We start from the raw sequence: 144,179 nt of genomic DNA on the forward strand, positions 1-144,179 counted from the left end.
TCAGGTTGTGGCTTCATCTACAGGATCTACTTTACAGTTGATAACCTACTCAACCACAACCTCAAGTAAATTTCCTAATATGCAAATATTGGGGTTGAGCAGGTTATCAACTGTAAAGTATATCCTGTAGATGAAGCCACAACGCGAGTTTAAGATTAAGACTTAGTTTCCCATAGGACGAATTATGAGGTAAAAATATTGTAATTGATAAAGCTTTACTCCACGATTATAATGCTTGCACTTTAATTACAAGATAATGCACCGTTTCAGAAAAACAAGCATTATAAATTTATAACCTAACCTCAAATTATGAAATTTTTTAGGTTTGGGACATTTTTATGTGGAGGAATGAAAGGGAAACACCTAGATTTCGTTTCTGGCTCTCGCCGGCCGCTGCCGCGGCCCGCTACGCTCGGCTCGTACGTTGTTTTAACTGTTCTTACATAACCTAACCTAACCTAACCAATTTTTAAAAATTATAGTTGTGTATCTACTAGCCTATCATGGACCAAAGTCCATGATTATGGCTACTAATCTTATTACAAGGTAATGTACAGTTTTCAAGAAAATAACAAAAAAGAAATTACAACATCTAAACGGGTAAAACGTGATAAAACACAGAACACAGAAACCATCGCGCAACTACGATAGAAACGGAATAAAGATGTAATAAACATCAAAGGAAATATAAGGAAAATAAGTTTTTTTTACTGGCTATATAACTCTGGGTTTTTAAGCCTAAAAATTATAATTGATGAAGCCGTCTAGCCGTCTAGTATCACAGATTATTTTTTGTTTTGTTTAAAATTGACAGTTATTAGCAGGTTTTTAGCCTCCTGGCGCCGGTAATTTACCCGTTTTAGGTTAGAATTGTTTTTCGTAATTTTCTTGAAAACGGTGCATTACCTTGTAATAAGAGTGGTATCATTATAATCGTAGACTAAGCTCTATCAACTACAATAATGAATACAATTTTTTACCTCCTAATTCGTGCTATGGGATACTAAGTCACACTAAGTTATAGCACACTGAGTAAAGTTTTATGTAAGTAAAGTCTGAGCAAAGCCTAAGCACGCTCTATAGACCTCAGCCTTAATTTTGAAAAATTATAAAGAATCTTTTCGCCAAAGCAGTATTTATGTTTTGTTGCCAATTATAATATGATTGTTTTTCATGTTTTGCAATGTTAGCGACACAGTCGCTGTGTTAAGCGGCCGAATTAAGACGGTCGCGCGGACAGACCGGTTTTGGATACGACACGGTCGCGCAGCCGAGAGCCGTCACTTTTGATACGAACGGACTGTCGTGTTAACATAATATTACCTTTGTAAATTTAACTTCACGAATTAAATCTATTAATTACAGTCTACTTTTTAATTGGACGCTAAGATCTCCCTATCATTCAAGACCAGGGCACTGGGCGCCCTCCATATGGTCCTTCTTCACGTTTAATGAACCAAATATTACACTGGCCTTCAAAAGTAAGTATCACACTATTAAAATTGGGATAACGTTTTAAGTTCACAAGATATACTTTCGAAATAAAAAGGACTCCAAAGAGAATTTAATTTTGTACATAAAAACTTTATAGTCGGTAACCTTCTTTTAAGAATTGGCTGAAAAAAATCTTCAAAAACAAAACCATTTCTTTTTCAAAGTGGACGTTTCCGAATTACAATTTTGCCATTCACATTTTTCTTTCTGTTTTAAATTTTTTTCAAGATCGATGGGTCTTGTTTTAAAAATTTATGCTAAAAAGCACATTACATTTATTTATCATGCCTCTTTCAGTTGAAGAATGTGCTAGGATCTTGGCTTTTCTGGAACTAGGCATCAGTATGCGTCGCACTGCAAGAATGGTGGGTGTGACGGTACGAACGGTCCAGAAGGTATAGCGAAGGTACAAACAAAGAGACTGGACACCATCTGAGACCTTGTAATGGCAGACCCAGGTGTACCAGTGCCCGAGAAGATCGTTATATTATTTCCACTGTGTTAAGAAATCGCCACCAAAATGCAGTTGAAGTCCAGCAACAGCTACTTCAGACCCGGAGGGACTACATTAGTCACAGTACAGTGAGAAGAAGACTTGCTGAAGCAAATTTGAAACCCCGAAGACCAGCGAGTGGCCCAAAACTCGAGAGACAGCATCGAGTAGCGAGACTGCGATACGCCCGTGAACATATGCAGTGGGATGAAAAAGAATGGTCAAGAATTTCGTTTGCAGATGAGTCTCGATTCTCCCTTTACACTTCTGATGGAAGGCGAAGTGTTTTCAGGCGACCTGGTGACCTTCAAGCCTGCATCTCAGAAAGACTCCAATACGGTGGAGGCAGTGTACATGTATGGGCTGGCATATCTTCAGAAGGTCGCACAGAGCTAGTAGCCATAGAAAATGGCACCCTCACTGGGCAAAGATATGCTCAAGAGATTCTCAATGAGTATGCAGGGCCGTATTTAGCAAATATGGGTGATGGATCGATGCTGATGCATGATAATGCCCGGCCACACACGGCTCATATCGTACAAGAGTATATTCAGGAGGTCGGTATCAGCGTGATGGCTTGGCCATCAAGAAGTCCTGATCTCAACCCGATTGAACACGCCTGGGATGAGCTTGGGAGGCTAGTCAGAAATCGCAGACCACCACCTACTACCCTCAGGGCACTAAAGCAGGCCCTGGTAGAAGAATGGGAGAATATTCCCCAACATCGGCTCCGAAACCTAGTGTTCAGTATGCCAAACCGGCTCGAAGCTGTAATCAGATCTCGAGGAGGCAATACCAGTTATTAAAAATTAAATAACATGTAATACATTTTAGTTGAATTTTTTTACACTAAACTAAAAATGTCCATTTTTATTGTTTTATCTTTTTTAAGTTAAAAATGTAACTAATGTTTAATTTTAGTTTCTAAGAATTAAAGCCTATAAAATTTGCAACAAAACGTTTTTAATCTTAAATCTCTACCTTCTTTCTCTAGTTAAGAAAAAAAATTAATTTGAAAAGTGTGATACTTACTTTTGCAGGCCAGTGTAGTTCGTGAAGAGATCAAGAACAAAGGACGCAAGACGTTACGCAAGGTCATCACCGCGTACATTTTTCCCACAACTCTTTCTGGACATTTTTTGTGGTTCTGCAGAGTAACTATTGCTGTGTATCCAATCGAGAACACCAGCAGAAATTCTTGGCCATTGAAATAATACCGAAGGATAGTGGATTCTTATGAATAATGGTGTACCGTTATCAAGACTACGACAACCCAGTTCAACTTTAAATACGCAATACGGATCAAGAATAGTAAAGGTTATTGTGTTGTGCTTAGACTTGGTTTCCCGGTGTGAACATTGCTGAATCATTAGTAATAACAGCTGACATAATCGGACATCAAAACAGCCAACAGTTAAGGAATTGTCAAGAGGATTCCCGGAAATCGTGAGATCGTTCTTTATTATCCTTCTTATTCATCCTTATTATCTTTCTTTCTATTGTAATCATTTACTTACATATTTTTTTAATAATAAGTAGCTAGAATTCAAATAATTTATTGTGTAATCATAAGTTTTCGTATCATTAGTGTATTTAACAGAGTGATTCATATTTTTATTAGTTCACTAGTAAATCACTTAAATTAATGCAATAGAACTAACAATAGGTCATAATTTTACATTATATTTAACTGTTGTATCATTAAATTCCATTTAAATTTTCATTACTAAGTGGGTAGTTCAAAATATTTTGCCGATACCACAGTCATCTAAGCAAATATTTAACGCCTTACATATTTAAATAGCAATTCTTAATTTCATCGTCAGAATCAAATTGTCGACAGGAAATTTTTATAAAAGTATAATTGCTATTAACATTTTAACGGCGTCATTTTGTTCATACTTTGCAAAATCTTGAAATTTGTTTATTTTTTGTCTCTTTTTTGGTCTAAATCAAAATGAGTGAAAAACAATTCAAGCAATTGATAAAGAAAAGAGCTACTATTAAAGGAAAGCTTACTATCTTCAGTAATTACTTAAAATCTATAAAGAATGGTGATGAAACTGCAGACCCTGCCCAAATTCAAATCGAGCTACAATTACGGCTAGATAAGATAGAAGCTTTATACGATGAATTTTACGGTTTTCAGAATGAGATAGAAGAGCTGTGCGATTCATCCGACGATGAACCCAAAGAGCGCCACACGTTCGAGATGCTCTACTATTCGCTCGTGTCTGCTGGTCGGGCTTTGATCGCTAGCCATCGTAAGCTGTCAATCCCATCCCAGGACCCCATAGTTGCAGCAGTCTCTGAAGATTCCTCAGACTCACACAAACGTAAGGTTGTCAAACTACCTAAGATAGACTTGCCACATTTTAATGGCGAATATCATCACTGGCTTGGGTTTAGGGACACTTTCAATTCGCTCATTCATTCTGACGAAAGCATTGACCCTATCAGTAAATTTCATTATTTGCGTGCCTCACTTAAGGGGAATGCTGCATCTACAATATCAGGATTAGATTTTTGTGCAGATAACTATCAATCGGCTTGGAAAATTTTATGCGATCGATATTTATTTATTTAAGATAACCTACAGAAACTACAACATACATTCCACTATAATTACAACATACTTAAAAAAATGATAATTGCGATTCTACTTACAAGCAATCGGACATGCATGAAACATAATTTTATGACGATTGTTTGTCGGCTATAAAATAATAACAAATTATATAAATCTAACAAATATTTTACATTTACTTCTACACATATAAGAAGAAAAATATATAAGAACATATTTAAATTAAATTAGTAAATAAAAAAACACATACTTTTTTGACGTTAATTGTCGGCTAGATACTAATAACGTATTATATAAATCTAAAACATATTCTACAACTATTTCTACACAAATAAAAAGAAAAGTACACTTAAAAAACAAATTTAAATTAAATTATTATTTAAAAAATTACAAAGCCTACGCCTAAATTCATTTTCAGAATTATGGTTAATGTCTAAACCCTCAATCCTTGAAGATAGATAATTGTATGACCGCGAAAGCCTTACTAAAGTTGAATTGGCTCCAAGCCTCGTTCTGCGGAGTGGGATTTTAAACAATGCAGTTGCCTTACGAGGAGGTCGATGGGGAATATTGATGTCAAACAAACTCAATAGAGCAGGACACTCAATTTTACTGTTTATTATTTTGCACAGTAAAATCATATCTAAGTATAAGCGGCGGGATTTTAATGAAAGGGTTTGAAAATGACGCAAACGATCGTTATACGAGATCAAGTCTCGTACGTCAGGCGTACGGTAGGTGAGGTAGCGGATTATTTTCTTTTGAAGCCTTTCAATCCTGTCACTGTGGATATTATAGTCAGGGCACCATACTAGGGAACAGTATTCCAACTTAGATCTCACAAAGCTATTAAAAAGGACTCTTATTGTGGATATTTTTCTAAAATCTTTGGCGTTTCTCATTACAAATCTTAGAGACTTAGAGGCTGATGCAAGGATGTTGTCAACATGCTCAATAAAATTAAGTTTAGAATCAAGTGTTACTCCCAAATCGCGTATGCTATGGACTTTAGTGATTCTTTCATTTAGGATACTGTATTGACTAATTATTGGATTGATCTTGCGCGTGAATGATATATGAAAGCATTTGGTTGCATTGAGCTGCATGTTGTTGATTATGCACCACTGAATTAAACGATCGATATCACTTTGTAGTAGCTGAGCATCTGCAGGGTTTCTAATCACTCGTAATAGTTTGAGATCATCGGCAAATAAATATACTTTTGAAAATTTAAATATGTTACTTATGCTGTTAATAAAGACATTGAAAAATAACGGTCCGAGCACTGATCCCTGAGGAACTCCAGATGTTGCGAGGTAAGGTTTTGAACTAAATCCATTAATAACAACAGTGTTGGGTCGCTTACAAACATAAGTTTCACACCAGTTTAACAGGGTATCTGTTATCCCAAAATAATTTAAATATAGGCACAACTTTTGCTTCTTTCCATTTGTCTGGAAAAGTACCGGTGCTCAAGGAGTAATTATAAATGATTGCTAGCGGAACCGAGAAAACTTCAGAACACCTATTAAAGAAGAGTGGAGGGATATTGTCCAGACTGCTACCTTTGGAACAATCAAGTCTTTTTAGTTTTTTAGAGACGTCACCAGCAGTAAGATATATATTTCCAACATATGTCTTAGGTTCACTGTTATTCTATTATTTAAAGTTGAGCTATTGTTGTAGACGGAAGAAAAATGAGATGCAAAAGATCAGTGATATTTTGAGTGTTAGAGGCTGTAATTGTACCTAAATTCATTGTGGAGGGATAGTTATTAGTGCTCCTACGCAAGTTCTTTATATGAGTCCAGAAGTATTTGGGATTATTAGATATTTTGTGTTCGATTGAGCAAATGTAATTATTGTACGAGGTAGTTATTAAGTGGTCACAATCTTTTCTTAAATATTGGAATTCAATTCTATCCATTGGGTTATTGTATTTTTTTAATCTTTTGTGACATTTATTTTTCAGCCTAAGCAGGCGTATGAGATTAGGTGTAAACCAAACAGGATATTTACAGCTGCGTGGTTTGATTTTAGGCACGTGCTTATTAATTACAGATTCTAGAATTATATAAAATTTCAATCATTATATTAACATTCTTGCATTTATTCAGTTCTTCAAGCTAATTCACTTGGTTGAGGTTATTTATAAAATTTGTAAAGTTAGATTTGAAGAAATTGTATCTGTATCGAGATTTCATGAAACTGTTGTATTTTGGTAAGCTAGTACGGATATTAATATGAAGCGGAGGGTGATATGGGTCTACATCCCGCAATAGAGATACGCATTCAGTTACTGTTACTGTATGTTCATTGCCCAATACGAGGTCGAGAGAATTGCCCTTAAAGTTTAGCACACCATTACATTGAGTGAAACCACTCACCTGAAACCTATTAATGGCAGAGTTTCCATTGTTGATAATATTTGTGCTACCGTCTTCAGAAAACCACGTGATTGATTTCAAATTTAAATCGCCTAGTATTAAGGTGGAGTCTTCATACGATTCGGGAAGGGAATCTAGAACCATATTGACAGTTTCAATAAATGCTTCAATTGTTGTCTTGCTAACAGGTGGTGGAAGATAAATGCCACGTAAATTAAGTTTTTTTATTCCTCCTATACTGACTGAGACCCATAAATCCTCATTATTACTTTCCCATTCAAGCTGCCGTTGAGACTGGAGCAGTTTAGATACAGCTATGAGAACTCCTCCACCCGACTTTTTATGTTTCACTAAGGCAGAAGTTTCGCGATCCCTTCTGTAAACCACATATCGATCATCAAGGATTTCGGAATCAAAAACGCTACTGTTCAGCCATGTTTCAGTTAAGACAATTAGATCAAAATTATTACAAATAACTCGCTGTCGAAAGTTTTGTAGAGTACAGTTTAGACCTCTAACGTTTTGATAGTAGCCAATAAGGGATTTGACTTTGTTTGAATATAACTGAGGGATAACCATTCAAGCTAAGCAGTAATATTGTTCAGGCAATCGGAATCTTTAATATACTTATAATTAGAATAAGGACACTTACGCAAAAATATTTTACCGTTTTTGACCCAAACAAATCTGTAATTAAGTTCTCTAGCTTTTATGCGGGCTTTGGCGTGCAATGTTTTAACTGCAAGTGGCAGATGCTCACCAATGTAAATGGGTTTTTTTTCACCGCTAATACCTAGATGGCTTGTGTTCAATTTGTCTTCTTTGCACTTCACTTTTCTATTGAAATTTAGAGCAGCGGCAAAAAATGAGTCACGAATCCTAGGGCTAGAAAACTTCACGAGGACGGTTCGTGGTCGAGAGGATTCCTTGTTAGTCTTAGCAATCCTTGAACATGCAACTAAGTCCGTATTGGATAGATTAAAATTTATTGCGGTAGCAAGTTGATTAATTGTCGTTGGTAGACTTTCAGTTTTGAATTCAGCGATGCAGTGAATTTCTATGTTTGCTGCACGGGATTGTGTTTCCATAGACACTAATCTGGTTTCCAAAGCCCTTACTACTGTTGTCAGGTTTACGTTATCAGTTTGAAGCTGGTTTATTAACTTGGTTTTTTCAGACAGATCTGTGACAGTAGCTTCGTACTTCTGCTCGAGAAAATTCAAGGAAGCTGTGATGCAGGACACTTGATCAATAACTTGCTTAGTTTCAGACTTTAGGCGTTCCAAAATATTTATTTTGAATGAATCCAGCACCGAGTTTAACTCTTCACGAATAATCCTACGTAAGGCTTCAGGACCTACGGCGGAGGTTACGGCGGAGGTTGCGTTGGTTAATATGCTTTCTGAGGTGGTTTCACGTGGAGGAGTTTCAAGCGGAGATCCCCTAACTGGTGTATTGGTATTATCTTTTTTGGGGCGGGCGCATGCTGGGCAGGACCATGTAGCCTTATACTGTTCACTCAGGTCAGTGAAGAGTATTTTTGTAGTGTTAATACAAGCGTGGTGGTATTTCTTCTTGCAGATGTGACAAATTACGAATTCTATAGAGTTTAGTTGTCTGTTACAACATTCAAATTTGGTTTTCATTAGCGGCATTATACAAAATTAGGTAAAAAAAAAATATATACAAATCCAAATTATGGTGACTCGAACTTAGGATCCATGAAGCGTATTCTATATAATAATATATGATAACAATCTTTTGTTATCTGCTCGAAAATCATCATTTAAATTCGCTTTTAAAGATTGATTCACTTCAAAAGGAGTCTAGCGTAGATTTATGTAATTTAGTAGATTCAATTAATAAGAATTTAAGAGCTTTAGCTAGCTTAGGCCATTCAGTCCAACACTGGGATATATTAATTATTCACATAATGTCCTGTAAATTGGACAATGTTACCAATAGAGAATGGGAGACTCATAGAAACAAATTAAAAGATTCTCCAACTTTAGATGGTTCTTTAAGATTTATCTCAAATAGAGCTAATGTTTTGGAAACTCTGGATACTACTAAGCAGGATAACACCAAACAAGAGTATGCGAAGCAGTTGCCGAATAAATCCAAGAGTCTAATTGTTTCTATGAGTAAACCAAAATCTATTTTATGTCCATTGTGCAATCAGGAACATTTTCTTTACAAGTGCGAATCTTTTAGACAACTAACAGTTGAAAGTCGAATTCAGAAGGCTCTGGAATTAAAAGTATGCATGAAATGCCTTCGCCTAGGTCATTCAAAAAATAAATGTAGACTGTCTAACTGTAAATATTGTTCTAAAAAACACAGCACATTGTTACACACTGAACCAATTACTACACCCGTTAGCACTGAAAGGGTAGCCTTATCAGCTAAAACACAAGATTCTTCATTTTTAACTTCTACTGTTCTACTTTCCACAGCCTTGGTTAAGGTACTAGATAGCAAAGCGCAGCCACATGCTGCCAGAATGTTGCTCGATATTGGGAGTACGACTAATTTTATAACGAAAAATTTCTGTAGTAAGCTGAATCTAAATACAGTTCCAGCCAAAAATAAAGTAACTGGTATAAATAGTCAAGCACTCAGTAGTACAGAGTCTTGTTCACTCATATTTGAGTCTTACATTGGTGGTTTCAGGATAGGTATTGATTGCCTTGTTTTGCCAAACATTACCACACCACAACCATCAGCATTAGTAAATCTTCAGGACTTACAAATGCCTTCTGGAATTTGTTTAGCAGACCCGTCATTTCATATTCCATCCACTATAGATATACTAGTAGGAGCAGATATATTTTGGAGCGTTATTGGCACCAATCGTATCAATCTGGGCAAAAATAAACCTACTCTTTTCGAAACACAGCTAGGATGGCTAGTTTCGGGTACAGTGCGAACAAATAACAAAAATAACAATGAAATATGCATGTTGAGTAGCGAATTAGAGTTTGATCTGTCCCGCTTCTGGGAGTTAGATTCAATTTCTGACAAATATAATTTGACCCCAGAAGAACGAGCTTGTGAGAAACACTTTTTAAAGACCACAAAACGCAAACCTGATGGACGATTTACTGTCTCATTACCGCTGAAGGAATCACCTGAAGTGTTAGGGGATTCATATCACATGGCTAAGTGCAGATTTTTGTCCTTGGAGCGAAAGTTGGGAAGAGATTCTAACATTAGGCAACTTTATGTGGACTTTATGAAAGAATATCTTATTCTTGGTCACATGACAGAGAAAAATTCTGTTAATTATAAAGCTTGTTATTTGCCTCATCATGGTGTTTTAAGGGAGTCAAGCAAAACCACAAAATTACGTGTGGTTTTTGATGCTTCTGCAGTTACGACATCTGGAAGGTCACTCAACAATATCATAAGAGTAAGACCAACAGTGCAAGACGATTTACTGTCTATATTGCTGCGTTTCAGACAACACAAATACGTCGTTACTGCGGACGTAGAGAAGATGTATCGTTAATCGGAAATCTTCGAACAGGAACGCACTCTTCAACAAATTTTGTGGAGATCCGATCCCTCTCACCCTCTTAAAAGCTATCAACTCAACACTGTTACTTATGGCACGGCTTCAGCGCCTTATTTAGCCACAAGGTGTCTTCTTCAGTTGAGTCATGAAGCTCAAGATCCCATTGTTCAACGTGCAATTTGCCACGATTTTTTTGTCGACGATTTTCTGTCTGGACATTCAACTATTGAGGAAACCATATCTCTATGTCGCGGAGTTATGAGTGCCTTATCATCCGCTCAATTAAACTTACGAAAATGGAATTCTGACCATCATGATATTTTGCAAGCAATTTCTGGTGAGGCGGAGATATCGAGATCTGTAGATCTCAGCAGTGACAGCCTCTCTAAAACATTGGGTTTATATTGCAAAAGTTCTGCAGACACTCTGTTATTTTCTATTGACATTCCTCAAAATGTCACTGTGAATAAGAGACACATTTTATCAACAATTGCTCACTTCACAGTCTTTGACCCACTTGGTCTTGTTTCACCTTGTATAGTGGAAGCAAAAATAATAATGCAGCAATTGTGGATAAATAAATGTGGTTGGGATGATCCACTTCCTACACATATAGGACAATCCTGATTAGATTTTGCTAGTTCATTACCACAATTGAATACCTTAAGCATTCCCAGATATGTTACGTCTAATTTACCCATAGACATAGAGCTGCACATCTTTGCAGATGCCTCAGAGAAGGCGTATGGTGCATGCGTTTATGTAAGATGTTTGGACAACGATGGTATAGTTACCACTCATCTGTTAGCATCTAAAAGTAGGGTAGCTCCCATTAAAACTATCTCAATTCCTCGACTGGAACTGTCAAGTGCTCTACTTGGAACGAGGTTAGGAATAAAGATATTAAGTTCCTTAACACTCCATATCAGTAGGTGCGTCTTGTGGTCCGATTCGATGATTGTCTTAGGATGGTTAAGTACTTCTCCAGTTCATTTGAAAACGTTTGTTCGGCATCGCGTATCCGACATACAGGAAAGTTTCTCAGCTCATGAGTGGCGCCACGTTCCTTCCCAAGAAAACCCGGCAGATTTCGCTTCACGAGGGTTAAAGGCAGAAGTTCTTGGTAAATCATCTTTGTGGTGGTCTGGGCAGTCTTTCTTGAAGTCCGAAACCAATTGGCCAGAAAAACCCAAGCAGGAGGTGCAAGTTTCTGATTTGCCAGAAACTCTCGTTAAGTGTTTTCATGTTGCCGAAGAACCTAACTTATTTTCCGAGTTAATCAACAATTGTTCTTCACTCTCAAAACTACAACACATTACGGCGCTCATTCTTAGATTTGTAACAAATTGTAGAGATACCTCTAAAAGGGTTATCGGTAATTTGACAGCAACTGAATTCAATAATTCCAACAATTTTCTATTAAAAATTGCACAAGACGAATCTTTTGCTGAAGAACGACAGTTCCGTGACAGAAGTTCACGGAAAAAATTGCCCCATAAAAATAAACTTCTTCCTTTGTCACCATTTATTGATGAAAACGGACTAATTCTTGTTGGAGGCAGACTAGGGAACACTAATTACGACTACAACACAAAACACCCAGTTTTACTGAGTAGCAAACAGCCTTAACATATGCAGACTGATCTTTAAACATTTTCACATAAAATATTTGCATGCAGGTCCTCAACTCCTTTTAGCGACAGTTCGACACAATTATTGGCCTCTATGAGGCACAAATCTAGCAAACTCACTGTGCGCTCCTGTGTTCGGTGTTGTAGACTGAAGGGCAAAACGTAAAGGTAAGCCGAAAACCATAATTTCGGACAACGGGACTACATTTGTTGGTACATTCCATGAGCTTTCTAAGGTCCTAAGCCAGCTTTCACCAGCAGACACTGTCGAAGATGGTATTGACTTCTCATTCATACCCGCGTATACCCCACATTTTGGTGGTCTTTGGGAATCGGCTGTGAAATCAGTAAAACATCACCTCAGGCGAGCTCTAGGCTTAACGTACTTAGACTATGAAGAAATGAACACTTTGTTAGTGCAAGTAGAAGGAATTTTAAACTCCCGTCCAATTACTCCATTGTCTGACGATCCCATGTTACCTTATTGCAACAAAAAACGAAGTGGCTGCAATCAAAGGACGATTTAAAAGAAGGGGCTCTTGTACTCATAAAGGATAAGAGTAGCCCCCCTCTTATGTGGCTTTTTTAATTGGACGCTAAGATCTCCCTATCATTCAAGACCAGGGCACTGGGCGCCCTCCATGCAAATAAATTTTAATTTGCAAATGTGTTATTTCGACATTACTTTCAATACCCCAATACTAAGAAGTTTAAGGGCAGTTCCACTTGTATTTTCTATTCCGTGAGTCGCACAGTAATAACTAGGTAAACGTTATAAACCTATGAATGACTTTGCAGTATTAATGCGAAACTTACTATTACAGTTGCATGAAATTACTTCACTTCCGGTGGGTTTTTAATCTTTCCTGAACATTACCAACGAATTTACATATAAATCTTGTGATTATGCGAAGTGGCATGATATAAGTGTTATATTAGCTATAAATGGCAATAGAATTGGCATACATAATTAAGAATTTATTAAAGTGGAACTTTTATTAGATCGCTTCAAAGTTTTTGAAGTGAAAACTTCTTTAGCGGTGTTGAGCACTTTTCTTGGGTATAAAATGTTAAACTTGCGTCACGAGACGTGACCTGATCCCAAATTCGCAAGACAGTTATAGAAATTATGGATGAAAGTTGATTTTTCTGAGGGATAAACTTTTAAATGTAAAATAATTATAATAGTTTTGAAGTGTAAAATTTTTAATGTAATATAAATTGTTAATTTTGTGTACAATAAATGAATATTGTATTTAACCACATGCTAGAACTTTTGTACTGATAATATAATATAAATAATAAAGCAATTCATGCAAAATTATTCCCTAACCATTCCAAAATATTCAAAAATGCACAACATTGATGTAAAATTTTTCACTTTTGCCGGCACTCCGGGAGTGCAACCCGTTTTTTATTCCTCCATGTATCGCATGTCACATTGCATCACCGCCGGCCGGCGAAGGGTTCACCCCTTGGGTTGAATCATTAATTTCAATTAGGTACTGAGGTACAAAGTCAGGTTGGTTCACAGTCGTAAATATAATAAAAAAAAATCTTGAAAATTAAATCAATATTCATATTCAAAGTGTTTTCTGGATTATCATTACCTAATATCGCTTGAGATAAAAAATCATGGGTGAGTACGTAAACTTGTTCGATAGGCTGTACATTCATATTCTTCTTTTTATCTCGTTGTTATGGAGTAGGAGGAAGTATGGTCTTGAGGTGATCTGATGGTAGCCTACTATCAGATCACCATTGGTACCATAAGATTCGGAAGGTAGGAACCCATTGGTAGGAAATTTCATCGACCCCCTGAAACCTTAAATTAGAAGAATAACGTTTTGAAGGTTCATTGTAGAAATGTCCCTGAAAAATTAATTTTAAAAATAATATATTCGTTATCATAATCATTAAATGTCTCAGAATTGCGAGTGTCGCTTAGCTGTCGCAATGTCCGAATCTTGTGGTACAGGGCATTCAGCTGTTGACAAGCGCAAGGCTGCCGGCTGCGGTATCGGTAATTGACAATGAGAAGAAACCTGGATTTTATTTTATTTTGATCAACTCTCGGCCAATGACGAGTTCAGGCAAAATAAAACTCAGCTGTAACTTTTTGGTTTATTGTGCTTTTAAACAACTTCGACGATTACAGTACACTAAGTAAATGTAATACATTACTCATTTATATTATAGAATATACTTACTAATACATTGTAAGGACAAAATAATAAGCCTAATATTGTACATGTGGCTCACGTGATGGTGGGCGGTTCATTAATAGAGGCCATTTGCACTTCCCGGTCTTTTCAGTTACGGAAGATGGTTTCTAGCTACGTCAAAATTTACGAATATACCGACAGCCCAGAAATTTTCTCTCTAAGCCGCGAAGAAACATCAAATATGAATACATATTCAGTACCTTACCTATTACTCGATAGTAGTTTAGATAAGGTACTCGGCCTAGGGGCTTACTTAAGTATATATACAAATCTCAACTGTGGCACGCCTTCATCTTAAGATCCATTCTTTTTGCAATTAAAGTACCAAAGAATACTCGTGTGAGTCGCGGGGCAGAGATTATTTCGGCCATTGACCTTAAAAACGTTATAATATTAGATATATTTATATTTATTTTTATTACTCTACGTAATGTATACTATACGTTTTGCTATAATTAAATACGAGCACGACAATATTTATATACATATTTGCAAGATTTTAGGACACTTCATGTTTAGTCTATTACAATATTATGTGATAACGCCCCCCTGCGTGAGCGAGACGCAAAATATCAAAATATTCATAAACGATAGAGACAGCAAATAAGGTGCCATTGACCGAAATTATCTCCTCATTGCGAACTTACTATTGTACCTAATTTACGTTTATCTACATTTTAAATTAAATTATTTACAAATAACGTACCTACGTACAATAACCTACATTAATTTAATCTACAAGATTTAATTGATGTGTTTGAAACCTAATTGCTTTTGCATTTTATTGCGAATTAAATTGAATTAATTGTACGCCATTAAACGGCAGAACTATCGTAATAATTAAAAGTATTGTTACATGTTAAGTTATAAATATGGTATGTATTACTATACAAAATATAATTTATTAATATAATAAAGTATCACAGAAACCTATATGAAGGACATAAGAAGGAAGGAATAAACAATATTTATTACAAAGTATTATGACGCATTATTGTATAATCTCTGCAAGTTGAGAGAGAGACGGGCCGCCATCTTGTGACGTCAGCTCCAGGCAGACATTTAATATATGACATCGATATGGTTCCGTCCGTATTCCAACTCGCCGAGGTAAGGAACACATCTTTCTTAGAAAAAACTGCCTTTCTAATCAACTCTTCTTATTATTATTACCATTTTCTACAATATATTTACAATTATGTTTATTAAAAATACAGCTATGTAACAATAAAATTTGCTAAACATAATAATTAAAAGTAATAAATTAACTAATTTAATTAAACTAACATACTACGGGAATGTTTTGTTTCGACTGATGATGGCAAGTTTTAAAATTATAATATGGCTTGGTAAATTTTGACTAGCTTATACTACAGATACACAGTCGCCAAGTGCATGCGAATCCTGCAGGATGATTTTTATAACATCGGGGAAAATAAGTGTGTAACAAGTAATCTAGAACTCTGTGCTACAGTTTTATCAGAAAAAAATGTTTTTTTTTTCTAAAGTTAAAACTACTTTTTTCACATTTTTTTAAAAGTGTTGCTATCTTTACGAGATAAACAAAAAAAAAACAACCAACATACAATTGATACTACAAAAGAGTGATTTAAAAGATTTTTGGGCATATTTCAAAGATTCAGAGTCTAATGACGCAAATTAATTATGGAGAGACATTGTTCAAGCCACGACGCCAGTTAATACATAGGACGAAATTAAAATCATACTGTAGATTATTGCAAGCTTTATTGACATATTTTTTTTTATATATTAAGTACTTATAGTATGATATACCTATTAAGTATATCTTTTCCATCATCTTGCATAGATTATGTAAGTAAAAATTAATAAATTGTCGAAGCTATAATAATGCTGATTTTATATTTTTTAACTTTGACATGCCTTTGGCACTCCTGAAACATCAAAGCGTTGAATTTAGATGAGATAATGCTTTTTTGTAGATTCCTATTTCTAATCGATCTGGCAACATACCATATTATAGTTTTACTTTGGAAGTTGCATAAAACATGGAACTCAGATTTGGGCAACAGAATTAGATATGTATAATTTATAGTTACTTATTGCAGCGAATTACCCTTTGTCCTGAACGAGATTATTTTCCAAATGATGACTATTATTGTGTGGCTAGTAAAATGAGAACCTTTAAAGGTTCTGTTTGGAAAACAGAACAACAATCTAAAATGCACAAATAAAAATACCGAAAGTTTAGGTCCTAAGCATGCCCCTGGTCTGTCATTAGAGTCCAGTTTCAGAAACTTAGATTAGCTTCATTAGCGGTGGAAAGGTTTCTTAGCACAGGATGGCAGCTAGATATGGCAGGTACTATAGCAGCACCCTTTTCTGGCAAATAACCTAAGTATGAAAACACTATTTGTGTTAGGTTTCAGGGGCGCCATAGCTAGTGAAATTACTGGGCCAATGAGACTTAACATCTTAAATGCATCAAAGTGATAGGCGCAATTGCGGTGCCGATTAGAATTTAAGAGCAAGGCATGTCATATACTACCAGGTATAGGTCATGTTCGTTTTGTCTTTTACCACAAAAAAGGTATCATAAAATATTATGCCAATAATATAATCTTGAATGTGAAATTATGCAACAAAATGCAAGTGTAGCTATGTCATGAGTATTAAATTACGTTTCTGGAAAATGCTTGGGAGCGTCCACTCGCATGAAACACTTGGCAAATGTGAGTGAGTAATGCTGTGTTTACTGCTTATTCTCTGAACTGGAATCCACAGAACAATCGTTGGAACCAACACTCTGTAAGGAACAATAGCTGGCAGGCGAACTCCTATTACTCAAATCCTTATCAGGACATTCGATGAAGCTTCCACTGGGCTGCCGCAAGAAGTTCTGCAAGCTCATTGGATTATTTTGGACAATCTTATCCGGTTTTTTAAGCAGCTCTTCGATCGAATATGGATTCTTTTTCTTTTCTTTCTCCGTTATCTTTGATTCTTCTGCATCATGCTGTTCGTTGCTGTCGTCACTGGCTACTGATATTTGCTCTGACGTTTCTGATTTAACTTCATCTGGCTGACGGTCATTATGAAGATTCAAGGCATAAGGGCTGAAGTTCTTGGTGTCAGGGTAAGGCACCATAACCCGTTGCCATGGTGATATGGGGTAGGGTTTTAGTAGGCCTTGAGCTTGTTGGTTGGCTAGGAGCCATGTTGTTGCCAAGCGCCTGTCGTAGAGATGGCTTGGTGGGGGTGGTGGTACCCTGACAGCGGAATGGGGGAAGTATGGCTGCTGCGGCAGACTGGGCGGAAGACTTTTCATGGACATGTAGTCGATCATGTTTGGCGTCAATTCCGGCTGAGGGTATGGATCTGCAAATTAAATAAATAAATTGAATACACTATCATTTACATTATACAGAACATTGTAACGAAGAGATAAATGTAGGCAATGGGAAATCGGCTCACGCGTATTGTCCATAGACCTACTTAATGGAACAAACTTTTTTCTCAAAATTGGTTTCTTTCGAGTACTTTTTGATGTCAATTGAAGCACAACAACCGCATCGGAAATTAATGGCGCTCTCAGAGAGACGGAACGGCGCAAGAAATAACAGTATCCTTCTTACTCTATTTAAAAATGACAATAATCATACATTCTTATTCTTTTTTTAACTTTAACTCTGGAGTTATAGGTTTTATCCCTTATTTCTAAAATCGAGTCTTCATCAGATCTCAACGTTTAAAGGTCCTAGTAAGCTTCCCTGACTATTCCCGTGATGGTGTCCGTACGTCTGTATATGTATGTGTGTGTGTCTCTTATAACTTTTGAACGGCTCGACCGATTTCATCGCGTTTGGCGCCATTCGAAAGGGCTTGACCACTTAGATTTTGAATATAATTCGGTCCGGTAGATTTTAAGAAATCTCAAAAAAACGTTTTTTTGGAAAAACTTTTAAACGGCTGTCGATTCCAAAAACCAATCAGCTCGTTTGGCCAATCTCCACCAAGCCGGTCAAAATCGGTTGATTCGTTCGTGAGTTATCGTTGTTCGAAAAAAATTTCGAAGAAATTCCGAATTCGATCAATTGAAACTCTTTGAGAGGCATTAGAAACTGCGTCGAATGCCGCCAACTGTGTCTAAAACGGTTCATTCAGTCAATAGTTATTGCCGTTTGAAAATTGAAAAAATAGTGTTTTATCAAACTTTTATCTGAATTTTGTGCTCCAAGAGCTTAAAAACATAAAACAGATAACTCTTTGAGCTGGAAGAGCTCAAAATAACAAAGCAAAATCGTCAAAAGTACAATTTGAAGCGTTTAGGTATATAATAAGTGGAAAGTTGCAGAGATGGCCTTAAGGATCAACCGATTTTTTTTATTTTTTTTTTATAAAATTTTGTGGGAATAAAATTTATTACTTAAATAGTCATAGCTCTATTCACAATCCGTGATATCATAAAGAAAGTCATATAAGTTATAGTAATCTTTAGCCAATCTTTAGCACATAAACGTCTTTTAACAATTCTTTTGAATGTCGTAACATATGTATTTTATACATTTTCTGGGATCATGTTATAAATAAAGCATATTCGTCGCCCAACAAACTGAACTTAACCGAGCAATACGCATTACGTGTAGTTTTTCAAATCCATCCCTATTATTACCTCCCCACTTGAGGTACGTCATAGAATCAGTTTTAGCAGTGAGCTCTACCAGTGGGAGGCTCCTTTATACAGGTTGCCGGCTAGATTATGGGGACCATAACGGCGCCTATTTCTGCATTGAAGCGGTAATGTCTAAGCATTACTGTTCCGGTCTGACGGGCGCCTTAGCTAGTGAAATTACTGGGCAAATGAGACGTAACATCTGATGTTATCGAATTGTTGGGTTTTTCAAGAATCCTGCGGCACTGCATTGTAATGGGCAGGGCGTATCAATTACCATCAGCTGAATTTCGTGCTCGTCTCGTCCCTGATTTTCATAAAAAAAAACTGTAGTTACCAGTGGCTATCACAATAGATCACATTGGTCGCAGTGAAACAGGGCTGTATTGAAAAGTACTAAAGCCGCTTTACAAACCATAACGATATTATTACCCTTGGCTAGTCAGTTCCCTGGAAGTGCAAAACTAATCAATCCAAAAAAAGGTATCAGGAGAGTCTTCCTTTCAGTAAGTATGCCAGTTTCTGTACGGTAAGAACTTAAAAATAATCATTACACAAGCTGAGAAGCCAACAGTTTCAATAGAACTTACCATGTGGATTTCTAGACTCTTCATCACTCCAAGCGAGGCCACTGTTCCTAAGGATCCTGTTGACAGAAGACACCGAGGGTATGGAGTGAGGCTCACACACCCTGGCGCTGAGCAGTCTCTCCCTGATCTCCCACGCAAACATGCCAGGGTTCTCTTGCTTCAGACGGAGTATCTTCTTCACAACAGTTGGTGTTGCCACTTGCTGAAAGAAAATATATCGTAATTTATATTATTAGAAAAGTTTAGCAAATTTTAGTAGTGGATAAACTTGTAGGTTCACGTTACCGAATCGGCCATGTTTCCGACACAGGATTGCGTCACAAAACATTAAAGATTTTTGTTTTATATTTAAAACAGATTCATTTGATGCCATTCTTGAAAATACCCAGTTTGGCCATAAGTTATAAATAAAAATACCTTATTTGTGTGTATGTATTTATTTATGAAAGTCTCAGCAATAAATAAGAAAGAATTTATTCGAATTTAATACCTTTGATTTAAATGCCGGCCTATAATTTGTCTAGCCACGAATCTTTAGATATTTACACACTGTTTCCATGGGAAATTTAGTCGCTGCTGCTTCTAGAGATTTCTTAAGCGTCTCGATGTTGGCCTGTCGATTAAAGCAGGAGGTGTCTTTTAAAACTGACCATAATTTGTAATCCAAGGGGTTCAGATCTGAGCTAGACGAGGGCTAGTCTTCAGCTGTTATAAAGTATGGAATGTTGACTTCAAGCCATGTTTGGGTAGACCAGGTCACAAAATTCAGTTGTCTATCCAGCAGTTTAAATAAACTTCATTAATTTTTTCTCTTAAAGAAAACCAAGAATTATTTTTAAATCCATCATTTAATTACGCTGTACGTCATATTCCTTACACGTGTTAATCAGGCTGGGTTCCCCAACTGAGATGTTTCTCGGTATAACAAACAGATTCAACGTGTTATTATATTGTCGTTAAGTAAACGCGAAATACACCTGCGTTGTCACAAGGATGTCGTAATTTAAGAGCTTCGTATAAAATCTTGCAAACTTTTAGATAAATAAAACTATCGTTTTTAGTAGCTATTGAAATAAGTTACATAATTCATTGATTTATAATTAATAAATTCAAAGAAGGTTACTAAGCCGTGTGTTTTTTACGTGTGTGTTACGTTACGTAACTTGGTTGTTGGATTTTTTTTCCTTTGAAAGGCTTTAACAAAATGGTTTACCCTCGTCAAACTTATAGTTCGCTGTGAAGTTGCTACGCACACATATCTGCGCAGATACCTACATTTTGCACATTCGCTTCCGAGAACCTACTATCTTGTACTGCGCAACTTCAGAGCAAACTAGAAGCTAAGCGAGGGGTGAACATGTTTGATATTGGTAATTTATACGAAAAAATATTCTAGTTTTTCATTTTGTTGTTACATATTTAGTGCGTCTCAAGAAAATTCAATTACTTAAGCCCAAAGCTCGCTAGGAAACATGGTTCAAGTATGGAGTTTTGATGCTTGTTTTGCAGTTCCGGCGCCCATTTCTGGTTTTCTTCACCAGTACTTTATGAAAAGGCTAGTTTCTATCAATCCTATCAACTGTTTTGTATCGGTTTTGATGTTTTTTTATTATAAGGGTGTAGGTAAATCTTAATTTTTCAAATTAAAACAGAAACACTCAATCAGTTCATAAGCGGCGGAGATCTGAGGGAGCAAACATAAAAAACATAGACATGAAATGAGAACTTCCTTTTATTTGTAAAGTATACTTAAAATTAAAAATTTTCGCGTAAAAATACAACGCATTTTTTTCTGGCGCAGATTCCACGACTATCTATGCTCAAAAGGTAAGCAGTTACAGTTCAAACTACTAATATAAAGATACATTCGTGTTTTAATACTCCTTATTACATAACAGTTGCATAAATAACTATTACGACGTACCTATAAAGTTATAGTAAAAGCATCAAAAACATATTATAGTATGGAGTATACCTAATTACTTAGTTGTATGTAAGTAATTGTCAAGTATTTGTCTTAATATTAAACTGCATACCTCATTCAACATTTATTTGTAAATGTTATTGTTAAAATTGAGAATTCAAAATGGTTTAAAACGTGGTTTTAATAATTGTTTTGTAAAACTAAAACAGGTGCGTGAATACAAAATTGGTAGCTATTCCCATATCATTGGCCGTTCTAAAACCCATTATACGTATTTTTATAAAAACGCAACTTGCTTCCACGCGAGCTTCGAAATATAATTATAATCTTTACGCAACTGTCAAATATAATGTGTAAATAGTAGCCTTCCGATCAAAGAACCCACTTGGATTACAAGGCGTTAATTTTGGCGGGAAGCTAGCAATTACGCCATTAGACGCTCAATCGATATCCTATTGAACCATAGCCTAGAGCCGATCTTTTTTTATTTTAATGGCTTTTTATATTCGAAATTTGAAAGTGTTCAATTTAATTGCAGTGTCATTATAAAGCTGCGTTCTAAACTGTAAATGTCAAAATATTTAATGTTGCCAGAATTATGTGATTCGTGTTATTATGAGCCTATGGTTATTAATGTTGTTGAATACACAGGTGTATTTAATTTTCTAATGAGTAATATATTAAACGTAAATCTAATATTTATATATGTTGTAGGTTCAGGTTTTGTTATCCTTATAATGTTTATTTCATATTATTATAAACAGAAACACATTTCTATTTTTAGCCGACTTCATAAAAGGAGGAGGTTCTCAATTTGTCGATATTTTTTCTTATGTTTGTTACCTGAAAAATTTCAACTGGGTGAACCGATTTTGATAATTCATTTTTTATTTGAAAGTTGGTGCTTCCCGAGTGGTTCCATTGTAATTTGGTCCAGATCAGACAGTGGCATCTATGAGAAAATCATAAAAGTCTTGAATTTGCTATACATACGTATAGCAAAGTGGATGATAAATTTACGAATTTACGACACAATTACGAATAACTTAATATCGCGCTAACCGATTTCGATAATTGAAGAATTTTGAGAATGGAACTTTGATAGTTTGGTGAGAGTTTGGTTAGGTTCTGATTACGGAATCCATGACAAAGTAACGGAACTCTTCAATTCTTAGGATCAAATTAACGATACTCGGCCGAATCTTTGTTATGCTATCCGGATATTTAAGTCTACCATTAATAGTTATTGTCAAGTAATTGTCGTAGTCGAATATGATGATCAATGGGACTCCTTAACGACTTACAGTGAGGGTGAGATCTGTGGCAGAATTTCCAACTGTCTGTAATCAAATTGGAAAGCGCTTACGTTCATTGCTGCATTGAAAAATTTATATATACATTTTTTTTTATAACACATATTTAGACAAATTGTGAGTAAGTGTACTTCAAATTCCCTAAAAATAAAAATAAAATAACAAAAAACAACCGACTTCAAAAACACTATTCCAAAACAATAGATATAATATGCACTAAAAAGTATAAAAATAATTGCGTATTTTTATACAATCTAATTAATTAATCTAGCTCTAGTTACAAATGTTGTAATTTTTGGAGTTGGTGTCATCAAGATAGGTTTGTTACTACATACATAGTTATAGGTGAGATGTGCTTGAGTCGTGACAAGGCGAGAGGCGAGAGCGGGTCGCGGCGGAAGGACACTGAGTCCAAAAACAATCGTAACTAGAATTAGATTAATTAATTAGATTGTATAAAAATATGCAATTATTTTTATACTTTTTAGTGCACATATATATTGTTTTGGAATAGTGTTTTTGAAGTCGGTTGTTTTTTTTTTGTTAATTTTTTTTGTGTAAAATATAAAAGAAACGATCGCGGTTTGGACAGGTATTATTATCTTAAATGCTTTTTAAGTTTCAGAAATTATGTACTTACTGTAAAATTAATAATCTGTAGGCACATATAAAATTTTAATAAAATAAATACGATATGTTAAACTGATATTGAATGATGATGTGTTAAACTCGCGCCAAGAATTCTATAAATGTGAAAGTATCTATTAATAACTCGAGATATAATAAATCAAAATTCGAACATCCGAGAGATAAATAATGTTTTATGATAGTATAGTGTCTATCTACACTATATTATCATAAAACAGGAAAATAGGAACTTTAAAACAAAAAGAAAAAAATAAAAAATATTCTTATACATTCCAAAGTTGATGCCAATTTGAAACAAATCTACGACATTTAATACACTATACCTAAAATGTAATTTTAATATATACAAATAAATGAACAGCCGTTTTTAATTAGTTTTCTATAATATATATATTTCTTTTGTGCGTCTGTTGTAACTGAACTCCTCCTAAACGGTTGGAACGATTTTAATGAAACTTTCTGTGTGTCTTCAGGTGGGTTCTCGAATGGATTAGATTGACAATTGAACTACCTCCTAAACGGCTGGACCGATTTTTATGATTTTGTGTGTTCCAGTAAATTTGAGATTGGTGTGTATCTACAGGTGAATTTGAGAATGATTTAGATTCACAATTGAACTACCTCCTAAGCGGCTGGACCGATTTTTCAAATTTAAGACGTGTGTCAGTACTAAAAAAGTCCTGTCGAGACAGGACAACGTCTGTCGGGAGAAGGTTTTAGTACTTTAAAAATATCATATTATGTTGATTATTACTTCTCCGAAACCTATATTTCTTACTTAGAAGTACCTATATATTCCCGGTACAAATAATTCAGTGAATGACATTTCATTACATAATAGTATGACAAATAATACAATGAGCGGGCGCTAATTTATATATCAAAACAACGATTGCCGGGTCAGCACTTGTTTATAATATATGAAGTTACGTTGTTTTAAAGTTGGTAGTCATGAATCATGCATGTTTAAAGTCGTAATTATTAAGGTGTTCCGATGCTTAACGCCTGAGTTGACTTTGAATACCGAAAATTCGCTCTAGTTAAAATCGTTTTTCTCTAAATTAAAACAACAAGCAGTTCTAAAAAAAATTATGATAACTATAATATTACGTCGGATGGTTGTTGTGCTTCTAATTTATATAAATCACATGTTGTAACTAAAACAACATAAATTGACTTCGGAGTATATTATATACTCATCGGCCTTAAAGTTACACCTGAGAATATACAAAGAATGCAAAATGTTTACAAATAGACATTTTGCATATTATATTCGGACGTTTAATGTTTCCCGCGTTTATTTGGAAAACTTCAGAATTATCATTGTATTGACAGTGTTCTTAGCGATAAACAAAATTTTTAACAAAAAAAAAACAACCGACTTCAAAAACACTATTCCAAAACAATATATATGTGCACTAAAAAGTATAAAAATAATTGCATATTTTTATACAATCTAATTAATTAATCTAATTCTAGTTACGATTATTTTTGGACTTAGTGTCCTTCCGCCGCGACCCGCTCTCGCCTCTCGCCTCCTTACGACTCAAGCACATCTCAGCTATGTATGTAGTAACAAACCTATCTTGGATGACACCGGCTCCAAAAATTACAATAATAAAAAAGAACATACCGACGAATTGAGAACCTCCTCCTTTTTTGAAGTCGGTTAAAAACTTAAAACTAACTAAGAAATCCCTATAAATAAAATATTTATTATAATCAATATAACTTTATTTTAATATAACTTTTTTTATTCCTTACAGACGAATCAAGCTGGCCTTTGAAGCAATTTTTAGTACGTATACTTAGATGACACATTTAAATTTTGAAAGATCCGATAATAACGGGTGTTTAATATGTAGCTTGCCAAATCATCATTAATGTATAGATGAGAGTTGATAGATTTAATATTCTATTCCTTACACCGTAGAGAGGCTTTTCCCTTAGATCATTTATACGTAGAAAGACTATGGACAGTTGCGAAAGCGTCGAAAAAAAAATTTGAGCACGCTAACACAAAGTGTCATAGAAATTGCGAGTGTACACGCACACTAAATTTATAACCTGGCCTGAACGAGACTCTATCTAGACGTATAAATTATCTAAGGCTTTACAAAAATTTTGTTATAATTCAATAGTGTAATTATACCTAAGTAAATGAAAAACAAAAGATAAAGTAACACGAATATTAATAGAGTCCATAGTGCAATATAAACATTCCAATACTTCATAATTAACAATAATCCACCGAGCACTTCGTAAACGTCCGATAATAAAATATCAAAATGTTGGAATTTTTTCATAACACGTATGTAGATACAAGACGAGATATTGTAATAAATGAAAGTCCGTGCGAACGTCCAGGTGCTTGTAATGACTTGTTTAGTTCCCGGCTTTGCTCATTAGTTCATGTTCGAGAGGTTTATTAACTTTAGACGACTATATCTTTTCATTTGACGGCTGAATTTTGAGTGTAATTAGGCGGTGTGGTGTCGTGATTGAGTACGAAATACAATGTTGACGTTACTTATCAGAGATAATAGAGTAGTTGTTTTAGTAGTTGTTTTTTTAATCTATTATCTGATGTTTTATGAGGTTAAGAAAAATAATAATCTGTATTCATGTAGTAGTTAGTTAAATTCACGAAATTTTTATTTCAATAAGTTAGACTGGTCAACTGTGTTTTTAATCACTATATTTTATTATTATATAAAAGGTCTTTTAATATTTTGTCCATCTTTAGCAATTAAAGCTTCTTTATTATTTTAAGTGCTATTCGAAAATCTCCATGAACAGAAAAATGCTTGAAATAAGTAGGTATCTAATACGAGTTACGAGTATATATTAGTCGTATCTGTAACTTGTTTAAAAAGCCTAAGTATGGGCTTAGAGAGTTAATTGAAAAAAAAACAATTAAACTGGTATTTACTTGATATGTTCATGAATAGCAAATCCAAGTGTAAATTCAACGATACTATGAAATCGCTTGCGAATCAGGTCACGGTAAACGCGTTAAAACAAGAGAATACAGTACGGAAACAAAAGTGTCTTAAATCCGAAACGATCCGTTACCAAGCTGCAAGACCATTATAGTAGAATAGCGGACCGCGTGACGAGTTGCCATCCCGCAATGCTTTTTGCCATCTCGAAGCATTCATCATACCTTGACACATCCAATTTATGTTTTTGCAGCCACGCAACAAAATGGCGGCGCGCTAACTGTCAAACGCGCGCGCGATTAACGTTTCTTATTACGGATTTCTATTAGACTTTCCACCTTCCTGATGGGGTGAAAGATAATTTACCGGGGCGTGAGACCGTTGCTTTAATGACGGATTGATTCGATATTAATTCGAGATCTACAGTTAATATTGGCTTAATGGCGCAGGTGCATAGCTTGTCTAGGTGACGGTTTTTTGTAAAAGTAATGCGACATTATTGTGACCAAAGGTGAAACTCACGTTGATTATTATAATCGTGAAATGAGCCTTGTATACTTAATAACGGGGATTTCGTGCACGAGCTACAGACATCTGTAATACTTAACAATCTACAGACTTTAAGAAACTCTTTTAGTAAAGATGTTTATTGTCATATTTTGAGAAAACTGGAAATTGTTTGCCCAGAGCATAATCGAAAGAATATTTAAGATTTTATGTACCTAATTTAATAGGATATATGAGCAAATGGAAACCAGATAGTAGGTGATGGTAAAGAACCCCAATAATACTGACGTGGACAAATCAATGTTAAGTCGTTCTTAGAAGAAAAACTAAATCGGTGGTATTTTTATGGCATTGCATTTCTAAGAAATCTTGCAATTTAAATAGTTTTAAGTTAATATTGATTTAAAAGAGTGACAATGAGTTTCTTTATCATCTTCACATTGCAGCTGAACCTTTTCCAAAGTGGTGGTAAATGGTAAAATGTGTAACTTTTGAGATTCATAAGGATAATTTTGGACATATAAAAATAAATAAATTTTTATTTGATTAGATTTGAGTTAAACTTTGGTGAGATATGTTGTGCAGCTCAATATGGAACAATTAGTTTTGTTTTCTTTGTAGTAATAATACTTATACTATAATATATTCATCAGTAATAATAACTATAATAACCCTTACTGCAGTTAGCGATCAACCCATTTATAGTCACTCTAACATCCCGTGCGGTATTCCAAAGCGTCTGATAGCGACGGTATCGTCCACAATTTCCAATATACTTTATGAAGCAGCTTTACGGTATTAAAAGGCGTAATAATATTGACAATATAATCCGAATGAGCCCACAATAAAGCGAATAATCCTCTATTGCTACGGGAATGTTTACTGCGATAGTCGCAAAATGCGCTGGCAACATAACCTCAAATTATATGCGTAAAAGTCAATAGATAGGTATTGTGAGTTATTTATGAAAACATTTATCTTCGGTTTATCTCTTAAACTTAAATGTTTAATATTAAATAAGGATAGTTATAGTATTACCATTTTTAAGCTTAAATTCAAATTCAAAAAAATTTAACTAAACGAAATTCACAAAACAGTTTGATGTTTCCATAGTTTTTTTTTTGGTTCTGTTCGTCCATCTGGACAGGCAAAGGAGTCAAGTTTCCATAGTTTTCGACGTAGAGCAGACCATTGTCTATGCTTATGGACCAGAGAAGAGAGAACATATACAAAGAAAATATAAGTAGTTATTGTACCGATTGCAAAAAAAACTTTATTGCACTAATGATCTAGTAGTTGGTCACTGTTTTCTGTGTATTTTTTTTGAGTTTACTACTTTAGAATAGTTTTACACATTAAAGTGCATGATATTAAAGTTGATTAGTAGATGGTTAGTCAAATCAAAGGTTAACAAAAAGTGAAGGGTCACATTTCCTCTGCGCAATGTAGGTACTCGCGCATATCTTAAAGCGCTCCCCGCTCCTCAGTCCAATTATTTTTGTTTTGTTTATTTTTTTTAATTTCATCTATTATTATTAAATAAATTATTAAATAAATAATGTAATGTTAGATATATAATTGTATGTTCCATAATGAATACTTATTTTATCAAATTAAAATGAATAAATATATGAATTCATTTACTTCCCTTGCCTACAATATATATACTAACTAGCTGACCCGACAGATGTTGTTCTGTTCATAATAAAAAAAACTCTTGCGGATGGATTTTCGTAAAATCCGACGAAAGGAATATTCCTACCAAACTTCAAGTCTCTGCGCCTTATGGTTAGAGATATCGTGATGAGTATTGACTCATATATATATATTGATATAAGTGGAAAGAAATATACATATAATATATATAAGAGATTTCCACCTAGTTATATATTTTAAGATAATCGTTTTTAAAGAGTAAGCTCCAGTCACGCGTCGGAGTTTGACACGCCCAATTTTTTTATTGGAAGAGTATGACAAACGAGCATACCTGAAGGTATATGATCACCGCAGCTCTTACTTACTTCTTACTCTCTTGTTATACCAGAGGAATAAGAAGAACGTTGCCGACTTTTATATATACATATTACATACTTTTACACAGATTTTCTTCGTCAAATTTGTTTTTTTCACTTAATTTAGTAATATGTATATATTTTTGCTGTAAGATATTTGCAAATTAATATAGAAAAAGTATGGCTGAATAAGAATGTTTTTAAAGTTCTATTTTGAATTTCGAATATGTCAAATTAAAAAGACCGTTGTTCATTTCCAACCGCAGTTATTAAGGCATTAGCCACAGATAAGCCCAGCGATTGGTTGACATCGGTTGACAGCTGCTAGCATCCCATGACCCGAGGCAGACCAATCGTTATTAATGTCACAAATCACCACGATCCAAACGATTGCGGGAACCAACCTAATTATTCGTTATTTCGATCGAATTACATTTGACAATAGATAAAAGTTTTGTCTATCGGATACTAATTAACTGGCTTTTCGATTAAGGTAGTTTAGAAAGTGTTCAATTTTATCACTGATCCGTGATAATATCTTGAGATTGTCATTTGTTTCTTTTAAATACTGTAGTATTTTATCTAATTATTGGGTGGATATTTACTTATTACTGTAAAAAACCCTAACGGTGGTTGGGAGCTGGTAGCATGGTGTTTTTTTTTATGGAAAAGGAGGACAATCGAGCGTACGTGTTACCTTACGCTAAGTGATTACCGCCACCCACATTCTGTCTCTTGCAACACCAGGGGAATCACACGAGTTGTCGGCTTTTTAGAAAGGTGCATGAGCTTTCTTTGAAGGTAAAACCCCATAAGGACGCTCAATCAGCATACACCAGACCATGATTTACACTTGGAGCACAGCTTGGCTGTACGTGGAAGAAAAATCCTTAAATACTGTGGAGGAGCGCCACACATCCAGAAGGGATGAAATTGTAATTCCGTCTACCGTAAGCCATTCCGCGACCTTCTCAAGAGAGGGCTCGATAGAAAACACAACTTTCTTTCGGCACTGGTCGACGATTACCCGAGAGAGACCTGCATGGCCAGTGTATACGGCATCTCCAGCACTGTCATCCGTATAGCAATGCATGTTAGAGACGTCCTTCCAATCATTGATTTGCAAAAGAAGCAGTGTGAGAGATAGTGTACAATCTTAAATAACTAGTGATTGTTGAATTCAACTGTGAGTGGGATGATATCTTGATTATTTAAAATTTGGTAACCAATTGTGATAATTTTACATACGAAAGAGGAAATAAATGCATAAACGCATTAATTTTCTCAAAATCGATTGCTTTAGAATTCTTTTTGATGTCACTTCAAACACCTTCCACTACCACCTTCGGACATAGCGCTCCGAGAGAGATTAACAACTAACTTTAATAAAATATACAATATTGTACTGTCATTGTTATTACTATAAAATATAAAATCATTAACTAGTCCTAGGGTATCCGATCAACTGTGGAGTAGTACGATTTACGACACAGCCATTTTTTATAAAACATTATTATTATTTATAGATAATACCTGAACAGTGACTGGGTCTTTATTATAAAAGTGTGCAACATTAAATTTAAGTTTAATAGTAGTTAAAATGCTTTGTTGAGCAAAAACGATTTCGAACGTTATGTCATCTATGTAGGGTTATCGTATCGTTGTGTAATGGGGAAAAAAATTCTGTTAGAGCGTTTTCGCACTACGTCCGATTATAGTCCGATCTGTATCCGTGAAAACACGGTCCGGAGTAGTCGTAGAACTATTTCTATGGTACTTTACGCACTAGATCCGGATTCCGTCATCCGATTTCTTTCCGTAATCTCCGTTCCGGAGAAGATTATTGATGGCCCGAAGGAGCCATAGTACTATTGTATGAACGCTCGCGCACTGCATCCGGTCCGAATTACAGGTATGTGTAGTGTTGATCTACCTTCATAAGTTAGATTATATATTTATAAGTAAACAATGATAAATATTGTATGATTAAGAACTGAGTTTTACTTACCTTAATGTTACTGCAAGCATTTCTTCTGGTGGTATATATGGTCTAAATTTTGGTGTCTTGTCGCAAAATATTATCTTTTATGTGATGTAAAACAAAATCGAAAGTAGACACACTCATTCGGTAGTAGGTAATTATACACTGGCCTTCAAAAGTAAGTATCACACTTTTAATATTTCATATTTTTCTTTCTGTTTTAATTTTTTTTCAAGATCGATGGGTCTTGTTTTAAAAATTTATGCTAAAAAGCACATAACATTTATTTATCATGCCTCTTTCAGTTGAAGAATGTGCTAGGATCATGGCTTTTCTGGAACTAGGCATCAGTATGCGTCGCACTGCAAGAATGGTGGGTGTGACGGTACGAACGGTCCAGAAGGTAAAGCGAAGGTACGAAGAGACTGGACACCATCTGAGGAGACCTTGTAATGGCAAACCCAGTCCAACTGTGTTAAGAAATCGCTACCAAAATGCAGTTGAAGTCCAGCAACAGCTACTTCAGACCCGGAGGGACTACATTAGTGACAGTACAGTGAGAAGAAGACAGTGCTGAAGCAAATTTGAAACCCCGAAGACAAGCGAGTGGCCCAAAACTCGAGAGACAGCATCGAGTAGCGAGACTGCGATACGCCCGTGAACACATGGAGTGGGAGAAAGAAGAATGGTCAAGAATTTTGTTTGCAGATGAGTCTCGATTCTCCCTTTACACTTCTGATGGAAGGCGAAGTGTTTACAGGCGACCTGGTGAGCGATACCTTCAAGCCTGCATCTCAGAAAGAGTCCAATATTGTGGAGGCAGTGTACATGTATGGGCTGGCATATCTTCAGAAGGTCGCACAGAGCTAGTAGCCATAGAAAATGGCACCCTCACTGGGCAAAGATATGCTCAAGAGATTCTGAATGAGTATGCAAGGCCGTATTTAGCAAATATGGGTGATGGATCGATGCTGATGCATGATAATGCCCGGCCACACACGGCTCATATCGTACAAGAGTATATTCAGGAGGTCGGTATCAGCGTGATGGCTTGGCCATCAAGAAGTCCTGATCTCAACCCGATTGAACACGCCTGGGATGAGCTTGGGAGGCTAGTCAGAAATCGCAGACCACCACCTACTACCCTCAGGGCACTAAAGCAGGCCCTGGTAGAAGAATGGGAGAATATTCCCCAACATCGGCTCCGAAACCTAGTGTTCAGTATGCCAAACCGGTTCGAAGCTGTAATCAGAGCTCGAGAGGTAATACCAGTTATTAAAAATTAAATAACATGTAATACATTTTAGTTGAATTTTTTTACACTAAACTAAAAATGTCCATTTTTATTGTTTTATCTTTTTTAAGTTAAAAATGTAACTAATGTTTACTTTTAGTTTCTAAGAATTAAAGCCTATAAAATTTGCAACAAAACGTTTTTAATCTTAAATCTCTACCTTCTTTCTATAGTTAAGAAAAAAATTTAATTTGAAAAGTGTGATACTTACTTTTGCAGGCCAGTGTATAATTTCTTGTCGTATCGTCGTAACATTTTGTGATGATAGTAAAAAGTTCCTTTTAAACGTCTCACCCCCAAGAGAGGGTGCACCCAGAATTCTTTACTACTTCTGCGCCTTTGTAGGTACAACAGCATTGCTAGATGTTGACACCGATTGAAAGGGGTCTCAACATCGGCGTGAATGCTCTGCTGTGGCTCTGCGTAAAATGCCGTATGAGAAAAGTGGCCCCTGAATTGCTTTTAATTGGATCAGAGATCGGACTAGTGCGTAAGCTCCGAGAGGATCACATTAAAATAGCCTAATTATTAATAAATAGTATATTACGCACCTAGGGAGAAAAGGAGTTCATTCTCACCTGCGGAATATTGACACAATCAACAACAATCGCGGGTGGCAATGTCCTACTTATCTCACGAGGTGCGTATACGATTTTTTTCCCACCTGGATGAAAAGCTTGCTTTTAGACAAAAATCGTCTTGCCGGGAGAGAATCGACCACTTTTGTCCCTCGTACCAGGGCCTAAAATACTAGGTATTCATTGAGGTGCGAAAAAAATGTATTATTTATATCTATATAGAGACTGCCAATAATATATCGCTAACGTATTACCCAGATTTATCAAATGATTTTACGAGACTCAAGACAATCAACATTCCAATAGAATACGTAGACCCAATTTAAGATTGGCTATGCTGTAAGTTTATTAGCAAAATGAATTGCATATTACCTTTGTTTTGCTGGAAACATTATTTATAGATTTTCCTTGTTTAAAAACAATAATAGATATTGATGTACCTATATAGTTATTGCTTAGTAATATAACTTTAATTATCAATACCTACATTATTATAATAAAATGGTATATAATGTACATGTACTGTACACTAGATATTTTTTCAAGAAAATAATCGTGGCAACAACAATTGTTTTTAATTCGCTAATCTCAGATTGGAATCCTGTTTTCTCTGATGTTTTGAGCTCTTCCTAACCCGTAGTGATTGTATCTTTCCTATAAGTTCATAATTTAAAAAAAATTATTGAAGTAGTGTTAATCCCTCAGTAGTAAATCCTATCCTTTTCTACGGATAAAGTCACGGGCAAACCCTGTCGTTTATAATTCGCAGACAGTTCTGTTTTATGCCAAGCAGTAGTATGCAAGCAATATTCATAAAAGGCATAAAGATCCCTGTTGTCCGTCTGTATGGCTGTCATTAGTCATTAAAAAATTGCACGGAACCCGCTGTGGGCGCGTCCGACTCGTATTTTCCCGTTTTTTTTAATTTACTAACCATACATGAGTGATTTCTTCAAAATCGTTTATGTGACGATTATTTAAATGCAAATTTAACGCGACGACCCTTGACAACCTTTCACCCCAATTTCCGGGCGAGGGGTTAATAAATATAGGGCTGCCACTTACTTACTGCCACTTACCTTGAAAAGCATTAAGTTAGGGTAAGTATTAGTAAACAAACATCTAATTTATATTGTATTTATCTTTTGATATTAAGCTTACTCGCTTCAAATGAACCCCATTCACGTTAATGCATTATTTTCATTTACAAAAGAAATTACAACTAAGCCCCGATTTCGTCAGCGACACTTGAAACTGAGTTTAAAAAAACTCAGTTTAACTTAATCTAGTTGAAATGCCGGTCTCGATCCCGGTTCAAGACAAAGCGATTTCAACAATGCAATCTATGCGTGTTCACGAAAACCGAGCTTACATGTCAAAAACAATAGCAATTATTAAAATAGCTTTCAAAATCGACAACTATGAACAAAATCAAAATTGTTAAAATAAAAAATATTAATAATTACAAATTAAAGCACAATCTAAATCTAAAAACCTTAAAAAATATAATATTATAGCTAAAATATATTATTAAAAGGAGTCCCTTTTGGCAAGGTTCCAAAGATATTGGCAGCGTTTCCCCTTTGAATAGCTAGACTTATTCTTTGTCCGAGGTAGCTGCCAGCTCTTCGGTCTCCTGTGATGTCGACTAACCTTTTTGCTATTTCCTAAAAAAACCTTTTAGCGCTAGGACCCCACGGACCAAGGGTCTCAACACTGAAAGGGACAAAATCATATTCGGAGCCTAGACCCCTGTATTTTGCATGCTTTAGCTTTTTCAGCCGCTTCACAAGCCGCATAAGCTCAAAATTGTTATATGTCAACGTTTCTATTACAATACCACCAGTGACAGCTCTGGAACGCGATCAGATATTATGTTAATCGTAAGAAATTCAGCAGTCACAGTTTAATCGCGTTTAAACAGTATAACTGCGTTTAGTTTGTTTTGGTGAAATGCGAATTTAATCTGTTTTGTTGTTTTCGTCTACAGGCGTAAAGGCGTCGTAACCTCAGTCTGAATTAGTGTTCTAGTAGCATTCTACCTCAATGGTGAAATGTGAGGCTGAGTCACTATGATTAGATTTGTTTAAAGGAAAAATAATGATTGTAAGTAATTAAATTTAAATTAATATGAATGGTAGTAGTTATAACGTATAACGGTAGATTGACACTCAGTAAGGGGTAATAAAATACTATTTTGAGTAATTGAGAGATTATCACAATAATAATCAAAGAGGATGTATACTATAATACTATGCAATAAGGGGCAGGACTGCCTAAGTAAAAACTGAAATTATGAAACGAGCAGTGATTTCACATAAATTTGAATTATTAGTAACTACAGTATGGCGATTGACGACGAAGTAAAATCCGGCTAAGTTTGAAAGTCGAACAGTTCTTAATACGTTGTGGATTTCGCCTATCTCCGTTTTTTACAAGATCTACGTACATCTACGTCATCTGTCAATCTATCAATGACTGCACGTTTTATTCTATCGAGTTAATCGCTTTTTTCTTAGAGAGATTCGCTGGGCTGATAATAATTTTCATAATTTCCATCTGGAGTCTTATTTCGGCTAATGTTTGAAGCAGCCCGTCTAATTTTGACGGGATTTATCAATGGCAGTTAGCTGATTTTATAGGATGTCATATGATGATGTAAGAAAAATCAAAAGTCATAAAAATCAATTGCCTGTTTGCCACGTACACAAAATTAAAGCAGACGATGTCCCAGTCGAACTTCAAAAGTAATGTAACAAAAAAGAAAACGTTCTGCAAGATTCATATTTACAGTGGTAATCTAAGACCATAGATTAAGGATTGGTCTCCGCTGCGCTCCAACTAAATACCGTACTACCTAAGAATAATAGCTTTTTATTACGGCAACTTTATGTTGGGACCGCTATCCCGCCATAGGTTGTCCTGTATACACGTCTTAAATTTGAAAAATCGGTCCAGCCGTTAGTAGGAGTTCACGAACATACACACGGGCAGGAGAATTTATATGGACTCATTCTCAAATTAACTGAAACACACAAAAAGTCATCAAAATCAGTTCAGCCATTTAGGAGGTCCTCGAATCCACTTGAACACAGACAAAAAAAATATCCAAACACGTACAGAAGATAAAGATAGGTTATTTGTAAAGATGCTTAACGACACTCAATTGCATCAAAAAATCATCATGCAAAAATTTTGTACTAAACTAATATACGCTTCGTGTTATCTTAAATTGAAATTAATAAAATACAAAATACTTACCTACTGATGATAATATTTGATCTCAGTGTCTTTCTTATTTCTTGTAGTATTATTTTAAAAAGTTTTACTACGCAACCCGACATGTGTCATCCTCACACATTGTTCGTGACTGGCTCGAGTACCCCACTTGGGCGTAGTACTCGTTGCTGCACTTTGCGACTACGCCTAAGGTATCTAGTTGGAGCGCAGCAGAGACCAATCCTTAATCTAAGTCTAAGACTAAGATATTTCACATAAGTTATCTCAAGACAGAGTTCTAAGAATTTAGAGTCATTCTTTTCGTACTCTATACATATATCAACCACTACAAGACGTTCGACTTACATAAAAAAATCCAATACTTTTTTTTCCAACGGCAGTACAAGACTTTTTTAGTTTCCGACAACAGTACAATATTTTAATTATATATTCTGTATATTCAACCAGGATCACCAGGATAATTAAAACAATATCGACACAGACGATATGAGAGGAAATCGAACCTTAATTATAATTAATATTTGATAACATAATAGTTAATAAAATATGCTTAAAAGATGCCAGTAACTCATCTCTTGACCCGGTTTTGCGGATGTCCATGGGCGTTTGCTTATCTTTTTATTAAAAAAGGTTTTTTTTATATAAAAGGATGAGCAAATGTTATTTCGATAATGACATAAAGTCCACTGGTTTATTATTATTAAAACAGTTTTGAGTGGACTTTGCTTAATATTAAAAAAATGTTTTCTACTTTTTTAAACAAATTTTTTATTTAAATTGCATTTATTTACGTTCATGCTACTTCTGAAAGCCGAGAGCTTATACTTTTTACTATCAAATGTATATACGGAGATGACAACACTATTCGTGTAAAATTGTATTTTATTATTGAAAATTGATAGTAATCTAAAACCCAATAACATGCTAAAGCCACATTAACATCTATGACAAACAGAATATCCTGAATAATTTGTACTGGCAACACTAAACCGCACGTGAGCTATGTTTTATTGCGCGATGAACATTACTAACTTGTAGATATACGATTTCGCTTAATACCTATGATATAATATTTATTTTAACCAACTTCAAAAAAAGTGGTGATAAAAATGTACTAAACATATAATATGTGTTGCGAAATTCAAAAGAATTGTTCCACCTATTGAATTGTAGTACCTATTGCATAAATTACTTTAAAATGATCCACACATTAGGAATGGAGAGACCGCCTCTGGGCTATTTAATAAATAAATTGTCTCTCACTATTGAAGCAAATTTAAAAACATATTCACGTCAAAATTCTTTTAATTAATTCATTTTATTTAAATTTACATCGAATAAGAAATCACATAAAACAATAGGAGAAATAAAATACTGAAACATTAATTAACCTAACTGCAACGATAGAAAAAAAAATCACTAGAAAAACAATTGTAGGTACTTCTATAATAAGCAAAGTTATTGTTGTTTAAAAATAAATATTCTGGCTTCTTCATCATCATCATCATCATTTCAGCCGGAAGACGTCCACTGCCGGACAAAGGCCTTCCCCAAATATCACCATGACGATCGGTCTTGCGCTGCCCTCATCCTACGTATTCCGGCGATCTTGATTAGATGTCCATGTCTGTTCGTCGGTCCGTCTTGTGGGAGGCCTAGCAACACTACGTTTTCCAGTACGTGGTTGCCATTGGAGGACTTTACTGCCCCAACGGCCATCTGTCCGTCGAACTATGTACCCTGCCCATTGCCACTTTATTTTCGCAACCATTTGGCTATTTGGCTTCTTAAGAAGTATTAATTACACTCACATTCACTCACACTACTCACATTCACTCACACTACTCACATTCACTTACACTACTCACACCACACAACCTACTCACCGTTTGTTACTCAATATGGATACGATTTCTTCTTTTCTTTCTATTTATTTTTTCTTGTAAGTTTTTCTAGTATTTTTCGTTTTGTCTTAAACTACTTTGTCACATACTTATTGTACTGTTAATAGTATTCCTTTTAATTGGCGTATCTATTCTGTATAATTTTTAATATACTCTTTTAATTTTGTTAGCTGTAAGGAATCATAAATAAATAAAATAAAATAAAACAAATAAATAAATATTAAGAGGAAACATAATTATCACCTTATTAAAATAGTCTTTGTTTATAAACAAAAAATTTAGTTCAGGTTTGCATGGGAAAATATCTAAGGTCCTTTTTGACGTACCGCCTTAGTAAAGTCCTCGAATTTTCGAAGATCTTTGAAAACTTCATGATCCAATTAAATTTAATTGTGAAACAAATTATAATTGCTAAACGACTTTATTTATGTTGGAAAATATCCATACACAATGTTTACTAAAGTTTAATTAAACAATTTACGGACAAAACCGCTTAGTGTGGGAATACACGCGAACCTTAGCGTTTCTGTAACATATATTCACCGTTAATTAAACACACTGTTACGAAAAACTCAATCAGCATAGATAAAAACAGATCTGCCTTGAAAAATTCGGCAAGTGCGAGTCGGAATTCACTAGCGATAGTTCCGGAATTAAATTTGCTTGAGAATTTTCTAGTGATTAGTAGTTTTCTAGAGAGAAGCTTCTAGTACTATTAATTATACAAAAAAAAAACAGATCTTATATGTATATTTACAATGCTATGATTACATTACAATAAAACTATCATTACGCGGAAGCATACCAATAATACTGGCAACTTTTCCAATTTGGATAGCTACGCTGATCCGTTGACCGAAATAGCTGCCAGCGCTAGAGTTGCCAGTAGCCCTATTAAGCCGAGAAGATAGTAATACTTTTTAGATAGTAATTCTATGCGCCTCTGGGACCTGCGGTCCATGTGTCTCGACACCAGACGTGACAGTGATGAGATCATCGTAAAATTTGCGACATTTTCTGTCTTCTGCAGTCGAAGCAGCAGCCCCAACTGACATAACTTGGACACGAGAAGGAGCCAGAGTGTCGACGCAAGTCACGTCTAATACCAGCGCCCTTCCCCGTGCCCAAGCCACCAGGACGTTTGCCAACGCGGCGCGTAATACCATTTGGCTCTAAAACAGCTGGTATATTAAGAGCGGCAAATGCCCTGCGAATGATATAAACAATTGGAATTTTACAAACACACATACAATCACCCTTATCTCCAACAGACAAGGCAGAGATTACTGGATTCTATTTACAACGTTCCGATAAGAATAAAATAATATACATAAGTTATATACATAAGTTGAATGGGAGCGTTTATACCTTACGTAGTTCTATAAAATTTTATAAATAACGGTAGACACACAATATATCATACCCAACTATCCAAAGTATTCCCAAATTACAACACTTTGTATGCACTCTCAAGATGCTAGGCAAGTTTATCTTTGTCTCTGACGTTTTCACGTACGTAACCCTAAATCATTCATAAATTTTATATTTCACGGCCAAAGAGTTGATTTTCGCGCGCAATCATCTAATGACCACAGATAATCTAATGTTTTCAAACGATGTATCGAATCAGACACGCTTTTTCTCGATTATCCGTGATCGACAGAAGCGTTCACCGACTCGGAGTAGCTTCCATTTGTTATAGATTATAATTGAACATATTCTTGACTCCGTAAATATCTCACAGAAATTTCGATGCATGAAAATTTTTAATTGGTATCGACTATAATCGTTAGTTATGTTTCTGGTTTCGATTGTAATTCGGTCAAATCGATTAATCGATTGATTTTACTGAGTTACCTGAGATTTCTATTGAAGTATTAAATTGATCTTATTAAGTATTATCTATTGAATAACAATATTCTATTCATAGAAATACAGAGGCCATTTGAGCAGTCTCGAACGCCTGTGGTTATATCAGACGATTTTTGATCATTGTGTCGATCTGGTAAGGTGCTGTCTTTATTATACCTAAGCATCATTGCAATTTAGGTATTAATAATATTGCAACACCTTTATACTAGGTTAATTACCACACAACAGAAGTGTAAACTTCAATAAAGTGTTGTTAATAATACGAAATTCAACATTTACCAGAACAGAAAAAATAGAAAAGCCATTGTGTGCCAAGTGAAACTATTTTCACAAAAAAAATATTAATATCAGCATAATAATCGAAAAAAAAAAAACAAAAAAGCCTGACTTGAAAGAAATAGTTCAAAGTGATTATAAAACCACCCCTACTCCGAGGCCACTGATTTGAGGTGAAGTATTCTGATATTTTTCTCTGACTAATCACACTTCCTTAGTCAACTCAAGTCAAATTTACTCGAACAAGCGTTCCATAGCCGAGCATGACAACCCAGTCTCAATCAATACTAACACAATATCGCGCTCAGCCCGTCTAAAAAAGCGTTATCTATAAAAATAAGCAATAGAGTGTGCTAAAATAGATTTCTTTCTGACACCGCGCGTCAGTAAAGCGAAAAATCTAACCTTATTTTACAAACACAACTTAAAATACAATTTCGAAGAGTATTAGTGAAGACGACTCGGAGATATACAATCAAATTTAGTGTGAAAGTGCGTAACACTGGCCGGACCATAAACCGGCATCACTGATGCCTAATTATGGCCATTTGGTTGTAAATCGTGGTCATGTGCCATAAAAACCATAACTCGTGGTTGTAAGGTCGTAAAACATCGTGTGAGGATTGAGATGTGCAAAGATCTATATAATATACAGCATCACTGGTCAGACACTAAAGATACTCCAGGACGTGATATTTGGCGATCATATATGAGGATAAGAAAATATGGGTTGCACTCCGGGAGAACCGAAAACTTGCATGCATTTTTGAATATTTTGGAATGGTTAGGGAATAATTTAACATAGCGTTTGTTTTAAATACAATATACCTTTATTGCGCTACCGTACACAAAAATGACAATTTATATTATATAAAATTTTTCACACAAACACTTCAGAACTATTACTTTATATTAAAAAGTTTATCTCTCAGAAAAATAAACTTTCATCCATAATTTCAATGACTGTCTTACAAATTTGCGATCAGGTCACGTGTTTAACATTTTATACCCATTCCAAGAAAAGTGCACCGCTAATGAAGTTTTCAATTCAAAAATACTAAATATTGACTGCTTAGTAACTTTACCGAAAGTTAAGTAAATAATTAATTCACGATAATCGCGGGGTGCGTAAGTAGGAAGATGGACACACGAACCTGTCGGTGTTTGCGCTTAACTAACAAAAAGTTGTGGTGATATATGCATAGTTACTTAATTAATATATTATGAAATTTGCTCGATAAATTAAACCTTACATTATTACATAATGAGAACGAGAATCTAGTACAGAGTCCTTAAGGCCTCTATCCCAAGAAATCGCGCATAATTGAAACCATTTCTTAACGGTTTATATAAAGCTTATATTTTTACAAAAAATAATTATATATCTAAGCAATATGAGATGAAAATTCTCTTTTTAATTTACAATTCTATTTTCACACATTGCGAAAAAAAATCACCAAAGTACCTCTATCTTTTACAGCTAATCATTCAATCTCGATAAATATTGTACAAAAATTTATTAATTGTACATCAATACTATTTAGCATGACATAGTTTTGTAAAGAAAATTGTATTACGTTTGTAATCAATTAAAAATGTTTCTAATTCTGAATTAAAATTAAGGCGATCATGTGCGAGAGAGGTAACCTAACTCAGCTCGATTCCTCAATTATTTTATTAACGAGTGCAAAAAAGAATGCTGGGAGAGCCCTTTGTTTCCGAAAAGGTGGTAGCGAAAATAGAAATGACATCTAAAAGAATTCTAAAGCAATCAATTTGAATAAAATTAATGCTTTTTATGCCTTTTAATACAAAAGTGTGAAAATGTTTAATGTTGCGTGCGGATTTTGAGATACAGACAGACAAAAACAACGGAGTATTAATAAAAAGGTTCCGTTCTTTCTTCGGTACGTGATCATAAATAATTTTAATTTTTATTATTTATTTTTATAAACTATAGCAGGGAGGTACAATTCTTTGATTATGAATTGTATTATTTAAAGATGCATTACTAGCAACGAACTAATCTACTACTAACTAGATTCAAAGATATTTATTTTAACCGTAGAACACAAAATGCCACTTCAGCATGTTAATAACAAAAGAAAAAGAAAGTTATATCTAATATTACATCATAGTAATACATTATAATAAACATAGTCATAATATATAATAGTATATAACATCAAATTCAAATTCAAAATTCAAATTCAAAAACACTTTATTCATGTAGGTCACAAAAATGACACTTATGAATGTCAAAAAAAATATATAAATATTGTTTCTTATTGAATTTACCGCTACTTCGTAAAGGGTTGAGCTAATGAGAAGAAGTAGCAAGAAACTCATTGCCACTCTTTTAAGTCAAGATTTACATTTTAGTTGTTTTACAAATCATTTCAATTACAATATATGCAAAGTGACGCAACAAAAATACTCAAAAGTCAAAAACTGAAAGGCTTACATGAGTAAGTCAAAAAAAGAAAAAAAAAGTAAATTAATACTTATAAACACAAGAGTTATTGAGTATAGTACATGCATCAATCCACACATACCGTAAATAAATAGAGGCATTATGTGAGCATTTCATCTCTGTTCTGTATGTTAGTACATACTATGGATGATACCTATCTGAAATAATCTTTATTTAATGTATTTTGACAAATTAAATCGTCTACCATCCAGTGAGCCCAACTGTCATCAATTGAAGGCTAAATATCTAAGAAGTTAGTAATGATAATTTTATTTTAATGTCATCATAGTATTGTAAATATTGTTATTGAACGAATCTTAATACCTTAAAAAATAGCTACCAACTTAAATAATGTGAAACTAACCATTATCTTATTGAACACAGTACATACAACATTGATTGACTAATTCAAAGTACCAGATCTACATAAGGTCTAATCTCGGCCTACCCTCACTCTGATTAGTCAATTAAAAATATCCATAACAACAGTAATAAAACTTTTCGGCGATTCGGTACATTCTTTTATAATCAATTTTGGCGTCGGCATTCGTTTGAGTATTATATAGAAGTTTTATTGGCGGACCGAATTTTGTGAGCTTACATCGCCGCTACCCACTGATTTTCACGGCTTTTTGGGGATCCGTGTGCAGGGATAAAAATCAGTCTTACATATATGTGACTCTTTATTCAAATTATCTCCTTTTAGATTATTAATACATCCACATAGACTATGACACCTGTAAAAACTTTGAAAATTATATAATTTAGACAAACCTCTATTTTGAGCCATTCATGCACACTAACACAAAGTGTCATACAAATCGCGAGTATAAGACCTAGCTTGTCACGCACACTAAACTAATATTCCTGGCCTGTTTTTATCTTTCGTTTAACAGTAAAAGATTCTATCTAGATGTATAAATTATCCAAACATCTCTTAATTAATTTCCGAAATTAATAAAATTCGTAATATGCCTCAATCGACTGTGTCTGTAGAATGTAAAATTTTACATAGTTTATACGGCAGAAACGTGGTATATGAAATATTGTAAATAGGCAATCAGTTTTATTTATAAATATTTTCAAAAATCCTGCCCGCGCTTACGAGAAAATACTCGCTTGTAATGTAAAATACAACGTGCCGTTTTCACATTCAAAATTTATTAAAATATAAATAAATAATCAAAAAATAAAAGCGAATATTATAATTAATATTTAATATTACTCGTATAGTGTATATATATATGTATATTTGTATAATTCCATTCATAATTCGGATTTAAGCAAAAAGTATTAATTATTGCTTTTAAATCATTGTTTCCTCATACAATTTTATTATGATTGAAAAGTTTATAGAAATACAACAAACGAAACCATGGTAATGTAATAAATATTTTAAAAAATCTCTACGGAACCCGCGTAAATATGAAAACAGGTTGGCACAGCAGCTTAAGAAGCCATGCATTCGGTTTTATAGTTTATAATTACCCGTGATTGCTGCCATGACCCCAGGATTCATTTTATTGTGATAACCCTAAACGGTTGCAATGTATCGCTTTGTTTTGTTTAACTTTTGTTTTCTGATGCCTGAGAATTCTTGATTTGAGACATTATTTAATTACTTAACAGTTGCAACGCGCTTGGCCCAATTAACTCTTAAATCGAAAGGATCAATATCATCTTACAAGTTATATCATATCATAAAATATTAAATAGTTTTAAAAAGCAATATTTTTATTTTTTTGGTGGCCATTTTGGTATCTTTGTTTTTTATTATCTATTTTTTTGACAAAATTTTACCCATATTGATTAAAACTTCACACAAATTTTAATTTTATGAAGTAAGTATTTTTCTTTATCAAAACTATATAGTGTACAAAGCACTGGGTTAATCGTAATCGTTAATCTTCGTTAATCCAAATTAAATAATATATGTTGCCAAACATATTAAAAACCTATTTTAAAAACCATTTCGAATAGATTTATTTATTAATTAAGTGCTAATACTTCAATAAATAGTTACATATAAGTTGTATTAAGATTACATTACGTCATAAAAAAAATGCATTTTTATGTAAGTATTTCAGAATTTATGGCCACACTAGGTACCTACAAACAAAATTCAAATAGCTATTAAGTATCACATACCTAATATTAATTAGAACTTTTTATTTTTTAAATATTAGATTAACCAAATTAATAAACTTATTAACGCATCTTACATTAAGAATTAATTACTTACCTTTGTCTTACTTCCGCCTATGCTTCCAGGTCTTATTGATCCAGTTTCATAGAACCTGGTTAAGATCTTAGAGACGCAGCCATGGGAGACGAGGAGCTGTCTGCTGATGTCACAGGGCCTGACTCCAAGGATGGCCAGCTCTACGATCCTCTTCCTCACCATGTCAGGAAGGGGGCGGCCGTTCACGAACACGCCCCCCAGTTGGTTAACGCCCGCTTGCCCTGAAACAGTAATTTTAATATTGAAGAAGTCTCTATAATAAAAAATAATAATAAAAACAGCACATTCTAAACAAAAATCTTAACAGAATTAACAAGATAACGAATAAAGTTTAAAGATTAATATGGATTTCAGCAAGAAAACGCCTAGTTCAATAAATTTTTATGTTGTTCTCAGCAATTTATGTTTTTATGAAAATAAGGGACGAGACGAGCAGGACGTTCAGCTAATGGTAATTGTTCCGCTCTGCCCATTACAATGCAGTGCCGCTCAGGATTATTGAAAAATCCAAAAATTCTGAGCGGCACTACAACTGCGCTCGTCGTCGTGAGACATAAAATGTCCAGTCTCATTTGCCCAGTAATTTCCCTAGCTACGGCGCCCTTCAGACCGAAACACATTACTGCTTCACGGCAGAAATAGGCGACCTTGTAGTACCCATAATCTAGCCGGCATCCTGTGCAAAAGATCCTCTCACTGGTAAATTCTTAAACTTACCTACTTATTTGGGGCTAAGTAATTTGTGTAAAAGTGTGTCAAAAATTTAAAAATCTTGGTCTGTCGAGATTTGCTGTAAGTTCTTTCCTAGAAAGAACATTCAAAAATATATGAATCATAGATCCCTCCTAGAACTACAAGATGTATTACGTTTTCTTAATTATCTTTTAAACCTAAACAATAAAATAAAATAAAGAAAAATTACCTTAAGGAAGTATTCCTCGAACAAAAGACATAATATTAATTTGCCCACCTCAAAAGTCATCAATAGACTCATTAAGAAGACAATAAAAACAAAAGGGAGTCACAATGAGCAATTTTGCTCAACCGACAAAACACCACCTGTCTTATTAAGGTTAATATTTATTTGATTGCCAATCCTGAGGGGATCCCTTCGCATAGCCAATTGTACAAATGATATATTTTAATGTCCCCTAATCGGGCGAGCGATCTGGCAATGAAAAAGCATGAATTTATGAGCTTCAGTTTATGATTAGACGATTATTAACTGATTAGTTATTATGTTAAAATAAACATTGTAAGTTATTAACTATGCTAATATAATAAAGAGTTATTTGTTGAAAGAAAAATTCTTTTATTTTTGTAATTGATTTCCTTAAAAGAATACATTAGTAGCAAATTTTTGTATTCGGTTTTTTGTTCTTGGTTTTTAATCTTAGATCAAAATAATCAATGTTTTGCTTTTTTAATATTTTGAAAAAGCATGAATTTATGAGCGTCAGTTTATGATAAGGCTATTATTAACTGATTAGTTATTATGTTAAAATAAACATTGTAAGTAAGAGTTATTTGTTGAGAAAAAATATTATATTTTTGTAATTGATTTCCTTGAATGTATCCTACATTGGTAGCAAAATTTTGGTTTTAATTTTTTTTTTGGGTTTTAATCCTAAATCAAAATTATCATTATCTTTGTATCTATGTTTTGCTTTTTTAATATTTTGTAAAAGCATGAATTTATGAGCTACAGTTTATGATGAGGCTATTATTAACAGATTAGTTATTATGTTAAAAGAAACATTGTAAGTTATTAACTATGCTAATATAGTAAAGAGTTTTTGTTGAGAAAAAATCTTTTATTTTTTTAATTGATTTCCTTAAAAGGGGGCTACATTGCTAGCAAATTTTTGGTTTTCATTTTTTTTGGTTTTTAATCCTAAATCAAAATTATCACTATTTTTGTATCTATGTTTTGCTTTTGTTGATATTTTTGTTTTTCTAAATGGCCTAATACAAAAAAGACAATTAATATTTCACCTGAGGGCAAAAATCAATTAATTCCAGAAGCTGAATCAATTTCAGTTTTATGTTGAGATCAAGCATTTAGGATTTACAGCGGCTGTAACTCGGTTCAATTTATCTCATTTAGTCGTAAACCTCACCACGAGTGTTTATAGCATTCATTTTATGAAATCAGTGTTTTAATTTGTTTCAAGGATTTTAATATTTAAGACTTTATTCCTAGAAAAGCGTAATTGAATATTTATCGGTTAGTTTAATCTTTTTTTTGTAAGAAATTCTGACAACAGGGAAAAAACAAGCAGTATAAATATTATTATTAATTATATATTAAAATTAAAAATAACAATAGTTTATTACTTTTAAAATTATGGGCATTAGCAAAACTTCTTAAATTAAATTAAAATCCGTTTTTGTTAGCCTATTTGCCTATTTCCTAGTGTATTCTCAGGTATTACTTTCTTTATACCAAGTAAATTTTTTTTATGGAAAAGGAGGACAAACGAGCGTACCTGATGCTAAGTGATCACCGCCGCCCACATTCTCTTGCAACACCGGAGGGATCACAGGAGCGTTGCCGGCCTTTAAGAAGGTGTACGCGCTCTTTTTGAAGATACCCATGTCGTATCGTCGTGGAAACACCGCACATGAAAGTTCATTCCACAGCTTTGTAGTACGTGGAAGAAAGCTCCTTGACAACCGCACTGTGGAGGACCGCCTCACATCCAGATGGTGGGGATGACGTCATAATAACTATCCGAATTTGCAAGGCCGGTAGTGTTTTCTTAATTCTTTTGAAACAAATTGTAATCATTTTCATTTTCAATGCATGTTTCTCAAATTAAATTGAAGCGATGCTGCGAGTCCTCGTAGGTATCGCTTCGGGTGTTAAAGTTTTACGTCGTTTAGCGGAACGGGGGCCGCTTGAAGCTCGTAAAACGAGAAGTAATTTGCGGTGAGTGGTATTTTGATAGGCCGCGATAGCCGTGAAATGGTCGGAGCATCTCCTACCGTCCACAATGGATGCTTTTTAATATAAAAGAGAGCTGTTCGTGCTATATATCAGCTTGGTTATAGACAGTCTCTCAAAGAAAAACTTAAAGAAATACATATTATGACTGTTCATTGTCAGTACATTATAGAAAATTTTATATACGTTCACGAAAATTGTCACCTTTTTGCTCTTAATAGTGATTTCATTATTATAACACTAGAAATAAGGGATTGCTTGTAACTAATTCTATTAGGTTTCATAAGATACATAATAGCTTTAAGGGTAAATGTACCTATACACTTTTATAATAACATCCCAGCCACTGTTCAGGTATATATAAATTTAAATGTTTTCTTAAAAAATGGCTTTGTCGTAAATCCTTATACTCCACAGCTGAATATCTAAGTGATCCCACAGCATGGGATTAGATTATGATTATTTTATAACAATAGCAATGACAGTACAATATTGTATGTTTTATTAAAAAGAACGAAGTTTCTTGCGCCGCTTCTTCTCTCTCAAAGCACCATTTGTATCCGAAGCGGTATTTGTGTCTAGTATATTAGACATGACATCAAAAAGAATTTAAAAGTAAACAATTTTGAGAAAATAAATGCCTTTTATGGAATTACATACATATGCTATTTTCATAAAATTATATATTCCACGAGTCGGACATCAAGTCTCATTTGCCACAAAGTGCTCGCTAGGTGTGCGGTGTGCTGTGTTGCCCACAGCGGCGTGTTTTTCCAATGCGTAGGAATAATGCACGGAAGTATTCGTTACCTTACAACCATAGACTAAGGATATGCTAGCGTATAGACGATTAGACAGCCTGAAAATGCGTGACCAATTTTGGTGTGTCAATGTGTGCGATAGCTAGTGTTTTAATATTCAAAATACTATAGAGCTAATGCCAAGTGTGGATGACTGTTTACGACTTGTCAATCAAAATCGGTTACAATAGAATAGATTTGCTTACTTTTTCTATGATGCTGTATCTCCGTTACAGATGTTCTTCTCTTTCTGTCTGTCTATATGTTACTAGTAAATTGTTAGTCTATGCTTTAGGTATTTGTGATTTTCCTGGTTCGTGCCACTGCCAGATCTGGCCAGAAACACATAGGTAAGTATTGTATTATTAATAAATCCAATGAAAAGTTACTCCAAGTTTTTACTTCTCCCTGTCATATAATTCTGTAGACAAATGTAAGATAAAGACTAAAAAGTTTTAAATTTGGATTAACTTTACTTCGCGTTTTATCACAGTGTACGTTTTTCTCATCTGGGAGTCTGTGATGCTTTATAGACTATATTCCAAATGGTATTATATAAATTATGACGGGAAGAACCGTTTACAACTGCAAGAAGTGAAGTGCGGAATTTTATGATTCAGCCATCGTTTTGTTTCTGCTATAATTTTAATTTACGAGTGTACAGATATATACCTACTTCAAATGACCCTAGGAAGAACGCGTTGAGAGCGGAAGCGCTATTGACATGTTTTTGGGGTAAGATAAGATTCGCCGGCAGCGATTGGCCGACCTTGGCTGTCGACAATGACAGCTGATTTACTATTGGTGTGTTGTAAGCTTGAAATGAGTCCCGTTGGCGGGTATTCCGTGACGTGCTCTCGCAAGAAATCTGTGCCTATTTTAAACTCCGTCCTATTATCAATTGATGATTGAATAAAAATCTTATGAAGTGTTAAAAACAATTCATAATATTATTACGGAGTCACCTCCGTGAGATTCGTGTTAATTGAGGATATTGACCACTTATTAAATGAATGTGTCCGATTCCAGTTTAGTAGAGAGGAAATTGTAGGACTGCGTTTGAACAGATTTGATACGGGCATGTGTGTAAATATACTTACCCCACCGTTTTTTTATTCTACATTTGCAGGGATTGATTTTGTTTTCATTGTAGAAACACACACTTTGATGGTATTTAAATATTGATGATTGGATGTGATTATTTTTAGGAATATATGCTGTAATTTTTGTTTCGGTTAAAGTTAATCTCAAGATGAACTCATTCCTTATGATATAACTTACGAGAAAGTGCTCTCGAAATGAAATAGAGCCACCATAATGGATATTAGGGACCATTTACACTAAGCTTCAAATGCGAATATTTGGATTCAATTTAGGAATGTTGTCGGACACGGGTAGTCTGAGTTTTGGCTGAGTAAAGTTAAAAGGTAGAGCAAGTACAGATTTTTTATGGAGCAGAAGGGCAAACGAGCACATCGATTAGAAGTTATCACTTAAGCAACGCCAGAGGAATCCCATAAGTTAGTTAACGAGCTATTTGCTATTGCCCTGTGCTTCTCGGGGCGTAAAAAGAATAGATGAGTCCCAGGTCCAAGGGTGTCGTAAGAGGCGACTACGGGCTTTTTAAATGTGCGAGAGTCACGCTGCCGTCTTATGACGTCAGTAGAATTGGGCCAGACTTGTCCGGGTTATTACCACACTCGCACAGAATACCGGCGTGAAGTAGCGGCCTAGTGCCGCTACGTTCACATGGGTTAGTGTCGAGGACCGGTGGCCATTCACCACTCATGGTCGTTATATAAAAGGAATCTTCCTCTTCTTCTTCTTTTTCGCGTTCCTCTCCGACTAGCGAAGGTTGGCAGTCATCTTTGTAAATTCAACTTTTTATTCCTCGCGAGGTGAAATAATTCCGCCGTACTCGCGATTCCTGTCCACTCTCGGAAGATTTTTTTCTGCGACCGACGCCTCTTCTTCCGAAAATTTTTCCCATCGTGTTCACATTTTTGATTGATGCGGCGCAGATCTTCCACATTCGTGATAACAATCACCACACGTCTATATGCGCACATTTAGAAATCTTTTATACGTTTCAAAATAAAAGGAAGACCTATTATCAAAATAAAAAATGTTAGTGTAAGTCAGCAAATAGTTATTAAATATTATAAAAATGAAGTTGTTATTTGTGTAAAATAACTAGGTAAGTAGCTATACTTTTTAGTCTTCTTATTTTTTGTTTCTTGTCTGCAGACAAGTCCGAGAAGAAATATATGCGTATTTTCGCAACGTGTGTAGCCACATTGCGTATCACGGGCCGAATTTCGTAAATTGTTTTTTATATGATTTTCCTTACATACTTCTGGGATTAAATATACATTTTAATTCATTTTTTTAAATTCATGACTGAGGCATAAATATTCAATTGGATGGTAGTTTTTCACATTCAATAATTGATTCATATACGGATTGATTCAGATTCGGCTCGGGTGACAACAATATATTACTGTCGCATTTAATAATATCTATTACAGTGTTTCCCTGCAAATAAAGACTTGTTACAATAATTAAAAAATAAGGCCAAGTGTAAAACAGCCTTTAACACGCCCAGATCCGCAAGTCGATAATGTGTTTCAACGCTAATACGGACTTTTACAATACTCGTAAAATTTAACTTTTTCTCCACGAACATAGGTCGTATACATCTCAAATTATGATCACGTTTATTGCCCACGACTGATTTTATGATGCGGAGTCAGGGAGCACAAATACCTAGCTGCAGGTTAACATTTATATAGTTACTATCGACGTATCCAGACTATGCTTGCCAGATATATTATTTTACAACATAATCCCAGAAAATATACACAACAAATGTGTTACGAAATTTAAAAGAATTGTTAAAAAACGTTTGTGTGGTAAAACTTACTATAACATAAATGTTTTTCTTAATGATACCACAGACCCAGTCAGTATGGAGCGAACACCCTCAGGTCTTTTAATTATAAATTATTGCACGATATTACATTGTAATCCTTATTTTTTATTTAAAAAAAGCCCGCTGAGTTTCTGGCGCCCGTTCTTCTCAGGTCTGAGGTACACTATTTTGAATGGTTGATAGTTTTTGATGCTCATTGCGTGATTTTGGATAATATTTTTAATAAAAATATTTGAATATGCTTTCTGAAATATTGTTTTTTTTTTTTCAATGTCAATTTAATTTATGTCGTGACCCCATTACAGCTTGAAAAATACTGTCAGATAAATTAACATTTATTTAAGAAAACAAGAATATTCAGAGCTGGCAAGGGAAGCTCTAAAGTACCATTCGCCAATTCATACCTGTGTGAACTGACATTCTCTTCAATGGTAGACATTAAAACGAAAAAGAGAAATAGACTCCAATTAGAAAAAGATTTTATTGTTAACGTTTCAAAAATCGCACCACGGTTTGAGAATTCTTTAAAAAAATAAACAAGATTATCCTTCTCACTAAAATTGTGTTTTTATTGTAGTCTTTTTGCTTCGGCCGGCGACCTCAAGTAAGGCTTGGGCGAGAGAGAGAGAGAGAGAGATACAGATTGAAAAGCACTGTATTGAACATAAAAATAGCTACTGTATGTCATCTGTATCAAATAAGTAAAACTAAATAAAGTTTAGCCATTTTTTCAACGATTAAATATGTAACTCTTTGATAATTTATACGTCTAGATAGCCTCTTGCTGCTATTACTTTAGTGTGCGTGAGAAGTTACTTGTTACTTTGTGGTAGTGTGCGTGGATTACTCAATGTAGACGTCAACTGCCAATCTCAATTTTTTTCGATGTCTTCACAGCTGTCACAGTCTATCTAGACGTATAAATGACCTAGGATGTTAGTGTTATCCGAATATATAATCCGGGTTGTAGGATGTTTAATTAATAAATAAAACTAATACTACGCCCAAGTGGGCGTACTCGAGCCAGTCTCGAACAATTTGTGCCGTTAACGTGCCACATGTTCAATTAAAATTGCTAATAATAGAAACTAAAATGCCGGGTTGCGTAGTAAAACTTTGTAAACATAATACTACAAGAAATAGGAAAGACACTGGGATCACATATTTATTTATTTATTTATTTATTTATTTATTTATTTATTTATTTATTTATTTATTTATTTATTTATTGGTTCGTATACCATCAGTACCTAAGCATTTTGTATTTTGTATTGATTTCAATGTAAAATAGCACGAAGCGTATGTTACAAAATTTGAAAGATGACATCTGGAGTGTCAAGATGCCAGTAATAATTGTAGTTAATAATTGCCGTAATAAAAAGTCTATTGTTCTTAGGTACTACGGTATATAGTTGAAGTGCAGAGGAGACCAATCCTTAATCTAAGTTATGTATATAGCCAACGCATCGTATTCCATACTCTGTGATTTATCTATTCGCCGATGACATGCTGTCACGGTATGTCAAACAATATGATTCCACAACAATAATAAATACAAAAACAATAACTAACATATCTGGAACAATTGTTGAGCTATGGACCGCTGTCGGTGTGAAGAATATGCTGAAGCTGTGAAGAAGATTAAGTTCTACACGGTTGGGACCTTAAGGCCTGATATAATAAAGAATTATGACCGTAAGTTTCACCCATAACCATTACACGTTGATGTCACACAATCCACAATTTGCATGAAACTCCTTATCTTGCTCAGTCAACTTGTGGAATACATAGACTTAGAATGTACTAGCGTATTAAACACCTGCCGTGAAGCTGTAATGTGTAAATATTAGTGTTTCGGTCTGAGAGGCGCCGTAGGTAGTGAAATTACTGGGCAAATGAAACTTGACAATTTATGTCTCAAGGTGAGGAGCGCAGTTGTAGTGCAGTGTAGTGTAGTGTACTGGGCAGGGCATATCAATTACCATCAGCTGAACGTCATGCTCGTCTCATCCCTTATTTTCATTAAAAAATGCGTGCACAATTTTGATTTATTAATGCGTGCGTGCGCTAGTTGGATAGTATTCAAAATACTAAGCATCTAATGCTAAGCCAAGCGTAGCTGGCTGTTTACGACTTGACAATAAAATCAGTTACAGTAACAATAACTTAGCTTTCCTTCCTCCGTTAGAGATATTCCTCTCTCTCACATGCTTTCATTGTCTAGTATATTATAAGTCTTTTGTGGAATCAGCTGCAATATTTCAGCAACGACTTAGAAACTTTCAAGCCATCAGCATCAAGCTAATCATCCAATTTCAACTCATGCAATGATTAAAAGCTTCTTTAAAGATCCAAATGTTTTGAGTTTTCTTAAGTGTTAATTCCGCTAATATTTGTATTTAATCAATTCGAAACGTGTTTCGTCTCTACACAAGGCATCCTCAGTAGATGTTGACTCGCCAAACTCTGGCACGAGACAAGTAGTCAAAAGCATTTGGATAATTATGGATTTCTGCAAAGTAACGCCTACTTAAATTAATTTTCTTTAAAGGTGCTATATGGTAACTCGGAACAAGGAAATTCATTCGATAGTTTAGTAGGACATAGAATAAAATTTCTTGGAAAATACTGGCAAATGGTATTTGTGTAACAATATTTACTTACGGAATATCAGACGTATCGCGATCATCGCATTTGAAGCAGTGCTCAAATCTTCTTCTTCTCGGTCGATAAGCTCTTGACAGAGCGGTCGTGTTTGACAAGAAATTTCAATAGAGGCAGATGGGAGGCGCCTCACAATTTCTCGCCATATCTCTCTGTTAGAGGTCATTCGTTTACATTCACGGAGCTACCCTCGCCAGATTTGATCTGATCTGTCCATCGCATAGGTGACCTTCCACGCGGTCTTATGCCTTATACTTTGGACCCTGGACCTTAAGGCGTTCTATGAACTGGAGGACTTATGAGGAAGCTCACTATCGCTCAGAGGACAATAAGCTAGAGAGGGCTATGCTCGGAGTTTCCCTGCGACGATCTGGTAAAGATCGCGGAATGCGTTGGTCGAGGGCAGCGCAAGATCCGTTGTCCTGGAGATCTTTGGGGGAGGCCTTTGTCCAGCTATGGACGTCTTCTGGCTGATGATGGTGATAGATTGGCTGCTTCGTCTCGATACATGTCCAAAGAAAGTGAACATGTAGAATTGCACTGTGTGCTGAAATATCAAGAGCTTATAGCAAGCCCATGTCCCGTAGAATATCTTGTGGCTATTTAAACTCCTAACCTAACTGAAGTTTCAGGCACTGGTTACGTCGTTACCTGGGTCAAGCACGGCGTAGATTATGCGGATATTAAGTTCTCCAAGCCAAAAGCAAACAGGATCCTGGAAGCTCATGAGCTGCCAGAGAATCAAATGTCTCCGGACAACAGGAGAATCGAGCAGATGTGGTGTCCTTACTTGATTCCGAAGAAGAAAATATGGTAGACTGGAGTATCTGGAATGTTGCAGTTGGAATCGATTTTAATGAAATCTATTTTTTTTATCATTATGATAAACTTGTTAGCAAAATTGTTTTTCCTAATCAAATCGATTTTCTTACTAATTTTGAGTTATTATTCACGTGGACGCAATAAAGCAGCGATAATACTATACTTGCACCTAGCGTGGTAAAAAGTAGCCTTTATATTGTCCCGTCTTAATATTACCGCAATATTGTAATTTAATCTCGTATTTTATGCATTTTGCCAGAGCATTCATAAAGACGTACATACATAGACAACATAGAGGATTTTAATATGTGTGCTTGTGAGGAAGTAGGTTACAAATCAATATTTAATCGAAAAAACAAGTAGTATAAATAATTCCGCAGCTGTTTTCTGTTAAAATTAACGCAGAAACCAATATCCAAATGACGAAATATTTTTAATTTTAAACACCTATAAAACGTACTGTGATTTTGATCTTTATGTCAACAGTCAGGTATTTAAATGACAATACTAAAAAGATATCTTATCGCCGTATTAAATCTTGAAAGCTATTGCGCAGTTTTGTCCATTCATGGACCGAATTCCGTTAATCTTTATATGTTATTGGTTTTATAGTAGCGGTTGCATTGAGCATATATATAGTCGAATATTTTGTCTTCTTGAGGCTATAAGATTGGCGCTGGACAAACGGTTTTTATTGTCGGCAAAGTGAATTTAGCCACTTCATTATCGTCGGCACCAGTTGACGTGTTATTTGGCGTGCACGGACGAGAATTTTTTTTTAACAAAATAACAACCGACTTCAAAAACACTATTCCAAAACAATAGATATAATACGCACTTAAAAGTATAAAAATAATTGCGTATTTTTATACAATCTAATTCTAGTTACGATTATTGTAATTTTTGAATCGGTGTCCTTCCGCCGCGACCCGCTCTCGCCTCTGAACTCCTCACGACTCAAGCACATCTCACATAGAACTATGTATGTAGTTACAAGCCTATCTTGGATGACACCGACTCCAAATATTACAATAATCGTAACTAGAATTAGATTGTATAAAAATACGCAATTATTTTTATAATTCTTAGCGAATACCGCATGCTAAAATATGTGTGAAACAGGTATATAAAATAAGTATAAATTATAAAACAACCATTCTATGATATAATGAAATTAGGATATTAACAAAATGTACGAAACAAGTCTAGATATAGGTACTAAACAATACAAGAATACACATTAATAATTAATTAATTTACAATATATTTTTTACATTTCTGCGAAACCTTGGCAACGAATCTCTGAATAGGTCTAGGTCATTTATAATCATTTATAATTTTGCATAATCGCGACACAGGTGAATTGATCCTCAAAATAATTCTGCGAGGTTTGTCAAATAAGTTCACGGGTTTACATGGGCATCTAGGCACTCTTAAATTAAACATAGACATAAGAAAGGAGTTGTCATAAACGCTGTTAATACTTTTGCATAAGATTTTTGAAGTTATACTTCTTTAGGCGCGTTATGAAAAAAATGTGAGAAAGATAAGAATGCGCGCGCATCACTGAAACACAAAAGTGTGAAGGTGACACACCACAGGTGAAGTTGGTTTCTAAAATTTTCTGACGTTTGCGTTACAAGTTTTTTTTTTTTGGTTTCTTCGTCCATTATTAGCCCATACAGCCGTATTCATTATTTAATAATTAATTGTCAAAGCCATCTTTTCCAGATCTTTACAAAATTGTTCTTTCTAAAAAAGTAGAATAGCACGAGGAATAAATAATTTTAATGAATTTTGCTTCGTTTGGCCAAAGAAGTATAACTTTCTACATAAGTACACTCATATACACATTTTTTTTAATTATTCGAATAAAAGCTGTACTATTTATAGCGTGTAGATAAATGCATCTACTACAGCAATGTAAAACATATATTCCGATCAGATTAGATTCGGACAATGACATGGCACACGACTAAGGAGAAAAGTGTGCTTTCATTGTCTTTAAGCACACTTTTGCCGTTCCGCTATCAGACTGCGAATAATATGTCCATGTGTATAGAACGTCATTGCATATATATAATATGACACTAATGTTACTATCTACTGATCTACATTTCATCGTAAAAAGTTGATATATTTTTTATGAAAAGGTGGAAACAAATATGTATTCAGGTTAATCCAATCTGTTGCTTTCTATTTGATAGTTATCAGTAAGATAAAGCTGTTTCAGTTGCCTCTTTACTACAACAGATGAAATAAACAAATTTATATTTCATTCGCTTAGATTTGAATTTATTTTCTTAGCACTCTAATTCATTTCTGAAATAATTCAAAATATGACATGAGCTATCTTATCTGTGAAAATCGTCATAATTGGACTAACCGTTTAAAGATTAGACGGCACGGAACGATAACCTACATTTAATAAACGTTCACAAAAATCGTCACCTTTTGGCTCTTAATAGTGATTTTCATTATTATAACACTAAAAATAAGGGATTGCTTGTAACTAATTCCAGTAGGCTTCAAGATACATAATAGCTTTAAGGGTAAATGTATACACTCTTATAATAAAGTACCAGCCACTGTTGAGGCATTATCTATAAATAAATTTAAATGTTTTATTAAAAATGGCTCTGTCGTAAATTCTGTTACTCCACAGCTGAATATCTAAGTGATTGGTCAGGCTAGGACTAGATTATGATTGTTTTATAGCAATAACAATATTGGGAGAGTTTATTGCGCTGCTTCTTCTGTCTCAGAGCGTCATTTGTTTCCGAAGCAGTAGTAGTATTAGAAATGACATCAAAAATAATTCTAAAGGAATCAATTTTGAGAAAATAAATTTTAAGTACACAAAAGCCTTAGCAAACACTCAATATCAGATTACTCGTCTCTTCCATAAAAAATACACACTGCAATTAGAGTAGAGACACTTCAATTTCATTTATTTATTTTATATTATAGATAACACACCGAGAGACTCGGATTGAATCATCTCCCAGGCTGTATCGTCTAAATCTTTGAGCTTTTCGCGCCATTGCCTAATCCCTTTACGACACCCATCTAGATAATTAACGATAAATAAAAACGTTTTACGATATTAAATTGTAACAGAGTTGTAAACAGCCAAGTAGAAAATCGAATCGGATGTTATTGCTGCGTTTGATACCACCGATATGATGAATAAATGGTCTTAATGTAGATATTACTTGTGTATAAATTTTTATACACTTATGTGTTACCGAAATGTTTTAGCAGCAATAAAATTATGAGTGAATTGTATAAAATGCCCGTATGTACATTATAAAAAACAAACATGAACAAATACTAGTCTTGAGGTACTAATTTTAAGTATTTACAATGTATACTTTAATTTTGAATATTATTTAGACGCTGAAATTTTTGTTTTACACTGCAATATTTATATATTTTAATATTCACTTTGAATCAAATTAAGTCAATTAATTATAAAAGGTCTATAAAAAGTACCGTATGGGCTTCGATCTATGTGCTTCTTAAAATATTAGGTATATTTTTTATTGGATTGATTTAGAACGTTGGATTTAGAACATCTTCAAGGGATCACTAACGTAAGTATTGCCGCAAAATGGGAAAATAGCGCGAAGGTATCTTTTACACACTCCTTTTTTATTTTAATTTTAAGCAAACAAATATATATATATATATATTTGTTGTTTTGCCATATAAAGTATAATTCACGCGATAGTTTTATAAGTAATAAAATATTGCCTATATTATAGCCTGTACATCATTTTGTTCTATTGTCAATAGTTTTTGCAGCGCACGCAAAAATAGGTTTTCGAATTTACACCTTGTGTTACAAAATAGCAATTTTATTACGGATCCCTAATTTTGAAAAAAAAACATAGCCTATAGCCTTCCTCGATAAATGGACTACCCAACACTGAAAGAATCATTCAAATCGGACCAGTAATACCAGAGATTAGCGCGTTCGAACAAACAAACAAACAAACACTGCAGCTTTATAATATTAGTATAGATTTGTTGAAATATTATAATAGTTTTTGTTGTAAAATTACAAAAAAAATATTAAAGTCGTATCCATACTATGATGTGACTTGATTGAAAGCTTAGCAGACCGATAAGTTAATTTAGCGTAAAAGTCACTCATCCTTCACAACACAAGCGTGGTTCACATAAGATACGATTGCCATGGTGGACAGATAACTGAGTTATATCCCCATGATAAAAATGGTAGAATACATAAAATGAGGCGGGGTCTTAACGCAACGCTAATAGATCGTACAAAAGTTTTCACGGTACGAGCACCACTGTACTAGTATTCACTTGATGCTGGCATGTGAGTCGTGTCACAATAATCTACATATCTTTTGGCATTACTGCTCCGAAGGCGAACAATAATCAGACAGTTATTTCTACTGGTAATGAAGATTCAGTATGAATTTCTATTCATGAATAGATACATATTCATATACAAAAAACACATATTACAAAAACAAATTCCTCCGGCGCGACTGTGTCTGTTCGCGATAAACTCAAAAACTACTGCACCGATTTTCATGTTTTTTTCACCAATCGATATTGTGGTTCTCGAGAAACGTTTTAGTATAATTTGTTAAGTTTTTGTATACATTAACGATATTTGTTTGAGGTGTCGAAAAAAAATAAGCCGTCTGGAAGCTTTCAACGAAGACGCCGTCTAAACCCTTTGAGATATAACAAAATAATGTTAGGTGAAATTTTGGAGCTTATACAGGACTATAGAAAAGTCCTCGTTGGTATATATATATATCTCTTAAGGATAACATACTATATGCATTTTAATACTTTAAGAAATTGACAATTATAAAGCGGTAATGTAAAAGCTGTTTACACAAATACTATATGAAGTCTTATCATTTTATTACTGCATATAAAATATAAAAAATATAAAAATCATTAACATTGATTACATATTTGGCGATGGCTTTAGACTACTTTTGTTTTTATTGACAGAACAGCGTCTGTCGGGTCAGGTAGTGTAATATACTCGTATATATCTAACGAACATTGTAGGAAAACACTACGCTTACCTTAATGTTGAAAAGCAAAAAGTCAAGAAATTTCAAAGATAATATGAATGACTGGACTGAAGTGACTTGTTCAAATTATTCTTGTTTGTTACTGTTCAAACACGAAAACTATACAATTTAAACTAAAAGATAGTATTTATAGAATACAATAAAATAAATCTGGACAAAGTATTTCAACAATAAATACCGCTATCTTAATACAAATTATAAAGATTATTGCAAGCAGAATTAATTTAATTTAGGAAATTTCGAAATCAACGTGTGGGATCCATGGAATTTGTAACGGAAGCTAATAGACGAAATCTTATATCTAGAATGTTTATTACTTTCAAAATAGCTACTTGATAATCAGATTGAAGAATCTGATATTTTGATGTTAGCAGTTTTATGACGAACAGGGCTTATTAACAAGGGTCACCTGGTGGTATGTGATCACCGCACCTCATAATCTTTTGCCACACCCATAGAGTAAGAGTATACCAGATAGACAACGTGACAGCCCGATAATTCGTGGCCCATTTTGTTATTGTGTTCAGAAGGTAGTGGTTTAATAATTGTGAGAGAATTATAACAAGCATGGCTGATTGTTTCCATTTCAGCCGGAAGACGTCCACTGCTGGACAAAGGCTTCCCCCAAAGATCGCCATGACGATCGGTCCTGCGCTTCCCTCATCCAGCAAATTCCGGCCATCTTGACCAGATCGTCGGTCCATCTTGTGGGCCCACCAACACTACATCTTTCGGTACGTTTTTTTTAATGAAAATAAGGAACGAGACGAGTAGGTCGTTCAGCTGATGGTAACTGCTACGCCCGGCCCATTACAATGCAGTGCCGCTCAGGATTCTTGAAAAACACAAAAATTCTGAGCGGCACCACAATTGCGGTCAACACCTTGAGACATAAGATGTTAAATAATTTCATTAGCTACGGCAAGTACGTGGTCGCCATTCGAGAAATTTTCTGCCCCACCGCCTGATTTTTTACGAGTTGTCAATCAAAATTAGTTACAGTAACAAAATATTCTCCATCCTTCTCTATATGGCTCTCTCCATTAGAGATGTACTTCTCTCTCTCTCTTACGCTTTGTTTGTCGACACGTCTAGTATATTGTATGTTTATAGTCACACCAGAGAAATATTAAGAGCCCTTATAAATTGTCGAAAAAAGGACATATGAATTCGAAAATCAAAAGTACTTTAGACCCGAGTTCGAATCCCGGTAGGTGGAATGGGGAAAATTGAACCTTGTCCAATTTAACCCCCAGAAGACTCAAGTTTGTGCGTTTACCACTAAAAAAACCCCATTTGTCGTATCACCGCTCTTCGACAACACTTCCCTCAAAGCCTCGCCTAGTATAGTACTGGGTCTCCAAATCTCGAGCGATTGCCAATTTCGTGGTCATATGAAAGGCAAAGCCAAATTGGCTTCAAAGAAACTGGGCGTCATTAAAAGAGCACGGCAATACTTCAAGCCGGCCCACATACTAGCGCTCTACAAAGCGCAGGTCCGGCCACACGTGGAGTATTGCTGTCATCTCTGGTCTGGCGCACCCCAGTATCAGCTCGATCCATTTGACCGCGTGCAACGCAGAGCAGCTCGAATTGTCGGGGACCTAGTGCTCTGTGAACGGCTGGATCACTTGGCGTTGCGTAGAGACGTCGCTTCATTGTGTGTCTTCTACCGCATTTATCACGGGGAGTGTTCCGAAGAGCTGTTTAACCTGATTCCTGCCGCCGAATTCCACCTTCGCACGACACGCCACATCATCCTCACCATCTGGATGTGTGGCGGTCCTCCACAGTGCGGTTTTCAAGGAGTTTTCTTCCACGTACTACAAAGCTGTGGAATGAGCTTCCTTGTGCGGTGTTTCAGGGACGATACGACATGGGTACCTTCAAAAAAAGCGCGTACACCTTCCTTAAAGGCCGGCAACGCTCCTGTGATTCCTCTGGTGTTGCAAGAGATTGTGGGCGGCGGTGATCACTTAACAACTGGTGACCCGTACGCTCGTTTGTCCTCCTATTCCATAAAAAAAAAAGGTGCAAACAATTATAATATGATGTATATTATGTTTGTTTCCGAATCATGGATGTTTATTTGTAATATGTATGTTTAAGTAAGTATATCCGTATCAAATATATCGATGTCTTACAAGCACCAGACTATGCCCAGTTTGGGGCAAAAAATTGTGTTACAGTGTATAAATATTCTATTACATTGTTAGTATACCAAAAAGGACTAGAATTATTGCCTCCAAATAATTATAATAGAATTTTTCTCACTTAGTCATGTTCGTCTATGGAAAAAACTGAACGCTACAAAATTAAGGTCACCCCTTTTAAAAAGTTACCAATCGTACTATGATCACTCAATAATAGGTATAGTTAACAAAATGTTGAAGCATGGCGTATTAGAGAAGTTGACCGCCTTGGACGGGTGGGCTGTTAGATGTTATCTTGATACCAGATTTCGGTTCGATTCCCTTAATTACCCGTAATGGATACATTAGGGCTGCCACTAAGTCAACTATTAATTATTAGATTTTTTATGAAAATAAGAGACGAGATGAGCAGGACCTTCAGCGGATGGTATTTGATACGCCCTGTCTGTTACAATGTAGTACCGCTCAGGATTCTTGAAAAACCCAAAAAGCGGCACTAGAATTGCTCTCGTCACCTTCAGACAAGATGCTAAGTCTCATTTGCCCAGTAATCACTTCAGACCGAAACACAATAATATTTACACATTACTTAGTTACTTTTTAAATAGGCGCCGTTGTGGTACCCATAATCAAGCCGGCATCTAGTGAAAAGGAGCCTCCCACTGGTAAGAAAAATATGTTACTTTATAGTTTAGTATTATCTTTTAATATTAGGCTGTTTAAATGTTGCTTGTTTATTTATTTATCTTTTCAGAAGAAGTTTAACATGCGCTTAGTACGAGTATGTACTATAAATTTTTATTTGAGGCATGAATTTGGAGAGAATCAAGCTCATAAGCTGTACAGTGATACCGCCTTTACATATTAAATTTATTACTAATGTCACTGCGAATCTTGAGCTATCAGTGCTATAGTAGTAGAATACCACGCCTATTTATGCCACTAGATCAAAGGGCTAGTGGAGGTACTTATGAGATTTTTAACGTAACGCGGTGCAAAACTTTACCATATTTACCATAGGTATATATTCATCGCTCACTATAGGACTTAAAATGGAAAATATAATCTATGGTTTTAAAGATACCTAACCCTTACCTAACGATAAACTTTTGCTGCAAAAGTAGTAATATACTTTTTCCCCCGTATCTATTCTCTATATATTTTAACAAAACTTCATTAATAGGAAATAAATAATTCGAAAATAAAACTTCATTTATTAGATTTAATAAGATTTAGTGGGAGGCTCGTTGCACAGGGTGCCGGCTAGATACCACAACGGCGCCTATTTCTGCCGTGAAGCACATGAGACTTAACATCTTATGTCTCAAGGTGACGAGCGTAATTTTGTGCCGCTCAGAATTTTTGGGTTTTTCAAAAATCCTGAACGGTACTGCAATGTAATTGGCAGGGCGTATCAATTACCATCAGTTGAACGTCCTGCTCGGCTCGTCCCTTATTTTCATAAAAAAAATTAAAACTAGCGTAAAATTAAAACGTGCCAGCCCTAAAAGTGGCCGATAAGGTTTCTTTGAAACGCTTATGATTTCAATGCGTGAGGTAAATTGTTGAATTGATAAGGCTTTTCGGCTGCGGTGCTTAATGCGCGTCGTTACGTTAATTAAGATTCGAGTATTTAAGGATGTTTTCGCTTTTGGATTCGCCGGTTCCGTGGGCGGATGTCCAAGATTTATTATTATTGGTTTATGAGATATTGGTGAATCCATATGGTAATTTTTGAATTGAAAGAGCTTTAAGTTTTTCCGAATTGGATTCTAGAATTTGCATGTTGAATCTTAATCTAATGTTATGGAGTGATTGGATCATTTGATTTTGAAGATTATATTTTTATGATTGTGTTACAGAAAAGCCACATTTGATGTATGAGAATAATTAACATGAATATTTAAAATGTTATAACTTTCTTTAACACAACACTTTCACTAAATCACTTTGACACGTTCCGCCATTACACCAGGCATCTTCAGAGCCTGTTGGCTCGCCAAACACTGGACGAGAAATTCTTCTGCGAATTCTATTTTTTAAGGAAAAGGAGGGCAAAATGGGCATCGGCTCACCTGATGTTACGTGATCATTGCCGCCCACATTCTTTTGCAGCACCAGAGGAATCACAGGAACGTTGCCGGCATTCGAAAAGATGTACGCGCTTGGTTTAAATTTACCCATATCGTATTGTCCTCGAAGCACCGCACAAGTAAGCTAATTCCATAGTTTGGTTGTTGTTTTTAATTAACATGAAATTACACTTATATAATATAAATGCTATTTACAAATTAATAACTCGAGACAATCTTTGCATCTATTTAAACCGCTTAGTTTTACAATTAAAGCCCATTAAATAAATATTTTGTTATCTGAATTTGTAGGGTGGGGTTATACAGAGAGCGGTAATTAATGAAATTGTTTTCACGTACATTTAAGTTATGGAATGAACTTAGTTCCGCGGTGAATCTATAACTTTCAGACTGACAAAACATAGGTTTTTTTATACAAGCAAGATGGTCAACTGGTGTTAAGTCTTACAGCCAGCCCGTTGCAATGCAGTGCCGTTCACAAACTTCTGAGTGGCACCCTGATTGCATTTGTCACATTTCACCTAACAACTTACCTAACACCTTTTGTGTTAAGTTGTTAGGTTTAAGTCGATCTCAGTAATTTCACTAGCTACATATTGACAGCGGAAAATGGCGTCGCTATGGTACCATCTAGCGTCCTGTGCAATGAGGCCTTCTGGTGAAGCGAATTTTTGATTTCTTGCGTAACGTTATATATGAGCATTGGCGACAGTATAAGCATACTATCAGGCCATTACAGATACTTCATCATACATTGGTACTTTATTGGCTCCATCTTCACTCTCATCATACTTTCATACAAGCTCTCTTCCGTTGTTACACTTTGAAGTCTTCATCTCTTTTTATATAAGATTTTCTTGTGGAATGTATATCTATGTGGACTTTTCCCAACATATAAAATTAGCTGTTTCTTACCTGTATGCGGCATGGCAGCTCAGACCTTCCTGAAACAAAAAAAACTGATTGAAATCGGAATAAAAAATTTAAATAATTATTTTAAGCGCTCAAAACCAGCACGCATTCGATATCAGTGTTATATTTTAAAGTTTAAAAAGAGTTGAAACCACGCAAGAAATTTTTCAAGGGTTCTAATCATACGATCTTTGTGGCGCCAAAAATACGATTCTTGACATCTTTATCGCCTGCGTTTTGTATCGGTCTAAGAGCTGGTGGTATTTTTAACAACATAGCAATGACAAAACAACTGCCTTCGTAAACAAATGTAGAAACAGGGTAATAAGTGAAAATTTGTTTTTAAAAGTGTTCTGATGTAACAAAAAATATCATAAATGCAGTTGAATCGAGAACTTTTTTGATTTTTTGACGTCAGTAAATAAGTAACCCGAATCTCCCCCCCGCCCCAACCATACCTTACCCAATCTTAATTTTTTTAAACTTATATTCCTGTATTAGCTTCCGCACTTCAGTACTCTACTGCACATCCTCTTTTTTCTATCGTTTCCTAGATTTATTTCACCGTCCTTCGTTATATGTGGACCAAATCTAAAACTCTTATTGCGCAACCTAACTTCTATTTGCAAAAAAATTATGACGATCAGTTGATAGGTAAAGGATGAAAGTTTAGACAGTAAAAACTTACGTTTGCATTTATAGTATTGGTCATAAGGATGGCAATCATTAACAGTTTTATTTTGTTTACTAATAGCATATTGAATTGCACGCTTATATTTGAATCTTCTTCTGTTAACCCTAGTTGCCCTATCAGACTCATCAAAATGAAGACTGTCTCTGTGTTTAGGCAAAGCGAGTAAAATATGGTCACCTCACTATATAGGCCTTGAGCTCCGCAAAGGAATTTATTATGTCAGTCAGATTTTACATGAAAGCTAGTCATCGTTTAGTGATCAGTGCGCCTCGTCTTAATGACCTCATATTCAACGGAGAATACAGTAGTATGCATCGTTTTCCATACTGCAATGATGGTGGGAAGGCTAGATGAGAACGTAATCCACAGCTGGCCATGTGATCTTTTAAGTAGTGTCTTAATGTCTCCTAACAATATTAGATTGCTGCAGAGATAAGTCCTTGCATGCTTTTCCTAATAAATGGTTCATTCTAGTAAAAACAACGTATTGAGCGTCATACTCTTCTCAATCAATGAAATCAAAAATATCAGCATCTCTTAGACTACGTCGAAATTTTCTGTGACATTTCACCATGAAACCACGGTTATGATTAAGGCGGCCATTACGCAACGATAGCACGCTTAAAACATAATTTATTCAAATTAAAAATACTTATCAAAATATGATGCGGTACTAAATCAGAAATTAAGTGACCCGGTGCGTGTTGCTGGTGGAAAATCGATGGTATCTTGGTCAGGGATCAGCGTGAAAATCAGAAATTTTGTGTAAGTTTTGGAGGAGGAATAAAAGCAGAATTAAGAGCGTTATATTCGTGAAGATCGTTTGGAGAGATAGACTGTGAAACAATCATCATAATTTAACATATTTAGAGAATGAAATTAAAGAGGATTTTGTATGCAAAGTCGGTCAATCAAAGGCACGCTAAAGTTGCACTGAGCTGGTCACGTTGCAAGAAAATAATCTTGCTGCTGCTAGACTTTTCTAGAGTATACTACTACAATATTAGAGGGGTTGGAAGCCCCTAACGGGCAGACCGCAAGACTTAAAAAGATGACAGTAAACTGTTTACGGGGGCGAACTCCATAGGTAGGAATAAATTAATATACTAGCCTATAGATAAACAAACCATGCAAAAGAGAAGAACGTCTCTTAAGGCAGCAAGATAGAAAAGGAAAGCGAATCTATTGTTACTGTAACCGATTTTGTTTTACAAGTCATAACCACTCAGCCACGCTTGACAAATCAAAATTGGTCACGCATTAATGGCCTGTAAGGACGTCTTTAGGCAACTATAATATAATATATTTATAAAAAGATGTTGTGACTAAAAATGAGGGAGTGGCTTATGCATTTTTTTTTATGGAATAGGAGGACAAACGAGCGTACGGGTCATCTGCTGTTAAGTGATCACCGCCGCCCACAATCTCTTGCAACACCAGAGGAATCACAGGAGCGTTTCCGGCCTTTAAGGAAGGTGTACGCGCTTTTCCTGAAGGTACCCATATCGTATCATCCCGGAAACACCGCACAAGGAAGTTCATTCCACAGCTTAGTAGTACGTGGAAGAAAGCTCCTTGTAAACCGCACTGTGGAGGACCACCACACATCCAGATGGTGGGGATGATATCCTAACTTGTGGCGTGTCGTGTGAAGGTGGAATTCGGCAGCAGGAATCAGGTTAAACAGCTCTTCGGAACACTCCCCGTGATAGATGCCGTAGAAGACACACAATGAAGCGACGTCTCTACGCAACGCCAAGTGATCCAGCCGTTTACAGAGCACTGGGTCCCCGACAATTCGAGCTGCTTTGCGTTGCACGCGGTCAAATGGATCGAGCTGATACTGGGGAACGCCAGACCAGAGATGACAGTAATACTCCATGTGTGGCCGGACCTGCGCTTTGTAGAGCGCTAGTATGTGGGCCGGCTTGAAGTATTGCCGTGCTCTATTAATGACGCCCAGTTTCTTTGTAGCCAATTTGGCTTTGCCCTCCAGATGACCACGAAATTGGCAATCGCTCGAGATTTCGCGACCCAGTATTCCGATACTAGGCGAGGCTTTAAGGGCACTTCCCTTAAAGCCTCTGTCGAAGAGCGGTGATACGACAAATGGGGTTTTTTTTAGTGGTAAACGCGCAAACTTGAGTCTTCTGGGGGTTAAATTGGACAAGGTTCAATTTACCCCATTCCGCGACCTTCTCAAGAGAGGACTCGATAGAAAACACAAGTTTCTCCCGCCACTGGTCGACGATTTCCCGAGAGAGACCTGCATGGCCCATGTATAAGGCATTACCAGTGCTGTCGTCTGCATAGCAATGAATGTTGGAGGTGTCCAATCGCTAGGTCGAGATATCTGCGTCTCCGTAAGGAAACACAAGGCCGGCTGCGCCGTCTCAAGGTGGTGGTGGACGGCGTTTAAATTGGAGCGAATTCCCCTGATATTGCAAAAGTCCACGTTGAGTGTGAAGCGAGGTGCTGTGGTGTTACTGCCTCGTTTGTCCTTGATCATGCGCGGTTCTATGCATAAAGGATTGATGGAAACAGATTAGCCGCAAAAAATTATTGGGCGAATAGTGTTGCGGAAAAGGTAGCCAGGCGTTCATAATACGATTAGGCCTGGTCAGTGGCGAAGCGTGCCTTGGCAGGGCCCCGTATAAAAACTTTGCTCTGGGGCCCCTATTGAAATTTAGAGAAATTATTCATTTAGGTCAGTGGAACCTTATAAGTTTTGATTTGTTTAATAAAACGATGATTTTTTTTTAAATTTGATACGTAAAAGAGAGACATACTGACAAACAAATAACGATGTGATCCTTTAAATGTTCTTTTTTGAAGTGAAATTTTCTTTAAGCGAGTTGAATATATTGTAGGTATTGAATGAGACTGAGCTGTCACGCTCATGTTACGGTCGTTCGGGGCAAAGTCGACGTCGAAATATGCCCGACTCCCGTAAATAAGAAACGGATAGTTTTTGGTACGCCCAGTAATATTTACTACGCCACGTATTTGAAAGCTGTTATAAATAGCAACCTTAATGGTAATTCGCTTATAGATCCTTAGAATCAATATTCTAAGGATAAATCACTACCGAGAACTGTCACTTGTCAATCACGGACTAGTAAAAAAATAACTCCGTGTCACCTTACATAACAGTGTAGCACCAAAACAAGCCGATTAACGTGTAAATATATTATAGCCCCACGCACACACTTACACTACTACAGGCCGATAGGCGGCCATTATGAGAATAATCATCGTCTGTAACATATCAGTTTGCGTCTCAATACAATATTTTATAAATGCCGTCGTGCGTTGTGAAAAAGTGTAAAAACCCCGTAACCGCATACACACTAGCATAACGGTGTTTCACTTGCTAATATCACGGCGCGAAGTCCTTCTTTTTTTACTCGTCCGTATTAGACACTAATATGGAAAGAACAATTTTAACATTTCATAAGGGAGCGCGTTCAGTTTGAAAAAAATATACCAGAGTAATTTATATACACTATTATGATTTATATTGCAACAGAGTTATTTATGAATATGGAATAAATATAGTTGTATTATTTACGTTGTCTCGATGAAGTTTTCAACTAAAGCTGACACAGTTTCAATTTTCATACCATAAATAAACCCATCTACGATCGAACAGATTATTTAGAAGTGTATTGCGTGCTGAGCTTACAGCAAAATGAAGCACTTTGTATAATATTATGCTAATGAACGTCGATAATAGTGATACGGTCGCGACTCGCCCTAATAGAAACAGTCATGGGCGACGATTTCATCAAATTTAATTGGAGGTAAACATGGCTCGGAGGAAATTATACTCTGTGGAGTAAATTTCTGATGTGGTAACATTCAACCATAGACTAATTGTGTGTAGGTGTACATCGATTGTTAGTGTTTTATTTGGTGTTTGCAAATATCGAATCACACTTTTTAATAATTCATTTTGTATTAAAAAGAGTAATACTATACATAATTAATTACAAAAAATCTAAAGACAGATGTATGAGAGATCAATTTTGGAATACATTAAATAAAAAATATATTTATTTACCATAGAAATTATAAACGACATAACATATTGCAACAACACTTGGTAAACGCAATGAAGCAACATCAGTTCGTAAGGGAGCTTGGACATGGTGAGTAGAACTGATATGAGACAGCCTCCCAGCCTCTATTTTAAATCAAAGAATCACAAAATTGCTTAGCCTACTTTATATAATACTATAATCAGTCAAGAATCATGCATTATAAATAAAATAAAATAAAGCTTTATTGCTGTTACTAATAATAACATTTATTTTAAATATATATCCTAAACTAATTCCTTACGATTTTTAACAGCTTGTCCTTCTACGTAGGCCTCCTCCAAAGACTTCCGTCTTTCTCTCTCTCTCGCCATTCTCATCCATTCTGGGCCAGCCACACTCTTAAGGTCATCCTCCCATCGTTTTATTTGTCGCCCTTTGCTTCTATTACATTCTCGTGGATAACACTCCGTTATGATTTTTGTCCTATTTTCGCTTTGTCACGTAGCATATGTTCCGCCCATTACAACTTTAATGTTTTGCATACAGTTTTGATATCATTGAATTTAGTTGTACTCTTAATTTTTGTAAGTTTTATTTTGCATAACTATCTTCTATATAATCTTCTATTCTATAGTAAGCCTTCTATGTTGAAGAAGTCTGTATATGTCTGTCTGTCTGTCTGCCTCAGTGAGTCGTAGTATACTGTCTGGTATTTTATTGTAAAACTGTAAACCAAGACCTATGAAGGAACCCTTCACGCTAGCTAACTACACAGCTACACTAACACGGCATGTCCAGGTTATTCTTTCTTCTTGAATTAAAATCATAATTGGAAGGGCACGAGGAAGAGTGTGGGACGCGACTTACGTCGACACTATGGGTCCTTCTCATGTCCAAGTTACGTCAGTTGGTGCTGGGGCTGCTGCTTCCACTGCGTAAGACAACAAACGCAAATATGTTGGTCTCAGTAAGTCATATATCATTGTGCCATTTGGTGTCGAGACACTTGGCCTGTGAGGTCCAGAGGCGCGGCGCGGAAAAAGTACGCCTCAATAGGGCCACAGGAAAGCCAAGCGCTGGCAGCTATTTAGGTCAACGGATCAGCCTAGATATCCAACGCAGAAATCTGTCAGTATTCTTGGTACACTTCCCATAACGAAAATTTTAATTTATGTGATCATAGTATTGTAAATATAGTTATAGGATTTGTATTATATGAATAAATCACAATTTTTCTTGAATAAGTAATATTGATCATTAGAAGCCCATGTTTTAACATATCATCAAATTGTTAAAGTTATTTAGTTATTGCAGCTACTTATTTCATACTGTTGTATATGTATTTAATTCATGTGCATTTAATATAAAATTCTTGATACAATGTTCATGTTAAATATGGATTATCTAATTAGTTGTACTAACAATAGATCCAATCCAAATTTCAACAATGTAACCGTATAGCGAAACGGATATTCCATAAAATGGCAAAATTGATAAAATCATGAGAGCCAATTAACGAGAAACTGTACAAAAATAAATTAAAAAACTAAGCCTGTGAGTTGTGACCATAGACAATATAGATGTAGACCACCGGGCTGTGTCGTGGTCACCTAAATTATACGCTTCTTGAAAAAATCTCTATTGGAACCATGTCAAAGTTTTAAATATTATTATTAATTTGAGAACTAAGATTCAGAATAAACTTTAAATTCTACACTTAACGTTTAACATTTTACGAAAGTGATTTGATTGTTTCGACTATCTATATCCGATTACAATGATTATTTAGCACTACCATTTGTTAGCCCATTTATTAAATAATTGTTTCTCAAACAAAACTAATTGTGGCTTATAAACCTAAGATACATTTCGATGGTATCGCGGATTTTTAAAGATGTACTGAGGACTTAAGATATGTATTATCTATACTATTAATATTATAAAGCTGCAGTGTTTGTTTGTTTGAACGTGCTAATCTCTGGTACTACTGGTCCGATTTGAATGATTCTTTCAGTGTTGGGTAGTCCATTTATCGAGGAAGGCTGTTTTTTTTTCAAAATTAGGGATCCGTAATAAAATTGCTATTTTGTAACACTAGGTGTAAAATCGAAAACCTATTTTTGCGTGCCCTGCAAAAACTATTGACAATAGAACAAAATGATGTACAGGCTATAATATAGGCAATATTTTATTACTTATAAAACTATCGCGTGAATTATACTTTATATGGCAAAACAACGTTGGCCGGGTCAGCTAGTAAATCATAAAAAACATCAACAGTTATTGAGTACATGGGATGCTGTATTCATTCTCACATTGTAAATAAATAAAGATATTTTGTGTACATTTTATACATACTTGGAACTATTAAAGGATTTATATCTTTGAATTTGACAACAAGTAGCGACCGTTCACAAGAATAACTGATGGACCAGTAAACGCTTAATTCGGCCATATTTTAGGGAAGGGAACGACCCTCCCCACGACGTCACCACAGGCAATGCAATTTAAGCGGGTATGACAAATCTTGCTACGAGATATACATACAATCTCTTATTAAATGTAATTTCTTTTCTTTAAAAGTAAAGCAGAATTTTTTCACCCAACATCCTTCTATCAAAAACCTAAAAAATCAATTTAAAAAGCACCTAAGATCAAATGAATCACTGCCATTACCTTTACAAAGGATGAGCTAAAGGCAAAACCAAGCGCCACAATCACAGCGCATTTAGAAAACCAACAAATTCATTCGATCGTCTGGCCTCGACAAAAACGACGAGTGCGGTGGCTATTGGGAGTTAAAAAACAAACTGGTGAATTGATTAGCATACAGCGACACCTCCGGACCTCCCAGGGTCTCTCAATTAAACTTGTTTGTGTGTGTGTCGCGTTATCGTGATTAAAGCTAACGCCTAGCTTCTGCTGTTTATGCTACCTTGGTACATCGTAGGAGTTAAAATATTTTTGTGGAAGCTTATTAATAATAAAGATCTCTAATGGACTTATGATGAGCTCTCTTAACATCTTCTGTTTATGCTTCCCTGGTACATTATAGTTTATATATTTTTATATAATATTTATTTGTAAAAAAGGTAGGAAGTTCTTATAGGCTTGTGTGAACTCCTATTTGTTGAAATATTTAAAAAGTATGAATTGAACTTATCTGTTTAAGTTTCATTTTGACTAGTGTGTTAAGAACATAGGAACTTTCCGCAATTTATTACCGTACGCAATCGGCAATTCTCTATGTTTTTGCTTTTTTGAATGCTGGCCAAATGACGAAATGTTCATTTTTTAATGTTTAATAATGATTTTTAAGTAGCGGAAAACAGTAAATGTGTTATACTGTCGAGTACCTAGTATACATTAAAGTGCTTATAATAAAAATGTTTATATATTATTTTAATATGCAGATTGGGATATATTGACCAATTCGACCAAGTCGTGTTAAAAATTAGAAGTGCTGTAAATTACTTTGAAAGATTCCTTGACACAGACAGATAGGTCAGGCCAATACAAAAAGAAAATCAATGGACAATGCAACTAAGATTCAATGAATATAATGAATGAACACACTCTAATATAACATAAAAAGAAATAAACTCGATAAGATCTGTCAGTTTTCATGCTGCCAAACAACAATAACCTTACGGTCGTATGTCATAGAATACAATTTTGCAGACAAAAGATGAGTGTACTTAATGAAAATTCCATATTTCTTTTATGATCTAATCATTACATAAATCATAGTTTTTAAATTCATTTTATAGCAGAAGGAAATCGTTTGTTCGACAGGATAAAGTGAGACTTTTTACTTCTACGTGTGTGGAATCTTCGGATGTACACTCATGGGATGATGAAACATTTTTTAGTTACTAGGGGATCGTATAAACGTTGATTTGCTTGAACTATGCTTAAATAGTTAATAGTGAAAAATATAAGGCTGTTGCGAGAATACAACAATTTAATTTCAAACAAGCGACCTATAGATATTTTTGGAGCAATATACATAGAGTATTTTAAAGCACAAACATAAAAATAACAAGAAAACCATATATATATTTGGGACGAGGAAAGAAAGAGAAAAAAAGATGGCAGTAGAGTCGAGATCGTCGACAGCTTCTGTAGTTCCGGCTTTGTTGCAAAATAGTATAAGCGGACGTTCCCTTGCTACTTTTACCACACTAAAGGAAGAGATACGCCCGGTAATTGATACGCCCTGTCCAGTGTCGACACTGGACAGGGTGTTCAGGATTCTTGAAAAAGATGTCAAGTCTCATTTGCCCAGTAATTTTAATTAGCTACGGCACTCTTCAGACCGAAACTCAATAATACTTACACATCTCAGCTTCACGGCACAAATAGGCATCGTTGATTATGGGCGTCTTCAAATTAATTATTGATCTAATTTTTGTTCGGCTTATAGTCTGGGGTGTGCCTAAGTCGTCGTTATGGTGGACTCAAGCTTTTGATTAGCACGCACTCCGCAAGTGCAATCACAAACGAAGTATATAAATATGGACTCTTGATAAGTCTGAGCAAAGTATAAGTACGCGCTCTCTAAGATCTATAATATCAGCCTCAATAGCAGTGCCTATTTATTTTAATATGTTTCCATGTGACTACCATTTTCAAGCTTTTGCACAGTACTGCTTGGAGAAGAGCACTGCAGCTGTATGGATAACAGATGGATCTGGCCAACAGGTTGGGAAAACTAGCCTTCCAATTCTGGTGAAAGTTATTAGCCCCGTTGATAATTGGACTAGCAATGCAATGGCTACATACTCCGAAGGGATCTCAACCATATACCGAGGCAGGTCCTAGACTGGAATCCTCAAGGAAAACGCAAACGTGGCCTTAGCAAACCTAGTGGTCCTCCACTAGGTTTGCTAAGGTAGTAGTCCTCTATTACTGACGAAGCGAAAGACATCAGAAAGACCTGGAGTGAAATCAAGACGCCCATAATCTAGCCGGCATCCTGTGCAAAGGAGCCTTCCACCGGTAAACTGGTACTTTTTTTTTCTTTTTTTATTTAGGGCTTTTATATGTATATACATGTCAGCTCCATTAGCTATCGTAATGATTATAAATAACGAAAACATTTAAATATCCATGCACATAATATTGTGATACGAATCAACCCAATCCGCATTGAGAAAAGCAAAACAAAAAGCCATTTCCGTTTCCATAATTTATCGTTTAAAAATGTAAATCCAGCATATTGATTAAACTTAATTGCAAAGTCGTAAAATGTTGTAATGTATTAACAGAGCAATATTACTTTCATTGTAATTTTATTGAAAACTTTGATTAACACCCAATTCAACGAAAAATCAAATTTTTTACGACTTGTATAATTAATAATTTTGATCTCTCATAACAGTCTCATAGTGTGTTGTGACTGATCGTAGTTTATCTGTGGTTAGATTTGACGTTTATACTTTTTTATTTTATAGGCGTTGCTTCTGGCAACGGTTTACGCCCATACATATTTTATCTTAATTAAGAATAATGTTTTAAAACGCGAGAGGAAGCTGCTTAAAGGTAGGCTTTAGTCGGAGCTTACTTTTTACTTAACTTAATTCTCTTTTTACAAACTATATATTTATATTGTAAAGGGTTCACCGGATGGAAGTGATCGTAAAAATGTACATTAAAATAAAATACTTTATGTATATGTGTATGTATTTACATAAAAAAAGGTTCTCCAGTTATTTTTTTTTACTCTTACGCTAATAATTTTTATTTCGACTTTTAAGGCCAACAAAACAAACAAAGAAAAAAATACGAACAGACCTTTAACAAAAGGAACCGTGTTGTCTACGGCTGCCGTCAACGTGTCGATTTGATAGGTAGGAACCTGAAACCACCCACCCACTGAAAATCAGTGATGGAATTGGGGTTTTTAAATATGCTGAGTGGGTGCCGTTTTCGTGAATGATATTTCTATTTTGCTATTTTATTATGTCTACTTAGATAAAGGGTTGGTCTCCGCTGCGCTCCAAGTAGATACCGCACTAAGAATAATAGCATTTTTATTACGACAACTTTATATTGTAGTGTGTATTGTATATGTAAAGATGCTTGTGTGCGTGGCATCTTGACACTCAATAGAATCTTTCAAATTTTGTAACCAATATACGTTTCGTGTTATTTTACATTGAAATTAATAAAATACAAATACCTACTGATGATCTGTGATCCCAGTGTCTTTCTTTTTTTTATATTTATATTTCTTGTAGTTTTATTTTTACAAAGTTTTACTAAGCAACAATTTTAGCTTCAATTATTGGAAAAGTTTAACAGTACATGTGGTACGTCAACGTCACACATTCTTCGAACTGGCTGAAGTACACCCACTTGGGCGTAGTATTACAATTACGTTCGTCACCTTGAGACATACGATCTTAAGTCTCATTTGCCCAGTAATTTCACTAGATACGCCTATCTAGTGAAGGGCGCCCCCTTCAGACCGAAACACAATAATGTTCAGGGCGTCGTTGTGGCCCATAATCTAGCCGGCATCCTGTGGAAAGGAACCACTCACTGGTAGCAAGTTGTTTTGTAATTTTGTTATAGAACCCTTCTGAATTGTAACAATTTAGAACTGAAATATCGATCTGTATATTACATGAGATCTATCGGTGCATTGTAATTTCCAGATCTACCAAATTTAGAAAAACGACAACGTCACAAAAACCACAAAAAACATGAAATGAAATGAAATATCATGCATCATTCGCACGGTTGGTTTAGTTGGTAAGAGCACTGGGGTGTATGCCGAGAGACGCGGGTTCGAATACCTCATCGACTGTAAATGTTGGTAAAAATTTACCGGGCGGCTTCGTCACTTCGAAATGTGTTTCACCTCTACATGAGATATTTTAGGAGCAGTTGACTCGCCAAGTGCTGGAACCAGAATGAAGTGACTTTATGAAACTTAGAGGACTTAACATTTCATCTCAATCTGTCACTCTTGTCAGATTGGTCGTGGCCACTAAGATTATTCGTCATTAGTCGTCCCTTTTTCCCTCCATCTAGCCCTGCACTGCCAACTGCTTAATCGATCCTTCATTTCTGGAGATGTGGCCAAAGAATTTATAATTGCACGGTCGACGATAGCCTTTTTTTTATATTCAGTTCTTTCAAGACCGAATTATTGGTTCGGAAAGGCATCTAAGGGATCCTCAGAGGAATTAACACAACAGATCACTATAATAATATAGACTAAAATAAAGTCAAGCGTATAAAATCCTTGGACGCTTTTGTATATAGCTTCCTGAACGTAACTAAAAGGTATCATTATATTTAGGTACCGAACTGGTCCGGTCTGGTCAGACACCATTTAACATTTTATGGCTGAATATATCTTCATTGAGCTCTCAAGCTACGCAACGCACAGCTTTCAACTGTACACTCTATCACACCGTATATATAATAAATAAATAAAGGTATGTAATATAATTTCATCAAAAAAACTATTAAACAGGAAGAGCAACGTAAAATCTTTCAAATTAAAATTCAAATATTTTATTGAAAATAGGACTTAAAATCACTTACTGGACGTGAAAACTACCACCATTTCCAAAAAGTATGCCTTAGACCCGAGAAGAACGGGTGCCAGAAATTCAGCGGGTTCTTTTTTTTTAAACAAAATATAATATCATAATTTTTTTTATTTCATATATAAAGAAAAATTTGCTGTATTTTAAATAGTCTGAGGGCGGTCACTCCCTTCGTTATCTGTGGTATCATTAAGAAAGTTACTTATGCAATACCTTTATACTCAAAAATATAAAATTTATTGAGATACAACAGTTAAAATGCTTATTTTTTTTTAATTAATAATTAATGATTATTTGGGAAAGTATATTACTTTTCCATTATACAAAAACAGCACCTTTTTATATAATAAAAACAATTGGAAAGCTTGAAAGAACAAAAATTGCAATACACTTAGTTGTGTTATTTTATTTACTTTTTCCAATAGGAACTACATCTAAGTGACGAAATGGTACATTTCCATACAAGTGCGGAAACATTGTATTTCTTGACAGTTCCGCAGGTGAATCCGATTTTTCCAATAGTCTTTCGAAACAAAAAAATATATATATAATAATCGCTATCGAGAACTTTCAAGCATAATAATGTGCAAAAATGTAGTATTATAGGTAGGTAGGTACAGACCAATATTTAAAAGATCGACGGAGTGCATAATATATCATAATATTATAGTCAATATTGGAAGCGTTCATTTCTGGCGATTCACTTTTGTGTCGTAAGAGAAGATAGGTCGTACTCAGATAAAAATATTTTTGGTATATTTATCCATATTATTCAAAAAAAATCTCCTCCAATAGAAAGGTAAATCCAACCACATATTCTAAAGCCCTATTAGCACCGAAATAATCACCTCAAAGTGCCAATTAAACGGTGCAAGTTACAGTACGGTGTAATTGAGGACTTGGCCATGTTCAGATAGAGATACCAACACCGAGGGACCGTATTTGCATATATTTGCCACACAGAGAGACCACCATGCCCTTTATATGTACGAGTATACTTTGCTCAACGTTTTGCTTATGAAATGCAATAGTTCTAGATCTAAAGATTGGCTAGAACCATTTCGCAACAAACGAAGTAAACTGTTTAAATAAATTTATATATGAAACATTAATTTTAATTGATCTTAAACTTATATCATCGCGGTTTTTAGACATTTATTAATACAAGACCCGGCAAACGTTGGTTTACCATAAAATTAAGTACCCCACGCCCGCTCATTGTATGAATTGTCATTAGTAATGAACGAAGAGGATGTAAATACTACGAAATAAGAGGCGGGACTGCCTAAGTAAAAATTTAAATTTACTTTAGTATGAAACGTGCAGTGATTTGACATAAGTTGGAAATAATAGTAATTACAGTATGGCGATTGGCGACGAAGTATAATCCGGCTAAGTTTGAAAACGAAAAGTTGCTTAAAATATAGTGGATTTCGGCATATCCGTTTTTTACAAGATTATAGCCGTCATCTGTCAATCTCTCAATGACTGCACGTTTAATAAATCGAGTGAATCGCTTTTTTCATAGAGAGTTTCGCTAGGCTGATAATTAATTATCATTAATCATACATATTATAACTATATACAATTGAATCATACATAAAAAGTACAAAATATATAAAAGTTTATATACCTACGTCTTAACCTTGGTACACAATCTCCATATTTTTTTTTACATTTTAATCTTTGAGCTAATAATTTGTGCCTAAGCTAAAGCTACACTAGTGCCCAAAATTAAAAATAAGTTGGCATTTGATACATAAAAAAGACATCAAAGAAGCAATTTTTAAAATATAACTTGTAAAACAGCTTTCTTGGGTTGATTACTTCTTAGAACACTTCCATTACTTTTAGATATTTCTTTATTTATTATTTCAACTAAAAAAACATTTAATGCAGGTATTTTTATATCTGATTCATGCTGAGTGAAATTATTTCTGATATCACACTGTATACATTTAAAAACCATAAATAAATGCAATTAAAGTCACGTGCAAGTCAACATATTTTGACAATGCTTAATGCAAGGCTTAGCATTAACATATTATTTCGTGTAACATGGAATCTTAAAGTACCTTATGAATTCGTGAAACATTAACGTTTTTTTTATTGTTTTTAGTTCCAGTTAATGATTACAATTGCTGGAAACTTCTATGCTTTAATGAAGAGATTAAATCTAACACTTTTTAATTATACAATTGTTACAATGTAGTGTTTTTCAGGTAGGCTAGATTCCTTTGTGTTGTTGTAACTAGATTGGCCATAAATATTGTAACAGCTAAGAATACAAGGAAGAGCATCTCGTTTCATCGACGATCAAGTCACCTCTGATCGGCTTGATTTCTTGGCGTCTCGTAGAGATGTGGGTTATCTCTTCTACCGCATTTATCGCGGGGAGTGTTCATAGGAGTTGTTCGGATTGATACCAGCGGCCGAATCCCACCAACTGACATTACGTCTAAATACAAAATACCACCCGCAGCACGTTGACGTCTGACATTTCACAACTGCACGGTTTTCAAGAAATTTTCTTACCTCATACAGCCACTATGTGAAATCAATTACCGGCTACTGTTTTCACGAACCAACACTACTTAAGGACCTTCAAGAATAGAGCATACTCCCACCCTAAAGGCCGGCAATGCATCTCTTGACCCCTGGTTTTGCGGATGTCCATTGGCCATTGCCTCACCACACCGATCACATGAGCCTCTTGCCCGTTTGCCCCCTCTTATATAAAAAAAACGTAATTTTTTTTTGAACTGGTTATTATATTAGAAACTTCAAAAATTTCCCGCCATTTCACATATTATTTTTTTCGAGGTTGATATTAAATCACAATAATATAATGGGGTGTTAAACAAACGAGATTTGCAGTGATTGCCTTGCAAAAGTGGGTATAGAGCCGTCGGTCATTTTCAAGACACTACAAAAGCTAGGTATAAGTCGTAAATGTGCTATCGATAAGTATACACCAACACGTTTTCTGTCGAAGACCAAAAATATCATCGGCCGCTTGCTATTAGAACCCTTCGCATCACAACCGCGCATTTTGTAAGAAATTTCTTGCCTCGCACAGCCACTTTGTGGAATAAATTACCGGCTGAGGTTTTCCCGAACCGAAACGACTTAGGGACCTTCAAGAAAAGAGCATACTCCCACCTTAAAGGCCAGCAACGCATCTCTTGACAGCTGTTGTTGCGGATGTCCATGCGGTTGCCTCACCTCTCCCCATCCCGTGAGCATCTTGCCCGTTTGCCCCCTCTTATATAAAAAAAACAACTAGGCTTAATAAAAGCTTAAAGGCGCTTATTTTAAGCATAATTGACTGCTCTTTTTTTTTGCTTTGAGTTTGAAAAAATGAACCTTTGACTTTTCAGGAAGACTTGTCACGATGCAAGAAGATTACGCTCCGGACCTTGTAAGATCTAAAGACTAGCCCAAATCTGAACCCCTTGTACTACAAATTATGGTCAGTGTAGAAGACATTTTGGCTTCACAACACGCCGATATTGAGTCGCTCTAGAAATCTCTGAACAAGCAGTAACTAAATTTCCCCTGGGAACAGTGAGAAAATGCACAGTGGCCAGATAGATTATGTACCTGCATTGAAGGAAAGGATGGTAATTTTGAATAGAATTTTATTTTTTGCTGAGACTTCAAATAAAACATAAGTTTTATTAAGATTAAGTGACAATGTCAATACATATTAACACAAGGTACCAACAACGGCGCCTTTTTCTGCAGTAGGTACTGTGTAAGCATTGTTGTTTCGGTCTGAAGGACGCCGTAGCGAAGTAGCGTAGTGAATTTACGGAGCAAATGAGACTTAACATCTTATGTCTCAAGGTGACGAGCGCAATTTTAGTGCTGCTCAGAAATTTTGGGATTTTCAAGAATCCTGAGCAACACTGCATTGAAATGAGTAGGGCGTAATATCAATTTCCATTACTTGAATGTCCTGCTCGTCTCGTCCTTTATTGTCATAAAAAAATAACGGTAACTATGGTATTGAAGACGTCAGAATACTTCAGAGGTTTATTTTGAAAATAGTTTTAACTTATGCTGTAGCTACATTGTCTCGCTAAGGCGAAGACTTCTCGACACATCTAGACAAGCAAGCGTCATATACACTGGCCTGCAAAAGTAAGTACCACACTTTTCAAATTTTTTTTTTCTTAACTATAGAATGTAGAGATTTAAGATTAAAAACGTTTTGTTGCAAATTTTATAGGCTTTAATTCTTAGAAACTAAAATTATACATTAGAAACATTTTTAACTTAAAAAAGATGAAACAATGAAAATAGACATCTTTAATTTAGTGTAAAAAAAATCAACTAAAATGTATTACATGTTATTTAATTTTTAATAACTGGTATTGCCTCCTCGAGCTCTGATTACAGCTTCGAGCCGGTTTGGCATACTGAACACTAGGTTTCGGAGCCGATGTTGGGGAATATTCTCCCATTCTTCTACCAGGGCCTGCATTAGTGCCCTGAGGGTAGTAGGTGGTGGTCTTCGATTTCTGACTAGCCTCCCAAGCTCATCCCAGGCGTGTTCAATCGGGTTGAGATCAGGACTTCTTGATGGCCAAGCCATCACGCTGATACCGACCTCCTTAATATACTCTTGTACGATATGAGCCGTGTGTGGCCGGGCATTATCATGCATCAGCATCGATCCATCACCCATATTTGCTAAATACGGCCCTGCATACTCATTGTGAATTTCTTGAGCATATCTTTGCCCAGTGAGGGTGCCATTTTCTATGGCTACAAGCTCTGTGCGACCTTTTGAAGATATGCCAGCCCATACAAGTACACTGCCTCCACCGTATTGGACTCTTTCTGAGATGCAGGCTTGAAGGTATCGCTCACCAGGTCGCCTGTAAACACTTCGCTTTCCATCAGAAGTGTAAAGGGAGAATCGAGACTCATCTGCAAACAAAATTCTTGACCATTCTTCTTCATCCCACTGCATGTGTTCACGGGCGTATCGCAGTCTCCCTACTCGATGCTGTCTCTCGAGTTTTGGGCTACTCACTCGTCTTCGGGGTTTCTAATTTGCTACAGCAAGTCAAGCTTCTCACTGTACTGTCACTAATGTAGTCCCTCCGGGTCTGAAGTAGCTGTTGCTGGACTTCAACTGCATTTTGGTGGCGATTTCTTAACACAGTGGAAATAATATAACGATCTTCTCGGGCACTGGTACACCTGGGTCTGCCATTACAAGGTCTCCTCAGATGGTGTCCAGTCTCTTCGTACCTTCGCTATACCTTCTGGACCGTTCGTACCTTCACACCCACCATTCTTGCAGTGCGACGCATACTGATGCCTAGTTCCAGAAAAGCCATGATCCTAGCACATTCTTCAACTGAAAGAGGCATGATAAATAAATGTTATGTGCTTTTAGCATAAATTTTTAAAACAAGACCCATCGATCTTGAAAAAAATTTAAAACAGAAAGAAAAATGTGAATGGTAAAATTGTAATTCGGAAACGTCCACTTTGAAAAAGGAATGGTTTTGTTTTTGAAGTTTTTTTTTCAGCCAATTCTTAAAAGAAGGTTACCGACTATAAAGTTTTTATGTACAAAATTAAATTCTCTTTGGAGTCCTTTTTATTTCGAAAGTATATCTTGTGAACTTAAAACGTTATCCCAATTTTAAAAGTGTGATACTTAGTTTTGAAGGCCAGTGTAATTGTTATCGTATCTATGCCAAAAAAGAACAGCTTCTAACGAGTATATAAATACATATACTAAGATTCTCTTCTGATCACCCAAGAAACCTGAGAGTCCTCCAAAGGTTTCTACCCTAAAAATACTCTTATTATCAAGTCAATTTAGATTCCGGGCGTCCACTTGAACGAGAGCCTTGTCCATCAAATTAAACTTGTTTTTATCGACTGTAAAATTTCACACTACAAAATTACGCACTTAGCTTTAAAGCCTTGAAATTCTGTCATTACCTCATTATCGGCATATTTCCACCACCTTTTGCGTAATTTAACTGCTGCCGTCTCCATGAGTGTTCCTAAGTACTGGATATTAACACCTTCTTACTTCAATTATTCAAATTAATATGAAACAAACGCCGCCCGGGGTTCAACAAATTGACATATTTTAAACCTGTCTTTGTGCTTTCAGTTAAGAAGTAAGAATGTAAAGGCGGTCGCACATTAGAGGTTGCCTTACCACAAAAAAATGGTTTCCTTATTTTGAGATAAGTGGGACTTAGGTATATTTATCTAGTTTGTCATTGTATTTACACAATGTACCAGACACAAATTTAAAAATCCATAGTTTTTTCTTTATTTTTTTTATGACAGTAAGGGACGAGACGATCAGGACGTTCAGCTGATGGTAATTGATGTGCCCTGCCCATAACTATGCAATGCCGCTCAGAATTCTTGAAAAACCCAAAAATCCTGAGCGGCACTACAATTGCGCTCGTCACCTTGAGACATAAGAGGTTAAGTCTCATTTGCCCAGTAATTTCACTAGCTAAGGCGCTTAAACATTACTACTTCACGAGAGAAATAGGCGCCGTTGTGGTACCCATAATCTAGCCGGCATCCTGTGCAAAGGCGCCTCCCACTGTTAAAATCGTAGTAAACTGGTAGTTTCAATCGTACCACTTTCATGTCTGGCATTCCACAATCAAGCGATACCCAAGAAATTTCTTACTTAGCTTAGTAACATTATGGTCTTAAAAGATATTTCTAAACCTATACTTACAACATACATTGGCCTTCAAAGTAAGTATCACACTTTTAAAATTGGGATAACGTTTTAAGTTCACAAGATATACTTTCGAAATAAAAAGGACTCCAAAGAGAATTTAATTTTGCACATATAAACTTTATTTTAGCTGAAAAAAAACTTCAAAAACAAAACCATTCCTTTTTCAAAGTGGACGATTTCGAATTACAATTTTACCATTCACATTTTTCTTTCTGTTTTAATTTTTTTTCAAGATCGATGAGTCTTGTTTTAAAAATTTATGGTAAAAAGCACATAACATTTATTTATCATGCCTCTTTCAGTTGAAGAATGTGCTAGGATAGTATGCGTCGCACTGCAAGAATGGTGGGTGTGACGGTACGAACGGTCCAGAAGGTAAAGCGAAGGTACGAAGAGACTGGACACCATCTGAGTAGACCTTGTAATGGCAGACCCAGATGTACCAGTGCCCGAGAAGATCGTAATATTATTTCCACTGTGTTAAGAAATCGCCACCAAAATGCAGTTGAAGTCCAGCAACAGCTACTTCAGACCCGGAGGGACTACATTAGTGACAGTACAGTTTTTTTTTTATGGAATAGGAGGACAAACGAGCGTACGGGTCACCTGTTGTTAAGTGATCACCGCCGCCCACAATCTCTTGCAACACCAGAGGAATCACAGGAGCGTTGCAACAAAACGTTTTTAATCTTAAATCTCTACCTTCTATAGTTAAGAAACAAAATTAATTTGAAAAGTGTGATACTTACTTTTGCAGGCCAGTGTAGTTTATGTTTTAACGACAAATTACAAGTTTAGACTACTCGCCACGGCCGCTTACGAGCGGTGAAGTTATTAGAGTAGCTTCACGCATGTTCATATAAAAATAAAACATGGATTTAACAATATCAGAGGTCGTGGATAGTATAAAGATCTATATTATGCTAGTTATCAACGCATAGCATAATTAAGTTAATTTCTATTAAGGTTCGTTGTAATTTATTTTATATTTAATGTTATTTATATTGTATTCTATTTGAGTGAAATTTAAATAAAAATTCAAGTTCTTTTATTCCAAGTGAAAACTGGCCACACTGACACTTATAACTAACACCCACACATCTCAATACATTCAATGTAAGACCACCCTAATTTGATATAAAAACATAATTGCATTGAAAATTGACTGGCGTAAGGTGCGAAAATTTGGTGTTAAACTGAGTATCGTTAGCATTTCATTATTGGATGAGACACGCAACAACTTCTTACCAATACAATGTGGAATAATTCGATTGCAAGAAATACCAGACTCCTTTGCACAGGAAGCCGGCTAGAATATGGGTAACACAACGGCGCCTATTTCTGCTCTGAAGTAGTAATGTGTAAACATTACTGTGTTTCGGTCTGAGGGCGCCGTAGATAGTGAAATTACTGGGCAAATGAGACCTCATGTCTCAAGGTGACGAGCGCAATTGTAGTGCCGCTCAGAATTTTTGGGTTTTTCAAGAATAAAGAGTGGCACTGCATTGTAATGGATAGGGCGTATCAATTACCATCAGCTGAACGACCTGCTCGTCTCGTCCCTTATTTATATAAAAAATAAAATTACCTTTGGGAAATGTTCATAAAATAGTTTGCAGACGACACGACACATTAAAGTTTTCATAGACAATTATTTGCTGAGAATGTAGACCACGATGTTTCTATAGCTGCTAGTTTAGTGCCCACAATTTATTATTAAATGCATAAAAAATGTGTGGCTTATGTTATAAGGCAGAAAAATTTGTAAGAAGTAAAGATGGGAATGTAGAGATACTGTCAATCTGGGTATAACAATAGATTATAAAGTTCAATAGGGACCTTATATATGAAAGTTATGGACAGAAACTTTTGCACCTATAACCTAACAAACTTGCTCACTTAGTTTCTTATGACTAATTCTTTTTTGGAATGAAAATAAGGAACGAGGCGAGCAGGACGTTCAGCTGATGGTAACGCCCTGCCCATTACAATGCAGTGCCGCTCAGGATTATTGATAGACCCAACAATTCTGAGCGGCAACTGCACTCGTCACCTTGCGACATAAGATGTCAAGTCTCATTTGCCCAGTAATTTCAATACTTACGGTCCTTCAGTCCGAAACACAGTAATCCTTACACATTACTGCTTCACGGCAGAAATAGGCGCTGTTGTGTTACCCATAATCTAGCCGGCATCCGGTGCAAAGGAGCCTCCCACTGGTTCTCAGTTAAGTCGCGATGGTGAAGCCATACTAAACAACATATTATTTTAAAAGGATATCCTTCACTTCTGGGATTAATTATACATATTTAATTTGTGACCAAAATTCGTGTAGGTACTAATCAGCGGCTTGGACGAGTCTTTGTACTGTGAAGTAATATTAGTAATCGAAACAGTCCCGAGGTATTAGGTGCTGGGGAAGGTTTTAGTGGGTAAAAATCCCACTCACTCAAATAATGACTGACCGGTGTCTTTTTGAAGATTGTCCTTCGCACAAACTGCTCAGTAAAACCAAAATAATGAGCGGCACTGCTACTGCTCTCGTCACCGTCACAAGATATAAGAAAAAAAGCTTTGAATCTCCATAGCCTAATGTTAAAACAAAAAAAGCCCTTGTTTAAAATAATTTTCTACTTATTTAAAGATGATTACAAATACTTCTTTCTAGTGTTGCAAGACATTAAATGAATGATAATTGAATACGTGTTCATTTTTCCCAAATTACTCAATTGAACACGCAATGTATTCAACACCCAATTCCTACATTTAATTGCAATCCTAAAGTAGCAATCGAAGGTACAGAAGACCTGCTTTTGACATTAAATAAATTGTTTGTCGGAATAACATTAAGTCATACCGATCTGGCTGTAAGTCTTTTAACAAACAAACTTTTAAAAAATAATAATATCATTAAAATAAATGCTAAATATAAACAAGAATGTAAACGCAATTAACATTAAAAGACATAATTAAAATCTTGTCACCTGATCAAATAACTGAATAATAATGAGAAACAATTAAAATTATGTAAATGCGCAATACAATTTTCCACATATAGACTTCTGCACAATCGCACCATATTTGGCTTAGCCGTGCTTATTAATTTCTTGCTTGTTAACAACATGTTGAGGCTTTAATTAAAATATTGTAATATATCAACCCAGGGAAAAAAAGAGGCGTGGTAGTACGTTTGCGGATTCATGGAAGGAAGGCTTTCCCGGTATGCAAGTGGCTTTTATTCAAGCTGTAAGAAAGATCAGCATGGAAGAAACATGCCTTTGAAAAAGTTTTTATAATAAATAACAAACTTTTGTTCAGATAAACAATGTAACACATAAATTTAATGTATAATTTCATAGTTTTAAGGTTCTTAACCTCAAAAGGGAGAACGGAACGAAACGTTTATGCCATGAAAAGCATAATATATTTTGACTCACTCAATGGAACCAAAATTTAAAGGGTACCTATGTTTCATTGATTTAGAACTATGAAATTTGGCAACGGTATTGCCAAATTTAATTTCTCTTTCCTCAAATAAAGCGAAAAGTCTGAAAACATATATAATTAAATCATAAAAAACTGGGTCTTTATGTAAGGAACGGTGTTAGAAATTTTTAATTGAATGATAATGTCTTTATTGGCACAAGATATATATACAGATTTTAAATTATTTTTTCGAATTATGACGAAGAATGAAACATACCTTTTCTCTCTGTTTTTATAAGTACTCGTATAGGTAGGTATCTAATAATAATTATGCACGAAAACCTCGGTGGGCGAGTCCGACTTGAATTTGTTAGATTTTTTTTTGTAGATCGGTTTGCCAGTTGGCAAAGGCATTCTCCAATCTCTACCATTCCAGTCTTTCGTTTGCAACCCTATTCCACATTACTCCTGCAATCTGTCTGATGTCATCTTTGTTTGTGGTGTACTCCGTTTTCCTTCTCTGGGGTACCATCTTGCAACGATTTTGTTCCATTTGTCTTGTTCTCTTATAGTAAATTTTTTTGGGATTAAGTGACCCATTTTATATAACATGAAAGAAGGAATATTCGTCCTCTTCACACACTTCTGTGTTAAATCGTTATGTTATGGCTCAGTAGCCTAAGCCTCCTTTCCACTCCCTTTCCTAATGCTTGCACATCACTACTTAGACAGAATAAGGCTCTGCTGTAGTTCCTATCTATGTAGAAATCGTTTTGGACAAAGAACACTTTTAGAACTTTTAGAATTGTGTATTCACAAAAAAGCGTTAACTGTTTACGTACGTTTTATTCCTGCAGTTTATTTTTCGCTTGAAATTATAATAGAACGTTTACTGATTTAAATATTTAAAATTCTTAGATATCAAGACAATATTGTTACAATAATGTCATTAAAAATAAATTGAATCAAAAATACATTTAATTTAAGTCTTTAATTTGATAACCTTCTTTGAGCAGAGTTGACCTTTACGCGCCACTCGAAAGCCTCCAGAAAAGTTGAATGGAATTTCATTGCTGGTGAGTTTTAGCAAAGTATAAGAGAGAGCCATGCTGTTTGTGTTGCAATTTTCCATTTTGTTTGCCATATATTTTCAGTACTACTTATGTTATAAGAAGTACTCAGTAGACATTCAGAAGGTAGCGAAACAGTGACAGAATATTGATTACTACCGAACTCAATGAAAAATTTTGAACTTACATTCGAAAAGAATTCGCAATGAAAATATTTTTCTTTCTTACTTCAATATGTATCTGGAATACTGATACCATGGTGAAGTGTACAATTTTGTTTTAAACTTAATTTCGCCATAAAATACTGCCATATATAAGCTCATTTATGGGTATACCGAAAGACTGGTCGATATAAGTGTAAAACGCCAAAACAATTGACAACACGGATTATGAAAAGGTTTTTAAATGAAGCCTTCTCTGATTAATTGATATTGAGTGCGTCTTTAAGATGAGTGCGTTTTTAACCTCTAAAAATCAATATATAATCCTACAAATAACGTTTTTGTTGCAGGTGGTTTTATTATGATAATGAACCATGTATGTAGATTTAATTAAATTGAAAATATCACATTGAATGATACATTAATACACAATAATCAAATTATGATTAGTCTTAGTAACACTAAAACAAAGTTAACCCAACCTTCGTCGTCCGAAATACTACATATGCTGTGGTACGAAAATATATATTGTAGAAATTGCAAAATGCACAATATAAATTGACCAAATTCCCAAAGAAACTGCGAAGTACTTAAAAGAACTGTGTAGGAAATAAAACGAACATTGTTAAATTTTTTAAAACTTCAAATAAAAATTTTGTTCTATGAAAAGAAAGAATAATTTTTTTAGTTCAAAACGAGATAATATGTACTAAAACAAGCAGTATCTTTAAATTTACACTATTCTGTCATGGTGAAAAATATTCTAAATTTGACTCTATTTTAATATTTCTGTCGAGTGCTACCTAATGTCTAGTGGCTAGTTAGTGTCTAGATCATAAAATTCCCTAGCTATAGGGAACTATCTATTTACTTTCTAGACATTAAACCAGCATTGTTTGTAAAACCAAAATTTTTTAATTTTTAAACTAACAAAAACTCATTTTCATTGCCGTCTATATTAAACGAAATTGCATTTTATTTAACCATATGAATACTCTTAAGCATGTTATATTGTTTCCAGCGATCAATAGCTTCTCTGTTTACTGATACTGGGGGAATTCTCGTAACACTTATTATAAGGCGTAAAAGGTATTATTTTTTTTATAATTGATTCCTTCAGCCTTCTTTTTGATGTCATTTCTAATATACTAGACACTACTATCGCTTTGGAAACAAAAGGCGCTCTGAGAGAGTAGAAGCGGCGCAAGAAACTCTCCCAGAATTTTTTTTGTTGCGCTCTTTTTGTCTACTGTCATTGGTATAGCTATAAAATAATCATAATCTTGTCCCAGGCTGTCCGATCACTTAGATATTCAGCTGTGGAGTAGTAGGATATACGACAGAGCCATTTTTTACTAAGACATTTAAATTTATTTATAGATAATGCCTGAACAGTGGTTGGGACTTTATTATAAAAGTTACATTTACCCTTAAAGCTATTATGTATCTTATGAAGCCTACTAGAATTAGTTACAAGCAATACCTTATTTCTAGTGTTATAATAATGAACACTTAAAGTAGCGGACAGACACAACTAGTTTTATTATAATCGAGCTACGATTTCTAAAGGGAGCGCAATGCGACTTAATACGGACAAAGTCACAGAAAGAAGCTAATGTTCTATAATTAATTTCATGAGAAGTTTACCAAATAAAGATTTTTTTTATGAAAATCAGGGATGAGATGAGCTGGACGTTCGGCTGGATGAGACACAGTATTGTATTGGGTAGGGACCCAATACAATACAGTGCCGCTCAGGATTATTGAAAAACCCAAAAATTCTGAGATGCACTACAACTGCGCTCGTCACCTTGAGACATTAGATGTCAAGTCTCAAGTGTCCAGTAATTTTACTAGCTACGGTGCCCTTCAGACCAAAACACAGTAATGCTTACACATTACTGCTTCACGGAAGAAATAGGCGCCGTTATGGTACCCATAATCTAGCCCGCATCCAGTGCAAAGGAGCCTCCCACTGGTTCATTTTCATAATTGTCTCTTACTGCAATAAGCCTTGAAAGGGCTGTCGGATTTTAGTCTATTTAATTACAGATTCAAGAATCCAAATTAGACAACTCGTTGATGTCTTTTGTATAAGAAGAGATCTCTACTCAAAGACTCTCTACTCTAGCGTTCGAACTCATGACGTATATGAGTTTGATATTAGAAAGGACCTTAATATCTAATAAATAGTAAATCGGCAAGCTTGGTATCAAAGCTAGTATGTTATCAGTTGTCGGAAAGGTAATTTGGATTTTCAAATTCTTCTAAAGTTTTTATTCCTAAAGGTTGATGCATCCAATATAGGATAATTTATATTTTATACAGTTTATTCTTTATTACTTTTTATGAAATATTTGATGTTTAAATCGCTTTAAACTTTAAAAACGATTCCTATATTGGATGCAGCATCTTACAAACTAATTTGTTTTGTATATTAAATTACTCCATTGATTGAAAAGAGAGACTGTTGTGTTTGTTGTATGTTCTTCTCACGAGCTCTACTTTTTCCGAGCCTATGGTAGATTCAGTAGTTTAAGTGCATTCAATTTTACTAATTAGATACACACATCACTAATGTTGCACAATCGGTGCGTCAGCTGTATAGCTACAGATATACTGCTATAAGCATTTCAGTAACGCGAACTCTGGAGATTTCACCGATACAAAAAGTGTCTAACTATATATATTTATATTTTTTATTAATTATTTATCATTTGCGCCAGCCATGAGCATGTCGGATGTGAAATCATAAGATTTTCCCCTACCAAACTGTGCCCAACGCAGTTAAAGAAGTTTTTCCTTCAAAAATTAGTATAAATTATAGCCTAGGGTATCTTTAACAAGGCGAGTTTACCATTGGAAGGTAAGATCTCAGGATATACTGGCTAGGTGGGCACTGCAGCGGTGCTTTTTCTTTTTTGACGTAGTAATGTTCAAGTACTATAGTTTTCATTTGAAGGGCACCGTATTGACATTACTGGGCTAATGAGACTTAATATCGTATGACTTAAAGCGATAGCGCAATTATGATGTCACATTGAATTTTTGGTCAAGTCAAAAGTCCTGAGCGGCACTGTGTTATTATGGGCAGTGGGTATCACATACCACCAAATCCAATGTCTTAATCGTCTCGTCACATACTGTGATGAGTGATTACTTACCATCAACTGACCCGTAAGCGTAAGCCCGTATTGGGATTAGTATGGTTGTTGACCAAAGTAATCCCATAAAAAAACAGAAGCCTCGGTAAACATATATGAACAGTGGCTGTTATGCAGGCAATATATTCTTTTAAATCAAAAACTTTTCAAACGGATCTAAACATAAATTACTATGACAGCTATTGTGAAAAATTCTAAATGTGACTTTTAACGGAAAGTAGGAGTACATAAATTATCAAAATTTTACGCAAGTACTTCTTTGTTCTTTATTATTAATTTACTTATTTAGCGCATTGGCTACGAACTCGTCAGCTCAAACTAAAGTAAAAGAATAATATTTAAATCATTTTTAAATATACTCAGTAGAATCAGTTCTACTAAATGATAAATAAATAATCATTAAATATGGCAATAAGGACATATTTTCTTTATCAGACTCCTTTGGGTTTTAACTTACGATTCGTGTCTGGAATGTGAGACAAATATGTTATAAATATAGAATCTTCAAACTAAAAAGTATTTAAATTATGAATATAATGTTTCGGATATGTTGTTTTCTGTTATCTATGTACGTATCTTCCGACATAATTTTCAGCATAATTTAGAATTTGGAAACATATCATAATATCGTTATATTAAAAAATAGCATCAATGGAAATTAGATTGAAATATATAACAAAATTATCACTTTCATTTTCTAATATCTATGTATATTCTCCTATAAGTTCTGTACAATTTTCACCTCTTTCAAATAATTTATATTTTATTTATTAGGCTCAAATTGTCGAATCTTTATCGTCGGGAAATCCCGGATGACATTATTACTACTTAATAAAATTTAAAAACACATTGATTTGAATTATAACATTTTATTAAGTTACTGGGGAAATCCTTAGAGCGAGAAAAAATATTTATTAATTATATAATAGAGTTATATAACTACTTCAATTAGTTACAGAATGCTTTCAATATTTTTTGTTTGTATGTATATCCAGTAATATGCTCAGTATTTTTAAAATACAGTTACAAAAGAAAAACTTACCGTACGGAAACTCAAAAATCACGCGAAAACGTACATTCTAGTACTAACAGTTTTCACACAAACACAGTGTATATTATAGAAACTCTTTACACAACACAAAAAGTTTTTATAGCATGCAAGCTAGAGAATAAAAAAGTTACAATTCGATTTTGGAAATACGTTCAAAATCGGTCGCGAAAACTCTACAGTTGACGCGTTCTCATCGCGAAGCGTGGAGCGCTTGTAACGGTCGAAGCGTATCGTTCTGAGCCCCGCCTACTATGAACGTAACGGAGGGGACCGATACACCTCTTAGCTTCTTCACACTTTGCCCGGTACCTATTAGTTAAACCAGTTATCATGACCTTCCCCGCCCTCTGACATCCATACACCACAGGCGACAACTGCATTCAACATTTGAATCATCCAGCTCTACATTTACTGGTGATGGCAAATGCTGACAGTTTAAGGCACACTGATCTTTATTACGAGGCAACAAGGATTGAGAAGATGTATTTGGTTTTTAAGAGGACAGCGTCTGGGCGGGAAGATAACTCGTGAAATTTAATTCGGTAGGTATAATCCTTAGCGTTTTCTATTAGAGCGACGTTCAGGAGATATCTAAGGGAAATGGACACGTTTTGTATATACTGTGGATTTATTAATAGTTTATTGTAAATATTCTTATTAATATATATTTATCAAATAAAGAATTGACGCAAACATAGTGTAGGTATATATAAACACTTTAAGCAACAAAAAAATTTTTAAACGAGAGGTAGTGACTAACGGCCTTACAAATAAAATTGACATAAAGTTATAACTAAGCATAAACCAAGAATATGTAAAATGTTTACAAATAGAGATTTTGCTTATGAATGGTTTGTTCGGACGTATAACGTTTCCTACGTTTATTTGCAAGGCAGCTTGTCATTAGGAAAACTTCAGAATTATCATTGTATTGACAGTGTTGTCAACGATATGGTAAACATTTTGCATTTTCTTTGTTTATCATCAGTTATAACTTTACACCAAGTTTATTTGTAAGGCCGTAAAAGTTACAATTCTATACTATATTTATACTTAATAAAAGTTTTGATAGATGCATGTTAATATTAAATTGAAAAAAAAAATTGCAATTTGTAACGTTTTCTATTTGATTTCATTTATTAATTATTAACTATATACTATAATTACAAACGTTGCCTTATATTATTTGTACTAGTTTGTGTGTGTTTTCTATAAGTAAAACAAACACTAGGTTCACTTGAAAACCCTGTGCAGAGATAGCTAGTGATTTCCGACTGCCTTGTAAATTAATTTTAATTATCTAAACTTCATTTTTTTAATTTATACTTGTTGTTCTCTAGTATCCCGCTTTCGCTTTGTTTCTGTAGGTACACTACAGTTCAAGTTTTATTCGATTTCACCTACAACTTTCTAATTGATTTCTTAGTAGATTTTTTTTAAATAAAGTAATGCTTACTCCTGTTATAAGATAATAATATAGTTTTTATACGAAATAATCTAAAATCGTTCAAATAGTTTTCCAAGTTTATCGGTTTCAAACATTCTACAAATCCAATCTGTACCTATTTATACTTATTATTCAAATCTTTATTTATTATTATCTAGTCAACAAGTTCAAAAAACGTGCTAGTTCTTGATTAAGCTCCTAAAAATGGCATTTACAAAAAGATATCAAAAGTATGTATTGGCACATAAAAAATTCTAACTGTTTTTTTTATGGAATAGGAGGAAAAACGAGCGTACGGGTCACCTGGTGTGAAGTGATCACCGCCACCCACATTCTCTTGCAACACCAGAGGAATCACAACAGCGTTGCCGGCCTTTAAGGAAGGTGTACGCGCTTTTTTTGAAGGTACCCATGTCGTATCGTCCCGGAAACACCGCACAAGGAAGCTCATTCCACAGCTTAGTAGTACGAGGAAGAAAGCTCCTTGAAAACCGCACTGTGGAGGACCGCCACACATCCAGATGGTGAGGATGACTTGTGACAAGTTAGGATTACTTGTGGCGTGTCGTGCGAAGGTGGAATTCGGTGGCAGGAATCAGGTTAAACAGCTCTTCGGAACACTCCCCGTGATAAATGCGGTAGAAGACACACAATGAAGCGACGTCTCTACGCAATGCCAAGTGATCCAGCCGTTCACAGAGCACTGCGTCCCCGATAATTCGAGCTGCTCTGCGTTGCACGCGGTCAAATGGATCGAGCAGATACTGGGGTGCGCCAGACCAGAGATGACAGCAATACTCCATGTGTGGCCGGACCTGCGCTTTGTAGAGTGCTAGAATGTGGGCCGGCTTGAAGTATTGCCGTGCTCTATTAATGACCACCAGCTTCTTCGAAGCCAATTTGGCTTTGCCCTCCAGATGGCCACGGAATTGGCAATCGCTCGAGATTTCGAGACCCAGTATTCCGATACTAGGCGAGGCTTTAAGGGAAGTGTTGTCGAAGAGCGGTGATACGGCAAATGTTTTTAACAAATTGAGATGAAAAGTAGATAGCGTTTTGCTTTTGTTAATAAAAAATATGGGTTGAACTCTGGGAGTGCCGGCAGGAGTGAAAACTTGAACTTTAATGTAGTGAATTTTAATTTAAAAATATTTGAAATTAAATAATTAAATAAAAATTAATCGGTGTTTCAGCTTCGCAATCACAATGATTCAACACCTGTTCTAATAACCGTATGATCTTTTAGTTGAAATAGCCGAACTATAATTATTAGTAAGAAGAATAAATCTTTCATCCATAATTACAATGACTGTCTTACGAATTTTGAATCATGCCACGTGTCCTGACGCAAGTTTAACATTTTATACCCATCCCAAGAAAAGTGCTCAACGGCACTTAAAAAATTTTCTCTTCAAAAATAAACTGCGTCGCAAGCTTTATTCATCTTTAACCCTTCCGTGGTATGGAGACTTTAGGAGAGACGCGCGAGACTCAGGACCGATTTCACCAATGACACTTCAAACTGAATTCAATAAAACTCAGTTGTATCAAAACGAGTTCAAATGCCAGTCTTGATTTCAATTAAATACGAGATTATTACTTATTTATTAATAAATAAATAAAATACCTGTCAAAACTTTCATTGATATTTCGTATGAACAAAATCGAAATTGTTAAATGTCAATGTTTCTATTACGATTACGACAGTGACAAACCTTGAATTAAATCAAATATCTTGATCGTCAAAAATTCGGCGGTTAGCATTTAAACGCGTTTAGGCTATAACTATGTTTAAAATGTGTTGGTGAAATCAAAATTGAATCTGTAAACTCGTTTACAGGCATAAACTTCTAGTTAAGGTGATCTAATCGCGTTCAACTTCAATGGTGAAATCGGCGCTTAAGTAATTAAGCTATTATATAGACATCATACTGAATCCGAAATATTAGTCGAATGATTTTTAACCCAAATCAGCAATATTGGACAGTGTAACAGTACGCTTGCAACGCTCCGGATATTGAGGAATTTGTGCGGCAATGCTATGCGAAATGAAGGCTCATAGTGAGAAACGATATTTTTTTTTCACTAGATATTTTGTTATTTCACGTTAGGGCTTCCAATCCCGCGGCCTGTATTCAATCTCGGCATTTACGGGACTACGAATTTTCATCCCGCGGGATCTCGGTATTTGCGGGATCCCGCATATTGAAAATATGCACATTTTAAAAAATTTAAATGAGATCAATCAAGTTATACTGTTTTTTTTTCACAAAAAAAACAATAACAAATTCTGAATAAAAAGCAAAACAAAACAAATCGTTTTCAAAAAATACACAACGCAATCAACCAAAAAAAAAACACATTTTAATCTGATAAATTATTACGTAATTATTAAGATTTTTCAGCTTTTAATATTAACTGAAAATGTTTGCGAAGGAAATACAACATTTCCAAACTGTCGTCTGCCAAACTACTGCGTATTTTACTCTATTGCCTGGCCAGAAAATGCCCTTTCTGCTTCCACACTTGTGGGTGGTATTCCTTTTAAGGGCTTGAATGAATGATTCATTCACGTATACACCCTTAAATGTTTATTCTATTCTAAAAAGATGTATCAATAAACACCACGAAAAGACGAAACAGTTAATAACTTGAGTTATTAAGAATAATAATTCACGCAGATTATCCTATTTTGTATCGCATGCACGCTTTTTTTCTGTCCCGCAAAACCCGCGGATCCCGCGCCCGTAATCCCGCATCTTGCGGGATTGGATGCCCTATTTCACGTCCACCGTTCTGATTAATACCAAATCACTACTTACGGCTGGTGTTGTATAAGTCACCTGTGAAGCGACATATCACAAAACACGGTCTGGAGTAGTCGTAGAAATATTTCTATGGTAGTATACGAACTAGATCCGGCTTCCGTCATCCGATTTCTTTCCGTCAACTGTAGAAATAGTTCTACGACTACATCGGACCGTTTTTCACCGGTCGGATTCGGATCGGTCGCTGGAAGGCAGTCCTAATATGTATACTTTCAAGAAAATCTATTTTAAAAATATCTTAACATACATAGATACAGGTGCAGCCAAACGTATAGACAAAACAGAACATCTGCGTACTATTCAATTTAAATTGGTATCGTAAACTATTTTACGACCATCTTCATTTTGCAAGTTACGATTTACAGCAAAAGTAGGTAATAGGCGATCTATATAATGAAGAGACTATAATTATAGAAATAAAAGTATTCAAGGAAAGCTTGTTTAACTAAATATTGGAATCATACTTTTATAGACTAAACTTGTTATGCCTACTACTCGGTTAAGTCGAGTTAGTAAGTTTTTTATTAGGTGATGTATACGCTTCTACAATATGATTCCAGAAAATGAACAAAACAAATGTGTTACGAAATTTAAAAGAATTGTTAAAAAACGTTTGTGTCGGAAAGGTTACTATAGCATAAAGAATTTTCTTAATGATGCCACAGACTGGGAATGGAGCGAACACCCTCATCCGGCTCTTTAGTTATAAATGTCTATTGTACGATATGACATTGTTATCCATACTTTATAAACGAAAAAAGCCCGCTGAGTTTCTTGCGCTCGTTCTTCTCAGGCCTGAGGCAGTCTATTTTGAATGGGTGGTAGTTTTTCACGTTCAATAAGTGATTTGGAATCCTATTTTGAATAGAAATATTTCAATTTGAGTAGAATTACATTATAATACTTATACTCAACAGGGTAAGCAGTAAATAATATTTAATAGGTATATTGGATTTGATTTTTAGCTATATATTTGCTTTAAAAATTATAACGACACTGACTTGTACATCCCTACTATTATTATAAATGTGAATGTTAGTTTGTTTGTAACGCTTTTACTCCGGAGCTACTGAACCGATTTTGATGATTTTTTGTATAGCGATTGACTAGAGCTTGGGAAGGGACTTAGGCTACAATTTTAGGCCAAATTTGTTGAAAATTGAAATTAACGTCGATGAGCTATAACTATACCAATAGTAGGTTTAGTTTGCCATAGCAATCTTCCTCAAAATGGGATTCATATAATATGGTGATAAAGGGAGCGAAAACTGGAATCGGAACTGGAATAGGATATGAGATAATTTTCAAATCCAAACATGATTATTATTATTAAAAACCCTTACTCTACGCGGACTAAGTCGCGGGCATCAGCTAGTATATAATAATTATAGATATTATAGAATATATAAACTTGATCAATGACTAGGTATTAAATCTTTTGGTTCGTATTCCTCTGCTGCAAATGTTAATTGAAATCACAGAATCACTGCATCAGTGGAAGGCTTCTTTGGATTGAATACCAGCTGGTCGTGCAAGCATTGTTGTTCTGTTGTTGAAGGGTGCCAAAATTACTGGACTAGTTGTGTTTAACATCGTCGCTTGACGCTGTCTCCTGGAGCCCTATTACCTAAATCGAAATACGAAGTTTCGGTTGACGAATTGTACATTTTCCTATTACGAAAGTGTTTCGGATACGAAGACCGATACGAAGTTCGCGATTAGACATTTTGTCTTTCGTTTACCTTATTAACAATTTCACTTGACATTTACTTTTTCGACATTATTATGATCGTAACTACAACTTCACTTTTTATGGGTATGTCTATGATTCCGAAATCCGTCGGCACTATTCGGACCCGAAGTACTGTGGTAATAGAATTCAATTCGAAGTTCGTCGTTCTTTCGTTTCGATCGAAATATCGGCTTTTGATTTTGGTAATAGACCTCCTGTCCCTACGTTTGCTTAGATCTTTAAAATTAAGCAATGGATTTTGATGCTTTTTTTAATAGATATTGTGATTTTATACAAAGGTTTATATGAATAACACATGCATAATATAGTGCTTAGATTTCAACCGCTGGTTGAACCCTACGAGATATATCAAAATAATGTACCTACTACAGTATTGTACACCTTAAAAAGCTCAACAAAAAATCCGTGATGGTAGGTTTATGTCTATCGCTTAGGGCTAACCACTAATAACCATTTTTAATCCTTAAAATAATATTAATAGCAACTAGTATCGCTTTGTATGTGCACTAGAGGATCAAGAAGAACCATTTGACTTCGTATCTTCTCCAGGGTCTCTGCGTCTTCCACTAAAGTATTCATCCGCGGCAGAACTTCCTTCAGACCTAAATATTATACTAGCGGCCCCAACAGACGTTGTCCTGTACGAGACGTGTTAAATTGGAAAAATCGGTCCAGACGTTAGGAAGAGATCACTAACATACGAAGGAAAATTATTTGTCGACTGTATTGAGAATCTACACCGATCTCTAATTCACTGGGACACTCTAAAAATCATCAAAATTGGTCCAGCAAATTAGGAGGTAGTTCAATTGTAAATCTAAACTATCCTTGAACACACACAGAAATTCATTCAAATCGGTCCAGCCGTTTAGGAGGAGTTCACCGTCAACACACATACAGAAGAATTATATATATAACTAGCTGACCCAATTTTTCAATGCTGAATCATAATAAAATAAAAATAAAAAAAAAATTGCCAAAAAATTAAAAAAAGAATTGGGTGGACTACCCTTAACATTTAGGGGGATGAAAAATAGATACTAGCCGATTCTCAGACCTACTGAATATGTATATAAAATTTGGTAAAAATTAGTAAAGCCGTTTCGGAGGAGTAAGGTAACTAACATTGTGACACGAGAATTTTATATATAAGAAGATAATATACTGTTGTGTTAATTGCGTTATTTAACTAGAATTTCAACGGATTTCATAAATACATGCAAAATCGTTTTAACATTCATGCGACGATCGCATCTCACAGATAAAATTTTATTAGAGAAATTATTCGTAATTATTAGTGTCAAAGTGTAGGCAATCTATCGGCGCGTACAATCTGCGTTTGCACCCGACTGGGCACCCTCGAATTATACTCCTGTACCGTATAAACTGTGGACTTGGGCACTGCTTAAGTTTTATAAAAGACATATTCAATTTGTAAGATAAATCCTGTCATTGAGAGCCCTACTTTCGTTGTATAATATTAAATTATCGGTTAATTATTTAAATGTGAATTGTTCGCTTCATATCTTTATTTACTCCCAGTGCATGTGCATTGATGCATCTACTGTGCCAACTCTTGCGGCCTTACAAATAAACTTGGCATAAAGTTATACCCGAGAATAAACAATGAATATGCAAAATGTTGACTATATCACTGATAACCAGTTGATAACATTGTCAATACAATGATTATTCAGAATTTTTCCGAATGTCAAGCAGCACTGACCTCTACTATATACCACTGGACTGACGGCTGTCAAAGTACTTTCGTGCCTGTTTGATATTCGCCATTTTGGCGTTGTTTGCCATGTAGCGAAAGTCTGCGGTACTAATACTAGTAATGACAACCGAGAAACATCGATAAATGGGGGGAAATTATATACTTACAAAAAAAAATGTATACTTTATTACGTTGATTCTTGAAGTATAAATAACACGGAAAACGAACGAAATTAATTCAAAATGCATAGATATTTTAATACTTCAGAGTATTGTACGTTCCTTCGCAGTAATTTATATTATACGTCAAAATTAGTTCTCTGGACGCTCGCGAGTCGCGCTTCAAATAGGCGCAACAAAGATATGGAACAGCCTGTCCAGTGGTATTTATACAGGTCAGTGTCAAGCAGCTTTGCAAATAAACGCGGGAAAAGTTATACGTCCGAATACACCAATTATAGGCAAAATATCTTTTTGTTAACATTTTGCAAATTCTTGGTTTATTCCCAGTTAATAATTTCCCTTTATATTAATTTATTGAAAGGCCGTTGGCAACGACTTTCTTGCCATTTATTATCATTAAAGCTTTTTTTTTTCTAAAACGTTTGTGAATGGTTAAATCAAAATTTTAATTGATAGTGACATTGTAAATGAGTTTTAATTTGATTTAAATTTTATAAGTTCACTCAATTCACAGTTTGCGCACGCGCACAAATTGCGCACGTAAAATTTGAAAAGAAGTCACACGCATCTGCCTCTGCCACTGAACATAGTAATTACACAGCGAAATTACGAAAACACTGTCGATTTTAACAACTTTCCTGGCAGACATCTTGTAAGAGTTTGTAATAACCAAAAATACTCTAATGCGTGAGTCATTTGCTCTTGCAACTGCTGTAGGCGCGTGCAGGTAATTTTGGACAGACACCAAATAACAACTTTAAGCGGCTTAAATGGGAGGCTTTATTTGATTAATGTAGAAGTCAAATAATCTATTAATCCATACATGATTACACAAGGTACCACAACGGCGCCTATTTCTGCCATGAAGCAGTGATGTGTAAATATTATTGTGTTTCAGTCTGAAGGGCGCCGTAGCTAGTGAAATTACTGGGCAAATGAGACTTAACATCTTATGTCTCATTCTTGTGATGAGCGCAATTGTAGTGCCGCTAAGAATTTTTGGGTTTTGTAAAAAGCCTGAGCTGCACTGCATTGTAATGGGCAGGGCGTATCAATTACTTTAATCATTAGCAATTTAAAATGACGTCTAAAAATTATAACCAGATTTAGGAACACTAGAAAACTTATAAGATTTTTCTGTCAAAAAGCCTTATGATGCTTTCACCCCAGAAAATGAAAATGAAAAAAAAAAAAAATTACGTAAACTTACAAAAAGCATCTGTAAATAGTCATAAATGTTCACAAGTGCGAAAATTCGTCAAAAATTAAATTACGTAAGTAATTAAAAATTCGTCAGTGGATGCTACAGGGTCGTAGAGACTCGCGATATGCATGGTACCTTACTCCAAACTTCTTTATCCTCAATATATTCCTTAATGTTATAGTAACCTTTTCCCATTAAAACAGTTTTTATATATGTCTTGAATGTTTTGTCAGGCAGTTCTGTTATGGTCGTGGGGAGCTTATTATAGAATATAACAGAATTACTACCCAAAAATACTTATTTGCCTTAATGGTTCTAAAAATAAATTTTATCATCAAACTTTTTATGTAAATTTCTTTAGTTACGATTTCTATGTGAAATTAAGGATTAACACGAGTATTTTGCCCCTGTTTTCTAGCCAGGACAACAAAAATATAAACAGATGTGAAAGAAAAAACTCGGGGGTATTCTTTTTAACAAAAATTTGGCACAATTTAATATCGTTCAATAAAATTTATTATTACATAGCCTGAAGACGGTCACTCCATTCCCAAGCTGTGATATCATATCGTAATACATTTTGTTTTGTACATTTTCTGGGATCATTTTGTACAAAAATATACATCGCCAAGTTACTCCTAGTATAACTATTCTTTTATAAGTGTAAATGCAGACAAATTAAATAGGCTTGTCGTTGTCTCAGCACAGAATAGCAAAACAGTACATTTTTAATTTAGTCGTCATATTGAACTTGTGTCATATGTCAAATGCTATTTTTTCAAACAAATTATCTGTAGCGTGGCGCTGCGCTGAAAATAAGGGACGAGACGGGCAGGACGTTCAGCTGATGGTAATTGATACGCCCTGCCCATTACAATACAGTGCCGCTCAGGATTCTTGAAAAACTCAAATATTCTGAGCGGCACTACAATTGGGCTCATCACCTTAAGACATAAGTTAAGAAATTACTGGGAAAATAATTCCCAGTAATTTCACTAGGTACGGCCTCCTTCAGACCGAAACACAGTAATGTTTATACATTACTGCTTTGCGGCAGAAATAGGCGCTGTTGTGGTATCTACCCATAATCTAGCCGGCTTCCTGTGCAAAGGAGACTTCCACTGGTAAAGTTAAGTAATTTACGCTCAGTTTGCTTTGTGTTTTATTTGCTGTTTTCTCAAACGCTGAATTTTTAATTAATTCTCTCTGAATTGCAATTCAATGTGCAAATGAATCAATCAGTCTCGCAATTTTTTGTTTATTGTTCAAAATATGCAAGAAACAAATTTCTAAACAATTTAAGCCATTTTCATGGAACCTAAGTGTTTATGTGAGGAATAGCGAGTCCACTTATTATAAACTTAAAATATATTAATATTTAATAATTATCATTCCAAAAATATCCAATTTAAGTCGAAAATAATTACATACAATAACATGACTAAATTAAATAGCAAAGGAGACAGTGAGACACCCAGGCTATGCTCATTAGTAATAGGTATTTCCTAGAATATATGGCCATGATCAGCATTACTTATTCCCAAGAAATGTCTCTTACATCGACCTAAAAACAATGATTTTGTATTACTGGTATCTATAATAATAGATATATATACATAAATGAATTGCTGTTCGTTAGTCTCGCTAAATCTCGAGAACGGCTGGACCGATTTGGCTATTTTTGGTCTTGAATTATTTGTGGAAGTACAGGGAAGGTTTTAAAGGTGAATAAATAGGAAAATGCTCGGAATTAAATAAAAACAACAAATATGTTTTTCCTTTGATGCGTACCCTGTCGAATTTATTGACGCAACGGTTTGACAGTTATGCTGTGAAACAATTTTATTACAACAACAGGGTGCATTTTTACGAAGCAATTCTTGATTTTATGATATGTTATTGACAAATTCATAAAAATCATTATTTTATTTATTATATACAGAACGTCTGTCGGGTCAACTAGTAATAGATAAATTATAAAGTACTCTGTGCGCTCAGCTGACATAAAAATTTGACACCATTTTCATTTTATCCTAGAGTCAGCTATTCCATAAAAACTCATGGTATAAGAGTTCTTTTATTATGTGAGAGAAAATAACAGTTTTATCCTAGGAATAAAACTTATTTTACTTTGGTGAAATCCGACCAGAAAGGAGTAGTGTAAGTATAAGAAAAGTATTTATACTCAACAAAGAAGAAAACATAAATCCTTTTTTTATAATTTGCTTGATATTATATAGTAATAGCTTAATAACTAGGGCCGTCAAAGTAACATAAGAAATGCTACCAAACTTCAAAACTTCGTTATAAATTCACCAGATAAGTGCGACAGAGACGCATGTATTTCTCAAAGCGTCTCGTCGAAGGGCGGTACGAATAGATAAATTGATTCAACTCGTACAGACTATAACGTTTATTGGTTTCGATAAAGCCTCTTAATTGGAAAACCCGATGCAATTGTTTTTCTATTTGCATGTCCAATCGGGTTTTTAATGTCAGCTATAAATGGACGTGCTTTTTATAAAATTTAAAATAAATCCAATAAATGTACCTATGACAGATAAAATAATCTTATTGTAATAATTATGGCTAAGTAACCTAAAAAGTAACAAGCTGTCTGTCGGTATGTCAGCAAGGCTGTGCCTACCTACCTCGTAAACCAAAATAGTAAGATTGTTGATGTTTTGAAAGATATTATACGAGTATTATTTAAAAGAAAATAAGTGTTGCTACAGGCCTGTTAACGTAGTAGGTAATAAGGAAGTAGTTCACGATTGTGTTATTAAAATAATTGAATTTTTGAATAATTTATGAATTTAATTATTTTAATTTGATTTCAGATCACTTATTCAATATATAAAACTATTATAAATCTATTTTCAATTCGAAATATCAAGATACCAACACATCTGTTTTTTGGTTCAGTCCCCGGGGCGGGTTGTAGGTAACCTTTTCTAAGATATGTGCAAGAGAAGTGATGGCTTGTCCATGGGTCATGGTCGTGAACTTAAGCTAAACGCTTTTGAATCGTCACTACAGATATTTCTATTAAATTACTGAATTTACGATATATTCGTAAAAGTTTGAGCTCGTGAGAAGAACATATTATAAGAAACTCAACGGCCACTCTTTTCAATGAGATAGAGTATTTTACGATGGCTGAAATATTTTTAATGAAATATACATGACAAATTAATTTGTAAGGTCCCAATATATGAGTCGTGTTTAAATAATATAAATTATTTCATAAAAAGTAATAGGGAATGTTTGTGTAAGTATACTTCGTGAACATGATGGTCGTGATTACTGTCACAATTAGTAATTGCATCGTGCAAACATGAGCTTGAATTGCTATAGCATAGTGCTTAGTGGATCCTCTCTTCGGTGATTTTTATTTTTTACTGATAATGTACTATTTAAAGTTATTAGTTTAAATATAATTCCTCTCATAATATCTTCATTTACTTACATTTGTATACGGATGAATACATCAACTACACTCGTTCCTTTTTGGGTTGTTTTTGTAATTAGTCACTTCTTCTTTGTTTTTCTTACACTTCTTTTTAATAAGTGAAACGTTTGAGTAATTTGGGTGCGTTATTTTATTTATTAAATTTATAATTATAAATAAAAAAATATAGTGACGAGCGCAATTGTAGTGCCGCTCAGAATTTTTGGGTTTTTCAAAAATCCTAAGCGGCACTGCATATATCCCTTATTTTCATAAAAAAATAAATGAACATTTATTCGTTATTAACATAATTGAAGTAAAGTATTATTATGAATTCACTTTCAATCTTAAATAAGATTCACATGTAAAGTGTAGTAGAAAATAAAAGCTATTTTTATATTATTTATTTTATCACCGAAAAATTGGGCGATTGTTGTTTTTACCAAAACTGACAAGTGGAAAGGTTATAAATCAATATTGCCATATTTATTGTATTTCAAAGTATATTCCTACACTATTTTACACAATTTTGAACCATTGTATCAAGCATTTGTTCCAGATATCGTCTGACCGTCTTGAATGGCCTTTTGGGAACGCATTCGCCGCTTCTTCAGGGCATGTGAATCATATATTTCTTAGCGTCACTTAACTATCGGAAGTAAAATCTAGTTGCATATTTGAGGCTTTCAAAAGAATATTCTTAACGTTGGCGAATTGTGAGGACGCAATGTCGTGATGAAGACCATCATCATTACTTCGAGGACGACAAACTTTTTCAAAAACTCTGGGCAATCACGTATTAACATACATACCAATCTGCAGTAACTAGCTTTTGGTTTTCAATCGTTATGTTTGCATACTTAAGTTTTTCGGACACGTCTCCCGGCGTGAGCTATGTCATGTGCTTAAAAATATTTAATAAATTCCCTGCAAGCTTACGCGTATTACCCGTCCAATGATTTAAGAAGGATCTTTATGCAGCCATGTAAAATGGCTTATAGATAAAAACATTTAAGCCATTATAGATAAATGTTTCTATTCCATAAATGAAATGTTGACACATTAGATTAGATGAAATTGACTTTAAAAACAATATATTAACTATAATCATAAAATAATGACATCCAATAATCTAAACATATAAATAAAATTGGAGTGTCTGTTTGTAATATTAAAATAACCGTTTTTTACTACTTGTATATTATTAAAATATATACACCCAAATAACATTTTTTACAAATTTTGTCTGTCTGTCTGTCTGTATGTGTGTTTGTTCCAGCTAATCTCTGAAATCGCTGGACCGATTTTGACGGGAGTTTTATTGGCAGGTAGATGATGTAATAAGGAGTAACTTAGGCTACGTTTATTTTAGAAAAAATCTTTCATTTTAGAAAAATAAAGTAATGTCCAAGAAACGGTGTAACTCTAGAAATAATTTATAATATGGCAAAACAACGTTTGCCGGGTCAGCTAGTAATACATATAATTTAAATTGACCTGAGTACAAATATAGAGTTTATTAATGTTAAATCAATTATAATAATAACTAGAATTTTGTAATGAATGAAATGAAATGAAAAATGAATTAATACTTAATAATATTTTTGCATGCTAAAAATGGCCCATGACATTGATACCTTAAAATTGTTTACACATTTTGTTACATGTTTTCTGGAAAAATAAAGGATTTACTATTTATAACAGTGTGCCTTGTCGTGCAGGGCAAAGTGGAGGGCACCAGACGGCGAGGAAGGTCACCCATGCGATGTACCAACCAAATTAAGTCTGCTGTGGGCGGTCCATTGAACGAGTGTACCAGGCTGTCGGCCAGCAGGGAAAAGTAGCGAATACTCGTGGAGCGAATCACATCTGCCACAAAAGACTATGACCATGACCGCTCTGCCAAGAATGTTCCAAAATGTTCCAATTTGTCGAAAATATTAACTTTTTTTGCTGACACGGATTTTTTTTAAACAGTTTAAATTAGTTGTCGTAATAATATTAATATTTGCTTCGTTATCAGCAGCGGCGACCTTCACCTTCATCAGCAAATGAAAAACAATGTCTGCGCCGACTTTTTTTTTCACTTAAGCCAGAGCAAAAGTCATAATTAATATTTAATATGAATATTTTCTTAAGTTAACTTCTACTAAGGTATTTATGTTATGGGCCTTGTAGCCTGAAATAAAAAGATTTACTATTATTATTCCTAATACTAACGTATTTTTTTTTATTGTCAGAACAGTCTATCGTCTGTGGGGTCAGCTAGTTTTTACATAAAATTTGCTGGACCAATAGCGTTGCTTTACATTTATTTGAATACCCTAAAAATTAAGTACATATACTTTAAAAAATATGATCAAAACTATTCATAATGCTTAGTCTTTAATTAAGCTTCACTCTAAAGTAATAATGTTTATTTAAAAAAATATTTCAAAGCTATCAATATGTAGCACATAGAAATAATAGTATTTTATTAATATCAAGAGTAAAGGTGTATTAAATAAATTATTTGATACTTTTCAGTTTTTGAAGTCGGTTTTTTTAACATTTTTTTTTATATTTTTTTCTTTCTAATGTCAGTTAATAATTATAATATATAATCGACATGAATGAAATCGCTTAAAAAGCCGTACACAAAAAACAATTATATCATCGAGCTAAACAAAAAAATTCACAAAAAATGGTAATAAAATGATAACTACTGGGCCAAGCTATGTAAAATTTTTATGGGACCAAATGGCATCTATTCTGCATTGAACTAAAGAACTACGTAAATCGGATCATAAATCTCAGAGTAATCGGTGTACATACATACAAAAACACCGATTGAATTGATAACCTCCTCCTTTTTGAAGTCGGTTAAAAATATGTGTGAGTGTCGCGGAACATTCGGTCGGTAAGAAGTTTTTTTCCTAATATATCCAAATTTTGTAAGTTTTCTTGAATGTAATTTCCGCATCTACTATTTGCCTTTAGTCAATTCGACACGTGCTTCGCCTCTACATGAGGCATCCTAAGGAGATATTGACTTCTGCTTCTGTTTCTTTGCCAAATTCTGGCACGAGACTGAAATTCATTTAAGACAAATATTAGCGGAGTTTACTTATTATGGATTATTATGGATTTCCGCAAAATAACCTTCCTAATATATTATTATTGATTAACATTAGTACATTATTAAATTAAATATTATATATGTATACCGTACTTTGTTTTTTAGTATTTTAACAAAAATGTTTGACTAATTTTCTTGAAAAGTGACTTTCTATCCCTTTAAACTTATTAGCTTTTATATAAAAAACAAAATAACAAAATAAAACCACTCATTTTAGGAAAAACATTGTTTTATTGAAAGAATAAAAAAAATTGTTTGGAGGTTTGCTGCTAATATTATGGAACCCGGATTCCAAATAACAAGTATTTGGAATCCGGCTGGAACCAAATCCATTTTTTTTTTATTTACATGATCTTACTCTGATACTTGATCGTTGGAGTAATTTTCTGAGCAAAAAATGCAACAAGCATCATCTTCGTTTGTGGGTTGGGCATGCGTGATAGCATTTTCTAATATTCCAGTGTCACCTGTAGAGACATAATAGAATAGAATAATTAGAATAAGAAGAGGTAGCTTCTTGGCTATTCGGAGAAGTTCTCTTTCTACCACCACGTCCATGAAGATTTCCCCGGCTTCTTCCTCTCTGCGCTATTGATATGATGGACTCCTCAAGTTGATGTTTATAAGGAGGTCCGGTCAATAAAGTAGCGTTAGATGACTTGCGGCCTCTGTTAGATTTTTATATCTATCAATCATTTGCGAGGAAGATCGATGTACTTTTCGGTTGGTTGATATACTGGCTGTGGCATTTGAGCTGCAAAATGTGTACTGGTAGACGGTAGATGAGGGTCAGTATTAGTAGCTTGAAGAGTGGCCCTACCAGAGCTTGCTATATAGTCAGCTTCAGAGAACATGTGTCTATTTATCGGGCGCTCCAGTGTGACACCTCAGATATGCACGTCCCAATAACTCAGCTATTTTGTATGGCGTCACTGTCTGATTTCCCCATTGTAGTAAATAGTATTTCAAGGAACCCATAAAACACCTATCAAGAGGTTGCATCTTGCATCTTGAGGTTGTAGGTAAACTAATTATTGTGACATTATTAGCTCTAGCCTCCATCAAGACATCTAAATTTCTCTTCTTTGAGTATGTCAAAAAACTTATCCACTGCTTCTTTATTAAAACCTTGAGCCCGAGCATTGAAAGTTCCTGTTGGTAATCAATCAGAAAGTTTATCCTTAAGGCAATAATATTGTTGCCTTAATAATATTTATAAGGCAACAATGTTTTTAAACGGATAATCGATATTGTCATTTATCACAGCCAACTAATATGCCATTTTACGAATATCCTGGCGGCATCAAGCCATAGAATTTACTTCCCATAACCAGAATACAAGGCTTTCTTCAAGATGATATGGCAGTACAGGTATTCTTCATAATGTAGTATTTACAACCTCATCGGGAGACTGCTCACTGTGCACAAACCTTTGCACGGTAGTTTTTGGAAGACTATAAAGTTCTACAGCTTTTTTCAGACCCATTTTCTTTACTCTTACAGCTTTTACAGCTTCAATGATGTTATCCTCGGTCCAATTTATTCCTTCCGACTTCGGCTTTGGTGATAAATGAGTTCGAGGCATGACTGAAACTAGGAACAAAGTGGTGTTCAATATATTGCGGGTAATTTGGCCGGTTCCATATAACCTGCACCTGTAGGGTTCCAAACTCAAAACATTACTGTGTTAGCAAATAACCCAGAAAACTAAAACTTGGTAAAATAAACCTTTTCACTTATCTCTAACAATCTGAACTTATTCGTATAGACTTCTTTTACCCATCCTCTGTAAAAAAAATTACTAAAATGATCGGTAATAGAATATTTCGGATTCAGCTATAATAAAACCTTTTTTAGAATTTGAATACTGGCCTCTTAGAATCTTAATGACATTCATACAATTAAAAAAAAAAATCAGAAAATGTACAAAACAAATGTGTCAAGAAATTTAAAGGAATTGTTCAAAAACGTTTGTGATACCACAGATTGGGAACGGAGCGACCGCCCTCAGGCTATTAAATAATAAATTTTAATGTACGATTTTACATTTTAATTATGTATAAAAAAGGCCCGCTGAGTGTCTTGCGCCCGTTGTTCTCAGGTCTGAGGCATTCCTTTTCGAACGGGTGGTAGTTTTTGACTTTCAATAAGGATATTATATCCTGTTTTGAATAAAAAAAAAAACTACTTTTAATAAAACCGACTTTAAAAACTGAAAGGTATAAAATAACTTAATAAAGATTTGATCTAATACACGTCTTATGCAAATATTTTACCTTTAATGTTAATAAAATACTTTTATTTATATGTGCTACCTATTGGTAGGGTTTAAATCGGTGCTGCCCGCTTGGGTTAGTTTGGTTCTAGACGAAGCAATCTCGCTCAAAGTCACGCGTAGCGAGTGTAGGTACGTGCTAGCTAGCCACAACCTGAGAGTTAAACAAAGCATACCTAAAAGATTTTATGACGATAATCGTAATACATTTATTTTGAACATTTTCTGGGATATTGTTGTAAAAGCATAAACAACGCCCCTCAAAAGACTTACTAATTCGACTTAACCGAGTAGTAGGCATTATAAGTTTATGTTTATTTATATGTATATACCCGTTTAATGCTTATATTTTGACTGCCGCGTGTGCATGGTTAAATATATTTATTTAATTCCTAATAAATTGGCACAATCAAAATTGCTCACATTTTCATTAAAACTCTCATAATTATGTGCAAACGCAATTAAAAGCGATAGTAATTAGTATATTATTTGATAATGTATTTGTTTTTCGTCAATCAGCTGTTCTTAAAGTATTTTACACTTCCGAAGTGGTTAAAGGTTGCGTACACTACACATGCAAAGCTATAATATATGTGTAGCTATGCTTTCATTAAACTATTTTTTTTTAAAGATATAAAATTTAAGTATTTTTTATTATAAGTATAATAGTGGCACTACCACTTATTAAATCTCGGTAAGAATTTACTCCTTATGACAGCGATGAGCGTGATATTGATATTACAGTGTACAAGTAAACGGCCACTCAATTTTATTTATATTATATATTGTTAAAATTTAACGCCTTGCTATGGCTCAACAAAACAATCCTGTCGATGCTATCGCAACGAAAGCTTACAAGATCTCTGTGGTAAGACTGAAGGTTGCCTGAATATTTTGTGAAAATCTATTTGGAATTAATACTCAATATGTGCACACAGATTTTTGTATATATAAAGCAAAATAATGTCATCTACCTCCGTCCTATCAAAACGTTGTATAATGCGTCCAACTTATCTGTTCGGACCGCAGGGTCGCTATTGGTAAATTTAGTATGGCCGAAATGACAAATAAAGACTTTAATATAATTAGCCATGCATTACTTTTAAAAGATTTTAGCATTTTATTTCCACTTTTCACTGTAAAACAAAACGACGACAAAGTGGCGTTTTCAAAATGGCGACTGACGTTGGTGTTTTATGAATTTTTTCCAATTGAAATAGCTAGTGATACTATAAATTGGATTTAAAAAAATTTAATATTATTTTCAAACTTTTTAGAAGAGAGATACATATCGGTCACTGGATAGATTCCTTAACTCCTCACAAACCAATTATGTTGCTTAAGCTTTGGACATCTAAGTTAGCGTGCTTCGAATGCATTTGTTAAAGCAATTAGTGTTTTCAGCTTTTTAGAATGATTGAATAATTGAAATGAAAGCTTCTATAGCCCGCTGAACACTATATGTTGTTTTACTGAATGAGACTGACCTGTTACGCTCGATTATATCGGTTAGAGTCGGTTAGGGTCGACTAAGTAAATAATACTTAATAAATCATTGTACTTGATGGATGCAATTACTAATTATGACAGGAATAACGATCATCAAATACTTCTTAACGCGAGCGAAGCTGCGGGCTAAAGCTAGTTACTTTTTATGAAATAATTTATATTATTTAAAAACGATTCATATATTGGATGAAGCACCTGTTTTGTATATTATTGTATGGCTAATTATATTGTATATAAATAATAATATTTATATATATTTAAATCCGCAATTGTGTCTCCTGCCCGTGTATGAATACCTGGTTAAGCATATGCAATAGTAGTTAAAACTAAGTCAGTAAATCTATGGGTAATGTTCGAAACTGAATAGCTTTTGATCCCAACCCACACCCAAACTTGAATGAAACGATTTTAAGTTTTTCTCAACAAGAACTTTCCAACGATTATAGGGGTCTGTACCTATTGTGGTTGCTGAGAAATAAAATTTCCAACACCGCCTTTATTCTTTATGTAGCAAAAATTTTTTGTATTTGCTTATATGAAGGATTGGTCTCCGCTGTGCTCCAACTAGATAAAGGCACTACCTAAGAACAAAATATTTTTATTACGGTAACTATTGGATGCTTGTGTGCGTACCATCTTGACACTCATTGGCATCTTTCAGATTTTGTAACACACGCTTCGCGTTATTTTACATTGAAATTAATAAAATACAAAATACTTACTGGTGATATATGATCCCAGTGTCTTTCTTATTTCTTGTAGTATTATTTGTAGTACAAAGATTTACTACGCAACTCGGTATTTTAGTTTCAATTATTAGCAAAGTTAAATAGAACATTTGGCATGTCAACGTCACACATTTTTCGAGACTGGCTCGAGTACTCCCACTTGGGCGTAGTATCAGTTGCCGCACTTTGCGACTAGCCGACGACCGCACTTGCGGTATCTAGATGGAGCGCAGTGGGGACGAATCCTTAATCTAAGTGTATTTGGTATTATAAAACTAACCTTAATTATTTTTAATTTAATACTGAGACCTCTACAAGTAAATACATAAAACTGTTATTAAAAATACATTGTCATAAAAAATCAACGCATTTTTATTGGTAACAGAACTTACGACTAGACACTAGGTAGAATTCACTTTCCATCAATATGCTACCTTTCGTCTATGCATGCAGCTGAATCCTTGGTAGTTTGATGCGAATTGGCTTCTACCAACTTTATTCATGTAAGTCAAGGAAATTACACTTATGAATGTCATAAGTTTTCTAGTATTTTTAACATTAACCACCGCTTCAAGGTCGAGAGGTTTAATGAGAAGAAGTAGCAAGAAACTCATTGCCATTCTTTTAAATCTATACTTACAGTACCTATAGCTTAACATTATATTTTATGCAATGTATGTAAAGTGATGCATCAAAATTACTCAATCGTTTTGACTTCCTTGTGTAAGTTAAAAAAAAAAGAAAAAGAAGTGATTAATCATAAGAACATCTCAAAACAGTAGTGAGTGTATTAGATGTATAAATTCGCGTACATATTAACTAATCCTTGAAGACAGGACCGACCAGGAACCCCAAGCAACGCCCGTTCTCTAGCGTGACGCACGGACCAACCATCGTTTCCCTGGCACCAATCGTCACCACGTCGCCGCTACGAGCAGAAGTTACAGTTGGAAATCAGAGTGTCCGCGTGTAGGTAAGTTATGCAAAGCAATTAAGATAAGTTATGTCAAAAGTAATAAACGGCTTGCAATATAAAAGTATATTATCAATGTTAATATATGCACATGCCCGCACGAAAGCTGTCATCACTTTGATACTTCTTGAGTAATCAGGGATTGTCAACGTTTTTGGTTGATTAATTATAAAACACAGACATAATATACTTTCAAGGATTGTTTTAGTTTTTTAAAAGAGAAACAGTTCAGACATTTTCCGTAATTGTAACTAATAACTTATAGCCCATTTTGGAAATACCCGATTTTACGATGGTAAAATCTGACATGACAGCTTTTTAGTAAGATATTCGATTTTAATAACAACAATGCCGTTCAATTTATTAAATAGATCACTGATATATTTCTATTTAGAAATTTGATTGGCTTAGTAATGAGTTAAAGTACATAAAGTGGGGTAATATAACTAATGAGTTTGTAAACTTAAGCTGTTATAGTTAAAGTTTAAGTCAAATTTAACATTAACAGTAACGCTGAGTTTAACACAGACTGAGGAATGTGTTGAACCGTCGTAATCCTTGACATAGTTAAGGTTAAAGTAAAAAAGTGAAATAGCAAGTCAATATCGAATATTTATTTGAATCTTTTGACAGGTGTTTTAGCTATTTAACTGGCGAAGGCTGGACGAGAACGGTTACCAGTTATAGTTATGACGTCATCTAAAAATTGTCAAATGGTACAACAATTTTTTTGCTTAAGGTAGGTTAGTTTAACATGTTTGTTATTGCTAAAGTTAGTTGATTCATCCCAGTCTTAATATTAATTTCAATCTAGTCCCGGCAACTGTTTATAATAAGCTGCTCCGAAGTGGTATTCTTTAGTCTAACCGATCATTCTCTAATCAATATCAATAATAATTTGTGTTACTTTAAAAAACAAAGATGTTTTCAAATAAAATCATGAGCGTCGGTGAGGCAAAGGCTAGAGTCGTTCCCTCTCACCTGGAAGGCACCACTTCGAACCATGCCTTCGACATAGGTACCAATATTCGATAGTTTTCTATTTTTGAATTAATTAGTACGTTTATTCGCCTTTCTTACGGTGAAGGAAATCTTGTACACCTGTGCAGAAATTAACAGGTTGTATAGGTTGTATGTGATCAATTTGCACTAGACTCAAAAGGGTTTGTGATCCCAGAGTGTTTTCACGCAAAATAGGAGCACATTAGACGTAGAGTTGCGAAAAATACATTGGACATTAATAATTCCGTTGTTTTTCTGATAAGAGTTAGAGACATTTATTTAATAAAATAACATTAATCCACTAAATTTGTAGTAAACGGTTATCTCTATCATAACTAATACATAAAATGCTATTGAGAGTTTGTTGTTTTCTTTATTATTCTCTTGTCTTTCTACTCAACTGATCACGATGAAATTTTGCACATACCAATACAGAAGAGGATATAAAGCATTTTATGAATAAATAAAATAAATCTTACTAAACCAATATAAAAATCCTTCTATTTCAACCTTTAAAAAATGTTGGCAGCCCCTGAATGAGCGATTAATAAATAACGCACCCTAAATACGAGGGCATGTGTGGGTAATTTGTTATAAATTATAGTTATTTGACCGCGAGTGGCCCGTGTTCAAGCAGCTGCAATGGGACAACTTCTCTCATTATACGAGGCCTTTCCGTATCTGGCAATGATTTTGTGCAATTTTCAGTGTTCACAACTTTGTAGGAGATTGATTTAAAGCGACACTATTATCAGTGGGTTTAATCTATTATCTTTGCACAGGATGCTGGCTAGATTAGGTATGGGTAGCTCGTATTTCTGCCGTGAAGCAGTAATGTGTGCAAATAAGTGGGTCTGAGGGGGCCGTAGCTAGTGAAATTACTGGGCAAAAGAGACTGAACATCTTATGTCAAGTCGGCCAGTTCGAACAATGTGTGACGTTGACGTTCCACGTGTACTGTTAAACTTTTCTAATATTTGAAGCTAAAATTGTTGCGTAGTAAAACTTTGTAAAAATAAATGTACAAGAAATAAGAAAAACACTGGGACGGGGATCAGATATCATCAGTAAGTATTTTGTATTTTACTGGGCAAATGAGTCTTAACATCAGTTTCACTTGTCTCAAGGTGACAAGTGAAACTGTAATGCTGTTCAGAATATTTGGCTTTTTCAAGAATCTTGAGCGGCACTGCATTGTAATGGGAAGAGCGTATCAATTACCATCAGCTGATCGTCCTGCTCGTCACGTGCCTTACTGTCATAAAAAAACGTATCATATTTGAATAACGAACGATGAATGACGTGCGATGCTCTAACCTTTAAGAAAATGATTGTGACGAAATCTACACTCACTTGCGCAGAAATTCAAAAGCTGTATGTATGGGACAGCGTGTTGAACTAAAAACCACAGGCGAAAAAACCATGGGTCGTAAAACAGGTTAATCAAAAATAAACCATGTGTGCTTAAGATCACACGACAGGAGTGAAAACATCATCAACACGAGGTGAGTAATGCAACAATTTTTTGAAGTGAAATTTCTTTCGGTTCGACTTTAGAGTAACTTACATTATTTTTTGATTTCAGTTTAAGAACAGATTTGATACGGGCATGTTTGTAAATATATTTACCCGTCCTGCATCTAAGGATGCCATAAGTCTGTTTGAATCCATAAGTCTTATTTGTTGAACTGTAAACTTAAATAACTTGCTTTTCTTATTATTAATTTTTTTTTTTTAGTATGTTAAGTTAAAAATTTTTGTTTTTCTTTTGTTTTAGCGTTAATGTACTAAGATTATAATGGAGCTGACATGTACATACATATAAAATCCCCTAAATAAATAAAGAAAAAAAATATTTTTCGCACGGTAATCTTGGATTTGAATATACTAGTGTAAAACGAACTGACTGCCCGATAACATGGTCAATTTTGTTGTGGCAATGTGTGCGTTAGTTAGCTGTTTTTTATAAAAATAAGGGACGAGACGAGCAGGCCGTTTAACTGTTGGTAATTGATACGCCCTGCCTATTACAATGCAGTGCAGCTCAGGATTATTAAAAAACCCAAAAACTGAGCAGCACTGGTCACCTTGAGACATGAGTTGTCTAGTCTCATTTACCTAGTAATTTCACTAGCTGCGGCGCCCTTCAGACCGAAACACAGTAATGCTTACTCATTACTGCTTCACAGCAGAAATAGGCACCCTTGTGGTACTCATAATCTAGCTCTGGTTACTTTTTAGTTCGGCTTTTTATCAAAGCGTATTTGTTAGTTTTTAAAGCTTACTTTACTTATAAAGTTCGAGGAACATTAGGTAAACTTGAATTATTATAAAGGGGTATTTTGGAAATAGAACCCATAACTCAGAGTCCTGTTATAAAAATAATTCGATAAATTATGTGCTAAAATTACATACATTTAACTGTCAAAAAAGTAAAAAATATCTATTTGAATGGCTGAACCACTTGGACTACACTGAAACTGAAAACTTAGTCAATATTATAAGGTAAAAAATTTCTACAACACATACATACTTACACTTAACCATCACCTACACTAACACCAATTACTTTCTTTATCTAAATAAGTTTTCTTTATTTAATTAAGTTTTATTATAATATATTTATTTTTGTATGTCTTTTACATCATTACTATGTGCTTGACCCCCAGTCCGGTGACTTGTAGCACAGGTATTCGTTACCTATTTCTCACAATTAAAACAATGTTTTAATAAAGATTTTAATTAACTGTATATACTATGTATTTATTGTGAGAGAAATTAATATATTTTGAATTTGAAAAAGTCAATTTTGTAACTCAAATATTCATAGTTAACTATTTGTAATGACAGCCCTTTTGATACAGCCCCTACACGATAAGGGCGTGCCAATGTCAAGATGTTTTGTAATCGCATTAAGCACACTCCCTTTATGTGCGCGCGTGTGAACTGTCAAGGATTTAACACTTGGATGATTGTGTAGTCGGCTTTAGTGGATATTTAGAAGTTGTCGGAATATAGCTTTTTATGTTTGTGCACTGTTTTATCTATACAAAATATTTTAGTGTTTGCTTATAATAACAAATACTTTACCAATGCTTATTATTGTAGAATAGAATAGATAGAAGCAGAAGATTTTTGTTGTGTATTGTTTTAGTTTCTTATATAAGAGGGGGCAAATGGGCAAGAGGCACACGGGTTGGGGAGTGGTGAGGCAACCGCCCATGGACACCGCAACACCAGAGGTCAAGAGATGGGTTGCAAGCCTTTAAGTTGGGAGAATGAAAATTGGTTCCACGAAGTGCCTGAGTGAGTGCAAGAAATTTCTTGCAAAACACGCGGTTGTGGAATGCCAGACATCAATGCAATGTGGGTGGTATTAATCATTTTGACGTAATGTCCATTTGTGAAATTTACCCGCTTCTATCAACCCTATCAAACGCTCCTCTGAGCAGTCCTCGTGATAAATTAGATAAGCTCCAGATATGCTGAAACAATTTTGACGGGACTATTGGTGGTAGAAATTTGGGATTCTATAATCAATAAGACAAATACATTGTTATGAGCCGGTTATTACCTACCATCAGGTGAAGTTCATTTGCTTTTTTCTTTCATTATTGCAATGAGAACTTCCTTCTCTCAGCACTTGAATCAGATTATAACGCTCGTTCCATAGGCTTATTATCGTAACAAAATGAGAATAGGATCGAAGCGATCTTATGTCAAAAAGTTAAATTTCGTATTCTTGTAACACAAAGTGATGAAGTTACGTTCCGATTTATGAACGCTGCGAATTCTCGTAACAAGATGGATTTTGACGTTTTGTTGAGTTTACAATATAAAACATTATCTAATAGAGCATAGATTTATAACTCTTTAAATGTTAGTAGAAATATTATAGTTTTTTTTAAGAACAATATTGGTAACTTCGAGTGAGCTTGTCGTTCGAATGTCGTTGACGTGCGGCTACGATCTAGTTACAGTTCAGTTAATGTTCCAGGGAAATGATAGAAGAATACCAACCTAGAGCAAAGCCTGCGTAAGATCGAAACTTTACTTCAACAATTTTGAAATTACGAGAACAGCACCGAAGGTAAAATCAACTCGAGGCAACTAAGTTAGCGCGATTAGTAAGAGCAAAATTCACTAGAGAAATTTACGCTCAAAATTAATTATAAAATTATAAACATTATAACTGTTATTAACTTCTTTTTGGATATAGAACAAAATTATCAACCTTGATGAAGTTTTCACTTCAGTTTGTTTTTTTACCTTTTCTGTTCCCGCCAGCGCTAGAATTACTACACAAAAACACAGATGTGATATCTCAAGTCAATTTCCAAATATGCAAATATTGGGTTTGAGCAGGCTATAAACTGTTAAGTAGATCCTGTAGATGAAGCCACAACCTGAGAGTTGAACAAAGCATACAAGATTTTATCAACGATACGTCACTCGATCGGTTAGCTCAGTTGGTAAGAGCGCTCGTACGGAACGCGAGTATTAATCCCAGAAGTGATGGTTATCACTTTAAGACATTACACATGGCTTAGAATTCCTGCGTTGATACAGTTTCATTAATAAAACCATGTAAAAGTACATAATGTTTTATATTGACTAAATAAATTTAAGTGTCTATTGTACTGCGTAGAACTCACTAGAAGCCCATTAATTACAGGTGTCGTGGTTAACGCCCAGAGGAACAAATTAGTTGTCCACATCCGACAGCTGTCAATAGAACCTGTAGTCATCTCATAGAAGCTTAATAAGTTATAATGCGGGTAAGAAGTTTTGTCGAATAACTAGTGTGTGTAAAAAGTAACACGTCATTAGAACTACCTCTCAGGAAGACATGCAGATATATATGACAGTCCTCCTTTTGCAACAATCGCTTAAAAAGAGCATCCATCGTATCATACAGCATACCTTGGCCATCTGGAGGGCAAAGCCAAATTGGCTTCGAAGAAGCTGGGCGTCATTAATAGAGCACGGCAATACTTCAAGCCGGCCCACATTCTAGCGCTCTACAAAGCACATATGAAGTATTGGTGGCATCTCGGGTCTGGCGTACCCCAGTATCAGCTTGATCCATTTGACCGCGTGCAACGCAGAGTAGCTCGAATTGTCGGGGACAAAGTGCTCTGTAAACGGCTGGATCATTTGGCGTTGCGTAGAGACGTCGCTTCATTGTGTGTCTTCTACCGCAATTATCACGGTGAGTGTTCTGAAGAGCTATTTCATTCCTACCACCGAATTCCACCTTTGCACTACAAGCCACAAGTTTGGATTTCATCCCAACCATCTGGATGTGTAGCGGTCGTCACAGTGCGGTTTTCAAGGAGCTTTCTTCCACATACCTACTACAAAGCTGTGGAATGAGCTTCCTTGTGCGGTGTTTCTGGGACGATACAACATGGGTACCTTTAAAATAAGCGCGTACACCTTCCTTAAGGGCCGGCAACGCTCCTGTGATTCCTCTGGTGTTGCAAGAGAATGTGGGTGGCGGTGATCACTTAACACTAGGTGACCCGTACGCTCGTTTGTCTTCCATTTCCATAAAAAATACATTCAATAGACTGAAACGGTATGGGCGCTGCCTAAACACCTGGTAAATAATTTCACCGTAATAACACCAATTTTGCCATACAACCCAGTGGTTAGTGCCTACTTAGCTAGATAGGCTAATCTTGTTAGGTGCAAACATATATATGATGAAGCGCCGTTTGTTTCCGAGTCATGGATATTTAAAAGTATTTCAGTAGTAAGTATGTTTAAGTAAGTATATTGTATTAAATATTATATAGTTGTCTTGTATTCATAGTATAGGCTATGCCTAGTTTGGGGCAAGATAATTTGTGTAAGTGTGTCAATATTAGTATCATTATTGAAGTGATAACTTTTTATAGGAGAGTAAACCGTATCGTTAATGAAATGATTTTAGAAAAGCTGTTTCAAATTGCTCATTAAAATTTTTTGAACATCTCTAAGTGTGTTTGATTATTGATTACTACTTTTGTAATAAATAAAAGTTTGCATAATTTTTCTGAGGTTTACGACATTCTTTTGAGTTTATTCGTTCATTATAAGAGAAAGCAAAGGGTTCAACCCATAGAGCCATATTCGTTAATATTCAATAATTCAATATGACGACCCTATAGCCCAGTGGATAGTGAACCTACCAACTGAGCTGGGGTCCCGGGTGCGAATCCCGGTAGATGCAAACATTTATTTGATGAATATGAATATTTATTTCCGAGCCAAGGATGTTTATATGTATTTATGTATGTTTAAGTAAGTATATTGTATTAAATATGTCGTTGTCTTGTTCCCATAGGCTTTGCCTAGTTTGGGGCAAGATAATTTGTGTAAAAGTGTGTCATTATTCATATTTATACATAAATTGCAAGTAGCCTATTCGTTACATTACTTATACATTGTTAAACAGGGGCTAAACATCTGATATTATATAATCGGTCAGGTATCTCCGGGGGCATTCAAATACAAATAAGCTAACATAACAATTACGACCAAACAAGACCCTGATTGATTTGCATAACAAATCAGGCCATAAAATTATTATTGACGACGCAAATTCCGTGGAGGGAATAAACAAATAATTTGACAGTTGGCAATAAATTGCCCAATTTAAAATTAGTATAATTTTTCCTCGATTTTATAGATAAATTTTAATGAAAATATTATACAATAGCCTTTCCCGCCAGCTTCGCTGGGCGAATTTTAAAGGGAAATGAATTAAAGAAGGGACGTTGGAATTAAGTAGCCATAAAATAGCTGTCTAGGATAAATTTCGCATCGAATGGTAGTTGTTTCATCATGATACGATCAGTGGTTTAGGCGTGAAAGAGCCTCAAACAAAGACCATTTTCTATATATATATTATATAGAAGATAGTTATCTGATTGTGAGTATACACGCATCTAAGTACGGATAACTTTAACTAAAGACTTATATAACTACATAAATAACATCACAAATATAAATTACTGTTAATTTTATAATAATAGTTAAAAATAAACTTTATAGCAACATATTTACACTGCTAAACTTCGGTCATAATTTATGTTATATAATATATAACATTAGCTGACCCGCCAGACGTTGTTCTGTACATAATAAATAAAATACTGTTTATTTGTGAATTTGTCAAAATTATTTCGTAACATCGAGAATTATTTGTAACATAAAAACTATCCTATCTCTCAAGTTGGACTAAAGTGCACTCCAAGTACTGAAGTTCATTTAAAATCGCCCCTTTTAAAATCCCCTTTAAAATCCGTTCATTAGTTTAGGAGTTCTCTGGAAACAAACATCAGGACACTGTAAATAAAAAATTAATAATACCGACGTAGTGAAATTTAAAAAAAAAAAAAGAGAACAATAGCATTGAGGAGCAGTGCAAAAACCTTAGTGTTGCCAATCTGAGTTATATATTAATAGAATATGCCAAAGAGATCCTCTTTGGCATAAATACTAAACTACGTAATAAGAGGCGGGACTGCCTAAGTAAAATTTTTAATTTAGTTTAGTATGAAACGTGCAGTGATTTGACATAAGTTTTTTTTTATATTAACTGGCTCCGTCGACTGAACGTCGACGATTCGGCCAATGGCCGATGGAGAGATTTTTTATTTTAATTTAGATGATTGAAGTATATGAAGAGCTGATTTAAAAGGAAATGATCGGTTGATATAGCCTTGGTTTTTTTTGTGAACTGAAGAATAGGCAACAAGAGTTAATACGGTTAGTAATATTAACTACCTTGTTAGTATCTAATCTAAGTTTAAAGGAGAAATGTGTGAATGTTAGTGGGAATATGTGCCTAATAGAAGCGAAGAAAGTATGGAGGATAGAAATTACAATTTAATATTATTGTGGGAGATAAATTTGTGAAGAATCTTTATGAAAGGGGAATGGCATAAAGTAAGAAGAAAAGGGATGTTGGATGAGACGAGGGATATCCTTCGGTAGAAGGTCATATAAAGGAATTGGTAATTTAGGGCAATAGAAAAAAATATGCTCAAGAGTACCTTCCTCAAGGCCACATTCACATATAGGTCCCTTACCCGGATCTTGGCCAAAACTACATAAATTTTAAATAATAATTCTAATATGGCACCGAAATATAACCTTTTCTTTCGGCTATCTCCGTTTTTAAGAGATTATAGCCGTCATCTGTTAATCTATCAATGACTGAACGTTTTATACAATCGTTTTTTTTCTTAAAAAGCATAAGGCATTTATTTTCTCACTAGCTGACCCGGCAAACGTTGTTTTGCCATATAAAGTATAATTCACGCGATAGTTTTATAAGTAATAAAATATTGCCTATATTATAGCCTGTACATCATTTTGTTATATTGTCAATAGTTTTTGCAGCGCACGCAAAAATAGGTTTTCGATTTTACACCTTGTGTTACAAAATAGCAATTTTATTACGGATCCCTAATTTTGAAAAAAAAACATAGCCTATAGCCTTCCTCGTTAAATGGACTACCCAACACTGGAAGAATCATTCAAATCTGACCAGTAGTACCAAAGATTAGCGCGTTCAAACAAACAAACAAACAAACACTGCAGCTTTATAATATTATTAGTATAGATAATTGATTCCTTTAGAATTATTTTTGATGTAATTTCTAATATAATAGATACTACTACCGCTTCGGAAACAAATGGCACTCTGAGAGAGAAGAAAAGTAACAAGAATCTCTCCCAGCATTCATTTTTTTGCGCTGTTTTAAATGAAATATACATTAATGTACTGTCATTGCTATTGTTATAAAATAATCATAATCTAGTCCCAGGCTGTCCGATCACTTAGATATTCAGATGTAGAGTAGTAGGGTTTCTGGCAGAGGCATTTTTTGATAAAACATTTAAAAGTTTATTTAAAGATAATGCCTGAACAGTAACTGGGACTTTATTATAAATGTGTACACATTCTTAGAGTGTCGCTAGGCTGGAATATGCTTATTTTAATATATCAAATAAACCATAATATTTGCCAATACACTCCGACAAAAACAAACTATGGGAGAAGAAATTTTACGTCTGTGGGTGCACAGAATACATGGCAGTCGTTTGCTCTCCTTCGTATTTCTTTACTAACTTCAACATTTAGATCACATCTAACTCATTTTCCAAGTATACATAATCGATTATGCTGCTGTGAAGTTTTTAAGCTTTCTCTCATCATAAAGATATTATCTATATACAGTTGACTGGTTCTTGCTTTTTGTTGACTTTCATTTATATATAAATATAATGCAGTGTATACTTAGTCTGGCCATAAACACTGTTACAATTAAAAATAAACAAAATATTACATTTGAATTTGGAATTTGCATTCTTATATGATTGGTCATTGAGTTTTCTCATTTTGGCGCCAATACATTGTACAATATTTTGCGATAGTAAAATGGAGTGGGGTGATAAAGAAAACCGAATAGTTGTGGTTGGATTACACAAAGTAGGTATGGAGCCAAATTCAATTTTTAAAACTCTCCATACGCTTGGTATTAGTAAAATGTTTGTGTACCTTGCTATTAATAGGTACAATGAGACCTCCTCTATTTGTGACAGAAAAAGACCTGGCCGTCTACATAGTGTTCGTACGAAAAAGGTGGTCAAAGCAGTAAGGGAAAGAAATCCTGTCCGAAAGCAAAAGATTTTATCTCGGGAGAATAAGATAGCACCAAGATCCATGTCGCGTATTTTAAAGAATGACGTAGGACTTGCAGCCTATAAGAGACGTACTGGACATTTCTTAACCAATAATTTAAAGAAGACTTGTATGGTAAAATTGAAATAACTACTGAAGACCGCTTCAGTAGTTATTTCTAATTTACCAGTACGCAAAGGGAGGTCATAGAAAAATTTTGTTTACGGATGAGAAGTTTATTACAATTGAGCAATATTTTAACAAACAAATTGACTGTATTCATGCTCAAAGCTCTAAGGAAGCTTCCTAATTAGTGGACAGAGTTGAACGTGGGCACTATCCGAATTCAGTGTTGGTTTGGTGGGGTGTTAGCTATGAAGGGGTGACTGACCCATACTTTTCAAAAAGGTCTCCATACATCGGCACAAGTATATCAAGATACCATTCTTGAGAAGGTAGCGAAGTCCCTTAACAACACCGTGTTCAATAACCAAGAATGGTCGAATCGAGTGTTTCGGACTTCATCAGAACTAAAGGCTGGCTGCCATCTAGTCCCGATCTTAATCCGCTGTATTATGATTTATGGTCAGTTTTATAGAGTACGGTTGCTCTAAACGCTATGATAATTTGGAGTCCCTAAAACAATCTGTAGGATTAGCAGTGAAGACTTTTTCCCATGGAAAGAGTGCGTGAAAACTGGCCTCAACGTTAAAATAATAAATGTTATTTGCAATAGAAAATTTTTCTTTTCTTTGTTTCAGTATTTATAGCAAGACTAGGTATATAGTTTATGTTATAAAAATAAAACTTTATTCTGCGTGAGCATTGCATATTCACATACATATACATTTTTATGTTATTTGGTTCAGTTCTCGTGGCAGACTTCGTCATACTCGCAAAAATTACATTGCTTGTGTTGAGGTCGTTGATCGGGTTGTTCCCTTTCCGAACTTTGGCGAAGAAGTGGTGGCCGTGAACGCTTCCTGTTCAGTGGGGCATGGCGCTACTGGCATCAAGGATTGGAAACAAAATTTCCAATCTTTGATGCCAGATCAAGGATTGGAAATAAAAAGTTTAAATTAATTTTTTTCTTATTAAAATTTTACACATATTGATAAAATGTTAGTATGATTCGTATTCGAAGAAAGACTGTATTGATATTTTGTGAATTGCTGAAAAGGAAATATAAATATTATATTGATTTAAAAATGCGTAGAATTTATAAAATTTAATAACAAAGTTTTTCGAATGTCTCGTAACATGCGAAACTATTTTTCAGTGAATAATTTCTAATAACTAACAAAGTGTAAAGTCAATTTATTAATCCATTTGATCATTATATAAAACCTAAATAAATGTTTCAATAAATATTTAAAAAAAATACCATTCCATTTTATAAAAAATGGAAAAAGACAACCCTAATGCTTTTATAAACATAATATAGAGCGCTAATTATATTTTTTTTTTTAATTTTCCAAACAAGAGGACAGCCCTAACGCCCAATTACCGCGCAGGTATTTTTCTCAACAATAAAGCCTAGTTTCGATACTGTTTTAGTTTAAATTTACACTGTGGCTCTGTTGTGCGTTTAAGAAAGTTGTTAATCTTATTATCACTAACATCTTGTATGGCCAATGCCCTTCTACAAATTATCTTATCTCTATACGCACATGTTGTAAGTGCCGTCGCGTGCTATGCGTCTTGCCCCGGGGCAACCGATGGCAAATTACGAACTAATCACACGCATACTAACTGCCGTACCAAATTTAATCATTCTCCACGAAAACGCGTCTTCAATGTCTAAAACATGCTCTTAACGAGTTTTGAATTGTAATGAAGTATGAACAAATGCCTGGGAGGCCTGTCCTTGGTCGTGAGCGAATTCCACAGTAGAGCGCAAAGAGTGGGAATTGGTAAACTCCGAAAGAAGTTATACTTCTTAAGGCGCGTTATGAAAAATGATGGGAGTGAAATTTTAAGATGCGCGCGCTGTAACACAAAAGTAACAGGGTGAAGTTGGTTCCGAAAAAATTTCTAACGTATGCGACATTCGTTATTTTTTTTTTGTTTCTTCGTCCATTATTAGGATAGGCAAAGGGGTCAAGCCCGTACAGACGTATTAGTTATTAAATAATTAATTGTCAAAGCCATCGTTGCAAGATTTTTACGATATTGTTCTTTCTACAAACGTAGAATAGCACGAGGAATAAATAATTTGAAGGATTTTTGCTTTGTAAGGCCAAAGAAGTATAACTTCTTGCGTGCATACATAAGTACACACACACTTTTTAATTTTATTGACTCTGACAACAAATAATACCATTTCCATAAGTTAAAAAGACAATAAAATATCGACCTTACAATTTGAAAAAGGATAGATCATTCACTGAGTTTTAAAACTATATAGAAAATACACGGACGATTACAAAAAGAAGGACTCTGCGTCGTGATATTAGCAAGTGCAGCACCGTTATGCTAGTGTGTGTACGGTTACGGAGGATACTATTTACACAATTTTTTCTCCCTTTAATAATCATATATGGCCACAAATACTTATAAAGTATCGTTTTTACACTTCTTCACAACGCACGACGGCATTTTTAAAATATTTTATTGAGACGCAAACTGATCTGTCACAGACGAAGACAATTCTCATAATGGCCGCCTATCGGCCTGTAGTAGTGTAGGTAATCGGCTTGTTTTGGTGCTACACTGTAATATAAGGTGAAACGGAGTCCTTATTTTTTTACTAGACCGTGGGAAAATATTTATTTGTATCGTATAGTATCTACACATAAATACAAAAGACTTAAATTAATTTTAAAATAAAATTACGTAGAAAGAGACAAACAAAAAAGTACCTCCTGAGCTCCTGATTTATTGGTAAATATTTAAAAATTAACAAAATACTAGAGAAATATAAAATTAACCATGTAATTAATTAGTTGGTTCTATTTAATGGATACTTTATTAATCACTAATAAAAAATTTATATTGAGACAGAAATTAACCTTAAGTATAATGCGGCTAAGTTTATAAGCGAACAGTTGCTTTTAAAACGAAGTGGATATTGGCTATCTCCGTTTTTAGGGTTCCGTAGCCAAATGGCAAAAAACGGAACCCTTATGTGTCTATCTGTGTGTCACAGCGGCATTTTTCCAAAACTATAAGAATTATAATGTTGAAACTTGGTAAGTAGATGTTTTCTGTGAAACGCATTAACATTCTCACACAAAAATAGAACAAAAACAAAAAAAAATGGGTTGTAGGTTCCCTATACTTAGAACCGAAAGTCAAAATTCAAAACTCTTAAACAATAGTCTTCAAAAATGATATTGAGGTTTCTAATCATTTTTTTTCTATACTGAATAGTTTGCCCCCCCCCCCCCCCCCCCCCACCGCGTATCTTCTAACATAAGAGAATGATAAAACTAAAAAATATATAACTTTTATATTCTGTTACTTGCTGCTACACCTTATGAATTATGCTGAACCCTTCATGGGCGAGTACGACTCGCACTTGGCCGCTTTTTTTACAAGATAGCCGTCATCTGGCAGTCTATCAATGACTGCACTATCTATCAATCTGCAATGAGTTTTGCGAGACTGGTACATTATGTCACACGCAAAATGGGTTGGCACCCTCTCACAGCCATCTCTTCGCCACCACGCGCGCTCTTCAGAATCGCTAGTCACAGTAGATCATGGCACGAAGTGGCTCCGGAGCAATACTTACACTATGACACATAAAATACCCAAAATACAATCGAACAGCAATTCGCTAATGGTTAATCCTCATAACGTGCTTATTATTAATATCATCGTATACCTAGATCAGCGTTTAAGTAAAAAAAAACTCAGCCAAAAACTACCAAGTCACGCAAATTCTATTAAATAATTTTCACTACAAATTGGTCGGTTGCTATAAACGATTATCGAGAACTTTGTAAAGAAGTCCTGCGGTTAAGTTCTCACCTGTTGTCTAATAAATAAAGGCATGCAACCGCTGAGAACTTAAGTTTAACTTAATTTTTAGATAAAACGCGGTCGCGGTTATTCACTACACATAAATTATAGTTTATAGTCAGTAAGTCAATTTAATTCGAGTTAGCAAAAACGTAATTGAATCTAAATTTACATTTTTGATGCTATAATTTTATGGCATATTAGGAAAAAATGGTGGGAGTGAATTTCGCCTGGCGCGCTTACATGTCACGACTTACAGACTGCATGAAGCTAGACAATAAATCTCTATAGTATAGTGTGAAGTAATATATTTTTTTTGCAAGTGATCATCACCATCATTTCAGCCGGAAGACGTCCACTGCTGGACACAGACCTTCCCCAAAGATCGCCATGACGAACGGTCCTGCGTTGCCCTCATTTTTTTAAATGAAAATAAGGGATAAGTAGAGCAGGACGTTCAGCTTATGGTAATTGCTACGCACTGCCCATTACAATGCAGTGCAGCTCAAGATTACTGAAAAACCCAAAAATTCTGAGCGGCACTACAACTGCGCTTGTCACCTTGAGACATAAGACGTCAAGTCTCATTTGCCCAGTAATTTCACTAGCTATGGCACCCTTCAGACCGAAACACAGTAATGATAACACATTACTGCTTCACGGCAGAAGTAGGCGCCGTTGTGGTACCCATAATCTAGCCGGCATCCTGTGCAAAGGAGCCTCCCACTGGTCCAAACTATTTCGGCGATTGAACATCGTAGGTGCATTTTGTAGGAGACCTACTAACACTACATTCTGATAATACATGACTAATTTTGATTTCTGAATGTGTGCGTTAGCTAGTGGTCTACTTTTTAGGACTATTTTGATCGCAGCTTGCTAATGAGAAAGACGTTTCACTTTCATAAAACTTCGTCTAGTTTATATAAAATATTTTTTTTATTTTTAAACGGCAAACGTATAAGCACTTTTATTATATTGTAAGCTTTCTTGATAAATATCGATAAATTTCAGTCAAGTACATATTAAAATAACCAAAAGGATTGACAATATTTTATATTAATAATAGAACAAGTGACCAATTTTTAACTTCAAAGTAGGTACCTGCGATATGAGCGGTTTTTGGGATAATGTTATGTTTAACACTACACGCAATTACAGAACAATTAACCATTGTTGAATACAACCCCTTATAATTTTGCTAAGCCACTAATTTTGCACTTGGGTCTTCTGGGGGTTGAATTGGAAAAGATTCAATTTACCCCATTCCGCGACCTCCTCGAGAGAGGACTCGATTGAAGATACAAGTTTCTCCCGGCACTGGTCGACGTTTTCCCGAAAGAGACTTGCATGGCCCGTGTATACGGCATCACCAGTGCTGTCGTCTGCATAGCAATGTATGTTGGAGGTGTCCAACATATCATTGATATGCGGAAGAAACAGCGTGGGAGATAGCACACAGCCTTGGGGCACTCCAGCGTTCACAGGCTTGGGATTCGAGCAAAAACCGTCGACAACGACTTGTATGCTGCGCCCAGTGAGGAAGCTGGAGGTCCACTTGCATAAGCTCTCGGGAATCCCAAATGATGGAAGTATTGAGAGGAGCGCCATGTGCCATACACGATCAAAGGCCTTCGCTATATCCAGGCTCACTGCCAGGCCTTCCCTTTGCTTTCAATAGCCGCCGCCCACCTATGTGATAGGTATACCAGAAGATCACCTGTCGACCGACCATGGCGAAAGCCGTATTGTCGGTCGTTGATCAACTGGTGACCCTCTAGGTATACTAAAAGCTGGCGGCTAATTATGCTCTCCATGATTTTGGAGCGCACAGGAGATCGGCTTTCTCTTTTGCTGTATGGGCCAGGGTGTTATTCCTCATGTGCAACGGCGGCATGGACGTTTGGTTGAATTTACTAAGAGCAGCTTTCGATAACGACCAGAACTTGCGTGTTCCGGTCGGGTAACTGGAAAGCTGCTCGCCGATTTTGACGACGTGCTTTGACTTCGCACGGGCGATTTGCCGCTTAAAAATTCTGGAGGCACGGTTATATTTCCTCTTTAGAACTTTGCAGTTCGGATCCTTTGTGCCCAGCGCCGCAACCCAAGTTCGATACGCCTGTTTTTTGCAATCAGATGCTGCTTTAACTCACTCATCGAACCAGGGCTGTGATCTGCCACCGATCGGTACTACAGAGCTTGGTATAAAATATCCATACCCTGCAGTATCACATCGGCTACTGCAATGGCGCAGGCACTAGGATCATCCGAAGGGAAACAAACTTTGCCCCTGCTGACTTGTAGTGCCTAACGCGGCGGGTCGCTGGTGGTCTGCGACGTTGGCATCGGATGGGCACTACACTCCTGGCCAGGCAATGGTGGGACGTTCCGATAGGGGCGTCGACAGAGACCAGGTAACTATCGGGATGTGTAGTCATCAGAAGATCTAATAAGGACGGCATAGGTAGGTGTAAATACATGCGCCATATAGCCCTGAACTTTCACCACCACCTGTATCGGTCTCTTCAGAATTATTTAGGCAGCTACATCTAGCTACGGCACCCTTCGGACCGAAACACAATAATGCTTACACATTACTACTTCACGGCAGAAAAAGGCGCAGTTACATCACCTATAATCTAGCAGGCATCCTATGCTAGAAGGCCTCCCACTGCCCATAATCGCTTCTTATGACACCCTTGGGCCTAGGACTTCCCTATTATTTGTATGCCCCGGGAAAGCACAGGGCTTGTTTGATTAGATTCTAGATTAGATCCTAAAATTTCTACACCAATGGGATACATGTTTACGTCTACTCTTTACAAGATAAAAAAAAGACATCGAACAAAATGGCACCAATAATATTGCCTATATTTTCATAATTTTCCGGGCGGCCACATGTTACTGAAAGACATTTTTTTTTTCGAGAGGTGGAAAACACATTTACGTATTGAAGGCCCCGAAGCGGGACCCATATGTCGGGTTTGGATGTAAACACCTACCGACTAAAAACCTCCTCTGTGCCCTAAAGGCTTTTACAGCGAAGCCGGGCGGGGGCCTTGGAGGCCGAATTGTTCATTATACTTCAATGTAAATGAACTATAAAAAAAAAGACTTTGCAATTTCCTTTTCATATCAAATGCGAAGGAAAATTTTCCCCAATCTATTACTAAACAGCAACATTATAGCTGAACCTCCCTGGAACGTAATGCCCCCTCCCGTTCCCCTTTCACCCCCTTGAGCTCGTCCCGTTGCGTCAGTACAGTTTGCAGATTCATTACCGTTAGGTACATGTCTTGATATTTAGGTGCTACAATTTTTTTGTTTTTAAAATCTTCATTGTACGTTTTGAGCTCTTGTGTTAATAGTTCTGTTGTTTCTGTTCTTCTGTGTCGCAATAACAGTTCTGTCAGGAAAATAAACACTCTTTATACTTAACCTAAATGCTTTCATTAATTTTTCATAATTGATAATAAAAAATAATCAGCATCGCAACTCAACATCATTACATCAATCAATAATACAGAAAAAAAATAAGACTTTTTTACTTATTAATTAAAAATATTCGGATATTGTTTAGTGATGATTGTTTTGCACACCGTAAGAAAGCGATGATGTGACGTCATCGACGTCATGTCCAGAGTTAAAGTAACCGGGTTGTATGTACTTCACAATAACGTATTATCTTTTTTTATGAAAATTAGGGACGAGACGAGCAGCAGGTCGTTCTGCTAATGGTAATTGAAACGCCTTGCCTATTACAATGCAGTGCCGCTCAAGATTATTGAATAACCCAAAAATTCTGAGCGGCACTACAACTGCGCGCGTCACCTTGAGACATAAGATGTTAAATCTCGTTTGCCCAGTAATTTCACTAGCTACGGCGCCCTTGACACCGAAACACAGTAATGATTACACCGGTGCAAAGCTAAGATTTACCAGTGGGAGGCTCCCACTGGTAAATCTTAGCTTTGCACCGGATGCCGGCTAGATTAAGGGTACCACAACGCCGCCTTTTTCTGCCGTGAAGCAGTAATGTGTAATCATTACTGTGTTCCAATAATCAATATAGATTTGTACTTTTGGTTTGTAGTATGTTTAATCATCTTGGTAAAATGATCATTAAATTAAAAAAAAATAACGATTACTTGGGGCGTATTTAGAGGGGGGTCGAATTCCGCATCGTCCATAAATTTTTGTGCTTACTAAAATTTGTATATCTATTCCTAGAAGTGTCACCCACAAATAACAAATTATTAACTTCAATATGTTGAATACTAAATAGTACGAAGCTCGTATCCATTCAAAGCAAAACATCAACGACTTGATCGCTCATCGCACGGTGTAACTGCACCACATAAATCTCGAATCACAGTTGACACTAGGTTCCCTTCTCAATCCAGAGCGTTCAACTTTTTGCCATATATTTCTGGCCACTAGTATTCCCCGAGCAAAAAGCACCGGATCAAAATTCTCAGATCGACCGCATCTTTTATTGATGCTCTGCTAACAGGCGTAATTTTTTCCGGTAAACAATCAGTTTTGTCGAAAAATTCGCGACTTGAGAAAGACATAAAAAGGGTTGCGGCGGAGTTTTCGCTTCTTGCACGTGTCTCATACATTTCTCAATATTCGAATGCGGTAAGAAAAAGTCGATTGTAAGTCCTATTGTTCGAGTTTGTACAAAAATGGGAGGGGAGGGAAGAAATTGCTTAATTATTCGGGATTGGGCGATGCACTCGAATAAGTTTTCGCTAATTTTGTAACGCGTGTGAAAAAAGCTATTATTAGCAGCGAATATATTACCACAATTTATGAGCGGTTTTTCTCAAAAATGATTTCAAAAAGATTTCTTTAGATTGTCTTTGTAAAAGAAAATAAAACTTCTGAATTTACCAGCGCTTCGATTAACAATATTGCGGCAAAAATATTATACATTTAAATACGTAAGCGTGATAGATTATTATGGAACATAAGTAATTATCAACATTTATGGCTCTGGCTAAACAACTCAACGATTATCTACGGCAGTTAAATAAAAACTTTTACCAGTTTACTACGGCTCCTTTGCACAGAAAGCCGGCTAGATTATGGGTACCACAACGGTGCCTATTTCTGCCGTGAAGCAGTAATGTGTAAACATTACTGTGTTTCGGTCTGAAGGGCGCCATAGCTAGTGAAATTACTGGGCAAATGAAACTTAACATCTTATGTCTCAAGGTGACGAGCGCAGTTATAGCGCCGCTCAGAATTTTTGGGTTTTCAAGAATCTGTGAGCGGCACTGCATCGTAATGGGTAGGGCGTATCAAAAAAACTAGAACCGCGTAAGTCCAGTTTGCATATAGACAATAATAATAGATGTTATGGGATTTCTTTGAAGTAGACCGACAACGATTACGTCTACATTGTGTTTGGCTTTGCCAATTGGTTGTGCCAAATGGCATTCAGCGCCATTATGACGTGGAGTGTGGTCGCGGCTTTAGCGTATAGCACTTCGGACGTCTAGCCATCCGCTACTCAAATAAGAAGGAAAATAACATACCATGCGTCTACTGGAAAGTTTAAATTCAATAGTTATTAAGAAGAACCTCAATAGCTACTTTTTCCTTCAAAACTTTCTCATGCAGCATAAACTCGAATTTCAAAATCAGTTTCGTAAAATTAAACGCATCCTACAGTTTCGTAAAACGTGCTTTAAGATGTATCAACACATTAATTTCATTTTAAGCAGATAGAAGATACAACAATTTTTTATTGATTTTACTTACGATATCTTTGCCGTTCGGGATTTTGAACAATGAATTGGTTATGGAAAGTTAAGAGATTACAGTCAATTCATGCTGTTTCCTTATTATGCACTAGCTTATGTTTGCGAATTTACCAGCAAGGAATTCTTTGTATCCAGTTCCCTAGGGAACCGTTTAAAATAATGATAACATATTGCCTTACCTTATGATCTGTACTAATATATTTTTTTTTATTTTATGAAAATTAGGGACGAGACAAGCAGGATGCTCAGCTGATGGTAATTGCTACGCCCCACCCAGTATAATGCAGTGCCGCTCAGGATTCTTCAAAAAACCCAAAAATTCTGAGCGGCACTACAATTGCGCTCGTCACCTTGAGTCATAAGATGTTAAGTCTCATTTGTCTAGTAATTTCACTAGCTTCGGCGCCCTTCAGACCGAAACATAATAATGCTCACACATAACTGCTTCACGGCAGAAATAGGCGCCGTTGTAGTACCCATAATCTAGCCGGCTTTCTGTGCAAAGGAGGCTCCCACTGGTAGTGGCCGTAAATGAAGAGCCGTTTTATCTTTGAGTTATACTGCAAAAACTACTGAACCGATCGAAATAGTATTTTCACCTCAAGATGTAGCGTATTTCGGAGAATGTTTTAGCATTATAATTTATAGTGATTTCTTCCTTGGAACCTATTTTTTAATAAGAAATAAATACCTATATATTTGCAATACCAATAATTAAATCAACGCGGGTACTTAATTTATATGGCAATAAAACGTATGCCAGGTCAAAATTTGTCTGTTTGTCTGTCTGTTCGCGATAAACTTTTAAACTGCTTTGCCGATTTTCATGCTGTTTTCACCGATGAATAGCGTGGTTCTCGAGGAAGGTTTAAGTGTATAATTTGTTAAGTTTTTGTATACATTAACGATGTTTGTTGGTGTCGGAAAAATAAGCCCTCTGGGAGCTTTCAACGACAATGTTGTCTACCCTTTGAGATATAACAAAATAATGTATGGTGGAATTGTCTAACTTTTATAGGTCTACAAAGAAGTCCACGATGGCATATATCTTAAAATTCAAATTCAAATATTTAAAAAAAATAGGATGTGGCATCACTTATTGAAAGTCAAAAAACTGCCACCCATTCCAAAAAGAATGCCTCGGGCCTAAGAAGAACGGGCACAACAAAATCAGCGGGCTTTTTTTTTTCATAAAAAAATAGGTTTACAAAGTAACATTGTAGAATTAAAGTACTATTTTTTTTTTTCTATTAACAGAACAACGTCTCTCGGGTCAGCTAGTATGTAATATACAAAAGTGGTGGTTATATAATTTATAACATGATATAAAAAATACACTATTTAATTTCATAAAATACATCAAAAAAGTCTAAGTAACATGTACTATTTTAAATTTTAGGATGGTTTTTCACATTATAACGTTGTATTTTAATTTTAAAATTATATTTTTAGGGTCCTATGATGTAAAAATAACAGCTGTTGTCTTTATGAGTTCTTTTAATAACAGAAATTAACAATATTAGAATATACTGCAGAAACTCAGGTACATCAATCAACTAAACATTATTTTAACAAAATGAAATTTCTAAAGAAAATGAATTTATTGTGAAAGAATAGGATAATTTAATACAAAGTATGGCCTCCTCTGCTATTCAGAACTTATCGGCAACGATTATTCATTGAATTAATTAGACTGTTTATGTCATCTTTTTTTTTTATGGAATAGGAGGACAAACGAGCGTACGGGTCACCTGTTGTTAAGTGATCACCGCCGCCCACACTCTCTTGCAACACCAGAGGAATCACAGGAGCGTTGCCGGCCTTTAGGGAAGGTGTACGCGCTTTTTTGAAGGTACCCATGTCGTATCGTCCTGGAAACACCGCACAAGGAAGTTCATTCCACAGCTTTGTAGTACGTGGAAGAAAGCTCCTTGTAAACCGCACTGTGGAGGACCGCCACACATCCAGATGGTGAGGATGATATCCTAACTTGTGGCGTGTCGTGCGAAGGTGGAATTCGGCGGCAGGAATTAGGTAAAACAGCTCTTCGGAACACTCCCCGTGATAAATGCGGTAGAAGACATACAATGAAGCGACGTCTCTACGCAACGCCAAGTGATCCAGCCGCTCTGCGTTGCACGTGGTCAAATGGATCGAGCTGATACTGGGGTGCGCCAGACCAGAGATGACAGCAATACTCCATGTGTGGCCGGACCTGCGCTTTGTACAGCGCTAGAATGTGGGCCGGCTTGAAGTATTGCCGTGCTCTATTAATGACGCCCAGTTTCTTTGAAGCCAATTTGGCTTTGCCCTCCAGATGGCCACGGAATTGGCAATCGCTCGAGATTTCAAGACCCAGTATTCCGATACTAGGCGAGGCTTTTAGGGAAGTGTTGTCGAAGAGCGTTGATGCGACAAATGGGGTTTTTTTAGTGGTAAACGCGCAAACTTGAGTCTTCTGGGGGTTAAAATGGACAAGGTTCAATTTACCCCATTCCGCGACCTTCTCAAGAGAGGACTCGATAGAAGACACAAGTTTCTCCCGGCACTGGTCGACGATTTCCCGAGAGAGACGTGCATGGCCCATGTATACGGCATCACCAGTGCTGTCGTCTGCATAGCAATGAATGTTGGAGGTGTCCAACATATCATTGATATGCGGAAGCAACAGCGTGGGAGATAGCACACAGCCTTGGGGCACTCCAGCGTTCACGGGCTTGGGATTCGAGCAAAAACCGTCGACAACGACCTGTATGCTGCGCCCAGTAAGGAAGCTGGAGGTCCACTTGCACAAGCTCTCGGGAAGCCCAAATGATGGAAGTTAAGAGAGGAGTGCCTTGTGCCATACACGATCAAAGGCCTTCGCTATATCCAGGCTAACTGCCAGGCCTTCCCCCTTGCTTTCAATAGCCGCAGCACATCTATGTTTTAGGTATACCAGAAGATCACCTGCCGACCGACCATGGCGAAAGCCGTATTGTCGGTCGTTGATCAACTGGTGACCCTCTAGGTATACCAAGAGCTGACGGCTAATTATGCTCTCCATGATTTTGGAGAGCAGGGAGGTAATAGCAATAGGCCTGTAGTTTGCCGGATCCGAACTGTCTCCTTTTTTTTGGATAGGATGGACAAGGGCTGACTTCCATGAGTCAGGGACTACGCCTTTGGAATAAGAGTGCCGGAATAAACGCGTTAGCACCGGCGTCAACTGAGGGGCACACGTTCTAAGCACGATTGGAGAAATGCCATCCGGCCCGCTCGACTTCCTAGTCGAGCGGGCCGACTGACGTCCAACGAAAACAGAGCTCGCCTAACAGTTTTCTGTCTGAACTGTACTTCAGGCATAGAGCTCTGACACCGCGGGTTGGTCGGCGGTATTCGCTCTCAATGGAATTGTAGTAAATCCTTCAGCTGTTGGGTTGTTCTCACTCCGTCCAAGTCCTTCAAAACACGTCTCTGGAGCACGTCCCATGCGTGCTCGATGGGGTTGAGGTCTGGCGATTGTGCAGACCAGGGTAATACCCGGACGTTCTCCGTTGCCAAGTATTGACTGGTTCGCCGAGCTGTATGTGAACGCGCATTGTCATGCATTAACGTAAAATCGGAGCCAAAGGTTTGTGCAAATGGATTGACATTAGGTCTTAGAATATCCCCAACGTAATTTTCAGTGTTCATGCTTCCATTTACAAAAACGAGCTCAGTTCACCTGTTCTTCATAATACCCGCCCATACCATAACTGTTGAGCCGCTGTATGGATGAACTACCTGAATGCACCTGAGCCTTTCAGTATTTCCGGTCCGACGGTACACTCGCACCCTTCTTGTATCAGGCTTAAACCCGAATCACGACTCATCGGAAAACATAATTTTATTCCATTGTTCCTGGGTCCATGTTCTGCGTTCTCTACACCATTCATTTCGACGAGCGCAATTTCCGTGACGTATCGGTGGGCACCTAATTGGGCGTCGAGCTCGTAGGCCGTACTCATGCAGTCGATTTCGCACAGTTTGAGGACTTACATCAACACCTTGAATTTTATAGTTTCAAATATATCTCTTGAGCGGTTATCATCGGCTGGCGTCTTGCAGTGAGTTGTATGCACCGGTCTTGCCGAGTGGTTGTACACCTTTTACGGCCTGAATGCTGTTCAGCGGGTTCCCTTGTATTATTGTAGCGCTGCCAAAGACGACAAATAACACTTGTATGAATGCCAAAATGCCGAGATACCTGAGATTGATTACTTCCCGCTTCCAAAATCCCTACAGCTCTTTGCATTGCATTTGCTGTCAAATGACGTCGCTCCATGACGTAAAGAATATCTAACAATTCAATTTTGTCGCTAACATTATTTAAATGCTTGGTAAAAATAAAATCAAGACTAAACGTAGCAATAAAAACGCACTTAAATTCAAACAAATCCCCTTTCATTTAATTTTATGAAAAAAAACAAAACAATAAAGTTTAAAATAGCTATGCTCTTTGAGAGAATAAAGACTTAGAAATTAGTTAATATAAATGGTAAATTTGTAATATCATGCATGTTGCTTAGACTTTTTTGAAGTGTGTATAAGTATAATATGATACGAGTAGGTACTAATACTATTAGTGCAGCAATTTGTTGAAATAGCATTATACAAACAGGTATGGAACAAAATGCAATTTTTAAATTCTTCTTCTGCTTAGTACCTATTAGTCGAATATTTGTGTAGCGGGCTTTTGCTAAGTCGAATGAAACCTCAGGCCGGTCAGTGTTCGTACTAAAAATACGATAAAAAATCGAAAGAATTAGAGGAAATCCTGCTGCAAATCAAAAAATGCTGCTGCTGCAAAAATCCTGAGCCTCTTATAGAATCTTTGAGTTTCAATTGATCCAACTCGAAATATTAAAAGTAATTCCGAAAAACCACGTTTTTGATGTTAAGAGCAGGTTTAGAATCGATCGGTAAAGCCGTTTTAAAGTTATTACAAAAAAACACATATGAAAAAGAATTTTTCGTAGTTTTTTGAGATTCCTTAAAATCTACCGGTCCGAATCGGTCCGAATTATATTCCAAGAGTATAGTTTAGTCAAGCCCTTTCGAATGGAACGCGATGAAATCGGTAGAGCCCTTCGAAAGGTATAAGAGGATTACAAACATCCATACTCACACACACACACACACACACACACACACACACACATACACACATAAACGTACGACACCATCGCGGGAATAGTCAGGTAAGATTCCTAGGATCTTAAAACGTCGAGATCTGATAAAAACTCGATTTTCGAAAAACAGGGTAACTTAAAATCCCGAATTTATATCAATTTTCAACTTTCTTAGCGGGAACTGAAAAATTATGATCAACTTAAATTTTATCATCTATCTAGCTATAGCTAAGTGTGTAAAACTTATATATTTATTGTGAGAGATCGTAGACGACAGTTATTACGTAACTAAAAGCTACTATGCACGATTGTAATCTTACCCCATAAATAAAAAGAATTCATCTTTGGTCTCGTTATATCAACATTGTATAAGTCGTCCATTATAACACATGTTCCTATCCCTCCAATTTATGTGCCCGTGTGTCATAAAAGAAACATCACTAGTAAACTATATCTATCATTGAAAATCACTAACCAATGAAAAATATCATTAAAGCTGCCTAAGTGATCATTATTGCAATCTGAGATCTAAAATATCCCCTTGTTAGACTTAAAAAAGTCTGTTTTTCTAGACATAAACTGCGCACCGCAAAAACTTTGATAGTAATCCAAGCTATTCTATCTCCTCCAGTTATCGAGATTGTTAAACCGCTTTCCAAATATGAAGCCATAATAAAATTGCTTGATCTCATCAAAATAGCAATCGACAGATCATATTACAATAGAATCGGTTACGGTATCTGGATGAAAATGACTTCCATGTTAACACGTGATGCAGAATCACAACCATCTAGAAAACTATCTTCTGCAATTATAACACAAAACGCACCGCGACTAGAACTATTATTGTGTGACATGTTTATTTTATAAAATGTAGACTTAATATGGTCGTTGTGTCCACCGGTTTTACAGCAAGAAACACCGTGGAATATTGCCGTGTGCGCTAATGATGTGCGTTTCTGCGCTTTAATTGCGTTCAAACAGACAAACACAGCTCTTACAGCAGTTGCTGTATCCTTATTGAGATGGAATAAGGTCGAAAATTGGTATTCGGGTTATGTTATTAAGAATGTCATGCGGATCTTGTCGTATCGGTCGCATGAAAAATGTATGAAGATTCATCTCTGACGTAGTAAAAAGTTCGTATTGCGTCGATTTTGATTGGTGTTCAGACCAAGAATTATATTGCGCCTAATGGTTGTTTTACACTTTGCTAAGTACAGGTGAGAAGTAGCTAGTTAGCACAGTTTGGTCATTAGTGAAATTAATTTGACATTAATTGTAAATTTTTTTTCACTTTACAAAGTACTTGCTACTTCATAGTTTCATTTCATTTAAATTAATTTCTTTTTAATTATATCGATATAATATTTCGAATACATATTATATTTGTTCGCTTTATATACATAAAGCGGACAAATGCTTAACTTATTTCGAGTAAATAGTGAGTGGTAATAGAAAAGTTTGGTTGATAAATTCCGTCTGGGCAGCAAACGACTATTAATAATTAAAAGACAGTGACAACATTTCGTGGTAATTTTTGAAGTTGAATAAGATAATTAAATTTTATTTTGAATAAAAAAATTGACTTTGAATTTGAATTTCAGTATACCTTAATGTTCGTACGGTCATGATTGACATAAATAAAAAAAAATGTTTTCAGATGATCAGTGTTTTTTTCTCAAAATTCCTTAGTTTTTAAATAAGAAAAATTATTCTGTTTTAATTTTAAGCTAAATCGTAGAATTGAACGAATTTAACTTGCACATGTAACTTGTTAATGTGTAAGTCATGACTGAAAAAATCTCTTTCATTAGTACGTAACTATAAAAGCCAAACAATTATTTTCTAATTGTTTCCTGCTGACTTAACTAAATAAACACTTGTACTTATCACTTGCACTTGTCAGTGTGTAAATCGTCTCTAAAAACGTCTCTCTGATGAGTACTTAAGATTGTTTTATGACAATGCCGTGTTTTGTATGCAATAAAGAGATGCTGAATTTGAGAAAAAGTCAGAAATGTTGCCAATTCCGTTCATTAGGTAACTGGTGGGTGGCAATACTACGATACAATTTAAAGGGAATACTTCTTAGAATGTCGTTGGGACACCCTAGTTGAATTGATGCCGGATCGTGCCTCGCTTCAAAATCACCAATCCATTGATATATATTTTTAGGGTTCCCTTTCCAAAACCGAACCAATGGAAACCCTGTTACTAAGACTCTGTCGGTTGTTCGTCCGCCAGACCTTCTTTCTTGGACTGTATTTCTGAGAAGAATTTTGTGGGGCGTATATGCTTTTACAACAAGATCCCAGAAAATGTTCAAAACAAAAGTAGTACGTTACTCAAAATAATTTTTAAAAAACGTTTGTGTGGTAAAGGTTTCTATAACATAAATGAATTTCTTAATGATACCACAAGTTGGGAATGAAGCGACCACCCTCAGACTATTAAATAATAAGTTTAATTGTACAATGTTACTTTGTAAACATATTTTTTGATGAAAAAAAAAGCCCGCTGAGTTTGTTGCGCCCATTCTTCTGAGGCCTGAGGCATTCATTTTGGAATGAGTGGTAGGTTTTTTTTAACTTTCAATAAGTCCTCCTCATTTTGAATAAAAATATTTGAATTTGAATTTGAAATTTGAATTATATTTGTTGTTATCACTCGCTGTTTTAAAGGCAAATATTGAACTTATAGTGACACACTCAAATTTCAGCTTTTCTACAATTTTTGTTTATGGCATACATACAGCCCGCTCTGGCTGTATGTGGTCGAACCCTTTGCCTGTTCTAGTAATTGGTAAAGAAACAAAAAAAACGGACACACAATAGTTAATTAATTGCTTGCCTCGGGAACGGAATACTAAAAATAATATGGACTGATTTTATACACAAATTAAATAATAAAACATCTTAAGTCATTACAACTTCCCTCGTTTACTTATAAATAACGTAGTATTAATTCTAGTTGATTATTTACTGACAATGTCATGTCTGTGTCGAGGCGGCCATTTTTAAAACTGTCCCTAAGGGTCCGGCGAGAAGCCTTTCATCAAAAGCCTTTAATTTTCACTCCGATAACGACACAGCGGTACAATTATGTCAATGCAAAAGAGATGCTCTTTACATTGATTTATGAGGCATGGTTGGAAATATCGTTCGAGTTTTGGCATTAATATAAAGTAATTGGATGGTTTTGTGAATGTAGATTGGTCTACTTAGTAAATTTTACTCCATCTGTTCCTGTTGTAAATTTAATATTTTTATTACACTAGGCTGTACAAAAACTTAGAACATACTAGCTGATGCCCGCGACTTCTTCCGCGTAGATAAAGGGATTTTTAAAATAATAAGCAAGTTTGGAATTGAAGATTATCTCATGTCTGTTCCAGTTCCGGTTCCCGTATTCGCTCACGTTCCCAACATATTATATGAATCTTATTTCGAGGAAGATTGCTGTGGCAAACACAAACCTACTATTGGTATAGTTATAGCTCATCGACGTGAATTTAGATTTTTCATGAATCCCGCGGGAGCCATGGATTTTTCCAGGAAAAAATGTAGCCTATGTCCTTTCCCAAGCTCCAGTCGCTTTACCAAATTTCATCAAAATCGATTCAGTAGCTCCGGCGTAAAAGCGAAACAAGCAAACTGACATTCACATTTATAATATTAGTTGGGATCTATGTAACGTATAGACAATCTGACAGCTGTAAGACGCGTGACCAGTTTTGATTTATCAATATGTGCGTTAGATAGCAGGTAGTTTAATATTCAAAATACTAAGGAGCATAGGCCAAGCTTGGCTGACTGTTTACGATTTGGCAATCAAAATCGGTTACAGTTACAATAGATTCGCTTACCTTTTCCATATTGCTGTATCCGTTTAAGATGTCCTTCTTTCTCGCACTGTCAGAAATGAGGAGATCCGTAGGAGAATCAAAGTCACTGATGGATGGATGATTGTGAAACTGAAGTGGCAGTAGGTAGGGCATATTGCTCGAAGGACATATGATCGTTGTGGCAGTAAAACCCTTGAATGGCTACCATGTTCTGGAAGACAAACTATTGGTAGTCCACCCACAAGATGGACCGATAATCTGGTCAAGATTGCTAGTATATTGTAATTATATAGACCTATTGTCATGGAGACCTTTGGAGGAGGCAACTGACCATGGACATCCGCAATACCAGGGGTCAAGAGATTCGCTGCTGGCCTTTAAGTATGCTCTTATCTGAAAGGTCCCTAAGTCGTAACGGTTCGCGGAAACAGTAGCCGATAATTAATACCACAAAGTTGCT

General features: G+C 35.3%; 1 protein-coding gene across 1 annotated transcript; it reads right to left on the minus strand.

The window, feature by feature from the left end:
* Positions 1–14,221: 14,221 nt before the first annotated feature.
* On the minus strand, positions 14,222–93,307 carry LOC126976309 (paired box protein Pax-1-like). The gene is made up of 5 exons (XM_050824590.1): positions 93,105–93,307; positions 65,198–65,226; positions 44,782–45,002; positions 19,576–19,777; positions 14,222–17,691 (listed from the first exon to the last, which is right to left on the minus strand). Exons 2-5 carry the CDS (start codon positions 65,208–65,210, stop codon positions 17,066–17,068), a joined length of 1,062 nt encoding a protein of 353 aa, XP_050680547.1. The 5' UTR covers positions 65,211–65,226; positions 93,105–93,307; the 3' UTR covers positions 14,222–17,065.
* Between the last annotated feature and the right edge of the window lie 50,872 nt (positions 93,308–144,179).

This window comes from Leptidea sinapis, chromosome 40 (genome assembly GCF_905404315.1).
Source record: "Leptidea sinapis chromosome 40, ilLepSina1.1, whole genome shotgun sequence".
Lineage (NCBI taxonomy): Eukaryota > Metazoa > Arthropoda > Insecta > Lepidoptera > Pieridae > Leptidea > Leptidea sinapis.

What these genes read in the sequence shown, in the direction of transcription:
- LOC126976309 (XM_050824590.1), bottom strand. An exon ending in TAGGCGGAAGTAAGACAAAG is followed by an intron (nt 19,778 to 44,781) that starts GTAAGTAATTAA and finishes ATTTTCTTTCAG; the next exon opens with CAAGTGGCAACACCAACTGT. An exon ending in AGAGTCTAGAAATCCACATG is followed by an intron (nt 17,692 to 19,575) that starts GTAAGTTCTATT and finishes TTTAATTTGCAG; the next exon opens with ATCCATACCCTCAGCCGGAA.